The sequence below is a fragment of the Polistes fuscatus genome, unplaced genomic scaffold, assembly GCF_010416935.1.
Source record: "Polistes fuscatus isolate 324 unplaced genomic scaffold, CU_Pfus_HIC Scaffold6, whole genome shotgun sequence".
NCBI lineage: Eukaryota > Metazoa > Arthropoda > Insecta > Hymenoptera > Vespidae > Polistes > Polistes fuscatus.
Genome location: NW_025113140.1, coordinates 4,380,987 through 4,503,932, shown reverse-complemented (window position 1 = coordinate 4,503,932; position 122,946 = coordinate 4,380,987). Strand labels below are relative to the sequence as shown.

General features: G+C 30.4%; 10 protein-coding genes, 1 long non-coding RNA gene and 4 other non-coding genes across 16 annotated transcripts; 5 read left to right on the top strand and 10 right to left on the bottom strand.

The window, feature by feature from the left end:
- Window positions 1–6,015: 6,015 nt before the first annotated feature.
- LOC122523247 (fidgetin-like) lies at window positions 6,016–8,205 on the bottom strand. The gene is made up of 2 exons (XM_043644906.1): window positions 8,194–8,205; window positions 6,016–7,683 (listed from the first exon to the last, which is right to left on the bottom strand). The coding sequence occupies exons 1-2, from the start codon at window positions 8,203–8,205 to the stop codon at window positions 6,016–6,018; spliced, it is 1,680 nt and encodes a 559-aa protein (XP_043500841.1).
- A 4,030-nt stretch (window positions 8,206–12,235) lies between these two features.
- Window positions 12,236–13,974, bottom strand: LOC122523245 (sericin 1-like). Its single transcript, XM_043644904.1, has 3 exons — window positions 13,963–13,974; window positions 12,496–13,768; window positions 12,236–12,429 (listed from the first exon to the last, which is right to left on the bottom strand). The coding sequence occupies exons 1-3, from the start codon at window positions 13,972–13,974 to the stop codon at window positions 12,236–12,238; spliced, it is 1,479 nt and encodes a 492-aa protein (XP_043500839.1).
- A 4,926-nt stretch (window positions 13,975–18,900) lies between these two features.
- Window positions 18,901–22,561, bottom strand: LOC122523244 (serine/threonine-protein kinase pakG-like). Its single transcript, XM_043644903.1, has 2 exons — window positions 22,532–22,561; window positions 18,901–20,938 (listed from the first exon to the last, which is right to left on the bottom strand). Exons 1-2 carry the CDS (start codon window positions 22,559–22,561, stop codon window positions 19,046–19,048), a joined length of 1,923 nt encoding a protein of 640 aa, XP_043500838.1. The 3' UTR covers window positions 18,901–19,045.
- Window positions 22,562–23,110: 549 nt separating this feature from the next.
- On the bottom strand, window positions 23,111–24,394 carry LOC122523348. Its single transcript, XM_043645027.1, has 2 exons — window positions 24,296–24,394; window positions 23,111–23,763 (listed from the first exon to the last, which is right to left on the bottom strand). Exons 1-2 carry the CDS (start codon window positions 24,308–24,310, stop codon window positions 23,350–23,352), a joined length of 429 nt encoding a protein of 142 aa, XP_043500962.1. The 5' UTR covers window positions 24,311–24,394; the 3' UTR covers window positions 23,111–23,349.
- Window positions 24,395–25,980: 1,586 nt separating this feature from the next.
- Window positions 25,981–26,975, bottom strand: LOC122523351. The gene is made up of 2 exons (XR_006305278.1): window positions 26,705–26,975; window positions 25,981–26,194 (listed from the first exon to the last, which is right to left on the bottom strand). It is a non-coding gene; the product is annotated as an uncharacterized LOC122523351 (long non-coding RNA).
- A 132-nt stretch (window positions 26,976–27,107) lies between these two features.
- On the bottom strand, window positions 27,108–27,190 carry LOC122523713. Its single transcript, XR_006305362.1, has one exon. It is a non-coding gene; the product is annotated as a small nucleolar RNA snR60/Z15/Z230/Z193/J17 (small nucleolar RNA).
- A 165-nt stretch (window positions 27,191–27,355) lies between these two features.
- On the bottom strand, window positions 27,356–27,438 carry LOC122523715. Its single transcript, XR_006305364.1, has one exon. It is a non-coding gene; the product is annotated as a small nucleolar RNA snR60/Z15/Z230/Z193/J17 (small nucleolar RNA).
- A 165-nt stretch (window positions 27,439–27,603) lies between these two features.
- On the bottom strand, window positions 27,604–27,686 carry LOC122523714. Its single transcript, XR_006305363.1, has one exon. It is a non-coding gene; the product is annotated as a small nucleolar RNA snR60/Z15/Z230/Z193/J17 (small nucleolar RNA).
- Window positions 27,687–27,835: 149 nt separating this feature from the next.
- Window positions 27,836–29,400, bottom strand: LOC122523346 (tRNA N(3)-methylcytidine methyltransferase METTL6). The gene is made up of 5 exons (XM_043645025.1): window positions 28,836–29,400; window positions 28,596–28,741; window positions 28,382–28,525; window positions 28,129–28,302; window positions 27,836–27,936 (listed from the first exon to the last, which is right to left on the bottom strand). Exons 1-4 carry the CDS (start codon window positions 29,211–29,213, stop codon window positions 28,146–28,148), a joined length of 825 nt encoding a protein of 274 aa, XP_043500960.1. The 5' UTR covers window positions 29,214–29,400; the 3' UTR covers window positions 27,836–27,936; window positions 28,129–28,145.
- LOC122523716 lies at window positions 28,004–28,079 on the bottom strand. Its single transcript, XR_006305365.1, has one exon. It is a non-coding gene; the product is annotated as a small nucleolar RNA snR60/Z15/Z230/Z193/J17 (small nucleolar RNA).
- Window positions 29,401–31,351: 1,951 nt separating the features above from the next.
- On the top strand, window positions 31,352–45,458 carry LOC122523345 (D-beta-hydroxybutyrate dehydrogenase, mitochondrial). 2 transcript variants are annotated; one of them, XM_043645024.1, is made up of 6 exons: window positions 31,352–31,758; window positions 40,402–40,616; window positions 42,821–43,049; window positions 44,143–44,295; window positions 44,643–44,850; window positions 45,258–45,458. In XM_043645024.1, exons 2-6 carry the CDS (start codon window positions 40,410–40,412, stop codon window positions 45,418–45,420), a joined length of 960 nt encoding a protein of 319 aa, XP_043500959.1. In that variant the 5' UTR covers window positions 31,352–31,758; window positions 40,402–40,409; the 3' UTR covers window positions 45,421–45,458. The 2 variants fall into 2 exon arrangements, with proteins under 2 accessions (XP_043500959.1, XP_043500958.1); XM_043645023.1 differs by having other exon boundaries at window positions 31,353–31,574.
- Window positions 45,459–48,013: 2,555 nt separating this feature from the next.
- On the top strand, window positions 48,014–50,992 carry LOC122523243 (adult-specific cuticular protein ACP-22-like). Its single transcript, XM_043644902.1, has 4 exons — window positions 48,014–48,034; window positions 50,370–50,433; window positions 50,497–50,718; window positions 50,801–50,992. Exons 1-4 carry the CDS (start codon window positions 48,014–48,016, stop codon window positions 50,947–50,949), a joined length of 456 nt encoding a protein of 151 aa, XP_043500837.1. The 3' UTR covers window positions 50,950–50,992.
- A 3,437-nt stretch (window positions 50,993–54,429) lies between these two features.
- On the top strand, window positions 54,430–55,499 carry LOC122523242 (cuticle protein 19-like). The gene is made up of 3 exons (XM_043644901.1): window positions 54,430–54,441; window positions 55,017–55,257; window positions 55,333–55,499. Exons 1-3 carry the CDS (start codon window positions 54,430–54,432, stop codon window positions 55,497–55,499), a joined length of 420 nt encoding a protein of 139 aa, XP_043500836.1.
- A 7,278-nt stretch (window positions 55,500–62,777) lies between these two features.
- LOC122523241 (cytochrome P450 4V2-like) lies at window positions 62,778–67,944 on the top strand. The gene is made up of 5 exons (XM_043644899.1): window positions 62,778–62,925; window positions 67,054–67,160; window positions 67,265–67,355; window positions 67,612–67,794; window positions 67,871–67,944. Exons 1-5 carry the CDS (start codon window positions 62,778–62,780, stop codon window positions 67,942–67,944), a joined length of 603 nt encoding a protein of 200 aa, XP_043500834.1.
- A 349-nt stretch (window positions 67,945–68,293) lies between these two features.
- Window positions 68,294–69,505, top strand: LOC122523240 (cytochrome P450 4C1-like). Its single transcript, XM_043644898.1, has 6 exons — window positions 68,294–68,339; window positions 68,447–68,553; window positions 68,633–68,701; window positions 68,805–68,979; window positions 69,078–69,254; window positions 69,342–69,505. The coding sequence occupies exons 1-6, from the start codon at window positions 68,294–68,296 to the stop codon at window positions 69,503–69,505; spliced, it is 738 nt and encodes a 245-aa protein (XP_043500833.1).
- The last annotated feature ends 53,441 nt before the right edge of the window (window positions 69,506–122,946 follow it).

Sequence of the window (122,946 nt, the reverse complement as noted above, 5' to 3'; positions counted from 1 at the left end):
TATAATTAATTTTTTACTTTAAAAAATAAAAAAAAAGTGATCAATACGTCACGTTTATTTTACATTAATTTTTATTAGATGACTATTATAAAAAACGAGATGAAAATAATTTCTTATCTTAAGATCGTTTCTAAGATCAAATAGTAATGTTTATATATATTAAAAACTCATTAAAATGAATTATTAATTAAAAAAAAAAATAGTTCTATACGCGGTCCCTTCTTAATTTGAATTAATTTTTAATAAAAGATGTTATGAAAAAATGTAAAATAACAATAAAAATAAAAAAATAATCTTATCGTTAAATTTGCTCTTAAAATAAGAGCATAATTTGTTAGCTAAATGGCTCACGATACACTTACTGGCATAAATTATTACCCAACAAGTTAAATGGTTGTTACTTATAAAAAGGGATCATAACTCTATCACTTAAAAATTATGACTTACCATGTTTAAACAGCTAGATAATATTCACACACAACACAAGGAACTTATAGCTGAACTATAAAACCAATGCCGACTTGCGTTCTCTTATATAGCTTTTATCCCTACCACTTAGTATCCAACGCGGACGAGTTACAATTCACCTTTTGAATTACATCCTATGTATGATAATCTTCGTTTGTCTTAGTTAGTCAATCCACATGCAAAAGTGTGCAAAATGCGAATCGAAGTAAAAGCAATGGATTCTCCTCGATCGAAGAAATAAATTATTTTGTACGTTTCCCATTCTTAACGTTGAATCGAAATAAAATGGAAGCAAACAAATGAAAGGTTGTCAGATTTTGTAAAAAGAAAAAAGAAATAAACGGGAACAAGAATGACACCGTGTTGTCATCCGATGATAAATTCGATCGGAAAGGAAAAGAAAGAATCTAAAAAGATACGAGTTAAAAAAAAAAGAACAAGAAAAAGAGAACAAATCGAAAGGAGATTAAAATTATACCTTTTCTTTTTTCTTCTTCTTTTTAATTTAGCCAATAAATTTCGCTTTCAATCTTCTCATGAATAAATTTAATATGGAACATAATAAAAATATATATATTATTTATTCTCAAGTTAATGTATATACATATATATAGTGATGAATATCAGGTTCGAATAAAATAACAGGATTAGTGAGACACATACGAAAAAGAAATAGAAAGGAGATTGAATAAGATCGTTTTCATAACGATACCCAACAACATCTCTCACTTTCGCGATCTTCTCTTCTCTGAATCTAATTTCGATAATTTAGCTTAGTAAAATCAGAGCATATAATAATAATAAAATACAATTATGTAAAGTTAGAACGAAAATTCGAGATTTTAGAATCATCTGTAATTATTCCGTGAGCACGGAAGAAGTACGGTCAAAACGATTACCAACACGCGATCGTTTTACAATCTTATGCCGATTTTATACGGTCGTATCTTATTCTTTTTTTTTTCTTCTTCTTCTTTTTAATTATATGGAACAGTGATCAATGAAACAAATCGATTTTAAACTAACGGTGCTATATTTTTTATTCTTTGACATAATCTTCGTTTAAATCGTACTTAAAATGTCTTTTACCGTATAAAACTATTCTAATTATTCCGCTAGAGCTATTCAATTCATTAACTTGGTAATTAAACGAGTACCGGTGTTTCCATACTTATAAGTATTATATATATTTGTACGTATTACTAAATTAAATATAATTTTGATTAGATTTATTTATGCTATTAATAAATTGGAATAAGAATGATAAAAAGAGGTTTTTGTTTTCTTAGTAATTTTATATTTTGTTTAAGATATATATAACTCTAAGATCGATTGTAATTTTATAACATGGAAGTATTCCATTATGTGTTTTGTCGAAAATTACTATTCCGATAATACAATTCCAAGTAATTTCGTGTCTTATTGAATGAAATAGACCGAACAAGTCGATATCTACTTTCTTTAAACAATAGTAATAGATATCTCATTGTTTTACGATATTATTAATACTTTTCTTATAATAAATGTGTATGCGTGATTGCTGTTAATTATTTAATCTTTCGAAAAAATAATATTTACTTCAATATAGTTTATTATCATAATTAAATTTTGTAGATTAAATTTTAAACAAATGTCAAATTTAATATTAAATCTTGTATTATATAACAAAAATTATTACTTCTTTTACAAGAAAAATTATTTACATAAATAAAATATATACTTATAACTTTTAAATATTAATAACAATTATCGGAATAAAAATTTGAAAGTAGCTTAATTTTAATTTATTTATAATACTTGATTGAATGTAAATGAAAAGATTAGTGTCTAATTAAAAGTAGATACCGTATTTGAAATGATATAATCAAAACGTTAGAAATAATACATATATACATTATCATCATCATAATAGTACTGGTATTAGGCAAATAATCGTTTAAACGTGATCGTGACATAGACAAATAATCAGTGCGGAACTGTTAACATTGACACGATTTGAAAGTTAAAGTCTGTCGAGTTTTAACTGAAATCTTTGAAGAAATGGAATAAAGAAAATGCTTGTCTTCTTGTGTCAGATAAAAAATCGATAGTTGTACTTCTATGGAGGTGCGAAATGAAAGGTAAAGGAAAGGTATGAAGGAAAGGAGGCCTCGTGATCGGAATACCACTCTCTATGGTGACGGTCAAAATGATTATTTTCGGACCTGCGTGAAGGAAATAAATCGATGAACCCCCTTCCCATAAAAGATTTAGGTTTTTTTTTCCTATTATTCTTTCTTTTTTTTTTTGTCTTTTTTATTTGTCAGGTAAGAAAAGCCTTGGGGCAAAGATATAGGGGAAATCAATAAATTCAAAACTGACCCTCCACTTTCTATCTCAGAATTATGGGTATATGTTAAAAATCTTCCATATGAATTGTAACGTTCCAAATTAGCATCGATTAATCACGGAAACTTTCTCAAATCTTTACCGTAACATACAAAATTGGAAGAACTTTAGAAACGATCGCGAACTTTTCACTCTTTTCCAGATTACTATTTTTTTTAAAGAATAATATAATTAAGAAAGGAACAAGAGAAAAGGGATACATAAAGGCCTGACACTTAATCGAACTATTTATATGATTTTTCAAACCATAAAAGAATCTAAACAATATTCCGATTTTTGCAAATGTTTTTTTGGATGTATGGAAGAATCTGATATTAGACAAAAAAATAATTTTTTAGAATCGTCGAAGCTCTTATTTAATTATTTTCATATTTTTTTATTTTATAGAACTGAAATAGATATAATATTCTGATTGTAGTTTGTACGAATATCCTGATAGTGCTTCCATGAATTTGATATTTCCGTAACTATCGAAGCTTTTATTGAACTACATTTATATATTTTTGTTTCAAAGAAATATAACCGTATATAACAATACTCTCTCTAAAAATTGATAAATTTGTATTAAGTATACAAATGTAAAATAGTAATAGTAGTGGTAATATGAAACCAAACAAAACACAAAGTTTTGAATCGTTCAGGAATCGATCGATCTGTCGATCCAAAAAAAAGAATTTAAATTTTACTACAAAGTTTTGAAAACTGTTGAATGAAATAAAAAAAAAAATCAACAGATAGCGATATTTATCGATTGTTCAAACGTTTCATAAAAATGAAAAGACAAATAAAAAGGTACAACATATTGTACGAAAGAAGCAAAAGTGAATAATAGTTAGCTAGTTGTGATTTACATATCCTGATACAGATCCTATATGGGATGTAATGGTAAAAGGTTCGTTAAACGATAACGAACTGAAGCATACTATTTCCTTGTGTTAAGAGTTCGTCGATGGTCCTTACGCATACAAAAGAAATTCACGGCTTGATACTTCGGAAGAAATTTTCACTTTCTCCGATTCGATCGTAACGAACGACCAACAGGATCGGTTGGATCTATTTAACGTCTTTTGATTGGCTCTGTTCGTGAATAGGGAGGAATAATAACTGAAAAAGAAGCTTTCGAGTTGGTTGCATACATACAGGGTGTACTAACTTTATTTTTTGTTTTTTTATATAACAATCATAAAATATTATATTAATATAATTACATGAAATAATACAGCAGGTAAAATTAGACTGAAAAAATATTCTATTCAAAATTATTCTTTTTAAAATGGAAAATAGTAAAATTATATTCGAGTATTGTTTTTTTTTCTTTTTTTTCTTAAATGTGAATTAAAACTAGATTTTTACTTGTTGAGATGTTCATAATTAAAACTAACTTTTATAGATAGAATTTTGTGAACAGGTGCTGATAAAACAGTTCAAATTTGTACAATACTTTTTTTCTGATTTTAATTGTTGGAATTTAATTAATCATTGTGGGTAAAAGTATGAACACCCTATATGTGGAGACGTTTACACGAGATCGAGATGAGGTTCAACATAGCAGTAGCCGAGAAAGTAAGAGGCTTGGTCCATCCAACTTTATTTAAAACCTACCAGTAGGTTAAACTCGCTCCACTTGAGAATGTGCAGAAAATAAAGGAAGAAGAAAAAAATATTCAACATAACGAAGGAAAGGCTGGCGTTCTCACTCACCTGCCTGCCATGATATATGTACAATGTAATATACATTCTAGATGATCTACACATTCTACCGGAACGGTTTACAACGGTCTCACTTCCACTTTCCATATTCTTCTGTTATACTAAGCCGCACCCATGCGAATTAACGATCAATTCCTATGATCCAGATCTCTTCCTTTCTTCTTCTTTCTACGTTACCATGACTACTCTCACTTATAGACATTGATTTATTATATTTTACATTTTCTTTATTTTTTATTAATATTAACAACATTTTTAGTCTTACCTTTGACCTTTTATAATACAATATAAATTTTATAGCAAGACGTTTTAAAGATATTAGAACGTATTCATATTTATTAGATCTTATATCTGTATGTCTTGTAAGTAATTTTTAATATTATTTCTTTTTTTTTTGGTAATTCAGTTATACTAAATACTGTAGTATAATAATATTGTGTTATAATATTTAAATCTCTTAAAATATAGCATTAAAAATTTGTATTCCAAAAACACTGCATTTTAGAACAAACAATTATTCTAACAAAAGCTTTTCAAATTGAGAGGCTAAATATTATTTATTAAAGTTAATCTTAAAAATAATTTTATTTAAAAATTTGTTACATATTCTGTATAAAAATTTAAGTACCCTTCATTTGAAAAATATTTTTATCCAAACTCAGACAAGTGATTTAATTACAATCCTTACCTACTTTTTTGTCGAGTAATCTGATTATTAAATTAAAAAGGAACGAAATAAAATGGTCATATAATGAATAAAAGAGAAACGAAACAAAAAGGAACAAAAGGAACGAAGGAAACAACGAGAATGGTAACAAATGATTTATTACTAATGACTATGAAATAAAAACAAAACTTATACATAAATCAACAAACATCGAAGGCACATAAATAGGAATAACAGTCGGTTATAGATCAACGTAAAACGCGAATCTGAAAATGCAGTCTCAAATAAGCCTCTACCGATATATAAAAATCGATATTTTTTAAAGACAATTTCATAAATCATTCATTTTTATCAATACAAACACAAATCTATGCGAATGACGAGCCTCGTTTCTTTTAATTAAACACAAAAAACTTATTTCTCTCAGAAAAACACTGTTGTCACGTTAATAAATCTCTACGACCAACAATAATAAGGGGAAAAAATCAATATAGTAAATGATTTATACCTAAACGTATGCGAATTGTGTGTTCATTCAATTAAATTATTAATTCTATTTGATAAATAATCGATAAAGAAAGTTATAATTACTTCTGGTTTTTTTCTAAAACAGTAAAATCCTTTTACATGAGATTTTTTTCTTTCGTATTAATATATCCAATGAAACAACAACGATTTTGTATCCTCAAACGATAATACATTGTTTTGTACTCGTTTTAACCAATTTCTAAAATAATATTCTTAAAACTTAGAAACTTAGATTGAAAAATAGAAAATAATGATTACCCTTTGTTACTTTTTTTCGCACCAAATTCACCATCAGTCGTGCCATCATCATCGTATTCTTGACTTCCTTGTTGATTTGTTGTTTGTTGAGGATGATAACTGGCATATTGATAGCTGTACGATTGTGGTGTTTGTACGGTAACATAATTTGGATTTCTATAAGAAGTTGCTGTTTGACCCTGATCATAATCTTGTTCCTGTTTTCCTTCGCTACTATCCAAAGTACTGTCATAATTATGATTGGCTATTTTATCTTCGTTCTCGTATCCATCGTAACTGGACGATTGTGTGGAGACTTGCGATTTAATGGATTTGTTAGGTGGAATATAACTTCCTTGAGATTGTTGTAAAGTCACTACGGTTACTGGTTTACGATGATACTGATCTTCAGAATATTTGACACTTCTTGTTAAAGGGTTTTGAAATACTGAACGAGGAAGAATTGATCCTGAATTAATGTTTCCAAGATTGTTAGAATTAATGGCATAACTTAAACCATTCTTAGCGATTGGATTGGACGCAGTAACAAACGTTTGTGTATTTCTGGTATCGTAATCACCCAAACCCCCATAAGAAACTTCGCTCGCTTTAACCAACAAATTTTGTTTTGTATCATAAGTGGGATATCGAATAACCTGCCTTGCTGCATTTTCAGCTAATAATTTAGCCAAGGTTTGTCTCATCAGTTGTTCCAATTGCTGAGTTTTAGCATAAGTTGCTGCAATAGAGTATTCAGTATCACTAGGTTGTGTGCCAAGTTTGATTATTTTGTACGCTCCAGATCCAGAATTTTGTTCTCGAGCGTCGTTGTTCGTTTGTTCCAATTGATTGTATGGACTGGTAGCCTTGTAACTACTGGATTGACTATCAAGATCTTTAGAATTGGTAGAAATATAATTTCCATTATCTACGTATTCGTTATCAGAAGAGTCCTGATTTTTATCCTCGTTTTTAGATTTAGATTTCTTATTCTTACTTGAATCCTTCTCATAGCTTTCCTTATTATCCGAACCAGAATCCTTAGAGTAATCAGGATATGGAAGTGGTGGTGGTGGTGGTGGGGGTGGATAAAGAGCTGGAGCATAATAAGAAGGATAATAATAAGGTTGCTGATAATAGTAACTTGAAACAGGTACGTATGGTGGTGCTTGGTAAGCTGATGGACCAGCAGTGTAAGGGTTAGAGGTATAAGAAGGTGGATAAGCAGTAGTGGAATAGGATGAGGGTGAATAAGCTGTTGATGGGATTGAAGAATGCGATGTAGAAGAAGCGTAGGGATTTGTATAAGTATTGTAAACGTTATAAGGTAATGTTGAATAGGAAGCAGTTGTTGTCTGTGGATTATTAGTATAATAAGGGGAATAAGCTGAGGAAGATGATGATGATGATGATGAGAATGTGGTTTTCGGATAAGGATCGTAATTTGGATAATAAGGATCTCTTTGATAATTACTACCGTAGTTTGGCGTATAAGAATCTCTAGCATCCACTTTCGGTGCATATAGTTCCGCACTCAATTGTGTTTCCGTTTCTTTGTCAACTCCCCTTTTCATTAATTTAGGATTGTAAGGGTATACTGGGAATATTGGTAAAAAGGGCTCGTTGTTTGGATCGTTGCTTTTTTGATGGCTCTGCCCAAATGCCAACGGGAATAACAGGAGTATCTGAGAACAAAAAGTAGCAATGGTTATTTAATAGATTTTTTGTTTTATTTTTTTCTTTTTTCCTATACTCTAATTAAACGCAAGAAACAAAATAAACTCGAAATTTTAACAAATTTGTTACGCAGTGCCTTAATTGGGCCAAGTTATGCAGAAATTGAATAATCCCTCGATGATCTCAAAATCGAATCAATTTGTTTAAAGATTTGATTTAAAAAAAAGAAAATAACACACAAAAATTCATAATATTTTATTTATTTTATTGAATAACGAGTGTTACAAATAATATCATTTAAATTTGCATGCCCAAAAAACGAAACCTATAACTTTATGTATGATCTTAATAACAATAATTTTATTCAGCAAAACTTGGGGCCCAATTCAAAACGAAAAAAAAAACACACGCGCAGATCGTATGAATATTACAAATTCGAATAAACAATTGGAAAAAAAAAGTTACGAACAAAATGTGACGAGGATTTTGTTTTTTACGAAAGACATAAAAATACCAACCAGTAATCCCATCATAGCAAAAGTGTGTAACAACGGTCAATATAAAACAATCGATAAAATAAACAAGGAACACCTCGATATAGAGTAAGATCTCTTCCATACGATCAAAGATCGTATAATGATCTTTTATTAACCAACCCTTATTTACCCACACCTTTCTATATTATAGGATTGAGATCAGCACCAGAGTTCGACGACTAATGACGGATCGATAGACATTGAATTTCTCCTTTATACCCGTACGCTTGAAAAATACCGAAAACTAGTTTAACTTTTCTCTGCTCTTATATGTGATACGTATTAAATTTATACACACACACATACTTAAAGAAACGCACACGCCCCATTCCAGGTAGGTAGAGTGAAAATATAAATCGAATACTTCTTGTCTCGATAAGCGTACCTCGGGTAAGAAGAAGAAAAGGAAGATGAAAAGAGAAGAAACAAATGGGTCCGCGGGAAGAGGGGGAGGGGTGAGAAGGGGAGAGTGGTAAGTCTGAGTTGCGTGGAAGTGGCGGGAGGGGGGATTGAGGTGAGGAGGAAAGGGGAAGAATCAAGCTCGAAGGAACTCGTCCTCGTGGCCAGGGGGGACAAATCGTTTGCGAGTCACGTGTGCTTGGTTTGTGCTCGTTGATCTGGCTCGGCAAATCGAGAGGAAACGTGACGGAAAGAAAGAAAGAAAGAAAGAAAGAAGTAAGTAAAGATAGAATGAGAGAAAGAGATGGAAAGAAAAGAAGAGTGTATCACGTGAAAGCTTTCTTTTACGGAAGACACGATTCTTCCTGAGAATCGCTCTCGTTTTAAAAAGAAAAAAAAGAAGAATGAAAAAAAACGTCTCATAATTACTATACCGATACGTAATGTTTGCGAAAGAATGGGATAGATTCTGAGAGAGGGTGAGAGAAGGAGAAGGAGAGAGAGAGAAGGACGGGATGGTAAGGGGAGAAGGGTTAAAAGGCTAGTTTATCGTAAAACACGCGAACGTTAAGTTAGTCAAAGACGAATGACCCCTCTGTTCCAACGGAAAAAAATAAAAGGGTTTGGTTAGAGGAGAAGGGGAGGGGGCAGGGGAAGGGTTTGAATTTGAGAAGAAGGAGAAAAAGAAGATAGTGATCGATCCTAAGAAGAATTGAAAAGAAATCGTGAATCGAGGAAGTGGAGATTGTCCTTCGAGAGTGGACTCTATCTTTCTTTTTTTCTTTCTTTCTTTCTCTCGAAGAAGAAACCTTTCCAGTTCCCTACTCACAAGATCGGCTTTCAAAGTGTCTCGGTCTGCTTTACTTTCACCTGCAAGTGCGTCTTTCTCTTTCTCTTGCTATTTTTCTCTTTTTCTTTTCTTCGTCTTTTTTTTCCTTTTTCTTTTTTTCTTTTTTTGTTTTTATGGCGAATCATTACCGGAAGCTACCGACCACACCTTCTCTCTTTAGAAAGAGAATTATAGAACCCGATCGATAGAGAATACGTATTTTTCTTCGCTGATTGATCCTTTCGAAAACACCCACACACACACTCCTAATTTGTTCTCTTCGTATAATCGTGATTAATTATTTTTAACTATAAACGTTTTTTTCGGTATAATTACTAAGTATACTTGTCAAGTATCTATTATTTTATATATATGATTTTAATGTTAATTTCTCGAACTGGACTTAAAGAAAAATAAAAGAACGGATTCATCATTCTTAGAATAATGGTGTCCGTTTGCTAGAAAGAAAGTTGCGGTCTGACTCATGTTAAAAAAAAAGTGTAGATCGAGGATCCTGTTGTCGATCACGCCTTAATCTAACGATCTATAGAAGTAAGAGGAAAATTTTCCCTCTTTTAAATGGTCAACGCTCGTGAGAGTGAACCGAGTACGAGTATGTGTGTCACTTCGGGTAATAAGTAAAATGTTTCTGTCTCTTACAATGTTGTTTTTATTTTATATACTTGCACTAAGAAATCAAGTTTTCTTTTTACGTCGCTAGAATATAATGCACATCTAACTATGGTGTAAAAGTAAAGCACAGTATACGTCTAATGGATGACCGATCACAACAGAAACACGACACTGATAGACTAAGGCTTCTTAAAAGCCTTAGGCTCTCGTCTACGTTTCGCTTGGTTTCTCTTTCTCTTTCCTGTCACAGTATATTTTACTTTAAACTCGTACGTGAGCATGTTTAAAAACTAGGTCAGGTGCATACGCAAAGAAGCGTATGTGACGCTTAAAAGTTCACATTTAATATAACCCAAGTGACAAAGTAATATTAAGCTTATTTTATTTTATTTTATGTCGTAGAAATTAAATGGCATTTCTGCGAAATCGAAATAATAACGATTCATGGAAATGGACATTAAGTGTATTGATTTAAAAATGTCTATAAACGTTGATCCTTCTTTTTCCTCTTTCTTTTTTTATTGGAAATTCTTGGAAATGAAAGAGAAGAAAATTGTATTCATTTCTAACTTTTATATCCTCGAGACTCACCTAGATAAAACATTACTAATTAACTCGAGAATCTTATATGTAAATATCTATGAAGATAAAGTGATATTATTTTAAACGCTTATTAATAAAGAGGGTTATAGTTATAGCAACATAAATTATCGAGAGAAAATACGAAAGGCATTGAAAATACAAAACAAAACGATAACTGATCGTTTAGAGAGCAACTTGGTCCACAATCTCATAGAAAATATAAAATATTTTATCTTTATATTTTTATAGAGCGATCATTCAAAAATAAAATTATTCATTGAAAAAAAAAAATAAATAATTTAGTACGAGAACGCCAGTCTCTATATAATCTCGTTCGATCATTTTCACCGAATGGCAAGAGACATGAATTTTTCATTTTCACCTCTCGCTTTCTGACAACTTAAATCTGACTTATCATCGGAGTTTATTTCCTTCTATCTACAAAGTCCCTAGGTTTCCTACCTTTTTCCTTTCCTTTTTTCCAGGGTCAAATCTCTTAGGGTAGTTGCCATAAATCAATAAGTAATTCGACTTAATACGAATTCGAAACCACCGTCTCTCTTAGGAAATTAAATTCTAGAAATTTGTCACAGCACAAATACAAATTTATTTATTTGTATTTGTTTATTTATTTGTTTATTCACTTTATTACTTTCCACCAGCAATAAAACCAACGCATTATTATTTTTCATTGTGATCTTACTTGACACGTTATCATTCAAATCATTGATATTTTAATTGCAGATTAGATTTATCGAACTTTCGATTTTACTATCGCTAGAGTCACGATAATCCCATCTCTCGGAATTAGGTGAACTTCTTTTTACTGATAGTATAATAACGATTATATCTAACTATCGGCTTTCCAAAATAAAATAAAGATTTAGAAAGGCCACTTTAAACACGGCCTTGAAGTAAAAGCGATCTCGTTTTCACGAGAAACGGATGACCTTTTTTTTTTCCTTTTCTTTTTTTCTTTTTTCGTTCTGACTCTCTCATTATTTTTATTATCATCATCCGAATATCTTGGCATCATTACACGTGTCGTTTAAAAAAAAAAAAATTAAAAATAATAAAAAACAAAAGTACACATTAACTTTCACGATGACAACAAACGAACAACCACTCTTTCGGTATTTTTTTTCTCAAGGAACTGCTTTTATTACGAAAAAAAAACGTATATGTGTATATAAAAAAGAACTATGCAACAAGGATCGTAAAGTCGACGTTGTACATATAAAATATGCGTTCGGGTGTCACATGAACGATATTATAAATAAAAATAAAAAGAGGACGGGTTTACATATTAAATAAACTATTAAGTAGATACAATTATTATAAATAAAGTAACAATTTAGTCGCAATCCTTGGGTCGTCCGTACGTATTAACATATTAAACGGTTGACCTGCATCAAAATTATTTTTTTGTGATCGAGATGTACGATTAAATTCGACTAACAGATCTCTGGCAAGATACAACAGTTAGGGGTCGAGTGAGATCTCTCGTTGGATCTAATTTAATTATGCTAAAAAATATGTATATATATATAGAGAGAGAGATAAGTTCTATGCTAGGATTGATTAATATTTTCCATTGGGACTCGAGTAAGAAATTGTATCATATTTTGAGCTACCAGAAGCTAATGCTTCGTACGCTTTAGAAGCAGGATAACTGATAAATCTCGGGTTCAAATGTGAATAGGATCCATGGGGTTCGGATGGGGGACCATAGGAATTAGAAGGATTTGGATAACTTGAGGCATAACCACCGGAAACTGCAGAATAACTGGAACTAGGACTGGAGTAACTGGAACTGGGACTCGAGTAACTGGAACTGGGACTCGAGTAACTGGAACTAGGACTCGAGTAACTGGAACTGGGGCTTGAATAACTGGAACTGGGGCTGGAGTAACCGGAACTAGGACTGGAGTAACTACTACTAGGGCTTGAATAACTGGAACTTGGACTGGAGTAACTAGAACTTCCACTGGAAGAATAGGAATTACCTTCGGAAGATACTGGAGAATAACCAGCACTGGAATATGACCCGGAATTAGAGGATCCTGATGCTGAATGAGATCCGGATGATGCTGGGAGAGAGTAAGAGGATCCATCAGAGGAACCGATGGATAAGCTTACGTGAGAGTTAGGTGCGCTGTATGAAGCGGATACAGGAGTTAAAGAGTAACCGGATAGGCCACCTGAATTGCTGGACAAACTGGAAAGACCATGAGATCCTGAACTTATTGGGAGATTATATCCAGAAGATCCACCATGGGAACCGGAAGATAGGCTGCTTAAAGAAAGTCCATGAGAGGATCCTGATGATAGTGGAAGCGTATAACCGGATGATGAACCTCCATGGGACGATCCTGAGGCTAGAACCAGTCCTCCGGATACTGAGTGAGATGAAGAACCTGCTGGAATGGTGTATCCGGAAGAACCACCGGATGATTGATAGGTTACGCTGGGTAGACCGTATGAAGAAGAGCCATGGGAAGATGACAATGATAAAGGCAGACTGGAAATACCGCTCGATCCACTTCCATAAGCTGACAGTCCTTGACCTCCTGACGTATAAATATGTTCAGAGTAAGTACTCGAAGCAGATCCATCACTAATCAAATTACTACCTCCATGAGTTCCAAACGTAACCGGACCGTTCTTTGATACAGGAGTGAAGAGTCCTTCACTGGAGCCTCCGTTTGATCCTAAACTGATGGTCGGTAAGGAATAGGAGTTGTGACTTGAAAGACCTTGAAGACTTCCACCATGACCCAGGCCAGAACCCAAAGACATTCCATATCCCAATGAAGATCCTAATCCAGAATTGGAATATCCTAAACCATGTCCACCGCCCAAACTCTGTAAACCTTGTAGACCCGAATGTCCAAGAGAAATAGATCCTGATGATCCACCTAGATTATATCCAGATCCAACTGTTGAATATACGGGTGAGGAATACGAATGACCCCCAGATGAATATCCCAAGGGATAGTCGCTTACTCCACGTTTACCCTTTAACGGTGTTCGGTGTGGTCTTTGAGGTTTCTCACCTCTTGTTTCTCTATTGGAGACATTTGCAAAGGCTACAGCAAATAGCCCCAAAAGTATCTGAACATATATAAAATATTATCATTAATAATGATTTAATATTATATTTAATATTCGATAGAGTAGAATGTTAATGTTTAATTAATATAAATGTTACGTTTTAAATATAATTTATTAATGTTAATTGTAAGCAAATTTTTCTTTACATTTTTCGACACTCGAACAATGAAAAAAATTATAAAATAGATACTTACGAAGGTACGCATGTCACTATTTAAGTTGATATTCTTGTAACTATTTCTCGTGATCAGCCGACTACCGAGTGGTTAAGTGAAATGTGCTTTCTGATGGCATACCAACCCAGTAGAGACCTTTTATATATGGATCCCCTCTCGTACGAGAGAAAGAAAGGTCTAGGTGAAGGTAAGTCTCTCCGTGCTGATTCTGAGGAGCAGGAGAATCGTCGTTTGTGATGCTTTCGATCTGTGTGTGTGTGTGTGTGTGCGTGTCTATGTTTGTGTGTGTGATAGTGTCCTAGCGAAAGAATAAACTCACTTATGTCGTGAAAAAAGAAAAAGAAAAAAATAAAGAGAGAAAAAAAAAGAAACAACTGGAGCTTACAATTCCTTCGTGCCAGGTAAAAGTCATTTTACTTAACTGATCCTTATCGGCGATTGTTTTATTTCGATCACAGGAAAAAGATTTCTAATCATCTTAAATGCGAATGGCCGTAGAAACAAGGAAAAGGTTGATCCTTCCTTGATCCCTTCGATGTCAGCCGGAAATTTCGTACTGTGACTTGCAAAAAAAAAAAAGGAAAAAATTACATTTCCTTATCCGTCTTTACAAATCCTCTAAACAAAAGACTAATTTAAATCGTTACAAAATAGTATTAACTTACGTAACGAAATTCGTTTTAGCATAGTCATTTAGATATTAGAAAGGATTATATATTTCAATTGGATATTGTTTTGTTTTTTTGAACTATTTTATCTTACGTCATACAAATTTTATGAAAAGAAAAAATATGATACTCTAAATGATTCCTTGTTAATTATGAAAGATTGTATTATGTACAAACGTGTAACGTTTCTTTACATGAGTTAAACGTTTGTAAATGCGGAAGGCTTCTTAAACGACGACGAGTTTACTTCGCTCGTCTTTCATGCACGTAATTACGTAGAACATTCAGAAGATTGATGGATCCCGATGACTTCCTTGAAGTGAATAAAATCACCATTTATGCGACCTACTTTATCTTACCTTATCAAATTTTCGAGAAAATTCTTAGAAAAATATAAGAATCGTTCGGAAAAGTTCGTGCTGATTTTTAAATATATATATTTAATTCATATTTTTATCAAATGAATACAATTTTTCTCGAATTCGGTAAAAGCTTTCGGAGTAACGCAATTGTAAATACTCAAAAAAGATTTTAACCAATTTTCTCTACGGGAAAAATATTTATCGACAGAAGCTTTCATGGCCACATATATATGGATTTATTTATTTATTAATCTATATTAAAAATATTTTTATTAATATTACTATGATAAAAAATATACTGATTTGTCATACAATTATTAATTTATTACTTCAAATATTTTAATAGTAAAATACAAAAGAGTTAGTTATACGGTCAAGAATAAAATTATTCTTACATTTTACAAATTAAAAGGGATTATTTATTTATATAATAGTTAATAAATATTTGTAATAAATCGATTGAATGAATAACGATAATGTGATTATTAAATAATATTAATTATATATTTCTTAATTTATTTCGAATTTATATATATATCGAACCAACTTGTATTCTACATTTATATATATAGAAAATCTATATATCAATAAAGTAACTTAATGAATCGGAAATTCTATCTTAGAGATTCGTCTTATTCGAGGAAACTGAATTTTCTCATAACGAGAACGTTGAACGGAATTGAAATAGAATCGTCGTATATTATTGCCTAGAAAGTGTAATTGAATGCAAATTCGTTCAAAGTAGGAATCGTTACGATCGCAACCAGCAGCTTTTATTTCCCTCCGTAAGTCATTACGCTCATTTCCGGCTATCCATAATAAAGTGAATCCTAAACTAAACTAAAAAAGGAAAGAAATAAAAGAAAGAATGAAAGAAAGAAGGGAATATAAAAGGATCATCATTCAAATTCAAATAGCATGAATCTTCGTTTCCCACGTTTAAATGATATCTTACGTTTATTCGATTAATCAACGTAAAGTCTGATAACAAAAACTAAACTAAACAAACAAACAAACGATGGACATTTACGGATGGAAAAATTTCAATTACACGTTTGAAGCTGATTAATGTGAACGCTATTAATAATCCTATACCATACGAAATATGCACGTGTTTTTCTTTTTCTTATTTTTTCTTTTTTAAAAAAAGAAAAAATATAAAAGAAACAAACTCATCTCCGGTTCGTAAAATTTACGATGTATTAGATCGTATTAAAGATATGGTAAAAGGATTCTCTTTTATGTTACTCGCATTCTTTGCTCTCTCGCTATCTTCTGAAAGTAGATTTCCTACTGTTGGAAAGTGAAATGTCTGGATAGCGAATAGAAAAACCTTCTGATACTTGCTGAACTTTTTACTTTCGATTAATACATACAATTGGAAGAATCAAAGGAAGAATAATAAGAAAAAGAAGAAGAAAACGATGATGGACGGGTTATTAGAATGAAAAATAAGTCGAAGAAAGGTGGAGATACATTCACACGAGATACAAGATAAACGATAATGATGTAGATAATAATCGATAATAATGGACACTTTAACTCTCTTTTGTATAATACTTCAAATAGATACTTTCATATTTTCATACTATTGAAAAACAAAAAAATTATAAAAGAATTAGAAAAAGATAAGAATGAAAATAATATTTAAAAGAAATTTATGAAGAAACAATCTCATCCTTCTTATTTCAGATTATTCACAAAAGATAGATAGATAATGAGGCAGATAATAATCAAAGAGAATTTATACCTAGGATCAATTCCTTATTCCCTTCTTCGTTTTCGCAATTCAAAGGAACATTTAAATTTATCTGAAAACAAATGACTCATTTCGTTTGACTTTCACCGAATGGATAAAGGAAGGATATCGTTTGTTCGTGTTGGATTTACAATCAAGCACCACTTTTACGATCTCCACGAATCTATCCGATCGATGACCGATTGATCGATCGATTCCGTGCTGTTCCGATTTCGATTATCGTAAAGATGAGAATAAGAAAGAAGTGAAATTGTAGTAGTTTGTAGGAGTTAGAAAATATAAGAAATCAGAGGTAGATTCTTAGGATAAGTTTTAAAAAGGGATAACGTAGATGGAAAACTTTGTATCGAACTGGTTTTCATTGAAACAGTAAAAGTACATGGACTGAGTAAAAAAGAAGAACCAGCCAGGGATTCGGGTCACAACGGAAAGTGAGTTTGAAGACGGGTTTTAACAATAAATGTTTAAATATGGTATGAACTCGACCTTTAACATCATTGCAACTTGACATCCAAAAAATTATGTTAACGGGTAATATCGTCGTATCATTTATCTAACGGTAGTTTACTCAAAATGCATTCATTTCATTCTTTTTTTTTTTATATTAGAAATTTTAAGATAACCTATATGAATGAAAAATTTATTCAAATTTATTGAGTTATAAAGAGTTGCAACTTTTTTTTTATATCTAAATAAATAATATTAGTATCTTCTATTAAAAAAACTCTTATATTTCTATTTCCAATAAAAATTTCGAAATTATTTATAGATCAATCCAATATTATAGTATATGATATGATATGATAATATGATTTTTATTCAGTGATACTTACTTAACATTTTGATATCATCAATTTTCCAAACTTTGAATTATTAATACGGAAAATATAAAACGCATTAAATTGTTACATATAATATATATATAGTAAATAATAAATAAAAGCTAAATAAAAACACGATAACTTTTTATTATCTTCATCAAACGAATGATTTGTGATGAAAAATCTTTTATGACATGCAGTGAAAGATTACGAAATCGATAATCAATTTGAGTAGTACACCTTTAAATACTATAATTCAATTATTATTATAGGAAACATATTACTTTTTTATATACAATACAATAACTGGAAGACAATATGTTAGACACGATGAATGAAGATTCTTTATTATTTATCTTCACATCAGATGAATGGATCGATCGTGAATCTTCTCTTACATGAAGTCACGTTGAAAGATTATGAAATCGATAAGCAATCTTGGATACACCTGCCACTACCGAATGGTTTATTATGTATGCTTAGGATAACTCAGCACTAATCCTTTCGCGCATTGACCGTGGATAGAATTATCGAACGACTTTCGAGGTCAGGATCGAGTGTCGAGTCAACGTCGATCGTGTTTTATTGTACGCCGATTATTGTATCGGTTAATGACGGATACGTCATGACTACGGTAAGAGAGAGTTTTCACTCTTTCGGATTGGTTCAACCGACCGGAAATGGTCGCACTACATTTTCTCGACTTACGACTTTCCATCATGCAAAGCTACGACTTAGATTTCTTTTAAATTCTTTTCGAATATTTTTTACCTACAAATTTCGTTCTAATGACTTTTTACTATTACAATTTTCAAACAATTTACTATTTACAATTTTCAAACAAGGATCAAGTCGCCTGAAAAGTTTCTACTGATTTATTGATGCGTGTATTAATAGAAATATCAGCATGAGTTTTATGGGTAACCTGATATTTCAGAATTGCGTCAAACTAGTTTTCTAACTTGATCATCGATAATAATTTTTCTAGGACTGTTATATAATAGATTTGGATAATATCTGATGGATGAGTATGATAATAGGAAAAAAAATAAAGAAATGTTTATTTGAAGAAATAAATAAAGAGTGATAGTATGTACATGGGCATCTAAAGTTAAGAAATATTCATGAGAGTTCATAAGGAGCACGAACGTCATTCGATAGTCCAAAGGAAAGTGTACCGTATATCGATACTTGAAACTGACTTCGATAACAGTGTCATCTAAGTAGCTCTCTTAGATGTTCTACTTAATAATTAGTTAATTACGTTTGTTAGATTAATATAACATTCCTTCAGATCATCTTGGGATTCGAATGTTATCTATTCGACTTTTATTTTTCTTCTTTTTCTTCTTCTTCGTCATTTTTGAGATGTGCTTTCAAAGTCTCCGTATTTCGAACTCTTAGAAACTTTCTTTCGTATTCGAGAGAGTGAAAAAGCCACGACTACGTGGGAGAACGAGTCCTGCTTCGTTCTAAAAGAACGGTATCACCTCATTTCCATAATTGTGCTGGTTTCGTTGATAGGTACGAGGGTGCATAACTCCATGGATAAGTTGGCAATGCTGGCTTTTGTAATTGATAAGCTAAATTCGAATAATAGTAGACCGGATAGACAGGTTTTATTGGTTTATAGATCAAAGGATTGATCAGAGGTGTTTGTAGGCCATAAGTTGGATGTTGACTCGGTGTCGAACTTACAGAGGGTTGAATGTTGGTCGGAGTTTCTGGAAGGACTGGTTGAATTGGTGTAGCGACAGGATGTAAAGGAGTAGTTGGATGTGCAGATTGAACGGGTGTTGATGTTACGACTCCAGGTTGATTAGCTGTCGGTGGTGTTTTTGGAGGTAGCTGGGGTGTCTGAGGTTGAATTCCTTTATGCCCTTGATCTGTCGGAATAGGTATTCCAAAGTGAGTTGATGATGATCCTGATGATTGTACTGAAGTCACTGTTCCTGGAGCATAAACTCCATAGCTAGGAACATTTGCTACGAAGGTTGGTACGAACCCGCCGTACAAAGGGAATCCCAGGGAAGGTACTACTGCAGTTCCTGGTTGACCCGGAACAGGAACGTTTACACCGATTTGCGTGGTACCGTCACCTTTGTTAGTTGGAACAGGACGTCCCGTCGAAGTTGTGGTTGTCGTTGTCGTGCTGGTGCTCGGTGATTGAGTCGTCGTTGTGGTGAAGCCATAGCCTAAGGGGAATTTGATTGGACCGGTCGTTGTACCTGACAGAAAAGGTAATTGATTGGAGACCACGTTTCCTCTACCAAGATTTATCGTATTTGAACTTATGCGTGGTTTACCTAACGGCGGAAATTCCGTGCCAATTGAACCCAAGAGATCCTGATTCTGAGGATAATTGCCTTGATTTTGCGCGTATCTACCTTCATTATTAGGAGATTGGACTTGGGATTGAGCCAATGCTTGTTGCAGCTGTGCAATCAATCTATCTTTTTCTAACGACTGTATTTGCTCAAGTGTCTCTTGAGAATTCAATGTTCCCGAGGCGTAAGAAGGTAATGGTCCTCGAAAGATTTGAGGATTTGGTGAGGTATTCTCGAATTGTTGAAATTGACCACTCGGATTCTGAATCTGATTATTATTTTGATCGATATAATCATTAATACTTGGTGCGAAGTCTTGACTTGTTGCTGGAGCACCGTATAATTGTTCTAAAGCTTGTGCGTTCTGTGTTAAAAATAAAGCAGCATCGGATATCTGACTTCCTTCTGATTGAGGAATATTTTGATTCTGAAAATTAGTATTTTGACCCTGCGACGTTGACAATGCTTGTTGAGGAGAAAAACTATCGGCTGGTGAATAAGCTGGTAATTTTTGATTTCTAGGTGGCAAATAATTAGCAGTGTTTGATCCAAATGGTTCATTGTTTTGACTGGCAATAGGACTTACTTCAGCAAAATCAAAATTTCTTACAGGACTTGGTATACCCTGGTCCCATAAACCACTACCATGATTCTGGAAATTATTGGATTGCTGATTATTCGGATAACGATTTAGGGAAGATTGGCCATGATGTTGAAATTTATCTCGATTTTGTTGAACATTTGGTCTACTTAATCCTAAATTCTGTTGACTAGGTGGACCATATTTGTTAAATGGTCTAGTTATTTGACTTGGAATCCTCGTAACAATTCTTCCTCGATACCCCGATTGACCGGATTGTAATCTGGGTCTCGTATTGGGTCTATTATACGAATATCCTGAATTCCTTTTTATTTGAACGTCTGATTTCTTTGAATCGCTATCAGCTTCTGCTTCACTCAATTCTACAACCTCCAATTTCGTGATATCAGAACTACTTTTCTCTGCATCTTTGGCATATACCAGTGATAATAATCCAATTATGAGAATCCATGTTATCTAAAAAATATTATAATAAATAATTAAGTATATATATATAAATAAAATTGTATTTAAACAATTAGAGATACACATATTCATTTATAAATGTGTATATGTATTTATAAATAAATTAGAATAGCATTAAGTTAAATGTCACTTATCTAATTCCTAACAATACACAGAATTAATACTAAAAGCTGAGACGATCTTATAATACACTTTAGCACAGTACTTGCAAGTCAATGAAGTTTACGGAAATAACCTCACCAAAGAGAATCGCATTTTCCACAATAGCATATAATCCTTCCTAACACTCGACACACTGCACTATGCAATTTCACCTGACTCTTCCCGAAGGTCAAAGAAACGTACTTATCGGCTTATCGGCATTTAATCGGTAGACCGTTGTCGGGAATTTAATTCTTATGAGGATGAACAGACTCGCACCGACTAAAACCACAGCCATACCTGCACATGTATAAATACAGTCGGGTCGCGACCATTCACGAATTACAATAGACTTTCTTACTGGCTTTCATCGATCGAAACTTAAGCAATACTGTTACAAATTCTTGATGTTACACATATCGATGTGGAATAAATCTAATTGTCAAATTTTTCCTTTTTATTCTCTAACGAATAATAAACACAAACACAAAAACGCGCATTAATCACTAATTTATATGTAATATAAATATTATAATAAATAATAATTATTGTATATAATAAATAAATATTATTATATAGTAAATACACTAAATTTAATAACAATTTGATGAATATATGAAATAACAAATGAATGAACAAATTTATTCGTTTAGATGTTCATTAATCTTCACATTAAGTAGATGTTCCTGAATAAATGGCCTTCAACCGAGAAGAAATTTATAAGACGTAAGAAATGAATAACTTCCCTCTCAACTTCCGACAAAAACTTGAATACATTCCGCGATAATGTGGCGCGAATTTGAACAGTTTCGTCTGATTCTCATCACGCGCAACTTTTCAGTATCCCAGTGAAAGTACTATCAAGTCTTCAGTCTTGAAGAATACGGAATAAGTTCTCATTCGTAGGGATTTATTCTTATTGTGTAACATAAGATTACGTGTGAATCGGACCGAAGAAGAATATCATTTTTTACAAATAGTCTCTACGAAAGTTTTTTTTCAAATTCTATTCTAAATTCTCCAAAGATATATTTACAAATCAAAATTGAATGTGAATAAATAATAATATTTATTATAAAATATTTATTTTATAGTTTTAATAATATTAATTACGAATATTCATTGGCCAATATTTTTTCAAAACATTTCCACCAAAAGAAAAAGAGAAAATATATTTATTTATAATAAACAACAAATTCGAATTAAATCAAATATTATAAACATACAATATATACACATAAAATACGATAGCATAAATTATAATAAAAAAAATAATTAGGACACATCGCTAAGCACGCTCGAAACTTTCACCCTCTTTCTCTAAAAACGAGAACACGGCCTATTTCTTATTATAACACTTTAAGGTATTATCGTTAGAACAAAAGCTTCATGTTATATCATCATCTTAAGACAAGATCTCATCGATGATATTATTGATCATACCAATGCGATTAAGAATAATGTTTGTCTCATGATGTCAGAGAGTTTCCGCTTGTATTATACATCGTGATTTGAGTTCATTATGTTTCTCTCGTGTTCAAAATAATACCGCAGATACATGCATGATGAATTCTATCATACACGTATCACAAATACACACGCATCCATGAAAAACCGAGCTATGAATATTATAAATTATTAATTTATGATGTATTCATGCGATAAGCACGCGATTTTCTGTTAAAATCTCGCAGATTAATATAATTTAACAATGTGAATTGATTTTCACCGATTTTCATTTGTTTCGAGTGTATTTATTTTTGTGAAACATATTTACAAGATTCATGCTCCTCTAAAAGAGGCTCGCTTTTCTTAAATAAAATCTAAAAAAATAAATTTCAATAAAAAATCTTAACGATTCGATATAAATTACAATAACTACGCTGTTTTTTTGTAAAACAAACGATTTTTACTGTAAAAGTAAAAGATCAAAATAAACAATTATAGTAGAGAGAATTTATTGCAATTTTTCAACGATTTCATTTGTCAAACGACAGAGAAAAAGGTAATTGATAATATAAATTCGATATAACCGCTTGTATTTAATGATCAAATTAAACTACATACATTGTCAATTAACTTACTTAATCCTCAATTAAATAAAAAGTAAATCTTCATTCGCTACATTAAGGGAATCTAATGAAGAATAAGAAGAACAATATACACTTTTTATAATATGCCAGGTCGTGTTAGCCCGAAATTGGTTTCTTTCACGTGATTATTATGAACACAATATTCGTATGTTCATATTAGAGATTAATTTAAAAGTAGTAGGGGCTGTTGTAGATGTAGGGGTAAGTACGATAAGGGGAAGCTACATAAGGGGAAGCTACATAAGAAGAAGCTACATAAGGGGAAGCTACATAAGGGGAAGCTACGTAAGGGTAGACATAACTTCGGGCATAAGTATAGGGTGAGGAAGCGGTGTAGGCAACTGGTCCTACAGTGCGGAATACAGCAGTTCTCTTGTTTCGTTCAGCCAATTCTGTACGTTTTTCCTTAGCTTCAGAAGCAGCAATTGTTCCCTCAATATCTCCATTAGGCGATCTTTTTTCTAGTATAACTGATTGTATGTTTTTTTCCGCATTTTCAGGTGACAGTTCGTTTTTCTCTTCTGAATGTAAAACTTGCGCGTGCGTTGAAGCAACAGCAAGCATAGCCAAAAGAACGACAGTCTAAAATAGAAATATGTACAAAAGTTAGGGGATATTTTTATTTGGTAAATTAACGGTAAAGATAGTTTATTGGAGATGAATAAATTTTAAAATATTATTAATATACAAAAGTATTATATCTGACAAAAAAAGTCTGACATTTGAAAAAGATACAAGTATTTATATAAGGTTTTTAATTAGATTCTGTTCGATTTTTAAATAGCAATATAATATATTATAACTTTTATTTGATTGTTAGATATCTTCAAAAAGAAGGGATCAACCAAAAGGATAATAAACAATGTATAAAAATAATATTTTTATATCCAATTAGTAATTCCGTATCTTCATTACTACTGCAAGCTTTTTTCAATTTTAATAAAACAACAAAATTTCTAAAATACTTCGAATTCTAAAAATGTATCCAATTGACAAAACTAATATTGAATAAGTTAATTATTAAAATTTAAATTCAAATTAAAATTAAAAATATATAAGATAAGTTTAATTATATGTTAGTTTGATAATTGTGTTGATGTATTGTAATACTTACAGCAAAGTACTTCATGATGTCTGCTTAGAGGATTTGGGAGTCTGCTGCTCTGGTGAACTAGGACCGAATGATGCTCTTTCATTTTAGTGGATGGCTTTATATACTCACGATCAGATCATCCTATCGACGTCATCCGCAGATTGATCAATGCATGAGAACGCACGAATCGTTCGTGATGTGAAATGTGTGCGTGCCTTAGCTTTAACGTTAACGTATCTTAGCTTAGGTATAAAATGATAAGGTAAGGTGTCTTTGTCAAGACAGGGTTGTTACTTGTTGTGGTGTTCTATTGTTTAATCGTTCATCTATGGACTAGCAATACGTTTGTGTATACATTAGCTTAGCTTCTTCTTCTTCTTCTTCTTCTTCATTCCAAGGAAGGTATCATGGTGTTCTACCGACGATTCCATAATAGTCCCATGTACGAAGACATACCTACGTTACAAGATACACTGTTCAAAGGAAAGACCTTGGCGATCGTCCAAATACAGAGGAAAGTGTTTTACAATAGCCACGTAATGCCGATCGTACGCACAAGGATTTTATCGTAACGAGTTCCATGAACTCTACTTACTATAAACATATAATTTATACGATTATAATACATTCAACAATTTCGAAAAATATCCATTATTTTATTTAGGGTTGCTTCAACTGACTGTATTTATATAAATGTTAAATATATTTTTTGAATCATTATTCGAACACTAATTGCACATAAGGTTTGATTTTTTTGCTAAAGGTGAAATGTCCAATTCCAAAAACTTTTTCTTTTATTACAATGCAAAGTTTTGCACAACAATAATAACTTATTGTTATATAGACAAATTTTCGAACTAACTTAAAAGGTTTTAACATACTTTCTATATATGACTCTTTGAATTGTGTATAATATTTTTAAACTCTTCAGACATACATTTATAAATAAACTGGTTCGATTAGTTTCCGAAATAGAGAGAATCATTGAATTAAATCAATTTTAATTTAAAACTAGAGGAAAATTTTATAAGGTCATCAAAAATTTACACATACATACATAGATTTATTTAAATTTACTAAATTTATATATATATAATCTAAAACGATTTGAAAGATCTAAAACGATCAAAAAGATCTAAAGCGATCAATTATTTTTTTCTTCTGCTATACAAATGAGAGAATATTCTTAAGATTTAATAATAATTTTTGTGAAGAAAATAATATTTATTCCAGCTTGATAATGCCAAGGATACTGGACCCATTTAGATAAAATATTCGAACGAAAATAAAACTATATGAATAAATTAGTTTTAAATATTATTTTATTCTTCTTTCTGTCATTATTGATCGTAAGAATCCTACATTTTTTTTTTCTATTAAAAATAAAATAGTTTGAAATAAATTTAATTTTTATTCTCTATTTCGGAGGCAGATTAGTAAGATAGTATAAAGTCATTTATATTAATTTAGCACAAAAAAATCTATTAACAAAATTGATATCGAAATTTCAAAAGGTTGGAGAACATTCTTCTCTCGTTCGCACGTAGTCATTAAAAAAGAGCAAAAAGTAGAAAAAAAAGTAGAAAATATTCCAGAAATAGTTATGAATACAATTTGTAACTTTTGATGCATATTATATTAAATAAAATAAAATAAGGTTTACGTATACAAATGGGTAATAAAAAAATTTAAAACTTCTTTTTCTATACATTTTTTACAAAACATCTTTATTTTTTTTTATCTTAAACAAAATTGATGCATTTTAATCGTCTTAAATACATCAGTTGCATATATATATAAGATAAAAATCTTCAATTTATAACATTTAACATGTAGATAAATTAAACAATATTCCACCAAAAGTGTAAGTCTTTTAAATAAAATAGTTCCATTCTTTGATGTGAAATGTTTATGGTAAACCTGAAAAGTACAAATATTTATTGATAATTTCTTAGATCCTAGGTTGAAGGGTAATAATTTTATTTTATACAGTATTCAGTTAGAGCTAATAATATAGTCTTCATAGATTTATACGAGTATACTTATTTATCATCATATAATTATTTATTTAATAATCGTTTAGGTCCCAGGGTTAATTGGAAATACTAAAACAATGCAATAGAACATTTAATGCCGAAAAAAACAAAGCAATGTAATACCACTCGTATTTTGTTATTTTAATAAAAAAAAATCTGTTACAAGTTTATATATATACAAAAAAAATGCAATTTTTTTATTTTTTTATAATACAACTGAAGCGAATCAGAAAAGTGAAAAAAGTGCAAACTTTAGATGAATATATCGATAGACCGTTAATTGTTCACACCATTCGTATATTTTAATACCAAATCTGAGGAATACTAATATATTGTGTTACTTGGGACTGAAACGATTAAGATAATAAAAATAATAGTCTGTAAAAAAACTTACATAAATTTCTTTTTTATTACCATGCGGAATGCTGAGAAAAAAAATAAGATCAGATACTATTCCACCTGTAATAAATAAATTTGGTATAAGGGTAATTATTATGAATGTTCGTAGATATTTTATTTTATTATGTCAAACTATATTTTCAGCGGTAGTGACGAATAAATGCATATCATTAATTATTCAAATTAAAAATCCTCATCATAAAATAGAGTTTAAAAACATGAATAAAACATTTCGTATAAATCAAAATTTTTTAGAAAAAAACTACTTACACAGGTAGTAAAATATTTTTTTGAAAATACATGAAATTTTAATTTTGTTATTGTTGAGAGACCTGTAACAAAATTTTACAATTAAATGTCTTTTGTGATAAGAAACTTTTTTATTTATTTCTAAATAAAAATAATTTCAGATAGGAGCGAAAAACAAAAATTTTGGTCTTCAATTAAAATCAGTTGAACTATGAGATCATCATAAACATAATAAACAATATAAATGCTATTTTATATACTAAAAAGAAAAAGTACTTACAAATAATATTTAAGCCTTTCACTAGAGCAATCTGTTTCACCATAGTGACCTATAATAAAATTTTTATGATTAAACATTTTTTTCTAGTAAACAATATTTTATTCGATTTAAACATAAAAATAACTTCAGATAGGAGCGAAAAACAAAAATTTTGGTCTTCAATTAAAATCAGTTGAACTATGAGATCATCATAAACATAATAAACAATACAAATGTTATTTTATATACTAAAAAGAAAAAGTACTTACAAATAATATTTAAGCCTTTCACTAGAGCAATCTGTTTCATCATAGTGACCTATAATAAAATTTTTATGATTAAACATTTTTTTCTAGTAAACAATATTTTATTCGATTTAAACATAAAAATAACTTCAGATAGGAGCGAAAAACAAAAATTTTGGTCTTCAGTTAGAATCAGTTGAACTATGAGATCATCATAAACATAATAAACAATACAAATGCTATTTTATATATTAAAAGGAAAAAGTACTCACAAAAAATATTTAACCCATTTACTAGAGCAATCCGTTTCACCAGAGTGCTAGGAACACGAAGTGAGTCCCTGATATAAAAATTTATGCAACATGCCATATATATATATATATATATATATATATATATCCAGTGTTCATAATAAAAGGATTAAAGTAAATTGTCGATAAAGCCAGAATTGTTCAACATGATCATTAATAGATTCTGTAACAAAATATTTCATATTAATACATTGCTCTAATAACACAGTTTCTTTAAATAAAATAAATTAATTATAAATCAGATAGGGGCGAAAGATAAAATCTTCATTAGTTTCAGTTGAACTATGTGATCATCATTAAGAGAATGTAACATTTTCTAAATAAAACATTTACTACTAAAATCATCGTACAGTACCTTCAAGTCTAAGCCATTTAAACTTTCTTCAATTTTGCTTGTACAAAAATTCTTGGTACATCAATATTATCTTTAATATTTACAGTACGTCTTTGAATGTATTCACATGTTGAAATTTGAAAACCAGCAGATTGAAAGAGCTCGGTCACTTCATCGATAGAAAAATAATAGGATCTGTAACCAAATAAAATTGTAAACTGAATTATTGAGTGTATATTGTTTAAAATAATTTAATTTTATAAAACTAGTTTACCTAGTTCCATCTTGACGCATATAAAAATTGTCAGCAATTTTATGCCCAGGTTTGAACCGCAGTTGTGCCATATCATATAAACCATAATCTCTAAAAAGTAAAACTCCACCGATCTCAAGTACATTATAAATATTCTGTGCAACCCTATAGAAGATAAAAACAATGTTAAGAAAAAATATTCAACAATATAAAACCTGAATATAAGGAAGCTTACATTTTAAACTTTTGTGGATGTACAGCAGAGAGTACAAAAATCAATGTAGCTGCATTAACTAAACAATCAACTTCAGCAAAACAATTATCTGTTGTAATATCTGTTTGAAATACTTTAATTTTTTCAAAATCATACAACACGTGATTCTGTGAAATGAAAAAGAACAGAAAAAATCTCATGAAAATTGTAGCTAATTAAAATAACACAATTTAAAGAAATTTAATAATTAAAAAATTTTACCTTTGTTAGTTCAACAGCTTTTGAAGATAAATCACATGCGAATATTTTTCTAAATTTCAGTCCATCTTCTAATAAAGGATAAATCAAATTACCGACCCCACAACCTATCTCGAAAAGGACATTTTTATTCGCATCCGAACCCAAGCCCAATAATTCGTCGAATTCTCGTGTCGTCCAATGACGATCTTTGAAAAATTTCGTGTTATTTCTTTTGTAAAATAGATCCCAATGTTTTTTAGCATTTTTTTCTAATTGATTAGCACGAAACTCGGAAACTAATCGTGAATTTTGTGCTTTTATTCGTTCGATTTCTTCTTTGGTGAGACGCTTAGCCACGTGGCCTAATAAAATTTCCGATTCAGATTGTAATTCAGTCATTTTCACTAAATTTATCGAACCGATGATGAAATTTATAAAGCAACGAAGAAATAAGATATATTTCTTTCAATTGTTAATTGAATTTTTGTCATAACGGTAAAAATATTATTGATATTGATTCAAGAATATAAATAGAAATAAATATAGCTCTTCTCACCTTGATGCCCGGAAAGGAAATGAACGAGCTCGTTGATGCTGCTATACTTCCTATGGTGGCGTTAGTGCCGAAAAGCGACGATGCTGCCACTAGTTCCATAAATTCAAAGCGCGCGAATATTCAAATGCTCTTTTACGTATTTATGTTTTTGATAAAATAAATCGCTAAAAATTTATATAATTAATATTGTTCAAACAATTTTATAATAAAAAAAAATTTGTCTAATCTTTTAGTTAATATATTAATTTCAATTATCAGGTTTAACAATTAATTCGGTCACTTGATATTAAATTTATTGCATCATAACCGTCACCTTTTTTTTTAGAAATTCGGTAGTTGCTTGAAAAATGAATTAAAGTCATCGAAAATAATGAAAAATATTTCGAAGAATAACACACGTACAATTACTTTATAAATAAATACTAAATTTGTCAAAAACGCATCGAATAAATAAGATTTATTAAAAAGAAAAGTGGAATTTTTGTAATTATAAAAACTACAGAATATTGTTAAGGGTTGCTATTTGAAAAATCTAATTGAGGATTTTTTTGAAGAATGTTTTTAACTAACGCGTAGTTTACTTTTACAGACTTATAGGGAACATATAGGTAAGGTGGTTACACTCGTTAGTATGAATTCCGCGAGTGAACTTATTCGACGCTTTAATATGCAGCTCCCGCACGAATCAAATATTTTCTTTCTGTATATAGTAGTACTCACAATGACACAGTATTGAAAGGGGTTAGTCGTGATTAAAATTTTATAGTCAAGTTTGTTACCGAGATTACATATATACACCACGATACATATATATATATAAAGTTCTACAATATAAAAGAATAGACACATACAGAATTGGGTCAGATGTATTGTAAAATAAATATGCAAATATATTTCAAAGTATTTCTTTTATAAGACTAGCGAAATATTTTATTATATTAATCTGACGTAATCTGTCTACAAGTTGGATACTTCAAACATCTGTCGTATGAATAAATATATTTGCGAACTTTAGATTTTCTGAAATTTCAACTAGTACGGAAATTTAGTTGGCTGTCAGATTAAAACTCATGAAGAATCAGTTAAAATGGTTTGCACTAGTCATTTCCGCTTCTACCTCCGTTCAAGCACAGGATAGTCTCTAACTACTGTGACAAGGTCAAAAAAAAAAGAAATAATAAATTGCAAAGGCGAGTTAGTAGGTCATTGAAAACTACGATTAGTTACGTTGAATTCTTGATGATTAGCCAAGAGAATCGATTAATTGAACTAAATAAAAAATAAGAATATTAAATTTCATAAGACCTAATCATTAATATTTAAAGTGATTTACAAGTGCGTTCAGTATTCCTAAGAAAATCCCACACGTACTTCTGCATAAACTATTGTCAAAAGATGAAGCACCGATCTATTAAATAAATTATTTCATTATTCGTTGAGGGAATAAAGAAGATTACTATAATATTTTCATAAAAGATCACGTAATAATCTTCAAATAGAGAAAAAAAAGAAAAAGTTAAAATCTCCAGCTCCTACGAGGAATTAAAAGCTTAACTAAAGAAATAAGCTTCAAGTTTTTCATTAGCTTAACGAACATACTATTCTATTAAAAAATGTATTCACCACCACCAATCGTCAAAAGTATAAAAAGAAAGAATCACAAAATTTGTAAGCTTAGTAAAATACCAAGGAAAAAGAAAAAAAAGACAGTAGAATGTAAATATCATTCAAATTAAACGCAACGTTGTAATTTTTTTTTTTCTATACTTGACTCATCAGAAAAAAAAATTGCTAACAGAGCGGAAAGATTAACAACTGGTTTTAAAGAAATCTAATCGAACGCATATAATGGAAATCAAATAGAAAAAGAGAGAAGGGGGAGAGGGGGAGGGCCGGTACTGTGGAAAGAAGGGTGGGTGGGGGTTTTTAAATAAGAGAGGGAAAGAAAGAAAGGAAGAATCTTTGTTGAAAGTTGCTAAAGAGAAACGAGAGAAGCAATCTGGGCGTAGTCAAGCCACGTGACTAGTGGAGGCTCGAGTGGCAGCGAGTGCGAAGATGCCGCGGAATGTTTTCCCCGGGCCGGGTTAGCTCGGCTCGACTCGAGGCAAACACGCAAACCTCCAAGAGGTCTGTCTACTCCGTTCGCGCCGTTCCTCCTCGTGGTCATTCCAATCGGGAATTCTCTAAAGCCGGTTGTGCAGCAGGTAAACGCGCGCACGCGGCCCGCTGCGGCTCGCCGCTCACATTGTAACTCATAACTATTCGTTTAAAATAACTGCGTTTCTTCTCGCCTCACATATTTTTAACATCATCTTCTTATATTCCATCGTCTTCTTCTTTTATTTATTTTATATTATTTGGTCTTCGATCAGCCACGTCCACGCACAGGTGAGTCAGATATTGTTGATTTTGTCTTTTATTCGGTATAAATGTTTTATTTATAAATATACGAAGAAACTTGTATTCGTATGATTATTTCTGGTATGAGTCAAGTTTTTGGGTTATGCGGCGTACTTGTCATGTAAGGTAATAGAGTGGAATACCGTAATAGGTATGAGATCATTTTGTCTATTTGAAATGTAGAGGTTTTGTTCGATAATATGACAAAATTCGTGTTCATATGATCTCGTTCTTGGTAAGAATCGAGTGTATGCGTTATGCGGTATATTTGTGGTGTAACGTATAGTAAGTGGAACGCATAATCGTCTCGTTAGATTAGGTTGCGTTATTAATTATGTATGTGGGTACTCTTTAAGCGCAATGGAATTTTCACGTGTGACTTTATCTCAACTCGATTTGTTCAAGTATTTAATATGTTTTTCTTTATACTATCCTTTTTTTATATCTTCTTTTCAATTGTTTATTATTACGAGAATATAATTATTTCGTAAGAAAATACAGGAATTCGTTGGACTGTTATTCGCGGAAATATGCGTTTATCACGTAGTGAGGATCGTATCGTGAAAGAATCGTAAACTGGAACCGAAAGTACAAAGCTTGTTCGTCGCGTGTAACGATGCCTGACGCTTTACGGTGATAACGCGACGTAGATGCATACAATTGATTTACGACGCGTTTAAAACAATACACACAAATTCAAAAAGATTAACTTTCTTGGATCACCATAAACGAATACTGATTAATGGTTTTTTAACGAATACAAAAATAAGCGACAAAGCTCTGATGATTCACCAAATGTTGTAAATTATTGCTTAATAATTAGAGCAGAAATTAATCTAAAGAAAAAAAAAGTAAATTCATTTGCTCAGTTATACTTTCAATAAATCCAAGATGCGTTCCTTGGTGATTCAATGAATGTTTTCAATTAATGTTTGTTAATTAGAGCACGAGTTATTTTAAGATAAACATCATCTACCCTGCAATAACTTTAATGACCAAAAATGTGTCAGTATAGAAAATTTGGATCTCATAAATTCTGACGTTTGAAGGGACAAATAATTGTAGAAGAAAAATAGGAAAGTTTCTAGGTTCGTGGGCACTTTCACTTAAATTCCACTGTTTCTTAGAAAATAAAATTACTAGTTGTTCAAAGAGAAAGAGAGAGGGAGAGAGAAAGAGAAAGACAGAAAATAATCGATTTCTTAATCGATCTGTAAAATTTTCGCGAGAATGTATTCGTATTTTGTCGCACACTTGGTCGCGTTTTGCCAATAGAAATAATCGAAGGTTTTCAAGTGGAAATGAGAGAAGTTCTCTTGGCAAGAAATCGAAACAAAGGAATCGTTCATGTAAATGAACGCCACTCGGCATATCGAACTATGAACTCACGCGTTCTCCAAATTTTCCTGCCATTTCGGTTGCGAATAAAACAGGAACGATTCTAGTCCGTTCATTTGAACGATTTTTAAATACCTACGACTAGTCATGCAAAAGTTTTCTTCCCATTCATCCAACTCCTCTATTTTTTCCTTTTATTTTTTCATGCTTCCAAGAATAATAAAAGAAAAAATATTTTTGTTAAATCGTTCGTTTCGTTTCGTCCATGAAATTTGACAATGAAAAATAAAAATTTACTCGAATTATTTCTAAATTTTGTAAACAATTAACCAGTGAACCAATATTGTCACCACCTCGAATTTTTAACTGATAATTGTGACTCGGCAAAAGATAAATTAGTTGCCGGTTAAACGTGATTGCATAATTTCGATAAAATCAAGTTCCCAACGTAACGGACCACTTTTACCGTCCTGACATTTCTCGTTCTATCTGCCTTGATTTTTATATCATTTTCTTTTTTGTTCTTTTCTTTTCTTTTCTATTTTTTTTAACTCATTTATCTTTACTACTTCTCTACGATCAGAGTCGTTTTCGATCAGGATTGGAACTTTCTTCGCTATGCCGAGGGATTTCAAATGATAAAGATCGCGTCTCGATGAGCAAGTAGGTCGAACGCCTGCCTCCTACGAACGATTTTCAAGTTGAAAGAATTTTTTCACATCTTTGAGAAGCAACCTTCTTCAGATAAGTGTAGATTATATTTTAAGAGATCTAGTAACACGCGTGAGAAGATACACGAAAGTGACAAGTGTTTACGTATTAAGGTATACAAATATTCATTCGGTTATGTCTTTACTGCAATGCACGCGGCGTTTAATGTAAATTAAGTAAAAAAAAAAGAAAAGAAAAGAAAAAAAAAACAGATAAGTATAACTGTTTAAAGTCTTGTGAAAGCTACCTCGTGGGTCTCGTTTTCGAATGACCAAACCATAATGCAAATAATCTTGCCGACATACCTCGATTGAACACTGTTTACCTTTTACACACGCGGTCACTCGCGGTCAAAAACAGCCAACGGTACCGTAACGTTCACAGCAGAACGCAGCGACTTTTATACATTCCTGCCGATGATTCTTAACTATGACGTCGTGTTGTTTGTACTTCTGTAGTTTTATCTTCGGTACGGTCGTTAAGGAAAAAATGTGTTCTAGGAAAACGATGCTTTTTTTCGAAGGTATCGTAGTTACGTCATGCTTTAAACCATAATATTTTAAAACAATATTTTGTTTTTTATATACAAATTAAATGATATAATAATAATATAATAACAATGTATTTTATTATTTATTATAATTTTTAATTCTTTTATCTTATTTTTTGTCGCTTATCCTTTCTTTTTGTTAAATAAAATGTATTAATTTGTAATTTTTATATTTTTTGGAAGATAAAATTGTATACTTTATCACGTTAACAAAAAAATCCCATTTTAATATTTATCTTAGAATTTATTAAACAAATTCTATTTATTCTGATAATAAAAATTTTTCCCGACGTTAAAAATCCATGTAATTTAATTATTTTTACTATCATTCCAAAATAATTAGCAATTAAATATATTTGGAAAACACAGATATATCTGGATATATGTGTTTTACAATCGAATTGAAAACCATACTTCTATTATCCTACATTGATTCTTTATAAAAGTAAAACAAACGTCATCTCCAATTTCCACATATATTTTTCTTAACCAGTCTGTATGTACGTGTGTGCGCGCATGTGTGTGGTTAAGGTAAGGGAAAAAAGATAAAGGATTAATCTTATCACCAAATGGAAGTACAGTAAGTTTAGAAAAGTTCAGAGTAATTAGTCAGATACCATCTACGAGACTTTGAAATTAGAAAGGCTAGTTTTTACGATAACTTGCCAAAAAGAAACGCGTGGTTGATCAACGTAACTCTTGTTTTAAAAACTACCTCCTATCCCATTTCCGTGTGCATTTATTTTATCAAGGAATTGAAAAAGAAGTCCGTTAATTTAATGCCGGAATACGTTAGACCAGACCGAGGTAATTCAGCGTAATGTAATTTAAATGCTTACATTTGCTCGTTTTCTTCCTCAACCATGGTTTTCTTGCACGCTCAATATTTGCGACTGTAATGCTCTTTAATAACATTTGCTCTCTGCTTCGTAAGCGTCTATTCGACGAATGATAAAATATACGTGTATTTTGTGAAAGGAACGCTCGTCCACTTGTGCTTAGAATATTTTCTAAATATTCTACAATTTTTACGTAGTTCACATCTGCATCCACCTCCTCCTCCTTCTCGCTGTACTTTTTCATATATCAAATTTTCTGGATGCGTCTAACGAGAGATAGTAATCCGAAATAAAACATTTCTAAATCTCGTAGAGAAATGCTTTGCATTAAAATGATCGTGGTTGTTTGTAATTTAAAGTACGATACGTTATGCTAAACTAATAATAATTCTTATTATTTTATTTTAATTATGATAGGAATCAAATGAATTTGTTTTGTGTTTTTTTTTTGATTGTGGAGACATAGACATACGGCAGAATTTTTATTTATTTTTGTTAACGTTGGAATTATATATTTTATCTTATAGCAATTAGGATTATATTCGTTTCGTAATAATTTTATATTAAATAAACGTTACAAAGTTTTTTACGACATTCAAGAAGTAAATGAATTTGATGTAAATGATGTTGAGAGAGAGAAAGAAAGAGAAAATGCGCCTTTTCGTTTTGAAGTATTCATGCTGCTACAGAAATTATGATTAAAATGCATTCAAATTTGAACAAATGCGAATGGAAATTTTAAAATAAACGTTGTAATAAATTCAGATAATTTTACGGTTAAAGAAAGAAAGAGAGGTTCATTAAAATATAAAAAAAAGATTTAAATGTTTTCCTTAGTTTTCTATAATTTTAAAATAAGGCGCAATACAAATGAGCTTTATTTTCTTAATAACTTAAATGGTGTAAGGTCTATAAATGAGCAGTTGTTAAAATAGCAAATTTCTTAATGAAATTTTTAATTAACTTAACAAACTTAAATAAATTGAATGTTAGAAACATTAAGAAAATTTATATGGGATATTTTGTAAGTATTTATGCTTTTAATTCTTTTCAAATTTTAATAAAAAAGCAAATATTATTTCAGAATTAATAATAATAATTAATTTTAAATAATCTTAAGATTTATAGAAAAGTATAAAATCTAATAACAAAAGAAGTTTCCTAAATTTGTTAATTTAACTAATTATAAAAGAAATCTAAATTTTAACAAATTATTTAACAATACTTATTCTCATTTTTAAATTGAAAACATTGTTTAAAGTTCAATGAACGAACGAGTAGCATAAATTTTCTAATACACAATAATTCATATACTGCGCAAGTTCTACTTAACGTAGAAATTATATTAAACGAGTAACAGTTAAATTATCCTTTCGAACTAACCGAAGAAATCCGTTTAACTATAAACGAACATTTGTCTAAGTAAGGTCGTCAATGTGCAATCCTTTGAACGAATCGAAACGCCCACTAAAACTCACTACTGTAATATACCTATACCTTTCGAAATTGGCACGGGTGAATAAACTTTAGCGATTCCGTATGCATGGAGACTGGAAGTACACTTCGTTGAATAGGAAAGGAAGCCACTTCGTCACACGCCTACAACACGCATAATGTCGTTCGATGATCGATACTATAGCAGTATAATACTTACTCATCTATAGTCATACAGATTATCAAGGATTAATAGAGAGATGACATAAATTCTAGTTCAGCTAATCATTTATTCTTATCTATCGTTTGCCTTGAAACGTTATTTATATTTTTATAATTCTTATTTATTAGAATTTCATGTTTTTTTTTTATTTCAACATTTTCTAAACTTATAAATAATTGAGTTTTGAACAAATCTTAAAATACGGATAATACGATTATAATTACGTGTCTAAATTAATTATTATTATACTATTGTTAGAATTTCAGTAATATGAAAGTTAAGTGGACTTAACTTTTTGGTAGATTTAATAATTACGACATATTATTAATTACTTAAATTACGTAATCTAACCAAACCTACTCGGAACTTGATTATAAAATCATGATTTTAATGATAAGAATAGAATAATTATTACGTTTGAAATCTACCCTAATATTCTGGAGTTTAAATATAATATAAAAAATAGTACAAAAATTAATTTAATATTTCAATAAATGTCTTAAATTATTTTATATAAAATAGAATAGAACTTTTCATTAATTATGCGAATGAGTTCTTGTAACATTTGTTATAGGAAATAAAATGAACAAAACTTTTCCTCGATTACGTAATTTGAAATGATTGATAAAAACGAAGTGAAATTATTGATGGGTGCCGTCAAATGAAAGAGAAGATCGGAATGAAGAAAGTATAAGGATTAAATAAAAAAAAAAAAAGGAATATATCGATTCGAGTCAGATATCGTATTGGTTTCTTTTCGGATGCAACAACATTCCAGAGAAAGTTAGCCGTGGCCGTCGAAGCGAGTAGTCGTGTGCGTCCGACTCCTCATGCACAGGTTTGATGGCAGGTGCACACAAGGGCGGTTTCGTTTGTACTCGAATACCGCGACGATATCTCGTTTACAGGTGTGTCCGGTGAAACGTATTAATACTGGTAACGCGTTATTCGTGTCGGCTTTCCTACTGCAAAAAGACCATTTGTAACGTGTTCTATTACCAAACCTATGACATTTCGATATCTCTAATTTCATTCCGTTAATATTATCTAAATTTATTTATTTATTATCTATTGCAATAATTTATTAAAAAGTTATCAATATTACAAGTTTTATTTATTTATTATATATTATTATATCTACAAAATGTTATTTTTAGAAGATTAGTTTTGTCAAAATTGATCATAATTTTGATTCAATGATATACGAAAGCTGTTATATATTTATATATCATCAATTCATTTCATCGATATATTTTGGACAATTTATTTATTGTATATCATTTATTAAACCTTATATCGCGTAATTATTCTTGTTATCAAAAAATTTGTTCTGTTCATCTTACTTGAAAAATAATGTTGTAAAAAGTTGATTAAAGAATTTAATTTAATATTAAATGGAAGTATTGTTTAATTTTAATTTTTTTTTTTATGACAGATGTTTCCTCGTCAATTTTTTTATTTAATAGAAAAGAGAATTTTACTGAACTGACTCGTAAGACTTTTACTTTCACAACGGATACTTACCGGACTCGTTCCCGTTGTCATTTATGGATCGTCGATCATTTTCGAGACTTTCGATCTATCGGTTACAATTTCTCATCGATATTAATAACTAGAATATCAAGGGGGATATATACTTGGATAATAACCTATTAAATTTCTCACTGTCAATTAACATCGTCTGCTATTATCAGACTGTTACCTCGACACGTTATTAATCATTGATCTTGAAAGAAGAGACATCATTGATGATATTATAGTTACACCGAGTATAATTATCGTCGACATTTAATCGATATTGTATTGGATATTCAAAAAAGAAAAAAAAAATAAACAAGAAAATTTCTTTTTATGTAAAAATAAAACTTTCTCTTGTACGACTAATAATAGACAAAATTAATATATTTTTTCAAATGAATTAATACTTAAGAATAAATATAATGAAAAAATGAAAACGGAAAGTTTTCTTGGCAATATAAAAAAAAAAATAACTCCAAGAAAAGAATATATTTCTGTTTTGAAGGATAATCAAGATAAAATAGATGTTTATATTATGAAAGTAATAAATATAATTATAAAGTAAAGCGTAGATATTTATCTTGATGGTTGATTGTAATGAAAAACTATCAAGTAAAACAGAGAAGAAAAAGTAATCTTTTAAATTGGAACGAGCAAATGCTTTCGAAGACACGAAAGAAAATTGTTTCTCGCTTTTCCACATCGGTATCCCTCGTGATCGATGTACCGGAAACCGAAGATATTTCGCAAATTCGATAATCTCGAAGCACGTCAACGCCCGATGCATTCGGTACGTTTCGCTGGGCAAAACGATTCACGATGTTATCGCGTACAAGAGAAAGCACAAGAGTGTTTATAGAAAATCAGCCGATTCTATCCGATTTTCTATTTTCTTATTTATCGTTTATTTTCTATTTTTGAAGATCAATAGAAGAATGCATGGAAATAAAATTATCGATCATAAGAAATAAATTACACGTGGATGATTATTTGAAAGTAAATAACACAAAATCGAATATATTACAATGAATAAAATGATCTATCATCACTCGTCGAGGTTTTAACTTATTCTATTTTTCTTTCTCTCTCTTTTACTTTTCTTCAGGAATCAAAATTCCATTGCCGAATTTGAAGGGATAGGAAAGAAAAACGAAGACCTTTTTCTACCCTTACCTAGAATGTCCTTGGGGGCTAATCAATTCAGCACATTAATGCTAACACGATCCGAAAATTTATGAAATCGTTTGACCGTCGTGATTTTAATTCGTATTTTTACTGGTAACAATCCTTTCTATCTTTCCTTTTTCTTGATTTTATTTTTCTTTGACTATTTTTCAAATGCGTATCTATCATCCTTTTTCGATGATAATATATGTAGAAAAAGGGTACAAATCCTATGAACGAGGGAAGATCGGCTTGAACGTAGTGACGATCGGTTGAGTCTCGTTATGCTCAGAAAGATACGATTTTAGAAAGGACGGTTTACTCTCCCGTTCACTTTTCACACGAGAAAACGAATTCCTAGTCGCATTTCTCGAGGCGTCTCGCATCGTTGAAGCGCAAGAGGCACACCAGCCTGGAAATTCGAGGATCAACTTTATCGAAAAACTCGGCTCGATTTCTTTAAACGATTCATTTTGTTAGATTATTCTCTATGTATGACAATGATGGATAAATTGTGGTTCCTGAGATATTTGCGGATATCAAAAATTGTGCGATTCTTTAAACAAAATTAGATTCATTTGTCAGTCATTTTTATATTTCAACATTTTTTATATTTTTTAATAATTTTTAATAATTTTTTTAAATATACGCGTGTGCGTGCATGTGTGTGTGTGTGTGTGTGTGTGTGTGTGTGTGTGTGTGTTTTAGAGAATATCGTAGTAATAATTTATTATTTGTTTAACATAAATAATATTTGCAGGAATTAATTTTATACGAGCAAAATAAAATAAAAATAAAATATTACAAAGATTTGTTTTTTTTTCATTTAAAATTATTTTCCTTTTTTTTTTCAGATTGAAAAATGGACGTAGAGACGGGTGCTATTTTAGCCCTACAGATTTTAGCCCTGTGCTCGATAGCTGCCGCCCTACTCGCATATTTGATGCGACAATCGCGAAATGCTACAGACGAATACGAGTTGCGAAACAAATGTCACGTACTCGTAACCAACTGTGATACGTGCGTGGGTCTACAGATTGCCCTTGCACTCTCTGAAGCTGGTTACAAGGTAATAATACTCTTCTATTATGTTCTCTTACGTTTTACGTAAATCATACGAACTTTAAACGAAGATCGTGATATCCGCGTATTGTCTGAAATTTTTTTACTTATTTATATTTTTTTTCTAAAAAAAATAACTTTTTCCCTTAAATCGTCAACTAACTTTTCGAACACACGATGCACAATATCAATAATCATGTATCTCGTAAAAGAGTTTATACCAATTAATAAATAAATATTTTCAAGTATTTTATCCATCAATATTTTTCATTGAAAATGTTTTTTAAATTCTGATTAAACATCGGATCGGTGCTTTTTCCTTTTTCATTTAATTATGCGAATACGTCAGACAAAAGAATTTCTCTACTAAAATCTTTTGGTTTCGATATATTATAAATATTATTAAATAGAAGAAATATTGAATAATGAAATTGATAAGAAACATCTACTTTACTACTCGTTACATAATTTCAATCTGTTAGCACACGAGATAATTATAGGTATTACGCATCAGATGGAATATATTGAATAATTAGAGAATCGTGTTGGATAATTGAACTCGAAGTGAGTTGATCGAAGTCGAACGAGTCTGAATAAGAGAGAACCGTGTATGAGTAACGTGAGTTTCCAAGTAAAATACATGCAAAATAGCCTAACTTTAGCTATCAGTTAGAATCTGCGTGGCAAATGTGTATATATAGATATGTATTATAACTTCTAACGAATGTACATGTAATTTTATCGATTATGTTTGACTTATTTTTCTGCGCGCATCATTTCTTGTATGAAAATATTTTTTTTTTTATAAACAGAATAAAAAGTGAAGGATGTAATAATAATATTGGTTAGAAGTCCGAAAATAAATGTCATTCAATTTGTTAATGTCGAAATTTGTATCTCACAATAATTAAGTATAATCCTTAGGAAGAAATCATTAGATGTTAATTAAAATTAAATTAAGTATCCCTAATCTCGTGTAATCCAATGTATCTTCTCGTTATCTTTGTAACCGTAAATATTTCAACTCTCTTTACCCTATCTTCAACTTAATTAATTTCAGTATATTACGAAAAGCTAACTAATGATAGCGATTTATTTTTATCTTCCCCTCCTTTTTTTTTACGAATGTAAATTAATTTTATTTTCTATTTATTACAAATACACTATCGGCTGAAAGTTTTGAGTCATTTAATGGATTTCGTAAAAATTAAACATCTTATTAAACTTTGGAAATGATTTGTCGTTATTACAGTAAATGTTAAAAAGTTAAATTATGTTTTAAAAAATTTGACCATTTTCTTGAGTCCAATAATACTTTTGTAGATTTCATACATCCAGTTTAGAGTAATATTTGGAATAAACTTTTTTACTAGGATATCTTTGGGAACATCTATATGAAGCATAAAAAAATATTAAACTAGAAACATCCGAAGAACTAGGTACGAGTTTGTGTTTAAAAATTTTGGATGTTGAATTTTAGTCATACGTCAAGTTGTTATCAAAAATAAAAACAGATTTGTTACATAAAAGTAAAGTTTGAAGAACATACTTATTGCTTGTTAAATAAAATTTAACTAAATGGAAAAAAGAAACAAAATATTATAGTCTTTCTGGATAATACTTTGATTACTTAAAAGAAATTCATTTATTCTCATAAATATCTTGTTTCTTTGAATATACATAGTAATACCAAACTTTTAGCTTTTAGTGTATATAAATACATAACCACTCTGTTTCAATTCAATAAAATACTTCGTAGATCTTCAAATCACCATATTGAATTTGATTTACGATTACCAGAGAGTCTACGAATTCCTTGTAATATATCTCAACGATTAAGGAGGATAAATTCAAGGTGAGAAAGCACGAATGTACGATTCCAAGCATAATTAACGCTTGCCTTCTACGTTCCAAAGTTACAAGTAATTGTCCTCGAGCTTTGGGTGAGAACGTTAGAATTTAGACCTTTCGAACTAGTACGAACTTAGTCCGAATTTTGGGGCGTTGGGCGAAGTTTAAAGAGATGAGAAATAAGAAAGTTCGTCATTCAAGTACTTTTATGAAAGCTTTTACCCCCACCCCTCTTCCCTCCACTCCGTTCTTTTCTAATAGTTTACTAATGTTCAAGAATGATCGATAATTCGTATTTCAATTTGATCGATTAAAGAGAAGAGATTTAATGAAATAAGTTTTTTTTTCTGAAAATTACAGGTATTTGCTGGTCTACCAAATCCATCGGAAAATTCACCATCGATGAAAATTTTAAAAGCCGTTGAACAGGAACGAGAAAAAGAAATGGACAACGGTGACTCGAATCACGATAAGGTTCAAGTTCGTGTTAGAGGACAAATTGTGCCATTGGAGTTGGATCCAACTAGGGAAGATAGTCTACGTGCTTCTTTGGATGCAGTTAGAGCTAAACTTCCAGCTGGGGAAGATGGTGAGCATTTTCTCTGATTTATTGTTTTCTGTAGGTATATAGAGTATACCAAACGAAACCAAAAATGTATTCACAGATCAAGCAAAGACAAATATTTGTATAAATATTTTCTTATTTAATTAATTTATTTATTTATTTAATAAATAACATCATTAAGTAATAATATAATTAAGATAATAATAATAATAATAATAATGTATTTAAATATTTATTGTATTAAAATATTTACTAAGTTGACAAGTGAGGTGAATACATTTTTTTTACAATTTTTCTTCATTATTTCATGAATTTTTACATTTTTTCTTCGTATATAAATTATTTCTTAATTTTATAGATAAATACAATTAAAATATATAAAATCGTCTTCTTTTTAAAAATAATTCATAGTATTCCCTATATGGTTTATTGAATTGAATTAAAAAAAAAAAGGAAAAACTACGCGGTGAGTGAGATGAATCGTCTGAAATATTGATAACGATGTTTAATTAAGATGATATTTATAATGAAGCAGGAGTAAAAATGGACGCGCAACGTATGTAATCATTCCTATCTAGGTCAATGAAAGAATACACGCTTATTTTTTAATTCGTCATTCATTCATAAAGGAACATTTTCATTACGAAACGTTTGATCTACTTAATTATGAGACTATTCGTAAAAAAAACACAAGTTCTCCTATCAATCTTGATTCGGTGCTTAGGATAAGAGTACCTCATTAGTCGAACGAACGAACGAACGAACGACCTGAACTTCGAGGTAGAAATAATAAAAAAAAAAAAAAAACACAAGAAAAAGAAAAAGGAAAAGAAACCTAGTAACTAACGAAGTCAAGACTCACATCTGTCGACTGGAATATCCGAGCGTTATTTCGAAGGGGAAAAAAGTAAGAGAGAAAGAAAGAGAGAGAAAGAGAGAGAAGAAAAAAAAAAGAAAAAGTAAACAGGATTCGCTTGCAAAAAGAAAAGAAAAGAAAAGAAAAGAAGCATTTAAATAAAAGAAAAAAAAAGAAAAAACTTTTTTCTCCATCAGAACAGTTAGGAAAGAAGGATGAAGTTAGAAGTTTATTAATGCTTTAAATCTTTCTATGATCCAGGTCTGTGGGCAGTGATACACACCGGTGGCTTGGCGTTACCGGGTTCTATAGAAAAGCAAACCAGTTCAGCGTGGGAATCGATGCTGCGACACAATCTGGTCGCACCCCTTAGAACGGCAAGGGTGTTTATCCCTCTTCTGCGCGTTAAAAGAGGTTATTACAGTTTACCCTACTTACCCGACATCAGACTTTTTAATTTCAGGTCACTCGTCTGTAAGAATTTTGTTTATTCTCTTTTTTTTTCTTTTTTTTTTTTTGCGCTAACAACATTTCCAATTTCTTGTTTCTTTATTTTTTTTTATTTTTATAAATCCTTTATTCTTTCTCGTTTGCTTCATATTATTATTGCATTACTATTTACGAATACAATTCGTTTATTCGTTATTACTATTTTTTTTATTGTATCGTTTGAAAGGAAGATAAATTTATTCGCTTATGCATAAATATAGGTTATTCTTTATGCTAGACGTATTAACATAATGAATATTTACTCGCACAAGGTCGTATCGTTCTCTTGGGTGACTCCGAGACAAGTTATGCTAGCAAAGCCGGAACAGGCCTTGTGGCATTCACTGCTTCACGTAAAGCCGTGGAAGGGGCTGCTGCCGCATTAAAGAGCGAATTACATTCTTCGGGTGTTGACGTCGTTCTTCTCAAACCACCACCCATCAATCCCCTCGTCCTTTATGCATCTCCTCTTCTTAAGACGTAAATATCTTTTGTACTGTATTCTATCGAGTGAATTAATAGTTTCTCTCTACCGAATATCAGAATTAATAATAACAAGTCAAATTATTTTGTAGTTTATCGACAATTTGTATAAAATTAAAAGTTAATACCATTGTTAATATTTTTTAATTTAAATTTCGTATAAAAAGTTTATCGACAGATTTGATTTTTTCTTTTCTTATTTTGGCTTATGTTTTTGCAAAATATTATTATTTGTTAATATATCGTTTAACTTGTGATTAATAAAGTTTAATGTGATACGCATGAAAAATGAAACAAGTTTGTAGTAAATGCAGTTTTGATAATCATTTTTCTCTTTGAGAAATTGTATTCTATATTACATCGTATTAATTAAATAAATTATTTTATTGTTTTTTTTCTTACAGACTCGACGTTGAATCAGGTGTTACGTCTTCCGAGGGAACGTGGGTCGCACCTTTATCGAATTACTCGGTTCAAAACTCTCTAATTCCTGCATTAACAACACCCTGTCCATTAAGTTCTTACGATATGAGTTTGAAAACCAATTTGTTCTGGCGACAAAAATGATAATATATAAAAAGAATAAGTGTATTTTTAGTATATAAGGTATTTTCTATTTCTTTCTCAAAAGAAAGAGAAATAATAGACGCTGTAAATTTGTAGTATTAATAATAATCTGTACAGTTTTGTAAACAATTTAAAATAAAAATATCTAGAATTTAAAACTTTTGCTTCATTATTATTTTCTACATTTTTTTTAAACATTTTTATTTAACAAAATATTTATATTAAAATATTTCTTATATAATATGAATAATAGACGTTGTTAATTTGTATTATTAATAATGATCTCTACAGTTTTGCAAACAAAATTCTTATTATTTTTATATAATAAAATAATAATAATAAAAGATTATGTCAATTACTTTTTTCTTCCACAAAAAAGTTATTAGACATCGACAATTATTAGATAATGCATTTGTATACTTTTGTTAACAATTTGGAATAAAAATTCGTAGCATTTACAAAGTTTTTGATCTTCACCCTATATCTATTGTAAATTAATTTCCATTATTTTTATATAATAATAACTTAATAATAAATTTTCTTCCATTTCTTTCCGATAACAAAAAGTAATAATCATTTTCTAAATTTAAATTACTATTATTATTATTGTTACTGCATTAAATTATATTATAGCATTGTATAAAAAAGAAATAAAAAATAAAAATAAAAGCTTTTAGCATATAGAAAGTTATTATCTTTCTCTTTTTCCCATTTTTATCATACTTTTTACAAGTTCGTAACTCTCCCGTCACGTTCCTACAATATTTTTTTTTACTATTCATCACGCAAACGTTACAACGTGGTGAAATTTGCACGACAGACACGCGTTCGTAATATTTAAAACCAACAGACGACAGAGTTTGTTGTTTCACCTATTTCTTTGTTTATTTTATTTGTCCACTTATCAAACCCCAATTGACCAATATCGTAATTATTAGTCGATCGTGAAATGAGTAAGTTTTTTACTTTTTTCTTTTTATAATCATCGATAATAATATTTAAAATGTAGGTTACACTTGACAAATAATACTAAGGAAGTAAATAAAAAAAAAGTTCATTAAAACTTTCTCTGTCGTTGAAATAAGAAAATATAGATTAAAATCGGACGTTGTATGCAACACAACGATTATGTCACTTTAACGAACCAAGAACGACAAGAACGCTCATAATGCGACTCGTAACGTGAGAACGTCGACTTTTGTTAGTTTGTTAGTCTCTGGTAACAATTATAAAAAGACTACAACGAAAATGCATATCATCTTTTCCTTTCGTTAAATATAGTTTCCCCTTTTTTTTTGTTATTATGAAATTAAATATTTTAATATATTTAATATTAAAATTATCTAATAATCATATTGATTGAATAAATATTTTTATCTGATCAGTGATCTGGTGTGAAAGGGGTGGGAAGGGGATAAAATAAAAATAATTTAAATGCTATCAGTAACGAAAGCAAATCCTGACGTTATTTGTGACCAATTCGAATTTTCGCATCGTTAATATTATGATTAACATTTATCATCGAATTTTCTCTTATACATTTCGATATACATAATAGGAAATAGTCCCCTCTAGATATGAATAATTTTACCAATCAGGGACACATGCATTCAAATCGTACAGGCAGCTATACATATAATCAGTTAGCTAAACTATAATACATATACATCGGATTTTAGGATTGATTTTTTACTTTATCTTATCGACACAATTAAATTATATATTTTTAACATTCTGACTTCTCTAAATTTTTTAAACACAAAATATTAGAAAACAAAAAGATTAACGTAAAATCGGTATTCTATTATTTGTTAATAAAATAATTTCCAAAATGTATACAAATTTTGAAGTACCCGTGTTCCTCAATTTTAAATTATCGATCTACGATAAAAAATATTCCACAATAAATCTTTTGATTATAAAAAAGGTAAAAGAATGTCTGACGTCACCCTGATGCAAGGATGCTTTATAAATTAGAATTAAAAAGAAAATTAGTAAAAAAATAAAAAGAAAAAAAATATTTTCTTTGACAAACAAAAGAAAGGAAAATAAAATATTATTACAAACATGAAAAATCGAATTAGTATCAGGTTTCTATAACACTATGATTTATGTTAATGCAAAAATTTGTGGTTTTTCGTATTCCATAATATTTTTCTTACGAGATCAACGTATCGGTTCGATTCGCTGATTAAAATCGACGTAATAAACTTACCAGTAGTAGTCTCTTCTATTTAAGTATTCTATCGAGCGTATCAAATAAAAATTAAAAAGAAAAAAAAAGAAAAAGTAAATAAAAAAAGTTTAAAATTCTCTTTATAAAGAAGTCGCCACGCGCTACCAGCTTGTGTCTGGTGATGACGAAAATTTAGATCGTAACGGTGCTTTTAGTGGAATTAGTATCATTCGATTGACTAGTACGAAACCAGGCCCGCCTCTTCTTACTTGTGTGCACCACCGAAACCGATCGCTAGGTATAACAAACGAATTAGATGGTTTATAGTTGAAACCGTCAGTTCGAGTTGCTATAAAACGAACACGCTACTCGACCTGTGGAAACAGTTTATCGTTGATTTTCGTTAGGGGAGGTACTATGGACTTTGGTGAACTAAAGGTACGTTAAATCGGAACCTTTCATCATTTTACTAAATTAGAAAAGATAAAATTAGAAAATTATTTCTTTATTCTTATATTAGATTAATTCACAAATAAATATATTCTTGATACTTTTTTTATTTATTTTAAACATCCAAAGATTTGTTAAAACATTTCTTTATACATCTTGTTAAGTTCATTCATTATTGTAAAATGGATACAATTGGAAATAAGTAATCTTATTTATAGATTCGATAATTTTAAAAATATTACATCACAAACTATGATTCCATATTGAATTTTAATTATTTTAATTAAACAAAGAAAAAAAAGAAAAAGGAAACACTTACAACTGATAAATAAAATCTTCCAATATCTCGAAACAAGAATAATTGAATCGAACGCATTGATTTTAATTCAAGACTACGTAAAAATCATAAGAATACAAAACGAAAGTTCTTTAAATAAATTCTCTTGTATCTACTCTCTCTCTTTCTCTCTCTCTCTCTCTTCCTCGAATAACCACACGAATTCGAATTAATATTCTACAAGCGGTCGTGGAAAGAACAAAGAGTTTGTAGAATAGGAGAAGAATCCTAAAAGAGGGTTAGAATTTCCTATTCTAGAACGTAGAAGAAGAAGAAAAAGAAGAAGAGGAGGAAGAAGAAAATTGGTTAGATGAGGTCGGGTTTAATGTCACGAACCTCGATCTCGATTTGGAGTTTCTTCTGATCGATGAAAAGAACGTTGGTTCGCAGTGTCCTTCTTACAATTTCCTTCCTATTTCGTTCATTCGTTTCACGAATTTTTCTATCTTCGTTTTCCCGAGTAGACTCTTCTTCTTCCTTCTTCTTCTCTTTATTCTCTTTTACTGATTTTCTTTCTTTTTTCCCCCGACTTGCCCCCTCCCCTACCCACTCCCCTTTTCCACTATTCCATAGAGAACAGGAATCGCTAACACCAACGGTGAACAAAGTATTACGCAGAGTCGTGACCGTAAAGTACGAGCACAGCGTGTTTCAGAGGTCTTTATGTGCTCGGTAAAAGCGTCTCCGCAACTTCGTTCCGCGGTGGTCGCGTATTCGTGCGAAAGAATAATGGCGACTACGACGATGACGACGACAACGACGACGACGACGACGACGACGACGACGACGACGACGACGACATCGTCGGTGCCGCCGTCGCCAGATCCTTTGTAATTTTCTATTACATATTACCACGCTGCTACTACTGCTGCTGCTGCTGCTGCTTTTACTGTTGCAAGATTTGCCTGATGAATATTAATTCCATTCTGGTGTAATTTTCTTACACTGGTTGATCTTTACGCTATTACTATGAATTTATTTTTTATATTATTTTCTTCTTTTTTTCCTTTGGTTATATTTAGACAACCAACGTTCGTAACTTTATTATCAACTTCGAGTATCCTACTTTTTGTTTGTTCTTTTCTTCTTCTTCTTCTTTACTGTTAACAATGTTAACAATATGTTTTTTCTTTTTTTTTTAGGACTTTATTATTACATGTAATATTAATTGTGTAATCAGGGTGTATGTTATTGACAGATCATACTAATTTTCGAAACAAAATTATATATGAATATTAATGAATATTAATTCCATTCTGTAATGTAATTTTCTTACACTGGTTGATCTTTACGCTATTACTATGAATTTATTTTTTATATTATTTTCTTCTTTTTTTCCTTTGGTTATATTTAGATAACCAACGTTCGTAACTTTATTATTATCAACTTCGAGTATCCTACTTTTTGTTTGTTCTTTTCTTCTTCTTCTTCTTCTTTACTGTTAACACTATTTTTTTTCTTTTTTTTTAGGACTTTATTATTACATGTAATATTAATTTTGTAATCAGGGTGTATGTTATTGACAGATCATACTAATTTTCGAAACAAAATTCTATATGAATATTAATGAATATTAATTTCATTCTTTGGTGTAATTTTATTACACTGCTGTGTTGACCTATTATTTTATATTTATTTTTTATAATTTTCTTCTTCTTTTGGTAATATTTACCAACTAATGTTTTCAACGTTACCATAGAATTCGATTATCCTACTTTTTTTTTCTTCTTCTTCTTTACTGTTAACATTATATTTTTTTTTAGGACTTAATTATTACGTGTAATATTAATTGTGTAATTTGGGTGTATATTATTGACAGATCATAACTAACTTTTGAAACAAATTTCTACGATTATAAATTTTTCGATTTCAGGGATCTGACTTGTACAACATTTCATTTTTTAGTCGTTATTTTTTCATTCAAGGTATCCCTACTTCTAATTATTACTATTATTCTTATTTTATATTTTTTTTTATTTTTTTCAGATGTCGATACTATGCCTGGTCTTTTTATTCGCAGTAGTCACGGCTACTCCAAAAGTTCATGAAGGTATAATACATTCATTAAATTTTTAATAGAAAGTCTTCCATTTTTAAATATAATTTTTAATAGATGATGGAGGTAAAGAAGCAGATCATGGTGATTCCCATGGACATGCCCATTCCTATCATCACTTTTCCGGACCAGTAGTAGGTCATCACGAAGAAATAACATGGAAAGACAAACATGGTGACCATTACCATGATTATCGTGCTCATCCTAAATACAAATTCTCTTACGGAGTTGTAGATCATCATACAAAGGATCATCACGATCAAAGTGAGCATCGAGACGGTACGTGCAATTAAATTCAATCGTGTCGTAATACATTTTTTTTGTCATTTTATTAATATAAAAATATGGTTTTTAATAAAAGGAAAAAAAGTTGAAGGAGAGTACCAGCTTCATGAACCAGGTGGTAACGTAAGGGTTGTCAAATATCATTCCGATCCACATGGTGGATTTTTTGCTGAAGTTCATAATATTGGTGGAAACGATCATTCTGGTGGACACAAGCATGGATAATGTTAAAAATCATTTTAACCATCAATTGTTTTCATGTATATTAAATATTTCAATAAATTGTCTTCTTTGATTTTAAATGTTTATTTTAAAGTTAACCCCAGTTTTAAGAAGATCTGTTATTTTTGCAAAAAAATAAAGCTAAAAATCAGAATATTGAAATTTAATATCAAGAAAAGTACTGATTACTGTTAAAATGCTAAATTTTGATTACAGTAAAATCAAATAAAATACGTGTATCAGTAAAGGAGTATTAAATAGAACATAAACCTTGTAGGTGTACTTAAACTTTTAACCGTTAGAGTATGTTTGCTATTATAGAGTAAAAATGATCCCTCTATCTAAACCTTCTTTCAAAATTTCAAGATTTCTTTGTACGATTTATCTCCCTCGTAGACGAATCCTAAGATCATTCGTCTTTCCTTTTTCGGTAAGAATCGTCACGATCTGTTGGCTACTCACGTTGCATCCAAGAACGGTGTGCACGGAATACTAGACTGAATTCCAATGAAGTAAGAGTTCTCGTCTTTTCGTGAGCCGATATTTTGCTGACAAAATGGGATAAATTGTCCGATTGTCTCATGCCACCACTGTCATAGAACGAGGAAAGATGGTTCAGCCGATCACCTTTTCTACAATTTCTTAAAAAATCCTTTTTAGTCGACTAAGGTAGAATCTTGTCACGTTCATTACTTATCTAAAAACGACAAATCCTTTCTACTGAAACTATTGCAACGATGACAAAATCTAACCCCACAACAAAAAATCTCACCTAACGTGCAATCTCGTCTTTCATGGATCATTGATCTGATGTTAAAACGATCTTTCGATAAACAATAACAACAACAAAATTAACTTAACAGTAATTCGTCAGAAACTTCCTAACTAAAATTCCCTCCTCGAATAAACTTAAAACAGTCATTAATAAAACTGTAACTTATGTATCATCGAACCAGGACTCTACACAAACTTCCGATTTTACGGTCAAGACTATTTTTTTCTAATAAAATTAGATAAAAATAGTTACAAAGAACAAAAATAGGTACTCTTAACCTTTTTCCTTTGCAAAATTAATCCTACGTTTAACAAGACAAAAATCGAATTAAATCTCTCTCTTTCTTTCTCTTTATTCTAGGATAATCCGGGAAAAAGAAAAAAGAAAAGAACAAAATTAGTGTCAACCGGTCATGTGACGGATCTCGGAAATAGAAAACTATAGAGGCAAAATAGAAAATCCTATAACTCGGATCACTGAAGATCAAAAATTGAAAAGTTCTATTTTTGAAAATAAAATAAAATAAAGAATAAAGGGCAAAAATAGTAGATGGTAACCCATCGTACGTCGATGATACGAGAATCACTACGTGCCACGGCGTTCGTAACATTTTTCACGCATCGCCGAGCATGATCAAATTGTCTCTGCTCGAGAAACTTGCACGTCTTCTTTCCTACTCTCCTCTAACAATTTCTAGAATTTTTTTAGCTAATCGTTTTTTTCCTTTTTCTTTTTTAACAAAAAAGAATTCTCATCTGAGATCAGTCAACCTTAGTATCTATCGATTTCGATGATTCTACGAATGGAAGTTGAGTTAGGTAACATCCACTCACGTTCCGATAATCGATAACGTAACAAGCAAAACAAACACATGAATAAAAATAAAACGATATGAATATATTTCTAGAATTAGTTATTCCAGAGAAAATTTGAAAAATTTCATTTTCAATCAACGTAATCTTTCGAATTTATCAAAGTCTATGATGATTCTTATAGTTCTTCTATCTGCATTAGAAATTAGTTTAAAGTAATGATATACTAAACTTTGCTCTCGATAAAATGTACTTAACGAAAGTGCACTTAAGAAATCAGAAAATTTACCCTTTTTCCTATTACTTATCTCTTTTTCGCGAAAAATTGTTTTTAAAGCTATTAAACGTGTTTATCCAAAATTACTAATCGTATAATACATGATTGAATTAAAACTTCTGTATTAATGCAAAAGTTAAATAATTTTTGTTTTATTTTGGTAAAAATATTTCAAAATTCGATGAATATTATCAGAGAGAGAGAGAGAGAGAGAGAGAGAGAGAGAGTTATATCACAGATTTTAAAGAAATCTAGGGGAAAAGTACGAGAAAAAAAGCTATCTTCCTAAACCAAATATTATACCTGAAGTTTCTTTATTCTTTTAAAAGATTTGCTTGTATAATATTTCAATGTGTGAGAAGAAGAAAGTTCATTTGAAGGGGTAAACTTTAACGATTGAAATCAATTATAGGTGAGATTGATCCGACTTGCATCGATTAAGTGGTTACACTTAAACCAAACTTTCTTCGAGTGCTTTACTTTACTTGCATGCATATAATCTTCAGTCGATCTTAATAGAAGTTAGAAACCGTTGCATTATTAAAATGGAATATTCTCGTGGTATAGGCGATCTTCAACGAACTAATCAAATGAGTATGACGCGAGGGAAGGGTATGACTATTAATAAAATAAAAGTTTTACTTTGAGAAGTAGAGTTAGACACTGTTGATATTGCTACTCCTGCTGCTGCTGCTGTCGTTAAATATTCGATGAAAATGATTAAAAATGTAGGAAGGTACACCATAGAGTAAGGGTTCTCAACAAAAATGTTGTTCTTTCTCTTGAAGAAAATTTCAGAATCTTAAAAGGAAGATAGAAAATGTTATTGAAATTTTCAATGTTTAAATACCAATTATTTTGATTGAAATTTTTTTAGTAAGAATAATGACAATTATGAGATTGAAAGATGTAATAAAAAATCTTGAAAATTACTGTTTTAATACATCTTAATTCATTTTTTCTTGAATATTAACGAAGACGATACATATTATATATTTTCATGTAAATTCATTTGTTTAAATTTCCTACACAGATATTGCAATTTAATTATTTTGTTTTTCCCTTTCTTTTTATCATTCTTTAGAGGATTACTAAATTTGTACATAACTTTACCCTATTTGATCATTATCCTTCTATCTAAAGTTTCATTATATAGTTCAATATTTACGTTAGTTTTTATTCGGAGTCTGACAAAAGAACAAGAAGTTTACGGTTAGTGTGTATAAGTGTGAGAGAGAAAAAGAGAGTGTGAGTGAATGAGTAAAAGAAAGAATCGATCGAAAGGCACAAATTGAAATTCCATTTGGCCCGGTCATATGCGCAAAGTTGATTACGTTCGTCCATCGATGGAATGCGACAGTTTATGCATAGGAAAGTTGACTGGACAACGATTTCGTTTTTTTTCCTTTCTCTCTTTTCTTTTCTTTCCTTTAATCTCATTTCAATGTTCCCCTCATAACTGGAATAATCATTATTGTGTATAAATCGTCCTACCAATAGTTAAATAACGACGTAATGACGAAATTCTTTGATGACAGGACACGGTATATAAACTCACTGCATTATCGAAGAACGTGTCACTCAACGCTTAAGAATCCTACTAAACATCAATAATCAACATGGCTTTCAAGGTTCGTACTAAAATCATATTAATTATTTTGTTTTATTTAATTATTCATTATAACCGAGTTCATTTGTCACTTAAGTTACACATCAAAATTTAAACTGTAATCCAAAGTTTAGAAATCCCCCTTCAAAGTTAAGATAAATTTTATTATTTTATATTACAATTTTTTATGTTAGAATTATTATTGGGATAAGAGAAGAATTGTAAATGAAATAAAAAATAATCATAATAAATAATATCACTCTTTTCAAATCTATATTTTACATTCTCAGTTCCTAACCTGGTCTAAGATATTTAATGATTTTACTTATAATTTCGTTTAAGTGTACTTTTACAAATTCTTCACGAAAAGTAAGTGTTATTGTAATCAATTTATTTTTTAATTATACGTGACATACGTTGATTTCGTTCTTACAATTTTTCATTTACTATTATTTCTGAGAAAATGGAACACTAAAATTCTTTTTATGATGAATGAATTTTTCAAACAAACAATAATCGTAATAAAAAAAAAATACTTTAATAATAGTAACTTTACTAAATTATTGATTTCTTCATAAATAACCTAACAATCTTTCTTCACAGTTCGTCATAGTTCTTAGCATGCTTGTTTGTATTGGGATCAGTGAAGCTTTTCCTGGACACGCACATAGTTTCGCACATTTTTATGGACCCGTAGAAGGACCAGGTCACGAAGTTACTTACCATGGGAAACACGGTCATCATATCGATTATGTTGCTCATCCTAAATACGAATTTTCTTATGGCGTCGAAGATCATCATACTGGAGACTATCATGGACAGAAGGAACACAGAGATGGTAATCATTTTTATGCAACAATTATTTTCTATTCGTTCAATGAAATATTATATTAAAAATGTACTAATTTAACAGGAAAGAATGTAGCTGGAGAATACACGATCAAAGAACCAGGTGGTAACACAAGAATAGTCAAATATCATTCCGATCCGCACGGAGGATTTTTCGCTCACGTTCACAACACTGGTGGAAATAATCACGAAGGTGGAACTTATGGTGGTCATGGTCACGGTCATTATTAGAAAACAAAAAAAAAAAATAAATCAAAATCAATGAATCTATCCAAACGAATGGAAATCCACAAAACGAAATGATTTAACGTTACTCGACAAACTTTTATTATGTTTATCTTTTATTCTTGTTATTACTGTTAAATATATTATAAACAAAAATATAATATACATGTGTTAATGTTCAATTAAAACAAAATCTTTTTTAATGACAATTTTACCGGCAGTAACAAATCATATTATAAGAATCCAAAAAAATTCGTTTTCATTCTTTTATTTTATTTCAATTAGAAAATCGTATCCGTGATTTCAGAAATGGTCGAGGTCCCGCCATGAATCTAGAAAAATATTTTACCTGTAACGATCTCAATATCAACGTAGCAAAGGCATCGAACGGAAAAATATAGCAACAGGGGTATTTCTATCGATCACACGCGTACACTTCGGACAGCCCGATGCGTCGTTTCAATAAATTTCTCAGACTTTATCGCAGTTGGATGAAAAAGGGGCGGTTATTCTACAAATTTCGCTATAAACATTCTTTCTCTATCTTGTTTTACAAATTCCTATATACGGTTAGAATAAAAAATATTAATACACGGTATTGATTCTTCAATAAAGTGTACGAAACAAGAGGAAAAAAAAAAAGAAAGAATAAAAATTCAATTACTATCATAGATTAGGTTCGATTGAAGGCATATAAATAAGCTCAAACGTGATAAAACAAATTTGGTGACCAAAAACTTGCGTATGCTTTGGTAAACTTAATCAAAAGAATCAAAGAAAGGAAGAGAAGAAGAGTAGAAGGAGAAGAAGGAAGCTTGGGGGAATGGGGGAAGAAGGAAAGCGGGGTTGAAAAAGGAGGTGCATATTGTAAGTCTGTTCGGATGTATTAGGTCACGTATTCGGGTCAGAGCAATCTCCTATCTTCCGTATGAGGACAGTAGAAATTGAATTTCTCTCGTGGATGCGGGACATCGGGCCGAAGTGAAACCTTTCGTTATAGGATTAACGAACACTGCTGATGGATCTCGAAATATCTACTATAACTATACTATTCACGCAATGTTCTGGTAAAAGCAACCATTTTCACAATTTTAGTTAACAAATTATCAAAGAAATTTCGTACAATTTTGTTTTATTTTTTCATTTTAAATTCAATCCATTTATGGTAAGATAAGTTACAATGAATATAATATTTGAATTAGTTGATTGAAGTTTTTAACGTATAAGATTTGTAATGGTTTTAACAATATGAATTTACTGACGCGACGTATAAATTAATTCGTACACCGAATAGATTAAATATTTAAATGTGTGTTTAAAAAAAGTCACTGAATCAATTTCTGCGAAGAGATTTAAAATGTAAACAAAATTTACTTAAAAGATAATTTATTTATGTCGAAAGAAATACTTATTCCGAATATTTTGTTAAATAATCGTAAATTTCGTTTGTTTATTCTTATTTGTAAATATTCCATTTCTATTTTTATTTTTCATTTTGATCGTTTCCATCAACATTTCAAATAAAATTCTTATACGGTAAGACATCAGTAACCGTGACACGATAATAGTCTTAACGGTGAGGATGACGGTGCAATAATAGCGGATAAAAGAGAGTATTGGTAATAAAAATGTCAGTGAAGTATAAAAGGTAACCGTAACAATTCATCCCTTATCCATCGAGAAAGAACCTTGGAAAAAGAATTTCTTTTTGTTTTTTGTTCAGAAAAAAAAAGAGTCATCGAAGAGAACTTTGCCTGGTTAGTATCCTTTCTACTTGCTTCTTTTTTTTTTTTAAACGATTAGTTAGATTCCAAAGAATACAACACATGATGTTGATTCGAGATTAAAAGAAAACACTTTTAAGATATTGTATAGGATAACTAAGCAGAAACTAATCAAGGAAAATGCTTTGTTCGGTATTGGATGTTATAAAGCCGATCCCTTTCCAAGTAGCTTTGATAAACGTGCCCGAAAGATCTCCAGGGTTAACTAGACGATATATATTGCTTTCCTTTTAAGATAAATATTTATCTGCAATAATGTAGGACTTCTTTTCTAACTCATTTCGTTTCAACATGTAACGATATCATCAAAACATTGAACTCAATTAAAAACTTTTATCAAAATGTTTCATTAACAATAAAACAATCGCAATATTATCATTTAATATTAACAGTATAAAATTTTCTTAACAAATATCGTTTCAAACGTATCTATTTTTTAAATCATTAAAAACAAGCTTTGAAGTAAATAATAAAAATTCAAATTCTTTTTAAAAATATTCTATCTCCGATATTTGCTTTTGTCGATAAAATAAAGTATAAATACCTTTTATGTTAGCCTTTTTATCGTATAAAAAGGATATAAAAACGAATTTTTCATTGTAACGTTTTCATATCGTGTACCATTGTATTTAAATATTTTGTATCAATTTTATATCCCTTCGTGCCGCGCTGTATAAATTCTCGTCGAATTTACGTTACGTCGATTTATCTTATCATTTACAGATCAAACTTTCGCACGATGGAATCTGAAAATTTATACCTGTAATATGCGCGCGTGATATTCTATGTAAATATATATTTTCAACAATTTTATACAAATCATTTTATCAATTATTTTTTCTCACAATTTCAAAACAAAAATTGACCACTTCACATTACGAAACAAATACTTTATTCGATTTAAATTACAATTCTAAACGCGTATGAGCAAAATCTCAAGTTTTTTTTTCCCATTTATTTATCATATTAACAAATAATTGTACGTTATATTTATTATAATAAGTCAATAATTTGATTTTATAGCATTGATGACGGCTCCTATAATAATACAATTTTTAGTAAAACTTATTCGTAGTTTTTTCCAGACATTGTTTCATCCTTCATAATGATCGATCATACATTTAACAGCTCTTGACGATTACATTAGTTTGAAGTATCTAATAAAGTCTCTATTTATCTGTCGGCTGAACTATCCATCTATCTATCTCTTTCTAACACAAATAAACCAAACTGGTACATTCATTCACACGTATTCACGTAGAACGAAGAGAAGAGTTTCGCAACCTTTTAGCAGCCCTTCCAGTTCATCCCCCAACTCATACTCTCCTCCTCTTATTCTTCCCCACTCACAATCTCTTATCCCTTCTTCTATTCCCTCCACTTTGGCGTCTGAAGAAGAAGAGAGTGATAAATGAAAGCATCTACACCGTCCCGGTGTAGAAAAACAGAGGATTCCGAAATTGCTCCTCTTTTATAGGAGTCCAAGAGAAACGGGAAGTAAAGTAGGAGAAGGAAAGAAATAAAGAAAGAAAGAGAAAAAAAAAGAATGAAAGAAAGAAGGAGACAGATAGACGGGAGTAATTTTATCGGCGCGTCCGTTTATTTCGGTCATTGTTGAAACTTCCTCTTTATTTCCTTTCGTCCTCACACTAACTTCCGGCTAATACTATAGCATATATATGTATATGTGTTATATATGTGGTATATATATATTTATATATTATATATTATATATTACATTGTATATATATATTCTATGTATGTGTGTGTACGCGTGTGTGTTAGTAAACCTTCTCGTCTTGTCCATCAATCGATCTTGCACGCGATATCCTAACAACCATTACTTCGGTACTAACAGCTTGAAAGGGATGAAATAGCCACCAATCGATCCTTTCCCGTAGCAATTTGTAGTTTAAATCGACGTTTAAGGATAAATATTGTTGTGGACTTATTACACGCGTGTATATTTAGTCTAATGGTTTAATATTGTTCCGATAGAAAACGTTGGTGAAATTAGAAAATCAATTGAATAATCTGATAAAGATGTAACAATTTTGTTATTTACTCTAAACTAATTGAGAATTACAATGAACCTCAACTCGACTTTAACATTTACGAAATTTGATATAAAGTGAATGATCAGATTAAATAATTGAAAGAAATTTTTACCAATAGGACAAAATATTTCCAATAAAGAAGTTAACCGTTATCAGACGACGAGATTAAATAAAAGTATTGATGAGTGTTGATTAAAAAACAAAATAATACCTAGATCTCAATTGCTTACCTCTAATTTGTTGAACAACTATATCTCGGCTTCGATGATAAAAAGAAATCATTTGTTGTGGAAGAAAGAAAGAAAGAAGATAAACAAGCCAAATAAAGCATTAAAAAAAAAAGAAAAAAAATCAAAAAACTCGACTTAAAGACTTTTAAATTCTTCAGAATTGCTTTATACAGTCTTATTTAATTCAACGTTCCATTTCGCTTTACTCCGTCCGATGGATGAAAAGTTGACGGACTGTCCCCCTCGGGATAATTAAAGTCCAGAGCATTCGAATGCAGTGAAGGGGTGGGAAAAAGGGGTATTAATGGAATTTATAATGGTCTTTTTGTCGAGGCATTCCAAACTTGCGGACCACTCTTCGCCTCTCTATCTCCTTCTTTCTCTCTCTCTTTCTCTTCTGCTTTCTAACACATACATAGATACACACACACACACACACACACACACACACTCTCTCTCTCTCTCTCTCTCTTTCTCTTTCATTCTCTTACTTACTTTCTCTTTTTTTATTTTACACACTCTCTCTGGTTGTCACACACAACACACACACAGACATACAATTCTTTTTCTTTCTTTGTCTTCACTCTTTCTTTCTTACTTATTATCTTTTTTGCTCTTTCTTTTTCTATTTTACACATTTTTTCTCTCTTTCTCTCTCTCTCTCTCTCTCACTTTTTCTTTTTCTCTTTTTAACTTTCTCTTAGTCTGGCTGAGTTTAGTACGGTTCTCTTTCTCTTTGATTCTCTCATTCGTCCAGTGAACATCTTCAGACGAGGATATCCGTAGTGATTTGAAATGCGATGGCGGTGCTCCTTTGCAGTTCCGTGCCCGACAGAGCGAAATAATGGACTATCGGGCGAGCTAACACGGAACTTATATTCTCGGAATTTGTTAGGAACGTCTAAATGTACGTATAAAGGTGTGATAAATAAACTCTCTACGTTTTCATTTTAGTTACTCTTATACGAAAATCTATTTCTCCTCTCTCCTCTCTCTCTCTCTCTATATATATATATATATATTTAATTTACAATAAATTAATAATAAACGTATAAGAATAATAAACCGTTCTTTGGCTTTCAACTGTAACTTGACACTTGTTATCTTTAGAAAAAAAGAAATGCATTAATTGATTAACCGATGCAATAATAATAATTGATAAAAGATAATAATATAATATAATAACTGATATTATATATCTTCCGTCAGAGTTTAATAGAATTAGGTTAATGAATAAGAGATTCATGATTTCCGTCCGATTGGAGTTCCAGAACGCGCTATTTTACGTCCACTGTGTGAGATCCTCTAATAAAAGAGAACCTTGGCTCTTGGAGTCGATCGTTATCCCAGCCGGAAACTTTACAACGAACTAGTTTGAAACTTTTAGCCGGTCGGACTGCATTCTGAGAAAACAAAGTGTATCCATGGATCGAAGAAAATCGTTACCTCACCCGAAACCCGTTTCACCGTGAAGCTCTTACAAAAAGAAGAAGAATAAGACGAAGAAGAAGAAGAAGAAGGAAAAAAAGGGAGAGAAAGAGGGAGAGAGAGAGAGAGAGAGGAAAGAAGGTAGCAACTTTTGCCTGCGTAAACGTATTTGTAAAAGCCAAGGAAGAGTACTTTACGATGTATCTTCAAAACTTTCTCGATCATCGGATTAAATAACTTTACGAAATTTCAACTTGTATGAAATAAGATCACACGTTTTTAACGTATTCTGCGTAAGGAACAACAGGATCCCATTTAACATTAAAGAAACTTTAATATAAGTTTGGATACATCATTTTTTTGACCTAAATATTAAACATTATTACTAAAAAATTATAATATATATAAACTATAGCTTAAAAATAACAATTAAAATTATAATTTTCCAGACTTTTAAAAAGTTTAAATGTAACTTTGACGATAAATAAAAGCGCATTATTGTTATAAGAAAGAAAATATATTTATATCTGATAATAATTATTAAACTAAACATTGTGAAAATATTAATATGTTTTTATACGATTCATTTTATGATATAACGAATTTTTAATATAAGACAAATCGTTAAATTTGTTTGTTTTTTCAATTTTTTAATTATCCTAATTACCAACACAATTCTATTATATTATCAATTATATATAATAATATTGAAGAAACTCAATTGCAAACTTATATGACGTTGCATAATTATCAATGTCTTCTAAATTAAGCTCTCTCACATACACTCATACGTATAAGCACACAAATATTTACTTCTTAATATTTCAATTTCGTACTTGTAAATGTACTCAAATTCCGATGATGATTACAAAGACAACAATTTTTTATTTCATCATAACGATGCCTAAAATCTTGTCTTCTTTATTTTTTTTATATCCATCATTTTTTTTTTTTTTATAAATCATTCTAATAAAAAGATACAAAAAAATATAGTAAATAAATTTAACGAAAAAGTTACGCCTATTCGATGTTAGAAATGAGAGACGACAATAGGAAACTACGATCTGGCGCTGACAAATTTGTTTTCGTGCTTGCGATAAAGGAACTTTGCCGTTCCCTCTTAAAGAAAGTAGCTCACAGTCCGTTTATCTCACGACAAAGGATCATTTCTGCCTGTTTCTTCTACTTTGTGTCTATGGTTTCATGATATAGCGCGGGACACAGAAAAATAGACAGAGAAAAATCGTCGATCTTATTTTCAAAAATACGTAAATCGTGAATGGTAAAATTTAGAAACCTCGAAAACATAACAAGTATATTTTATGCACCCATGCTCATATATTCAAGTTCATGATAAATATACTTTTCACTGTATATATGAGTCATTCAGAAGTAAATGCAGCTAAATACAGAAAACAAAATAAACTGTGTGCGTAAATTTTTAAGATGAGACAAGCAACGGGAGAAAAGAATGAGATGCAAATGAAAAACACATTAGAAGGAAATAGATCACGAGTCTATTTAAAATTAAAGACAATTTTTATTCATTAAAGGTAAAAAATAATTTGTATTACTTTTTAGAGAAGCGAAACTTCTGCTGGTACACTGACATTTTTATTTTTAATGCTGGACTCGTTTCCGGACATTCAAGTACGTACAGATAACAATTAAACATTACCTTATTTGTCATTATCGTTTAAAAATCAAATGTAAGTATGTACAAAACTTGTATTCTGTATTCGGCTTTTATGGTTGCATATACAAGCATACGAAGAGTTATACAGTATGTACGGCTCTAACAATTTAAAAGATATTCCTATTACATTGGAAGATATAAAAAAAATGAAGTATTTGGAAAGATTAATCAAGGAAACTTTACGTCTTTTCCCTGATGCTCAATTTATTGGACGAACACTATGTAGCGATACTAAAGGTATTCTTACACATAATAAAATATTTTTTCTATATTATTTCTTCGATTGACATTATTTTCCTATGTAAGAATAATATGTATTTATTGATATTATCAAGTGAACGTGAATCTTGTAATAACGAAAAAATTGCTCTGTATTTTTTTCAATATTTACTCTTCATCGAAAAGAAAAATATTGGATAGAGCCTTTAAGATTTAATCCTAATAGATTTCTGTCTAAAATGATATAAAATGGGCAACGAAGAAATAACCATCCTATGCTATGCTGATGACGCTGTATTAGTGGCCGAAAATGAGGATGATCTACAACGTCTACTACACCGATTTAACTGCATAGCCAAATCATTCAATATGAAAATATCGGCCCAGAAAACCAAATGCATGACAACATCAAAGACACCGTTAAGGTGCAAACTGGAAATTGAAGGGAAGGTTATTCAGCAGGAAATGAGATTTAAGTACCTAGGAATAGAAATCTCAGTGTATGGTGATGTTGAAGCAGAGGTAAGAGAACAGACAATGAAGGCATCCAGAATAGCGGGTTGTTTGAATGACACAATATGGCGAAATAAAAACATGGACATAGAGACCAAAGCAAGAATCTACAAGGCAATGGTAAGACCTATTATGTCACATACCGCAGAAACTCGACCAGACACGGCGAAAACGAAACAGTTACTAGAGACAACCGAAATGAGAGTTCTTCGCAGAATAGCTGGAAAAACACTACTGGATCGAGAGAGAAGTGAAGATATAAGAAGGACATGCAAAGTGGAAAACATTAACGAATGGATACTAAAAAGAAAAAAAGAATGGAACGAACATATCAACAGAATGGACAACGGAAGAATTGTCAGAATTGCACGGGATAAGTCACCGGTTGGCCGCAGAAGCACGGGGCGCCCATGAAAACGATGGTGCGACAATTTAACAGTGCAATAGGCAGAAAAACATCGTTACGAAACAGGCAATTTGCCTAAACCAAAGAATGAAGAAGAAGAAGAAGAAGAAGATTTCTGTCTGGAAATTACAACACCAAAATGTTTTTTACCATTCAGTTCTGGGAAAAGAAGCTGCATAGATAATAGCATATTTTTATTCATTCTTGAAATAATGTTCTAATCAGTTGCTCAGCTAAGTACATTTTTATTGAATATCGCTTTTTCAGGACAAAAATTTGCTATACGAATAGACGACGCAGTATCAATTGAAAATGTTACCCTAAAACTAAGCATAACTTTGCTACCAGCGTAACTTATTTTTTTGAGATTGAATAAGCGATAATGTTTATACTATTTGTCGATATTATGTTCCTAATAAAGTAATTGTAATAATTAAGTGTTTAAACAAAAAAATAAATTTTAAAAACTATACGCTTTGTATTTGCCAAAATTTCTCCAACATGGAGTCCTCCATCGATTAGGTTTAGTTAATTGTGAGGAAGGTGAAAAGGTTAATTAAAATAAATAAAAAAAACGTGGTTGAGCCAATAGAAAGTGCAATCCTTTATTAGCTCGTCAGGGAAAAGCCTTGCGGCATAGAATCTCTGGTTGATATTAGTCTACACATTAATGGCGGTCAACCAGGGATAACGCACGTGGTTAACCTCCCGGTCAATCCGGATGGATAATCCGGTTGAAATAAGAAATAAGGTCTCTTACCGTTAATTACCGCCTCTGCGATTCGTTAGTTACCACCTCTGTGGTTCGTCACCGTGTTAATTACCGCCTCTGCGATATCTCCTTAAGTATGAAGTAGGCGTCTAGTGGAAGAATGAACCGAGTGTTTTCGGTAATGGGCCCAGCAGGACGCACGCACTCGAGATCCGAGTGGTGGGGGTGTGAACGCTGGCGCCTAGTAATTCCCTATCGGACTACGGCGCGCATTATGAATACGAATTCATAGTCTACGATCGATTCCGATCGTACATCTTTATTGGCTCATCAGGGAAAAGCCTTGCGTCATCAAAACCCTGATTGATGATTCGAATATAAAGTAATGGCGTCTAACAGAAGGTTAGACACGTGGTTCATCTCTCGCTCGCTTCAATTGTACAAAATACTATAGGTTCTCTCACCTATTGTGTAGTGTAAGAAATACTTACACTTCTTACTTCATTTCGTCGGTTTATCGCTTTCGCGATGACACATGAGGAATACTTATACTTCGTATAAGTACTGACGTATAAGGAATACTTATACTTCGCTTGTTTCGCCTCTCGCTCGTATCGCTTTCTGTATGGGTTCTTTGCTGGTTGTCTAAGATGTGTAGTCGCAGGCATCTAGTGAAAGAATAAAACGAGCGGCTTTGCTAATGGATCCAACAGGGCATGTTTAACAACGGTTTGCAGAGTGGAGAGGCGCGAACAACAACGTTTCGTTAATCTCTAACAAACTAGAGATATAAGATATTATCACTTCGATATTCTCTGAATAATTAAGGCGCGCATTTTGAATATACGCCAAAATCTACGATCTTTACGAATCGTACAACGTTTTCCATACTAACTCTTTGCAGTTATACCAATAAGGCTACTCGCAGTAGTCCGATTGGAAGGCTAGCAAGACTATATTCAAGTATTCCGGGTGAAATGCAAATAAAATCTTTTTTTAGCAAATAAGACAAATTACGATTAAAACCAAATTTTAGTAGATCAGATAAAAAGGGCCAACAAAACGATGATACAAGTAATATAGCAATTTCTCAATTTTCTCTCGACTTTTTCCAAAGAATGTTAACGTGACGTTACGTGCCCGCCTGGGCTAATAAACTCAAAAAGCGTTGATAAGATAAACTGTGTGTGCGAATTTTTATAATAAGACAAGCGATGGAAGTAAATTTACGAACGAAGTAAATTTAGATACGTGAGAATTACTCAATACGGAGTATCATAACAAAAAACCCGGAAAAGATATTAATAAAAACTAAGAAACAAAAAGATATCGAGATAAAAAATTTTATTTTGCAACACGTCTTATATAAGAACGAACTCGTAAGGTATTTTAATTAGCATTTTTTAGAAGGTAATCTTAAATTCCCCTTCGGAAAAGTTGCGTCATGGTTATGTCCAAGGAGGTGGAATTCATATATAAAGAGAATATTTGTTAACTGTAAGTCAATTGGAGTTTGAATTTGATAAAAGGCAAAAGGAGCCTTTGTAAATTTAGTAAAGTCAGTTACAGGAAGAAGAGATCATTAATCAAAAATCACAACGGTCACACTTAAGTAAGTCTTTGCTTCTCCATATCAGCCTATCCTAAAACGACTTAGTATACTTCTTCAGAGTTGTAGTGAGCTCTCTATTTGGTAGAAGCCGCGTTACGTAACGATTAAAATCTATGAGTATTGTCAATTTACGAAAAAAACTAAAAAGAATTTCGTCATTTCAATCTGACCATTAATCGATATACTTTATGCTACTTCGTCTAATGTATCTCATCCATCTATAATAATAATTATTTATTAGCATAATACGAAGTCAAACAGAGGAAATGAAAAAAAAAACACGATTTCTTTAAGGAAAAACTATGTTTATAACATCGATTTTCTTCCTCTAATCTTAAAAATTATGTGAATGATACATTGTGAATATGCAAACTAGTATTAATATGCACGAAATAAATGAATTGATAAAATACAGCTTTTTGTATAATATTATTTCATTCTTTCGAATGGAAGGTATTCTTTAAACCTGTACAAAATGCAATTTTGGTCTGTCTGTAATAAACTTACCGTTTATTTGTTTTTTTCAGTTTTTGCTGAGACGCGAAAAATAAAAGATCTCTCTTCAGAGTGTTAACTTTCCCATATTTATAAACTGAGTCAACCGGAGCCAGTATTTTTAAACAAATTTAACTACTTCTATTATTTCTAGTTGATTTATTTCAACATGGAGTACATCACTACTTTTCTTGCTTCAACAGCAATAATAATTATATTATTGTACGTAATTGAATATTTAAAAAATAAAATTCGTGAATATAATTTGGTAAAAAAATGTTCGGGACCTAAAGCATATCCCTTGATCGGAAACCTACATATGTTTCTTGGTGAAACAAAAGGTATACTTTTATTTAATATTTATAATATCTACATTTAAGCAATCGATATTGAATTAATTTGTTATAGATATAACTAAGAGAATAATACAATCATCTACAAACTACTCTTCACCGTGGCTAGTGTGGGTAGGTCCAAAATTAATCGTAATCTTGGAAGATCCTGAAAATATTGACGTAAGATTTATCAAATATACTGCACTTATTCAGAAACGAATTCTCCGAATTAAATTTTTTTTTATTTTGGGTTTTTTTATTTAAATTTTTGGTTTCCTTTTCAGATTATATCAAAAAGTTCTATCGGTTATGAGAAAAGTTCTCTATATGAAACTATAAAATTAAGTATAGGTAATGGATTATTTACTGCACCAGGTAAACTATACGTTCACATTCTTTCTTCTTAATTAATGAAAAAAAAATTATGCATACCCTATTGTAATACAGTATTTTTTAAGTATGTCTTCTAGAGGATTGCTAGTAAAAATAGTTTTCTTTTTTTATGATTGCATAACATCTACACACCCTCACATGTATATATGAGGATCTCTCTTTTCCTATTTTTTAATTAATAAATATATAATAAAGACACTATAAATATTTAAATTAAGACATATTCTTTTATTTAAAGCAACAATGTGGGAAATTCATCGAAGAATCTTAAATCCAGTATTCAAAGAACGAATGCTTCCGACTTATGTGGACACAATAGTAAAAAATTCAAACAGACTAATTAATAATTTAGAAACTACTGACGGAAAAAACATTGATTTCTTGCATTATGTTCATTTATGTACATTAGACGTAGTATATGGTGAGATTTGGAAATTTTAAAAAATATGTATAGACACATTAAAATTTTCTAAAAATTGTTTTTTTTGTACTGACAGATAGCCTATTGGAAAGTGATTTAAATTTGCAAAGCAATCTGGATTGCAAACTTGATGAATATATGTCAGAGTAATAATCAGAAGAATATTTTTAAATTTTTAATGTAATCTAATATTATTGCATATTTGTCTTCTTATTGTGAATTTTATTTTTATTTAGAGCGATGGACATATCTATAGCAAGAATAATGAAATTCTGGTTACATCCAAATATTATATTTAACAATTCATCTATGGGGAAACGGCTACAAGAAATTCTTCCCCCCTTAAATAAAATAACAGATGAGGTAAAAATACCAAGAAACAATTTTTGTTTTAAATTGTCTAATATCAAAAAAATATATTAGTTTGAAATAAAATAATAATTTATTTATGTATATAACATTTATATTCGTTAAGATTATAAGGAAAAAGAAGGAGTCAATGAATGGAGATAACTTTACCCGGGAAGGAAAAGATCCACATGCAAGTAAGAATAATCGTTTTAAAAAATATTCTAATAGTAATGAATTTATGGATAAATACCTTTTATAATAGCAATAAATAATACATATTATTATTCTCCTCTAAATAAAGGAAAAGATACTAGTCCATTTTTAGATGCAATATTTAAATCCTTTTACGAGACTGGAGAATATTCGGAGGCAGATATTCATGATGAAATAAATACATTGGTTTTTACAGTAAGATGAATTTATTTAAGATTATTTAAAATTTTTTTTCATTCGGTAAAAGTAAAAAACAATTTGTATTGATTTTTAGGGAAGTGATACTACCGCTACTACAGTGACATTTTTATTTTTAATGTTGGCCACGTTTCCGGACATTCAAGTAAGCACAGATAACACTTAAGCATTATTAGTTATTATCTTTTGAAAATAAATTATATTTTAATACCAAACTTGTATCATGTATTCAGCTTTTTCGATTCTAGAATCAAGTATACGAAGAGTTATACGATATGTACGGCTCTAGTGATCCAAAGGATGTTCCAATAACATGGGAAGATATCAAAAATATGAAGTATTTGGAAAGAGTAATCAAGGAGACATTACGTATTTTCCCTTCTGGTCCACTTTTTGGGCGAAAACTATATCGCGATACAAAAGGTATTTTTACATATAATAAAATATTTTTTGTTTATTTTTTTTTCCATTGACGTTACTATTATATGTAGTAATATTATGTATTTATTTATTTTATTAAGTGAACGACAATGTGATAATACCAAAAAATTGTCAGGTAATTTTTAATATATTTTCACTTCACCGGAATGATCAATATTGGAAAGAACCCTTAAGATTTAACCCGGATCGGTTCTTGCCAGGAAACTACAACACTAAATGTTTTCTCCCGTTCAGCTTTGGGAAAAGAGGATGCATAGGTAAAAGCACAGGTTTATTCATTCTGGAAATAATATTCTAATCAGTTACTCAGCTAAATACATTTTTATTGAATATCGCTTTTTCAGGACAAAAATTCGCAATGACCGAAATTAAGGTAATTGCTGCTAATGTATTGAGAAAATTTACTGTTCGAACAGACGATGCAATATCAATTGAAAATATTAACCTAAAATTCAGCATAGTTTTACAACCAGCGAAAACTATTTTTTTGAGATTTAACAAGCGATAATGTTTATACTATTTGTCGATACTATGTTCCTAATAAAGTAATTGTAATAATTAATTGTGCAAACAAAAAATAAATTTTAAAAACTATACGCTTCCAGTTTTTAATTATGATATTGGTATTTGTATTCTTAACTATAAAAGATACAATATTATTGTTGGTAGAATATAAGACTGGAAGCAATTTGATATTAATGTCGTGAGTTCGGTTAATTCGACGCATGAATGAGTGAGATAGGAAAGGATAGATAAATCAATCAACACAATTTTACGCGGTATGAAACGCTTGCCTCGGCATAAAAACTCTCACGAAGTTGAGAGAAAAGCCGGGGCAAGCGGTAACTTTATTTAAACAAATGATACAGTAAGTAGTACCCTGTGGAAAAGTTACATAAAGCACGTATGCACCTATTTCGTCGCAAAGTACCCCCTCCTTTCTTCTTATACTAGAGAGCTCTCTTACCTTTGTCTCCGCTACAACTACGCAAAATATCACCGCCTACTTAGACGCGTTATCGGTTCTTCAATGCGTGTTATTCTCGCTGCCAGCAACCTCAACTTGGGTGTAGCCTGTACCGCTGCAACTCTACTCGGTCTACTCATTAGTAGACCGGCAAGCACTGTAAAGAGAAACCGCTAATCGCGGTAAAAAGAATGGTTGTGTCCTTGCACAACCAATTCAAACTTAGTAAAAAGCGCGGTTGTGTCCTTGCACAACCCCTTCGAACTTAGTAAAGAGCGCGGTTGTGTCCTTGCACAACCCCTTCGAACTTAATAAAGAGCGCGGTTGTGTCATTGCACAACCCCTTCGAACTTAATAAAGAGCGCGGTTGTGTCATTGCGCAACCCCATCAAAGTTAGTAAAGAGCGCGGTTGTGTCCATGCACAACCCCATCAAAGTTAGTAAAGAGCGCGGTTGTGTCCATGCACAACCCCATCAAAGTTAGTAAAGAGCGCGGTTGTGTCCATGCACAACCCCATCAAACTTACACGTCGGTAGCTCGGAAGCACACTACAAAGAACAACACAGCTCTCACTTAAAAAGGCCAATATGGCGTCACTTTCCTTTTTCAGAAACGAACACTTTCTCTCGCTATCCAGATCTGATCTGCCGCGTGCGCTCTCGGGACCAAGGCTCCACGCACGCATCTCCCCTCTAACATACCTCAAAACGCACTCACATGTACTTGGCACTCTAAGGCGGTCCTACATGTATCTCTAATGCCCCCTCGCGCCCTCATAACTCAACTAAGGCAGTCGTGACCGATCCTATTTAGGGTGTAATTCTAACCAACTTAATATCTCAACGCCGTCGCTATCTAACCTATTCGGCGCGCAATACAATTCGGTCAAATGCCGTAATTTCACCGAACAATTATCATTTAAAAGAAAAATAAACACATTAGAAAAAATTATATATTTAAACAGAACAACTGGAGTGAAACTTATGTTATTTTTATTTTATTGTTTCTTGACAGAATACATTGTATCTAATCTTCTCCAGTAAACACACACGCATGTACGCGGTGCAATTTTAATACTCAACTAATATTGTTTCTATTTTACCTGTTGCTAAAAAAATACTAACGATCTAAATAACTACGCAGTACACGGACTACACAGAATCACTTTCCAAACGAACACGAAGATAAATGTGTTTATAAGTTCAAACACGAAATTTTTAATAGAATAAAAATGAAACACTAGAGTGTAGACACCGACCGAGGAGAAGTAAGAGGTATGAGTTAATAAAATATTAAATGATTAAGATACCGTTCTTTTGATTATTGCAACATTTTCTTGTCTTTTCCTTCGCAATTCTCATTCTTCTCTCTTCTGATGAAACGTATTTAGACGTGTTCACGTTTTACGTATGTGTATAGGTATAAGAAAATTTATTGAAAATTACTTTTTTTCTGTACTGACAGAGAGTCTGTTGGAAAATGACTTTGATTTGAAGAGCAATTCAGGTTGTGAACATATATGTCAATGTCATGTAATAATCAGAAGAATATTTTTATATTTATAATATAATGAAATGTTATTCTATATTTGTCTTCTTATTTTGAATTTTATTTTTATTCAGAGTGTTGGATATAACTATGACAAGAATCTTGAAATTTTTGTTACGTCCTTATATTATATTTAACAATTCACTTATTGGAAAATGGCAACTGGAACATTTTTCACTCTTTGATAAAATAACGTACGAGGTATAAATAAAAAGATTATTTTAATAAACTGAATAAAACCAAATAAATTTTAAATACTATTACTCTTTTTCTATTATCATAAGTACTATTTCGCCATGTATAGGAAAACGGCGGAAGCAAAGTTGTACACCTAATATATATATGATAACCAAAATAAAAATTTATATTTTATTGATTGCCATCTTTGTTTTTCCTTTTCTCTCCGAGAAGTCATATGAATTTTTGTCAAATAAAATTGCCATTTCTTTTCCATTTACTGGTCTCTGGTATCGAAGCAATATTATTGCGATATCGACGACTCTTTAAATTCGAAATAAAAACGCAGCCTGATCAAATAGCATCGAGTCATCCTATATATCATACGTGTGTATAGGCAAAAAAAGGGAGAAAGAGAGAGAGAGAGAGAGAGAGAGAGAGAGAGTGATAGAGAGAGAGAGGGACAGAGAAAAAGAGAGTATTGTCGATATTCTCTCGAGTGCGAGTTAATAAAGTTCGCGCGTTATTCGCGTATTGACGGCCCCGACCATTTTCATTTGGCCATGATTTTCAACGTTTGTAGTATATATACGTCCATCCGCTAGCCAGCACTACGGATCACGTGCCATTAGCTTTTATCTTGCTTGTAACGAACGGTACTTCGAATTGCCACCAGATATGTATGGCTTTCGATTCTGCACGAGAAAATGAAAAAAGAAAAAATAACCCCCTCCCCCTCCACCTCCCCCAGAAAAAAAGAAAAAGCTGAAAAAATAAAAAACCTTGTACAAGTTCCCATTCCAAATTAGGGTCTCTTTCAAATTCAAAGCGCAAACCATTGAATACGGTTTAACGAAACCTTATGAACAGACCCTGGATCGTTCTCGGAGCGATCTACATATGCATTAATTAGACAATTTGACCGATATTTGTTTTCTTCTATTATTCGGATAAAAATACTAACAATTGTTATTATTACTCGAATCGCAATATTCTATATTTTTGATTGTGAATAAATTTTGCAGGATATATCTTTTGTAGAAATATTTAAATATTTTTAGTTTCCTTTCGTTTTCGGTTGTAAAATATTTTCGATCGAAATAAAAGATACAATTAATAATCAACTACACTAAACATTAATTAAAAAAAAAAAAAGGAAAAGAAAAAGCAAAACAAAACGTCATTTGTTTCTTGGCAAATTTTGAAGAAAGTCAAATAATTCGTTTTAATTTATTGGGTAAGGTGGTAGATTTCGATCGGGCGTCACGTTACCTTCGGCATGATTAACGTGCTGAAAAGGGGTGCTGCTTTTTTGCTATAACGTCGAAACCCGAATGAACGAATAGGATGCACCGGCATCGACGGTACCCTTTTTTCTCTTCTTCTTTCAATCTTCTCTACTCTCTTTTCTACTCTTTCATTTTCTCTACTTTTTTTTTCTATTTGCTTTCTCTTTCTCTTCCTCTTTCTCATTCTTCTTCTCCTCATCCTACTCCTCTATCTCTCTCTCTTTTTAACGCGTGGCCTAGTTACCAGTGCAGAAGGAAGGAGCCAAGGGGAAAAGCGAAAAGTGAATACCAGGGAAATGTGATTCGGTCGAAGCCCAAGCGTTGTGGCTGCTGCAAGGTTTGCATTACCATTTTGGCTGCTAGCCAAGCCTGGCCACCGAACTCCACGGATATCCGATAGGAGATAAGGCCTTCACCTCTTTTCCCCGTTACTCCCCTCATCACCATTCCGTCTTATACTCGTGCTTGGATTCAGGCTGCGCACCCGTTGGATAAACACTCCCGCGAGAGACTAGACTCTCTATAAACCCCTTTCTCTCTCTCTCTCTCTCTCTCTCTCTTACTCAACAACTCCCACTCTTATTCCTATTCTCACTCACTCTTCCCTCTCTCTCTCTCTCTCTCTTTCTCCCCCTACTATCTCTTTGCCACGCGCCCTGGGATTTCCGCAGATTTACAGGCCGAAATTTCCTTATCGTGATCGCGCCACTATATGTAGCTATGTTTCAAACGCCTGGATTTAAGAACTTTCGAGGAAGATACTTATTAATCTTCTACTTTCCGACGTCATTCCAGTCGAGAGAACAATTTTACATAATTTTCGGATCTTCCTGTTTTCTTTTTTTCCTTTCTTCCCGTTTTTCAATGTTTTTTTCGCTTTTTGCTTTTCTTTCCAGCTCCCTAACCACCACCTTCCCCCTCCTTCATCCTCCACCGCCCTATAATTTTCCTTCTTACAATTAATAATGCTGAATTCTTTACTTTGCTTTTACTTTTCTTCTCGTTTTTGTCTTTTTTATTTTTGTTGTCACGAAGATTGATTGGTAATGATACTATATAAATATTTATGGGAGAAAAGTGATCTCATCACCGCCTATGACAGTTTTTAATACGGCAACGTGTTCTTCTCTTCGAAGTTTTTCCTATTTTCCTATTCTTTTTTTTTTTACAATAAACAATGCTGAATTTTCTTTTACTTTTATGATCGATCGGTAATGATAGAGTATTAATATTTGTGGGAAGTCAAAAACACTTCCTAAAAGATTTTTGATACGTTAACGATTCTCTCATTAAAAAATTGTCGGGTTAGAAATTTTGCAAAGCTTCCTTCCGTACAAATGTCAATTCCTTTTTTTCGTATCATCGTACGTAATTTTAGTTTACAAAACAATTTCTGACACTATTTTTTTCAATGTTGTTTCCTTTCAGTTACCGATATTCATTATTAATTTTGATATGTTTATTTTCAAGGCTAATCTAACAAAATGTATCCACATTTTCATATGGTCGCTGAATAAGTTCGTACCTACTTTTAAAGTATTATTCAAACACAATACTTTTAATCATTTACAAAACAAAACAAAAATATATCTATCAAATAAATAACTTATTAAACGTCCAATTACTTCTTATAATATCAATTAGAAAACGAACACTTCGTAATTAAACGATCTAATAATTTTTATTAACTTTTCTTAGCAACTTAATAATAAATTAATACAGATATTCTTAAGGAACAATTTGGATTGAATACGATGACATTTGGATTTAAACGTCAGTACCATAGAAATGTCAAGATAAAAAATGTTCAACGTTATCGTTGAAAGCGGCCATGTTAGGCTCGCTAAAAGACGCAATTCTTCATTTATCACTTGTCGTCTTGCACCCTACGTCCCTTCCCCTACCCGTTTGATTTCAATTTTTTCTCTCTCTCTCTCTTTCTCTCTCTTATACATTCTCTCTTACATATCATACACACACACCTACCCTTCGCACATACTTTTACGTAGGCGTCACGCGTCAAGTTTTTCCAAGCAGCAGGTCATAATCTTCGTATCCTTCCGTTCCATCTCAGACTGTGACTAACGACATGCAAGAAAAGGACGTTCGGATGAAACTTTGAGAAGCAACCCGCCGAACGTTCCAATTTTATCGACGCCTCTCCCTTCTTATCTTCCTGAAATATTTATTATACCGACGCGAGACTTCGGGTCTATCGCGAAAAAATTAAAATAGAATTTTATATTTATCCGGTATGAATCTTTTATTCCAATATTAATACAGGGTCATAAAGGTTATTTTTACTCTTATTTATATTTTATTCATAATTTTAAATTCGATTTTCTCAAAGAAACGTTGAGAAACTTTTATTTCTTTTTTGTTTTCTGTTTTTTTTTGTCTCGTTTTTATTTTAACATATTAAGTCCGAATTATTATTATCCTTTAATTAAAGATTTATATTGAATATCGTTGTCATCAGTCAATCAGTCGTGTCTGACCTCGTTGTTATACTTTTACATGGAAAATATTAAAGTTCTGTATTGTATTTAATTTTTGGACAGATATTAATAATTTCATAATTCCAATTATGATGATAAATATGTAGCCAAGGAATTATATTGATTTATTAACTTTTTATTTTTTTTAATTTTTTCTAAGCTTATAAATTTTATATATAAACATTTATTATTTATATTTAACATCGCAACAAGACAAACAAAAAATAATACGAAAGAAGATTTAATCGAATGTATTCGTAAAGTGCACTGACATTTTGAAAACAAATTTTGCTTATTCTATTCGAATCGTATTATAGAAAATAAGAAAGAACGAGGATACGTGCTTTGCATTGTCTTTCGGAAAGTAGGTAAATCTCTTCGAGTACAATTATATTAACCCGTGCTTCACATTTGATTTTAAAACCTTCCTTGAATAGAAAGACCAAACGTGCTACGAAAGTAGTTACTTCGCGTATTTTTCATTTGCCTGAAAGCATTTTCGTGTATCTCTGTCGCATCTTCCTCCTAATGCTACTTCTATCGAAATAAATTAATTCTTATTACATTTTTATTTTTTCTTAAAACAGAACAACTACTACGCAATATTCAACTATAATACAAACTTTTTACGAACAATATTCTAAAAACAATAATAATCATTTATTATTATTTTCCTCAAAGCAATCGTTCGATATAAAATTTTCACAAAATTTTAGTCAATAATTCAAAAGTTCAAGGCTTATAACATAGAATTCTAAAATTAAAATAACGATTTAGTTATACCATTAATCATTAAAATCTTAAACAAATAGTTTTAAATGTTTATAATTTAAATTATAAAATGTAAATATATGTATAAACATAGGGGGTCTTGAATTTTATAATTTATATATAATATATTAATAAAAATTAGAGAAAAACACACGGAATATAGAATTTCTATTTAATTAGAAAAACATTTAATTCTTTGATTAATGTTGATTAATTCAAGAGTATCACCAAAAATAGGATTCCCACAAGTAAGAAAACAAACAAGGAGAGTAACCTGAGGAAATGAGAGGAATAGTATAATTTGTGGTTAGAGTCCGCAGTCTACGGATACTCTATGTGAGTTTCTCACTAAAGTTAGAAGTTTGGAAATTTACCAAAGGATAAGTGGTGATAGTGAGTGGGAACACGTTAACAGTTAGGATGGTCTTTTTGAGATAGATAGATAAATAGATAGATGGATAGAAAGAGAGAGAGAGAGAAAGAGAAAACAACTCATCTTTTAAATCTTTCATTTAGAATTCGAACGAAGCTTTAAAAACATTTCTCAACATGTCAAAAAATACTAAAGCACATACGTTCTCTCAACTTTACACTTTTATTTACGTGACTAAAATTCCATTAAAGCTCGAAATCAAATTATAAATAACATAACGTATAAATCCTAAATTCGATAAATAAAAATAAAAAATAAATAAAAGTTATTAAAAATAAGAATTCTATTCGGAAAAAATGATTAAATGAACGAATATATTTATAGAAAATTTGAGCATAGAACTAAATCATCAATGGTAAACAATGAAATATACAAATTCGAATGTAGTGAAGTAACATAAGTGAAATGTAAAAAAACGATAGAGGAAAGTTAGGGAATGAAATACTTAGAAAATGTGAAGAACCAAGGAGCTCTGGGATGAAATTGATCCGATTTAGAGTTCGGATGAAAAAAGGAAGATCGTAAGAGAGAAAAACCTAAGAAGTGTAAAGAGAAAGAGTGGAAAGAAGGAAATAAGAGAAGTAAAGAAAACGGAAGAACTGAAATTGCTTCTAACGAGTTGTTGTGCGAAAGACGATCATGGTTTAAAAAGTAATTTTCTCGTCAACCCTTTTCCTTCGTTTTTTCTCTCTCTCTTTCTTTTTTTTCTTTTCTTTTCTTTTCTTTTTATTTTTCTTTTCTTTCCTTACATTTTCTTATTCAGCATCGTTTCTTCCGATCTTTGCGAGAATTCAGGTTTACAATTACAACGATTAATTAACGATATTGCAAAAATGAAAGAGAATGAAGCAAAAAGGAATAAAATAGGTGGAAAGGAAAGAGAAAGGGGTGATTTAGATGGTGTTACGGTGAGATAGGTGGTGGTGGATCGATTGTAATAACTCGGCAGATCGATACTCGACTGTAGGATGATGAAGATGGAAACAAAGAAAATTGAGGATATGAATTATTCATAGATTTACCATTGCGAAAGCTAATTCGTATCCGTTTGCTGACTGACGATTTCTCCTCCTCGTAAAATTCTTCTACGTTAACTCTGTTTCTCGAGATTCTAAAGAATTATCTTGAAAATAATAGTCTTTTGTTTTACGATGATAAAACCCGAAGTATGATTTTTATTCTTTTCGCGATAAGATTCTTTTTTTTTTTTTCAACGCACAAATTAAATATCCATAATATCGAGAAAAAGTTTTTTCGTGTTTTTTCTTTCTTTTAATTTAATAATTTTAATTCTTATACAATACGAATCTTTATTTCAACAGTACCAAGAAAATGTATCGATTCTTTAATAGGGTTTAATTTGTGTTCAAATTTTCCTATGGAACTAATTTTAGATCTTTTTTTTTTTAAACGATTTTATAGAAACTAGGAAGGATTTGTGGATTGCTTCGCGATAAAATCGTATTTCTAGATCGATTAAAAGCATGTGTTACGAACTATAATACGATGATAATTCGTCAAATTAAAATGTATGTAAACGCACATATACGTACACATACCAGCACATACACAAACTCGAAACTATCACTTGGTCTCTTCCCTTAGCGATACTCGATTCTAGTTTACCGAGACAAACCACTTCATCGTATCGATCGTAACACACACACACACATACACACACGGTGTGTCGTTTCCATTACTCTAATCTTCCATTCAATTACCACTCGATAATAGCAGAGTGTTATCGGACTTACCCCCTTCCTGCATTTCTCTGGACACTACGTGTTCACTACGTGTTTCGACAGAATACCCAAATCGTGTTCAATACATAAAATGATACGAATTAATATCACCTAACTTCGAGATCTCAAACATTTCAAAATCTAGTTCAGAAAAATTTGAATGAAAAAAATTTTTTCTTTTTTTTTTTCTATTCATTTCTTTCAGCTTTTTAATTTTATCTTAACGTCAGATCGTCTGTCTTTCATTTCCCATTGGTAATTGAAAAAAAAGTGTCCTGCAAAACTCGAATAATATACTTTGATATTTTTTTTTTATTTTTCTTTTTTTTACAAATTCTCGTATCACACTTATGAACAAATAAATTTAGACGAAATAAGCAGATATTATTACATATTTCTTTTTCACTAACAGCAGAAACAAAATTTCATTAACAATTTTCGAGATATATCCGGAAAAATTGTTGACAGTTTGAAAAAAACAAAAGAAAACGAGTTGCAAACGTATGTGAATTATTTTCATTTCAAGATACTTTAAACGAAATCATGCGAATCAAATGGCACTTTTCTATCGAACCGAAGAAACAAATTTAATCTTTCGATAAAATATTTTATATTCTTATCAAAGAAATATTATTTAAATCGAAACATTGAAGTGAAAAAAGATATTTCAAATAAACAAAAAATCTTTGATAATTTAAGTAAAAATGTTTTTATCATAAAATCATAAATAACATAAATGTTTCGATGAAAATCTTCTACTCTTGTAGATAAAATTAAACTCGTCTTTGCTCGAACTAATGAATCTCAAGATCGATGTTTAAAAAGTCTCAAGTCAGATCCAAGAAATAAGTAATAAAGAAAAATCTAACATAAGAATATATACTTTACTATAAAAGAGAAAATGTTATTTCCTTTTCAAAGAAATACGATTCTGCTTCCTCCTAATTGCTTGGAAAAATCGGAAAGTTTTATTTAAAGAATGTTTAATATCTTTTCCTTTCTTTTCCTATGGTTTAACCACTACTTACTCTCTTTCTCTTTCACGAAAAACTTCGAACAGATTTGCAACGTTGAATCAGCCCAGCTGGTGCACTCGTTTGGATAGAAAGATTATTCCACCGAGAGAAACAAATGTTATTTCATTAAAGGACAATTTATCGTTCTCTAAAGTAAAGGTAAAAGTTCGTGAAGTTGAAAAGGTAAGATTTTCAGGAATATCCATTACCTTTTACGTGATCCATCGATCCTTGGATATCATTCTTTTGTTATTTTTACTCTTATAATCTAAAAAAATTCTTGAAAAAAAAAAACTATAAGAACGATGAAAGAAATAAAAAGAATTTCTTTATAAAACGAACATATAGGGAATAAAGTAATAATAAAACTATAAGACCTGGCGAGTTAGGTTTTATCTATATAAAAAGTCTTGAGAAAAGTCTCCAACTCTTTTTAAAGTTCAAGAAAAGTAACGGATTCTGGCCTGAGAGCTTCCAAAGTCATACTTCAGTACTACTTGCTGCCATATATCGAGACTTTGAGAACCTGTGAATTCTCGGCCTCGACTCTCCTATTCCTACCGAAATACTTCCAACACTCTCTCACATATACGTGCTAAAAGCTTCGGTACTCCTTCCAAACTCGACCTCCTGAAAAATCGTTCTTCGAATTTTCGATTCTATCGGTTGGATTCTGGACTTCGAATGACCCCTCTTATTGTCGTCGTTAACGTATTTCTTTTTAACTTTTCATCATTATATCAAATCACAAATACTATTCCACATAATAACAAATTATGATCTTTTAATGTAACCCTTGCTAAGAATTCCTCTTTCTATTTTTTTTTTTTAACATTAAATTTTTACCGTAAAAATATACGAAAAGAAGAAATATATTATATTAATAATAATAAATCATATAAAAAGTTGAAACAAAATAAGAGTAGAAATATTCTATGGAAAATTTGATTATAAAAGTAATTATTTAATTGGTAATTTGATCATATGCTTGATATTAAAAATGTTATTATATAAAATCATATAAATCGTACAATTTACTAATGTAATAAGTATGTAATGGGATAAATCAAAGGATCGAATACTCATAAGAGAAGTTGATTGAGTCGTATTAGGATCGGTAAAGCTTAGACTGTTCCAGAAATGAAGGTAGACATTTTGGGTTGCTATAAATCATACAGCCGATTACCCACGGAGAATCCACTTTCATAAGGCTTTCCTGGTTAAACCACCGTACGAGCTTTCGGTCTTGTTTTCGACAGCAGCCAGTTATCCTTGGCTTTTACAAATTTCCGTTGGTGCACCTAACATGTTTGAGGGATACAGAGCACCATGCATATGAATTATTCGAGCGCGTATAATCGAACAAATTTTAATATGATTTTTTCACATTATTACATCCCTTTTTAACATTTAAAAAATAAATCGCAAGAAAAAATAAACAAAACGATTAGACAAATAATAGTATAAGAATATATATAAAACATATTTAAATAATACAAGTAAAGCAGATTTTGTTCCATTGACGTACCTCTTACACGTTTAAGATATTAGGCGCCATTGTACGAAAATAATTCAAACATTTATTTACAAAAATGATCAAAAGATTTTTTCGATTATTACCCCATAAAAATAAAAATTAGCAAAAAAAATAATAATATAACAATATTAATAAACATTTCAGTTTTGTTAAATGTTATAAGTGTACCCAAAAAAGAATGAAAATAAAAAATATACAATAATAAAATGATTTGAAATAATTGAAACAAAGTGAACTGTTTTGTTTTCATTTAACGCCCGAAACGTAGTGTATTTTTTAGACTTCCCAAAACCGATTTATTTTCGATCGAGTAAAGCACGTATTGAGTTTATCGTAGAACATGGAACGTATCGATTTCACTCAGTTTGTTTTCGCACGTAAAACTTTTCTTCGTTTTCTTCTCCCGCAGCAGACACAATTGTTTCAGATTAGATTAAACAATAAAACTAATTTCAAAGTAACTGTAAGAGTAATAGAAAAAGAGGAAATAAATGAAATAAATGAAATAAATGAAATAAAGTAAATGAATGATAGAAAATTAATTTTTAAGTTTAGAAATAGATTTGCCATAAATCGGCAAGTTTTCGTGCTTAACGTTTGTTCACGTTGGTAAACTCGTTCATTTCTAAACCCCCGCTGGCCGGTTTCTATTCTCTGATTTATACCCGAAGAAATAAATTTATTTCCGCGTAGTATTTTCTTGAAACGAGCGTTCCTCCTTTTACGCTTGATTCCACATATCCTACTCCTACCAACACCAACACAACCATCACCGCTCCCACTACCACTACCACAATTCCCATCCCCATTCTGTAACATAGAAAGAATAAAATCTTGGAATCAATCACGCGAGCTACCAGTTTTGGCAACCAGTCAAATTTACTCAATCATTTATCCATTTATCTTATATATATAAATATATGTTTCCTACAATCCTTTATAAAATTAAAATAATATTAGATAAAGAAAATTTTCAGAAATTCTCTTACTAAAATGATCTGAAATCATTTTAATAAATAAAAACCGAAAGATGAAAATTACAATATAATATAATACATTACAATAAAATATAACAAACTCGTCTGTTTGAAAAGTAATGCAAACGAATATTCTCATTGGTAGTATCAAAAAATTAAAAGGTTTCTGTTCGTGAGAACATAATAGATTAGGTTTAATTAAAAAAAGAAAAAGAATAAGATAAGATTAGATAAGATAAGATAAGATAAGATAAAAGGGATGAAAATTTGTGAGGTTTAAGGTAAAGAAGATTCTGTGCTTTACTAAAAGGACAGATAATGGGGGTCTGGTATTTCTCAACCATTTCTATATATCCACGTACACCTACTCAAAATAATATCACGGTAGGATAGAGCCTCATCAATCACGCGTTCTAATGAAAAGCCTGCTGTTAAGCCATGCGTTAGTGCGCGCGCGTGCGCACGCATGCACAAACACGACCGAAAACTAGAGCGCATTTGCTATACTCGTACACTAGCTAATATATATATATGTACATTCGCGTGAATATATGTATGTGTGTGTTTGTGTAGAGTATAGGTGTCGGTTCGGTTGAATGTATCAAGGGAAGAGGGACTAAACCGTGCAACAGTAACAACAACTGAAATAGACGATGTTGGCAGCTTGCTATAACGGATCTAGCTAGGTTCGATCTATCGATCATCCTTCCATCTCTTGTTATCTTACATAGTACAGAGTCAAAGAGCTTAATAACCTACTACAGATTCTATGATTTCTATGTCATTACTATCAGGCGAATTTACGCTGACATTTCATACTAGTAGAAGGTTCGTTCGTCGTTAAATAGATACGATTATATACACGCTAATTTACTAGACAGTTACAACGACATATCGTTTTCCAAGCATTTAAGTGATTACTAGAAGGCAAATGATACCAACACAAGTAGGTTATCTACTTTCTGACTAATGTATCTTTACCTACCTGAAGATAATTGTTACCTTTTTTCATTCTTTTTATATTTTCGTCCAAGATATTTAAGAAAATCTTTTTCCACGTTTAAACAATACCTCAAGAAATTACACTTTATTAAACAATAGATTTAATCCTTTTGTGTTCATGAAATTCATTTCAACAACATGCTCAGAAAATTTCCTCCGGTTATTATTTTCATTTATCGTAAGTAGTTACCACAAATCGTACCATAGCTTCTATTGAAAACAGAGGGAAAACTTGAGTGAAGATATTCAGTCTATTGTATTCTACATTTCTCATTCTATTTAAGAAATATTATCATTGTATCGTTGTATTATTATTATTATTATTATTTTTATTATTATTTTTATTATTATTAATATTATAGTAATATAATAAATGAGTTGAAAGGATTGCATTTAATTAGATTTTCTGCATTATTTGTTACAGTTGAATGAAGAAAAACGAGAAACGTACGAAATTTCAACAACAATTTTTTATTCCACGAGCATAAAATTAGTTTTTTTTTTTCATGCAACAACAAACGATTCAACATTTATGAACAAAGTCAGTTTTAATTAGATTTACATTTTATTTTCTCCTTGTTGAAAAATTGTCGTAGAAAGGAGCGTACAGTGTTCATTACAGTTAGAAGTACACACCCACACGCACATACACACACAGATATACGTAACATGTACACGCATATACACTTTTATATTTGTTTTTAAAATAGTTACATTTTAATAAAATGAGAAAGAAATTTAAAAAACTTAAGGGAATCGTTCTTCCTCATTTTGAAGTCTCTAAAGTAAAAAGGATACGGTTTATTATATTTATTAAAAATATTATCGTAGTATGAAATGATGAAGTATAAAAAATGATAATAATACTAACGTTTTTTTGTCGAAAAAAAAATACATACTTCAGGTAGTTAAGGTTAATAATTAATTGACTTTTCCTATCTATCTTTTCGTTTTTATTTTTGATTACGTATATAAAAAAACATGTTCGAATTATTTAAAATTAATTTTAAAGGGTAACGAGGGCAAAAAAAGAACAAAATATGATAGAAAAAAAAATAAAACGCAAGAGAGCAAGTTCTCGCAAAGGGAACCATCATTTTCCTATGGTTTTAATACTAATTGCCAAGCCGAATTTATACATGGTGGCTCATTATTTTATTACTCGTTAAAAATTATTGTTACGTTTCTCTTGGAACAGTTTTATTTAAAAAATTAGAAAATAAATAAAAAAAAAAAAAAAAAAAAAGAAGAAGCATTGAAACCAGAAGGGGATGGATGGAGGTTGAAGAGGGGAGAGTTTAAACTTTTATCAGAAATCGAAGGTACTTAGTTAGATCGGTGAGATATTGGCAGATTAAATCGAATAAACGAAAGATAAAAAGAAATAAAAGTGGAAGAACAAAAGAACCGGGAAAAAGAGAGAGAGAGGGAGAGAGAAAGAAAGAAATGAAAGAGGAAGTTTTGCAGGTGATGATATCGAACGAAAGAACGAGTTACGTACCGTGTTCCGGAAAAAATCCGGACTTTTTCTGTTCGAGTTCCAATTTGATCTGTTAATAAAAAAAAAAGGAAAAAGAGGGGTAGGGGTGGGGTAATTAAAAGTTTAACGATTTCATTGCTTTCAACCCACGTTCGTTGTTGGACTACACCTCATTTCTTCTTTTCTTTTATTTTTGATTTTCTTAATTCTTCTTTAAATTCATTATACATCAATTACCTTTTATCTATTGCAATTGATCTGATTCACATCTTTGGACTTTTTTGATCTTTGATAACGTCCACTGTAGAAGATTTTTTCTTTTTAATGAAATTTCATATACGGAAAAATGTTTTTTTGAAGTTATACTTCTTTTGGCGCGTTGGGGAAAATGTAATGGGGAGTGATTTTGTTCCGAGCGTCTGGAAAAACGACACCATGAAGTTTGTCGGTATTTACGACGCGCGGCAAAGCGATTTCAAGTATACGGCATGAAGTTGTCTTTTCTTCTTCCCTTTTTTTTCTCAAGCGGGTCACCCATCCAAATACTAATCGTACTCAGCGCCGCTTTACTTAAATGATCGAAGCGAGAACTAATGCTGTAACCGCGCCATGGCTGTTGACGCGTGAAGTAATTCGATATATATCTCTTATATTTAATGTGGACTGATATCTATATTTTGATATTTTCTTTTTCTTTTTTTTATTCTTTCTTATATATATATATATATAATAATAATAATAATAATTTTTTTTAAGTTACTTTTTTTCTTTGAAGTTTTTTTTGAAGTTATTTTTGAGGTTATTGAGGTTATATTCGTTTTGGTACGGCAAAGAAGTATAACTTCTTACGTGCGTACATAAGTACACACACCAGTTTTTTATATATATATATTTTTCTTTATTCGATTTTGGAATTGTTCTCATTCGTGTACCAATAGTGCATTTTTTAGAATTTGTTTTTATTAAATAAATTTGAAAAAATGTGTTATAGTCATCTTTAATTAAAAAATATTTTACTTTGCCCGAACTTTTGTCGTTGACAAGATTTCTGTTTGTTTTTTTTATTCTTTGTTGTTTATATATTTGCAATATAACGAAATTTATTAGAAAGAAAATATATTATGTAATTTTTATGAAAGTATATATCTAGATGATGGGTTTCTTCGATTCTTCCACATCTTATCTTCTTCAGAAATACATAGATTTTATATTACCCAGGTACTTATATATCCACATATCTTCCTTCGAAATTCATACGGCGATTTTCGATAACTATGAATTTCCGATTCAATCGGAGATCGATTTTTCACTCGGCGATATTAGAAAGATATCATCTATCAATGCTTTTGCTGATTTCGTAGAAAATTATTTAGTCGAATTGAAATATCCCAACATTAATATCCACAAAAATCATTTCAAATAAAACCATTAACAAAGAAAAAAAAAGAAAAAATAAAAACCAAACTTAAATTTATTATTGCCTTGACCAATATAACTTGTATTAATAATAACGTAAAAAAAGAAGTAAAAAGAAAAAAATAGAAGAAAAAATTCGTTTTAAAGTACATTCAGATGGTTGAGAGAATAAATCTGCAGACGAGAAAAATAAAAAAAAATAAAAAAAAAAAAAAAATAAAAGAAAAGAGTAAACCATCAAGAAACGTAAAATAAAGTAAGATAATCCGAAGAAAGCATTCAACGCCGCCGCGCATTTCTCTTTTCCTTTTGGCAGAACGTACAAGTGGAAAGAATTCATTGGACGTTTCCGTATTCCATTTCCCTACAGCAGCGTGAGTTTCAACCGCGTAGAAACGTAAACGTCCGCGAGGAAATAGTGGTAACGCAAATGTATAGTAAAGTTCGCAAACTGCGCGCACGTGACTCGCACTCATGAGGGGGACAAGTGCATAAGTAAACTGCCACTGGGAAATCCGTTTTTATACTCGTTTCACGAATCCTAACATTTGAAAAACGTTCTAAAACTATTTTTTTTATTTTTTTTTTATTATTTTTTTTTCGTCTAACTTTTTTCTTACTATCTTTTAATCGTTATCAAACGCAAATTAAAAAATTTTTTAAAAATAATTAACGCGAAACTTATACGTATCGTTTAAACAGTAAAAATTGAATTATTAAAGACAAAACAAATGTATAGTACCTTACTTTTATACACGATGATCGGTAAAATTATTAAAGGTATTAAATTAAGTTGTTAACTATGTTAAGAGTTCATTTCTTTTGAAATATTCATTTTAAAGAGCAGAGAATATCTTAGAGTAAAAAAAGTAAACAAAAAAAAGAAAAAATAGGAATAACGAGAGTAAAGAATTCAGTATAATTTTCAGACTTTTCGAAGGTTCATCGCAGCAAAAGTTTTAAGACTATCCGGTATAGTAAGCTTTCTATAATGTACAATATTCTCTCTCTCTTGGTATTCAAACTTGCTTCCAGTCGAAAGAAACGAAAAGTTGAAAATTTTCTTCTTATTGGTTGAACGTTAAGTGAGAATTACATTATTTTAAATGGATTATTCGTACTTAATATGATAATTCATATTTCTCCTATTCTTATTAATATTACAAAATCTAATAAAGTTTCATGAATTTTGTTTCTCCTTATTAATATTCTTATTTTACTTTTTAACTACTTACGTATTCCTTGGTTAATAATTATTTTCTATTTAGATATAAAAGAAAATGTTCAACTTTCTAAACAATTTCTTCTTTCGCATATGATTTTCTCGAACTGAATTTAAGTTCAAAATTACCAAAATCAATCAACAATTTTTTTATTAGCACAAATATTATATGTTGGATATTTTTTACAAAATATTTTATTCATACAAAATTATACTGTATTATTTATGTATTCATTATTTTCTTTTTTAAAGGTTCCAGGAAACTTAACAACACCTTTCCACATCCCTTACACGTTTCCTTAGAATCAACAGCACAAAGTATTTTAAAGTTTCTTCCCATTCAAGTATTAAACAACGAGCATCCTTGTATAATCAAATTATTTAACTTCTAACTAAAATAATTATTATTAACTTTTCAATCATTAATGTATACTTTAAAAAGTATACATTACATTTATTTAACATTGATATCAAATCAATTTTACTTGCATGTAATTTAATATTTTATCAACAACCATAAGAATCAATAATTCAAACAACCTTAATAAATCGAATAAAATTATGTATACAACATTATCGTGAAACTAATTCTATCATCAACCCATATTAATAATATTTACAATTACGTAAATAAACTGTCGAGAAAACGTAAAGTACTTGATTTTTTATTTTTTTTGTCTCTTATCTAAAAATATTCTTTATCTTTCTATTCTTTTTTTGGATAATTATCTATACTACACCGTGCTTAGTTTAATGACTCACTAGGTATATACAGATATACATGTATATCAAGATAAACGAAGTTTTTCCTTCTTCCCTTTCGTGTTTACGTTATTATTATACCTTTGCCACAAACATAATTCTTTTCCAACTCGGTCGAAGTACTTCAGTCACGCGTACGATGTTCATACCACTAAGGAGACCTCTCTCTCTCTCTCTCTTTCTCTCTCTCTTTTCTTTTTCTTTTCTTTTATTTTTTCCTTTTTTCGGTGTGATGTCATATGCATTTTGTACTTCTGGTAAAATGATCTCAAACGTTTCCCCGTTCGTTGCAACTTGCAAGAATCCTCTGGGAATATCCAATACGCGTACAGTATAGCAAAAGAAAACGTTTCCCTATTTTCTTTTTGTTACTTTTTTTTTTCTTTCTTTCTTCCTTTCTTTCATCCACCGGAAAAGAAAGAAAAAAAAAAGAAAAATACCTTCCCTTTCCGCGTACTCATGTTTTTTTATCCATGCATGTAGTAACATACATATGTATGTATGGATTTTCTACATAGGTATCGTTAGAAGAAATATCAAAGGATACTATGACCGAATTCTGAGAGAATCTTTTACGTAGTTGTGTTTATTATTTATTCTTCTTATTTTTTGTTTTTATTGCTTTATTAAATCATATCAAAGTTTTAAATGTTGAAAAGACTCCTTTTTCTCTCTCTCTTTCTCTTTCTATTTCTCTTTCTCTTTGTAGATTTTAATGAAAATCAAAGAAAAATATGTAAAGACCAGTCTCTCTCTCTCTCTCTCTCTCTCTCTCTCTCTCTCTCTCTCCATTTTATATTCTTTTGCAGATGTTCTCGAGTAGAAAATGAAAAAAAAATAAAAGAAGAAGAAAAAAAAATAAAAGAGAAATAAAAATATTAAGTTACAAGGTAAAATCAATTTTTCGAATAATTTCTGATACGAATAAATCGACTTTTAACGTCATTGAAATAGAATAGTAAAATCATAGTGAAGTTATTATATCTTGCGTTTGGATTTCAATTAGATTGAAAATTGTTATAAAGTTATTATAAATGAAGATATGAAACCTTGATAAAGTTATCGATGCAATTAACGAATATAAACGATAAACACATTTGATTTATCTAGCAAAGGAAGTTACTAGGAGGAGTAAATGTAAGGAGGTGATGGTTGATGAGTGCGGCTAGTAGAAGGATTATAATGCGGTTTGTTATTTCAATCGTGATTGAATTTTGTTCGATCAAAAAGATTAGAGATTCCGAGAAAATAAAACTTTTCTATATGTGTATGTATGTATGTGTGTGTGTATACGTGTGTGAGAAGAGAGAAAAAGAAAAAGAGAACGAAAAAAAGCAATTTCCAATTGGACTACTTCCCATTGGATTTATCATCATTCTATTTTCTCCTTATCCACAATACTTTTCTTTTTTTTTTGGTCTATATTGACCAACATTTTTCATAACAAAAATTCGATCGGTTATTATTATTATTTCGGTCATTATTCCATACACAATTTTCTCTAATTTATTATGACGTGCATGAAGCGTGTAAAATATTAGTAGGAAAAGTTCGAAGATTAAATTTGGTACTAGTACACGCGAGTCTTGAGTAACGTATGAGTAAACTAACCTTCTAGGAAAATATGTATAATACGTAATGAGAAACGTTGCTAACGTTAATGATAATGTAATGCAAAAGCTTCGGAAGGTTTGAAAGAAAAATAATCAACGATATTTACGTGCCGAAGTTGCGAGTGCTTTTCAAGTAAGTTTCAATTTAACCCATTAGCTCAAACTTGTTGTAATACTCCGTATGTTTGCACCTTATTTTATCTTAAAGCTTTCCTTTCCTCTTCTTCTTCTTCTTTAAAACAGAGAGAGATAAAATGTCAAGCTGATATAATGGGTTACCTCTAAAACTGTTCGGTATCTGAGCATAAAAACGTCGAAAATAACGTTAACGACGAATACGGTCATAATTTTTACCTAATTTTACTCAACAAAATCTCATTATATAGAAAAAGGTTTGTGCGAGGAGACCTGTGTTTGAATTTTTTTTTTGAAAAGCTTAATTTTTTTTTTAAGAAAATTATTTCAAACATAGTGCTTTTATAAGCTTAAATGAAGCTTTGTTTAAAAAGGAAGCTTTCTTTATACATTGAAAACGAAATGAAAGTATAATTATTATGTAAATTAATTGACATATATCTATTAATAAGAAATCTAAATATAATTTTGAATAAAAATATTCTAAAAATAAAGAAAAAGGATTTTGTCGTTAGAAATGATTGAAAGTTTGAAAATTTTCATTGCGTTTTCCTAAGAATTTTGTTAAAATATAATTTTATCTATTATATTTTGGTTACATCTGCTAACGTATCATAAAGCAATAAATAATATAAATAGTCTGCATAATATTTAGATACAATTAGGTAATAGATATTATCCTAGGATTAATAATTTAATTCAAAACTAGTACGATCTTATATATAGACAAGTATTTCAAGTATACGTTCAAAATGCACAATCGTAATTTGAACAAAATAAAATATTGAAAATAAGGTCTTCTTTGTAAGATTGACAGTCTTCTCGAGTCATACATCGAGTCAACAATAGAACAATTCCGTTTTAATCGGATTTAATTCACCGTTTGATGAGAACTCGTTCAGCAGCTTTCCGTTTTCCAAACGTTTAGTCAAAGCCTATTTAACGAGCTGAAACGTCAATGTTGCTACAACCTTACCATTACATAGATAATACGTTCGTTTTGTCTACTATGGGGAATTGTTTTAGTCAAGACGTATGTATATGTTTTCTTTGTGTAGATATATGTATGTGTATTTGTGAGAAAGAGAAAGAGAGAATTGAGGGGAGAAAATACAATATGTGTGTGTGTGTGTGTGTATGAAAGTCTGTATCCCAGATTTCCATACACCCCACAAGTGTTACTATGCTTATTTGCTATAAGTAATAACCAACCTTTCGTCTTGTCTTGAGATCAAATAAAACTTGATACAATTTAGCTATATATATATATCTATGTAAAGTTTCAAACAAAAGTGTCCGAAAGGATTAAATATTTTTTATATTATATTATTTGCAATCATAAAAATTAGTGTCCTTCGTTTAATTTTCATTTTGATTAAAACTAAATGTCACGAATTTGGAAGTTGAAATTCATTTAAAATGGATATTTAAAAAAGAAAACACCTAAGGTCCTATGAGATTACACAGAAAAAGAAAAAAAAATTATAGAATAAAATCTTAAATAATAATTGGCATAATTGTGATCGAAAAAGAAGATCGCATAGAAGTTGTTGAATTTAATTTTTCTCAAACATATTTAAAATTAAGATTAAAACATTTATATACTACATTTTTATTTGTTATTGCTGCTTGTTGTAAAAAAGAAACAAAAATTCAAACGAAAGGGTTGCAAACCTCAGTATTTTCGCTCTTTCATTTATTTTCTTTTTTTTCTTCTTTCTTTCTGTCTTATTCTTTATTTCTTGTTTATTCGTTCTTATTCGATTTCGCGATTTCGTATTTCAATTTCCTTTATGCAGTGGTGGTACCACTACCACCACCACCACCACCACCATTCGATTTAATAGAAATATATCGAACTAAGAACATGCTCGCAAATGGACGATCTATTCTTAAACGTAGCTAGGAGTATTCAAGCCATCCGCACATCCTTCCTGTATTGATAGAAACGTCAAGCCAACCGATAGGAAAGTAGGGACGAACGTTACGTGAAATAGAGGAATTAATGAACAAGTTCTACGTTTCCGTCCTTTTAATACGACTGTATAATTTACGAGCTCGTGAATCCAATGAGACAGAGAGAGAAAAAGAGAAGGAGGCGGGCAATAGCGGGGATCTTGCAATATTACATATGTAGATAAATTACTTTAACGAATAAAAACAATGACAGAGAAACACATCTTCAATCTGTAAATAAATTCTACAATTTCTGGAATATTATTAAATAAATAAATAATAAATTACTATATTCGTATCATATAAAATAGAAATTGATTCGAAATTTATTGCATCGTTCGAAAATTAATTTTATTATTTAACAGGTGTGATTTAATCGATTGATTTTATTGATACTTAAATCTTATTCAAAACCACAAAATCATATTGTGATTTATCAACAAACGTTTCAGACGTTATTTAAAAACCTTCTTTTTTATTTCTCATATTAACTTAAGGGTAATAATACAATGCAAGGGAGAACAAAATTATTTGTAAAAAAGTTATTTTTAGGAGTTTAGGCCAGTTCGAATAAGTTTTGCGAAATTTCGATTAGGATCGATTATTTCGTTTGGGTCGTCCAGTTGTAGAAAATTAGGGTAAAATGATAACACCGATCGATGCCTAATTGTCGTATAATAATGCGAAATATATCCAACAAATTGAATTTATTAAATTCGACGATACACCCATCAGCGGTTTCAAATTTTAAATACGAAAAAAAAAGAAAAAAGAAATTTGCCTTTTATTTACTATTAATAAAACGAAATTACTTATCGGACAACATAATATATCATTTAATACTACTTCGCATCCATTATACGCTACCTATCTATGACATATCAGCCATTATCTGTTATCGGAATGCGGAAACGATTTAACCCCATGTACGTTGCATCTGTCGCAAGATAATCTTCGATTTAAGCCATACATAAGTCCAATCGGCAACTATACATATTAAAGAGAATATATCTACCACTACCATTACTGCTACTATTAACCACTTGACATACAAATAAAATGTGCGTTGACGCGTCCGTAGGATACCATTTAATTTGGCTCAATTGGGAACACTCATGTACAAGCTCAGAAACAGGGCGTTTTATTTTGAAATTTACATTGCTTTATAACATTCAATAAGGTTGATAATTAATTAAGTAATACCATAAAATAATAATTTAATAGTTTTGTAACGTGTGTGATACTTCTAAAAGCATTAAGGAATATGTAGGGAAACGAGGCATGTTTTACACTGCCAAGTCGTTTCACTTCTTATATTGTGTTTCGTACACACATGGCATCTTTTTGTAGGATGTTGCTTTTTATTTCAAGTGGTTAATTCTATTCAGTTTATTCATTTGATTTGATAGTTGAATGTGTATGAAAAAAAAAATTTTTAGTTCTACCATATTATTTGTTTCTTTAACCACCTTTCCCACTCCCTTACAAAATATAGATTTTTTTAAGCGTATTTCGTGAAAAAGAAGAAGCAAAAAACAACATTACTCGCGTATATTTGTCTACACGTATACGTCAAATCAAATAATCGAAGGTTGTTATATTTATTTTGGAAGAAAAAAAATACCTGCGTAACTATTAGATAGGAATCAATAAAACTGTGTATGAAAATTAAATACAAATATTATAGGTGGATTGGAAACATCCAACGGTATCGTATTACATCTATCGATTATATATTTCTAATTAATATTATTATTATTAGTTTATTTGTTATTTTGCTATTGATTTCGAGCATCGAGTAAACGAGGTGATGAAAAATATTACCATACATTGGTAAGAGAAAAAAGAAATAATATAATATACCGTTTGTTTTTTTTCACGTGAAATGAAAAAGAAACGAAGGAAATAATAAAAAAAAAAAAAAGAAAAAGAAAGAAAACAAAAAAACAATGAAAGTTATTCTTCTAATCAGATTACGAATGGAAGTAAAACGTAACGAATACTTTTTCGTTGGAATAGCATCGATACTACCCCCACCCTTCCCATCTATCATGAAAAACGATCGATTTGATAACCATTGACCAAAATACAGGCAAACGAAAATAATTCCCATACAATTTTCGCGTAAATTTCAGTTTTGTTCTCTGACAGGGGGGTAAAGCACCGGCCGTTACCATTGCTCGTTGCTGGAATATTTCCGATATTGTCCGATTTTCGGCTCAGAAAATTCTCACCGAACGATAAAATATTTCTCTTTTCGACTAACGCTTTTCTCTTTCTACATGCACAACAGTTTTACACAATCGAGCGTTGAAATCCGAGTAGTAGCAAAAAAACGGACCTACCAAAATGATTATAAAAATATATTGAAAAGCTCGTCAGAGAGAATATCAACTAAACCGATTTATCCAAAAATCTATAATATAAACCTTAAAAATGATTGTAAAAGAAAGAAAAAAAAAAAAGAAAAAAAAAATTTCATTTAAATTGAACAATGGAACTTTTATTTGATTCGAATATTCAGCAAAGGTAAGAATAAATAACTCGGCAATATTTTTCAATTTAAAAACGAAAAAAAAAACAATTTTCAATAGTTTTCATCATTACAAAAAAAAGGAAATGAATAAAATACAATCAAATGTGTTAAATAAACGTTAAGCTTAATTTTTTACTTTTTTCGTATCATCTAATCTTTTAGATTAAAATTATTTCATTTGGGATTATTTGAGGATAGGCAAAGTTCTATTATCATAATTTAATTAAAATTATAATAAAATATTGAGAATGAAAATGAAGTAAATTCTTTTGTAAAAATTATAATCCTTAAGATTACAAATTAAAGGATAATTATGAGGATTGCTAAATTCATGCAATAATTTGCTTCGAAATTATTCAAATATGATTAAATTACTCGTATAATATCGATCATTATTCCTATTTAAAAATAACCAAAAATGATTTGACACCATCGGAACTCGGTTTAAGATAAAATATCCAGCTTGAAATCCGTTATCAGCAGCATAGTCCAGAATCGATTTTATCTAGACTCGCTTACGAACGATCTCGATAGCATTAAAGTCAAATCTAAAGAATAATGTTCGGCAGAGAAATTTTAATGGAAATCGGTCTTTCGAATTACGACGAACATAAAAAAAAATGTAAAAAAAGGAATATACATATACACGTAAATAATAAAAGAACAGAATCTTCAATAAGAATTTGATACAACGTTGCATGCGTGGGCTGAGTGGGTAGGTGTAGTCATGGAAACGAGATTGTATCCATTACAAAGAAAAAAAAAGAAGGAAAAGGGAAGCAAAAACAAATTCGATGCATACTTGTTCGAATATAGAACGAAAGAAACTTTTCCTAGTCCAATCACATAACATTCACATAATCTTCTATCCTTTTCTCGATATTCCTTGACTGTTTCTATCTTTCTCTCTCTCTCTCTCTCTCTCTTGTGCATGCAATTGTGTGTATGTAAATTGTTAGAAAAAGTTTTTTTCAAAGTCGACTTTATCGATAGATATAACGAATTCCCCTCCCCCTACCCCGCCCACGCCCCTTTTCGTCGATGGTGGATGATGTTAGATTTAACGGAACTCAAGTTCTTCGTTCACTGAAATTCATGGAATTAATTTGACGGAATTACTTGAACTTTTCCCAACACCGATATATTGCTTAACTAAACTCGTGGCGACGAAAACCCCCCATGAACGTTTAAATCTTCCAGAAGCTATACCTTTAAACTTCAACGACACTTTGCGAAGGAGCTTTGAGAAGAAAAGTCAACTACGTACTATACTGAAAGTACTACTCACGTCGTTGATAAAGTTAATAGATTTGATGAATAAATTCAATATTTATCAATCCTAGTTTTATGCTTTCGATAAACCTTATGAATAGTTTCATAGTTGTTTTAGATTAAAGATAAGTTAAATTTCTTCTAAGAGTTTTATATTTCAATCAAAGTTTGTTCTTCAAAAACAATGTCTACCGTTCTTTAATATTTTAATATAAAACGTACTAGAAGAATGTTGCCATACTTATCCGCGTATGATGAAAAAGAAAAAGAAGAAGGAAAATAAAAAAGAAGGAGAGGAAGAAGAAGAAGAAGAAAATGTAGAGAAAAAATTCAACAAACTGGTAAATGTGGATGTGGAAAAAAGTATTCCATCAAGTTGACAGCTTTTGGACATTATACAAAGAGCTTTATATTTCTATGCTGGAATCGGAGCGTAGAAGAAAAAGTCAACCACACGAGACCATTGACGACACCTTTCATTTATGTCAACGAATGTTTTGCAAACATTCTCGAAGAAAAACTTGTGCAAGTAAACAGACATGAGCATATGCACTCGCGGTCCTCGATTTATGCGAATATATTTATAAAATCTGTCAAAAACGAGAAAAAAATGATGCTAAATAACCGATATTGATTTAAAAGATATTTACATTATATAATTCGTAAAAATAATAATTACAATTTTAATTATACAAAATGTATTCTATTCGACATTTTTTATATTTTTTCAACTCTTAACTTCAAAACGACATTTCAATATTTTCATCCTAATTGTTATTGCGTTATCTTTTTTGTACATACGATTATTCTGGTTGTCGAATGTTCGATAAAAAGCTTTATTTATAAAAGATAAATATTTTCTGACAATGGCGATTAAAGGTATCAGAACAACGCGAGCCCAATTAAAAATGAAAATAATTAGCGAGACACGACTAATGTTATTTTTAGACTGACGATAATGAATAATTATAATTAATGTCAATTTAATCGTAGAAAAGTTGAAGAAATCTAATATTACTGAGAATATTCCATTGTGATATCATGGATGAAAATTCATTCTTTTCTCGAATCAAGCAATTTAATTAAATCCGCTTAAATTAACTGACATCTCGTTGAACGCTATTCGCTACAATTCTTAGAATTAAATCGGCTCATGGTATTATTATTTAAATACCTGTTAAAAATACTATCAAGAAAAGAATTGAGAATGAAAGAAAGAGAGAGAGAAAGAAACGGAAAAAAAGAAATAAGAATAAAGAAAAACACATCGAAGTTAAATTGCAAAAGAGTCAAGTACCCCAAGCACACCCCAACCATTCCCCCTTCCCGCCCCTCTCCTCATTTCCCGGTTAAAAGAATCGAGCGATGAATTTCGGTTGAAAATTTCCAGCAATAAACTTTGATGTAGCAATCTAGAAATTCGTCGTCGAAGGATATTTATGCACGACTGCTTTCGCAGATTGACTCCAACTCCCCTAGAACTCCCCGTTATCATCCTCCCCTTAGCCTCCTCCTCCTCCTCCTCCTCCTCGGATCGACACAAAATTTTACGACTGAATTAAACGATTCGAAAGGTGCGATGCAACACTCTTTGCTGAGCTATCCGTTCTAAAAATCGATTTTACGAAAATGACTACATTAATTTCCTCTCCTCCCCCTCCCCCCCTTCCGGTAGCGAATGGTCGCGACGTAACCGTCAAGTTTAATGCCTTAAGTTGCCATTTCCAATTGAATTTCAAAAAGTTCGATATAGATTTTCATATCCTTTTACTGTATCTTTGGAAAGTTACTCGATACACGATGACGCGCTTATATTTTATTATTTAATACACTTCTTCGAGTTTATTTTTATGTTTTTTCTTTTTTTTTTCTTTTCTTTTTTTTTTTTAATTTTTATCTCATCATCCGTGTTATTTTATTGACGTGCTAAAAGAATATTCGTTCATTTCTAACTCGCGTTCGAAAAAAGGAAAATAAAATAAATTTATTCGGACGTTTTTAATTTCTTTTGAATACATCCACCGTTCAAAAAATTTCCAACTTTTTCTCCATTGTTTTCAATATTAAGAAGTAAATATTAAAAATACTTTTATAATCTTTACGGGAGAATGATTTAATATGATGCATAATAACGAGATTAAATGTTTCTCGAAAGTTTTTCAAAGCTAAAATATATTCCGATCGTTATGAAAATATTGTTCTGTATATAACGGGTAAGACATTTAAAACAGGCAACCTGAATGACTCGATTGCAATTAATGTTGGAAAACCATTTGTCAGATGAAACTTACTTGATTTCGAGGGTTACATAATTCCATTTAATTAATTGTTTAACAGGTGGACACGTGTGGAAAGAATGAAGGGTCAACTTCGTCATTTTATAATAAAACGAGTAGAATATATTATTGTTTAATATATATTAGGTGTAAAAATGAATTTGGTATTACGAATAAAATACTAAATTCGTTTTAAAATGGCATTAATTATACATATATATTTTTCGGGACACGTACAGCGAGCAACGTTAGAATTTCTATTAAAACCTATTATCTTTTTTATCCTTTTAAAAAATAAAAAATAAAACTGTAACGTATAACATGGGTACTTAAAAAGAGATAATGCTACTCTCGAAAATGAATAATTTTCCTTGACACATTTGTTTTTATCACCAAATAAGAATCGAGTTTACGGAGCCTGTTTTAAATACTTTACCCGGTATATAAACACATTCAACTAAATACATAAATGCTATTTTTCTTCCATACTTCTCTTTCGTTCTTATTCATACCATGAACGTTATATTACATTCTTTATTACAATCGTGTCAGTCTCACTGTTGGGAAATAAATTCATTGCATTACCGTTTTCTCAAATGTATATATATATATATATGTATGTAGTACGTATGTATGGATGTATTACGTTAGTTCAAACAAATGTACATAAATAGGCAAACGTAACATTTCATCGAATAAAATGCATCGTACACGTCAGATCACAACATTCTTATCCGTCAAGAGATAATGTATGTTATCTTTTTAAAGCAAATTCTAGGAGAAACGGGAGAAATAGAGAAATGCTTTTACAAAGAAGATCCGAGCACGTGTCTATACTTATGTTAGATAGAGAACCTCTATCACTGTCGAACACAACACAACACATACATATATATATATATATGTATATATAAAATTCGATATAGTGTTTGCATATACACGTATCAACGTTAAAATATTTAGATGTATACTCGGATACGTATAAATCTGTTATTCGGATCTTCTCTTGTACCTGTTGAATTTGAAATAACAATTCTCTTTTCTTTACAACATTCTAGTAAATGTATTAAGTATATATAAGAGTATAATATACTTATAACGTAACATACCAAATGTACATCTTATTAAATTAACTTTGTCGTGTACGTATGTATTGTTTATTGAATACAAATGACTCTATTGGTTTGTTTGGAATGTTATTTCATTTTTAATACAAAGATTTTATTAATCCCGTTAACCTAACTTTATTTCTGAACTTCGAAATTACTCGTCAATTCTAGCAATAGACGTCATTAGTATGATATTAAATGCACATCTTATTTAATTAATTCTTTGCTATTGACTTGTTCAGAAATTTATTTCATTTCTCTTTCGTTACAATAATTTCGTTAATCGTTTTTATTGATACCTGATCTCGAAATTATTTTATATTCCAGTAACAGACACTTCGTACGTGATTTAAAATCTTCTTGTGTTCAGATTTGACGAGTATAATTTATTTATTTTTGGCAAAGCATTAAAAATAGAATATAAATATCTTTTTCATATTTTGCCTTTTTATTACCGTAAAATGTAAACAATATAATGCAATGAAGAAAAAAATAATGCGTGTCGTTCGTTAAATGAAGATGCAGTATAAAACTTGATGAAAGAAATTTCGTCTAGGTAATATCGATTTGAAAGAAGCACCACATTTGAATCATTAAATTCAAGGAAATTAAATGTCACAAAAAATAATGACACTAGTTAATGAAAAATTGTATAAGTATAATAATGCAAGAAACGGTTAAAAATTTGAATTAGAAAAAAAAAACAAATCGATTATTCGCGATCATTTAAAACGCATTTTATATAAATTGGCACAAACTTTACGGGCATCGAAAAGCTTTAAATACTTTTTTTCCATTTAACAAAAATGTAATTGGTAAAAGAAATAAAAGTGTATTCGTTAACGCGAAAAAAAAACTGTTGACCTATTTTTATCACATCTATAAATTAACAAGTGCTTGGAAAAAAAAAAGAAAAGAGAGAGAGAGAAAATTTCTCGTTATTATTTTCAGTTGCTTAATTTAATTTTGGTAACAAAAAGCAGAAAGAAAGAAAGAAAGAAAGAAAGTAAGAAAGAAAGAAAGAAAAAAAATACAAAGCATACTTTCATAATTATTGCAGAAAAAATTACAATTCGTAATAATGATGTATGTCATCTCGAATTAGAATTACAATGAATTATCTTTATTAAAAACGTAATATTATTATGTATCGTCTAAAAGAAAAACGAATCTTGTATTGGCATAAAAAAAAAAAAATAATTAAGACACCGTACAGAGTCGTAATAAAAGGATCGTACAATCGAAAAATGTATACGAGTGAAACAAAAAGAAATATTTGTCATCGGAAATGCATCGGTATGTGCATGAAATCATTATCGCGTATCGTAAAATCGTTTACGTTAAGGAAAAGAGGTCGCACTGAAGAGAGAAGGTGTCTTAGCGTGATAGAAAACACGCATTAACGATTTACGCTTCCATGGATAATCCTAGTCACTAGTATCACGATCGTTATTTACGAAAGCCTTCCGGCTAAGCGTCGTCGATCGATTTCCGTTTCGTAGAAGCACAAAGCCGAGCTGCCAAACCGGAGGGCACACGCGAGAAGAGCTTTTCCCTTTGAACGAACATTTAGAGTCGAATAAAAATCGTGTATTTACGGATACGCAGTAGATAAAGATAAAGAGAATGAGAAAGAGAAAGAGATAGAGAAAGGAAAGGAAGAAAGGAGAGGAAAAAAAAGGGGAAAGAACATAACACATGAGATTGAAGAAACAAATCGTGGAAAACCAGGAACACCCCTTAGATGTTCCAATTCTAACCGTGAAATGTGGCAAACAATTGCGATCGTAATTAGAAACCAGCATTTCTACTTTTTTATCGCAAACAAACTGACGAAAACAAAGCATCGATTTTTTCTTTCTCTTTCTCTTTCTCTCTCTCTCTTTCTTTCTTTCTTATTTTCGTTTTTTATTTTGTTTTTCCTTTTCTTTTTTTCTTTTTACGATAATCACAACCAATGTACACGCGTTCGCACGTTAAATGGTTATTTCTATTCGTAATATTTATTATTTCTTTCCAATTGCGTTCTGTGTTGGATAATTAATTTTTTCTTCTTGTCTTTTTTTTATTGCTTTTTCTTTTTTACATATATATTTTTTTAGACGAATTTAAGAAACACTGACCGAACACAAACGAAGGAACGGGAAATTAGTTTTCGGATATTTTTCGTTTAAAAGTTGTTACCTCAGTTTGCAATAAAAATTTTTAATCAATCTTCATCCGTTCGTTTGGATAATAAAAACCAGTAAGATGTTCCAATTCTAACCCGTGAAATGGGGCAGCAAGCAATTGCTCTCGTAATTAAAAACCAACAGCATTTCTACTTTTTACTGTAAGCAAACCGAATAAAAAGTATCCATTTTTTTGTTGTTGTTGCTGCTGCAATAGTCACTGGAAATGTGGCTCAACGTTAATGACTAAACGCTATTTCAAATATTTCTACGGGATTCTTATTTATTTTAATTGCATTCTGTTTTATATTCGATTCCTCAAGAATGCAGTAATACCTATTTTTCTTTAAACCAAAAGTCTAATCAAGGGGAAAGTACTTTCCGATATTTTTTATTTCAACAATTTTAAATTTTGTTTCTTTTTTTCTCTTTCCATAGAATAAAATAAACGAATTTAAATATTGATACAAAGGAAACGGTATTACAATTTTTGTTCATATCGACTCTGCAAGAAATTTTCTATGGGCTACCTGAAAGAGAAAAAAAAAAGAACAACCTATAGACCGTGTAGACACACCATAGGGAACGATAAAATCGAAAGAAAATGTTTCCCCATCGGTTGCTTCTTTCTAGAAACACGCAAAGTCTTCGCTTATTATTATTTGTTCTCTTTTCGGCTACCGATTTTCTACACGTTCTGACAATATTTCATTGCGTTCAAACTGGATGCGTTCCATTAAAACATTTTCACGGTAAACTTCAAGCATGGTACGTGCTCGTTATCCATTAAAGTTAATGCTAACCTACACATAGCCCCTTCCAAGCGTGTATATATATATATATATATATATATATATATATATATATATTATGTATATATCTTTATAAGAACACTGGCGTGGAAGTAAAACGAAGTCGAGTCAATAATCCGGTTCAATTTGCAAAAGCTTTTTGTAACTGGATGAAAATAAAAATAAAAATAAAAATAAAAAGAAAAAAAAGGAGAAGAAAAAACGAAGAGGCAAGAAAAGGAAATAGAAATGCATAATAGGAGGGAAGGAAGGTGGGAAGGTGTGGAAAGAAAAAAAAGAAAAAGAAAAAGAAAATACGAACGAAAACTGTATAAAAAGTATCCTATCGTAGGAAAAAAAAAATTGATATACCTGGCCTGTGAAAATACTCTCCCATCGATATTCCTTTTATCATTTTTACCGTTCCTAATTTCCAGTCGATAAGACCAGTTATTCTTTTACTATACTTTACACATACCGGGTGAAGCGTTTCAAAAAAAAGCATACTTTAAATAACTCGATTGTCGGACAAAATTCAATTGGTTATTTATGGTTGTATAATTTTGTATCTTAAAAAAACATTTTATTTAGAAAGTTATTAGAAAAATTGTTTGTCATTGTATGTAAAAAGAACGGGCTTGATCTTCGTATATTATCATCTACGTATACATTTATGAAGAAAATATTGAAATTGTATTATACACGTTTTCAAAACCGAGTAAGCTTCTAGATGATTATTTTTCTATCACTAATAGCAATCGAATTGTCGTGATGATCTGTTTTAAATGATTCACCCGGTATATGAGAAAGAAATGTTTTCCTCTCTCTCTCTCTTTATTTCTCTTTCTCTTTCTCTTTCTCTTTCTCTTTCTCTTTTTGTTTCCATTGGGAATATATAATACGAATGGAAAAAAAAATAGAAGAATAGTATAAGAAAAATAATAGTGAAAACGATAGGAAACTGTGCGAAGGTGGTTTTCACCTATCATTCTTCTCCCTTCGAATGTTCTTTTTTTTTTTCTTTTGGTTTTTCTTTCTCTCTTTCTCGTGTAACATTTTTCTTCGTCTATTCGACGAAGATCTATATACCAATGTATATCATATATATACATATATACTTTCACACATACAAATACATTCATTGTAGTACGTTCGTACCTCAAACATCTATCTATCCATCTATTCCTCTTTCGGTGGTAGGAATGTCAAGCTAGTGTCCCTCGTGCAGAAAAATATTTCTTCTTATCGACAAATCGTGATAAGCAACGTTGGAAAATAGTTCCTATACTAAGATGGTTTATAGCTTTTCCTTATAATCAAATTTTACGAATGAAAGTTCGTTACACAAATAATCATAAAGATTGATAATTTGTAGAAAAAACCCGTACCGTTAAAAATAATTCGGATCGAATAAAAGATTTTGAAGAAAATTATAAATCATTAAAATAATGTGTAAATTCGAGCAAAACTAATAGAAAAATAAAAATATATATATTTATTTAACAAACAAATAATGTAATCGATATTATAGAAAATAATTTTAATTACGTATATAAGAGCATTGTTTTATTAATTAAATTAATTATAGTATAACCAAAATAAATGTAAGTTAAATTTAATATAATACGTATTATATTTTACTTACTTTATATCATTTCAAAAAAGAGGTGAATATAAATTTCTACATTAACATTGTCAAATTGTAATTAACTTGTCAATTGAATCATAATGCTTTTTGTATATATAACATTGAGAATGTATCATTATATCGAAGCTTTCTCGCGACATGAATTACAATACCAACCTGCATTTCGAAATATAGATATTTATATACATATACATACTCACTGTCTCGATTTATTTAACAAGGATAATCCATTCTGATAGTAGATTCACTCTTCCGGATAGAGGATGAATTAATTGTTCCGTAAAAGAGGAGATAATGCGATCGAATTTCTGTTACAAATGGGTAGGGTTGGTACATTCACTGGAATAATTCCCTTCACCTCTTTCCCCTTACTCATCCTTCCATTACTTCCTTCTTACTCCTTTTGTGTTCTGGTAAATCGGATCGCGAGCGAATGCTAACGAATGTTTCGATTCGACGGATATCCTGTTTTTGCGAATTTTCCGATCTATCCGATCGATAGTAATATTATTATCGATTGTATGTAGATAGATCAATAGAAAGTTAAGTTGTATTTTATCTATCGTCAAATAAACGAAGACTATTAACATTGTATACCTACTTTGTATTTTCAACGATCCTTATAAAGTTTCTTTTGCTCTTTAAAATACCTTTCCGAACGTTTTTACGTCAATGTGGGAATAAAAGCGATCCTATTAAAGAAAATTCTATGCATTCGTTAGATGGAATTTATAGAATTTTTGTTATAAAGAAAATATGAGGAAGAAACGGAAAAGGGAATGGAAATTCTTTCGCCTTTTGCAACTCAGTTTTATATTCAGTTACGAATGTATGAATGTATAAATGTTTCTCACAGAAGTTACTAGTTGTTGTTTCTATTTTTTTATTTTAAATATGTTATACAAAGTATAGAGTCCTATTAATATATTTATAGATTTTTGTTACAAAGAAAAAGAAAAATAAAAGATTAAGAAAGAAAGAGGGATGAAAATTCTTCTGCTAGGTAAACCTTTTGTTAACCTAGTTTCATTTGTCGATCTCTAAATGCAAATTTTTTTCCGAGTAAAGTTACTTTTATCGTATTTAATATGTTGTAATAAAACACGTAGGATATTTAAATGACTCTGAAATCCTTTACTAATTGTTAGTTAGTAATTATACGTGCTGTATAATATTTTTTTCCTTCTATTCAAATAATTCATGTCTGAATAATTACTCTCGAAAATATTATTTTTAGTTGAGATTAAATTAACAATTTTAATTTTGCGAATATACTCGAATAGATTCAAACTTATAATTTTAACACTTTTTTAAGTGACGTAACAAATATTTTAATATTATGGAAAAAATAAATAATGGTTTAGTTAAATATTAATTGTTTGATATCTTTGTCGTCGTCGGTTGTCTTTTCTTTTTAATCGTCTTTAAATTTTTTTTTTTTTATATATAAAAAGGATTTGATATACCTCTTATATACGCAACAACCATGTTTCTTTCCGTTCATCTATGTATAAGTAAAATACACAGATATTATAAGTAAGGCGGCAGTTTCGCTCCGCACTTTTGTTTGCGTTACTGCATTATTCATGAGTGTACTTATAAGCTACTATTGCATCTCGTTGCATCGCACGCCCAGCTTGCATCTCAAGCTAGGAAAAAGAAATAGGGTCTGAAGTAGGGCGTTGTCCGTACAACGAGTAAATGGAAAAATCGACTATTCTTATTCTTATTTTACCTTTTTTTTCCTTCAAAGATTATTAAATTAATAATAAATAAATTTGATTTAATAATAAAAAAAAATAATTGCTCTACGATTATCAGAAATAAATGAATAATAAATTAAATGTCAATTAAAATAGAAAATATTTCATTCGGTTTATCGACAAATTTTTTATTCTCTGTAAATTTAAAATAATTAAAAATTAATTAGTAAAATTAACTTGGAAAGGATATTTTTGACGACAATTTTCAAGAATTAAAACGTCAAAATTATTTCCAGTACTTTATATAAAAAAATGGGGAATATTATTATTTCAAGTGAATTCAGATAAATCCCAAAATGAAATGCTACTAAATCTAAAAAAAAAATCTAAAATAAAGCATCAAAATTCGTTGTACGTCGAACGAAGAAAATTTTTCGACGAACGAAACCATAAATTCTGTATAAACAAAAATAAACTCTACGATCCAAAAATCTTACTCTGCCTCGACGATGTTACAAAAGAAACAAAAAAATAAGTAAAATATAAAAAGTAACAAATAAAAATACAGTAACGTTCAACATTAAAACTTAAATATTATAGAATAAGCAAAAATAGAGAACAAGAAGCAATTAAGAAGATATCAGAGTCAATTTAACGATTTCTTTTTTGTTCCTATAGTTCGTTCATTATAGGAATACAAACTTTAGCACATAGTGGTAGTAGAGAAACGTTATGGTTAAGCTACAACGTCAGCTTTTACTTGGGTGTCGTAGTCGAGTGTGTCAGACTACTTTTGAAACCGCTAAAACCGCTCTACTCCGCCGTTTGCGTGTAACGAGGCTCGTTTGCGTTCCTCTTCGTAGTCCTCTTTCACCTTCTCCTCATCCTCTCGTTCCTGTTATCCTCATTAATTAACGTAGCACGACGCTGATTGATAACTAGCCAACGTGCTCTTCTTCTTCACCCCTTTCACGGATTTCTCATCTACACTAAAATTCTTTTATTTTTGCTTTTGTTTCCTTTCTTTCCTACTAACTTTTCCAATAATATTTTCGAAAAAATAAAATAAAATATAAATTTATACGTCCGTACATAATAAGGGTAGCCCTATTACAACACGGTTTTGTTCTAATACGATAAGAAAGTTGCGAAAACCTTTGTACAACACACTATACTTTTACAACACTAGATAATATGATTTTTGCTTAATATATTTAAATACTAAATTATTTTAAAATAATGACCGCTTAGGAATAATGAACTCTGGGTCTCATAAAACAGGGATAATATTCTGCTTGTTCGTATGTAATTCAATGTATAAATATATAAAATAAAATGCGATGCAAGATTATAGATTTAAAAAAAGAAACACCTGGAATATAAAAATGATAAAATATGAATTTGTATCGAATGAAAATCGATATTTTGTTCGATTTAAATTAAATACATATTTGTGCGATTATTTGAAACATACGTATAAACAATATTTTTTCGGTTGCCTTGATTAATCCTTAACTTCGGCAATACTGGTAAACTGTGAAATATAAAATTCATTTCGCAGAAAATAAAAATCTATATAGAAATATATAGCGAAACGTTATACACTTGCTTCTATTTTTACCGATGGATTAACGTAAAATCGATAAAAAAAAAAACTTTAGCACGTTCGTCTCGTGTCTGGTTGAAAATCCGGATGATAAAAATAAAATCTCAGATCAACGACCTTTATAGGTATAGAAAGTCGAATACAATGACTAGCAGTTTTAATTAAATATTTATGAGAATCGATATGTGACGTTTATGCGAATACATCGTTAATTTAATAATAATAATTATTATTATTATTTAATTGTAACTATTTAAAATAATGAAATATAAAACCAAACTTTACCTGTAACTAGATAATAATTCATTCATTAAATAACAATAAAATTTATTTCAGTGATAAGATAAACAATAAAATAGTTATAATTAATTGTAAAGACTCATAAAATAAAATAATAATCTATTCAATAAAAATGAATACAATTTTTATTAAACGTTAATATGTTTAAATATAATAAATGTTTTGAAATAAACGCGCATACAGCGAAAGTATTCGAACGGTAATGATGTAATTTAATATAATTAATAATAAATTTATAAAATAATATCATACAGAAATATTACTCACATTAATTTTTTAAAAGAAACTGCAGTAACGAAAACTCATATTGGCTGAGAACCTTTTATTCTTAATGACGCACACACATTTAAAATAATCACGTAATAATAATATAACATTAAACAATTAACATTAAATTTATAAAATAATATAATACAGAAATATTACTCGCATTATATGTGATAAGAACTAACAACTACGGTGACGCGTTTAAGACTGAGGACTTCCTAACCGTGAATGACCTATATGTTATGTTTTCAAAAATGAAAATTAAACAAAAAGAAACTCAAGTACATCTTATCTTATAATCAAAACATAGCATACCGAAGTTGACGATGAAAACATTGTTTTTCTCTCTACTAGTGGATATTATATTACCTATACATTATAATCCTAATATATAATAAATTCGCAACCCTATTCAAAAATATGTATTAACTTTTTTAACAATCTAACATTATAAAAATTCAAACTAAAAAAAAACTAGTCTTTCAAATAAATTATGTTTAAACTTATATGAGCAAACTCTCTATCACATTAATTTCACTTCGAATTTCATTATTTAAATCATTCAATAAAAATTTATGTATTCAACCCATTTACTCTTTCCCATTTTTTTTCGTACTTATGTGCGCATGCTGGTTCTTCTTTTTTTTTTTTTTAATTATAAATAAACGTACATTAGTTTTAGTACTTGTAGTGTTAATGTAGTAATTCTACCTGTTACAAAAAAAAAGTATATATTTTTTTTATAGTATTTAACAGTGTAAACTTATCGTTTAAGTTTATTCCTGGCGGTGCAATTATGTTAGCCTGCAACGAGTATAAGGCAATGTTTACGTCGTTCTACATCGGGTTACAGCTAGATAGTATATGTGAAAAGAGAATATGTACATACTCTAAGCTTTCTGTGCCTTAACTATAGCAATACATACATACATACATACATAAATGTGGTTTTACAAGTAACTTCTTTGTGTATGTATATTCATATATATTTTGTTAAAAACCCTTTTGACTGTTAATAATTAATCTTTCGCATCGTCTAAGCAACAATTCGGTTTTCTGAAATACATAATAATGAGATTAATGAACGATTAAAGGAAATATTTTAATAATCCTGATTGCTTTTGAGAATAATTTAAAAATATAATTAAAATTGTTCTAACATTCTGTGGAAACTGTAATACTTTTTTCTTTCATGTTTAAATAAGTACAAAATTAAGTAGACAATATTTTCATTATGTGTAATTTTTTGCAATAATTATAATTACGAGAACCCAATTATAACCTAATCATATTTATTTTAAATTTAAAAATATAATTCGGTGTTATATTTTTTAAAGAGAAACAAATTCAGTCATTGAATTAATTCATTTACACACGCACTTAAGATTTGAGTTTTAAAAGAAAAATAATGATATCAACAAGAGTTTTATTGATCTAAAAGGAAAAACCACATTTCAAAAATCTACTAAAATGTTCTATCAAAAATAATTTGTTCTTCCTCTCTAACGTTTTCATTTTCCTATAAATATCAAAACATTGGTATATACTAGGATGAATAAATAAAATAAAAATATAAAAGAGAATGAGAGAGAGAGTAAAACAGATGCAGGTTAAAACCAGAAACGGAAAAAGGGTCGTAATCCTCTTGTTAACCGATAAACATCGAGTTGAAGTGACAAGCTCTAATACACAGATACATACATATATAACATTTCAGATTGTACTGTAATACACTCTGTACAAGCTACAAGTTCAGAACGTTAGAGTTTGCCGTTGGCGTACAACAAAACGCATATTCGCCATTGGAACAAAATTTACAGGATGGCAGAGATTTGATCCAATTCTCGAATCTCTAGCATGGAAATACTACACTTCGAACGTGCACAACTCACTTCATCTTTTCCCTATCTATCTACCTCTCTCTTTCTCTAATATACACATACACATACACATATACATTTACAGTAACATTCTCTTATACTTTAACATCCAACCATGTTTGCAAAGATATTACTGTTCGTAAAGCACAACGTTCTAACTTTAGCTTATTGTCGAAGTTATCGTCTAAGAGAACACCGAGACTTGTTCTCTGTCTGATGAAGAAGACTGACTGACGATTCGTAGACTAAAAGGAACTTTAACTTAATTGAAACGAGAAGCTCCAACGGACATCCTGATAACCACGCTTATTGTTAGACATTCTCGTCCAACATTTTCTAAGAAACTATATTCTCTCATCCCTTTGAAAGTTTTTCCTGACCTCTTTTCTTTTCCCTTTTTGTTCTCCTTATTCGAGTTAATCTTTCATAAGTTTAATTAATCATTTACTCTTAATTAAGAAAATTGATTATCGCGAAAGGAACGTATTTTTTTGTTTTGTTTTTTGTTGGATACTTATTCAAAAACATTCATTCAATTTTATATAACACTTTTATCAGGAAAAATTTTCTTATTATATCGTATTCGAGAGATGATCGGATTATTTTTTTTATATTTTTACAAAAAGAAATAATAAATTGTTATTATAATATTAAAGGTAGGAATAAATACGGGGCCTTTTTAAAAAATAAATTTAATATTTATTTAAGACACATTGAAGAATTTTAATAGAAAATACTTTCAACGTTGATCGTTATATCGCACACACACACACACACACAAGATAATATATATATATATTTTTTAAAAGTATAATTATTCAATAATAAAATTTAATAATCTTGAAAGATTAGATTAGTATTTCAACTAAATTTCATTTAAATGTCGGCAAAAATAAATCTTTCGTTCGTATTTAAAATACGAGTACGTAAAGCGGCGTGCAATTTTTTAGTGTAAAAAAATTCTACCCCTCGTCGAGAAAAGAAAAAACAAGAAAAAGATAATTAGGGAGAGACGAAGTTATAAAGAGTTAAATTAAAATATAGAACGGGTCAAATTAACAAGACGAAGTAATACTATACGTAGTAGTAGTAGGTATTACGAAAATTTCGGTAGAAAGTTCATGGTAGTTTTCCGGTGGTGGTGTGACGGTGATGTATCAATCGTGAAAGTGCAACTAAGAGATTTCACATTGTATTCTACACGTACGTGGAAACTGTGTCTGAACAAGGCCACGAGCAAATGTCCGGAGCTTTCGTGAAATCGTAAGCCGAGTACGATACTGAGCTTGACGACAAGCTTGCTGACATAGAATTGATATTAGAATCGCAAACTCAGTTAGAGAAAGGACGGAAGAAAGGAAGGAAGGAAATAAGAGAATAGAGAAGAATGAAAAGGGAAGGGGGGAACTGGAATCTCCCAAAATTTCAGCTACGACTTTGCTTCATTCGTGACATGAATTTTTGCGCTAGAAAATTTATTCGGTTACTTTGAATAAATATTTAATTTTTTATAATTTTTTTTTAAAAAGACCAATTTATTTCTCATACCAATTTCATATTTTTACATACATCGACAAGCGTGTATGTGTGTGTGTGCGTGTGTGTGTGTTTTTATTTAATTACTTTAGGAACATCTTTTCATGCGTACTCTTAATTTTATACTATCAAAGAAGTCGCCATCTTTTTACTATCTCTATGAAGTCAAAAGCATAGGGGTTTTTCTTTTTATTATTTTTAAGTAAATTGTCAGCCATCTATTTGACTAATTCGTGCTCACGTTGCTCGACTTTAATGATCTGACGTGAGCTATGTGCTTTAAACGTAGCTAGGCCGTTGACCCACATTTTTACTTGAGAAATAAAATAAATATATAAATCAATGTTTATATAGACAATGCTAAGAATTTGCTCATTTCTTTTCTCTTTTCTTAAATAAAAATATGTTTTATGGTTTCGATATAATATTGAATACATGTGGATTAATAAAATGTATTCGATTAAAACCACTTTTCGAATAGAAGCTTTCGATAAAATTGATAAAAGATAAGATTCGAATCGAGAGTCTCTCTTATGAATCGTGAAGAAATTTTTCTGAAACGCATTGGAATTCTCGAGGATTCTATTAAAATACGAAAGGGGGTGGTCGAACGGTGAAATCGTAGATATAGAAAAGATTTGATGAAATTGCGTTTTCTTTATTTGAAGATTACAAAGAGAAAAAATTAAATTTCTCTTATATCCGTTCCTTTTAACTAATTTAAAAATCATTCGGAATAATAAAGAAATAATTCACGAAGTATTCAGGTATACAAATATTTTGGAGCTATACCAACTGGGCAAAAAAAGAAAAAAAAAAGAAGAAAAAATAAATAAAAATAGGAAAGAAGAATTTTAATAAATTTCTAAAAAACTGCATCTACACAAAATGCTAAAGTATACTTGTAATTTTTCATCTTGATTTAAGCTAAAAATGTGTTTCTTGTATTTGCCCTTTTTACGCACTGCTTTTTTTACTCGTTTATTGCGTATGTGTGTTTGTGTGTGTTTTTTTTAGTGTTTCTCGTTTCCTAGTAAAATTACGTTCCCAGGAAGGTTTCAAGTTTCGTAACCTGTAACATTTACTAGGGTATATGTAAACCGTGCTTCGTCGTTTTCGGTTGGTTTGTTTGTTCGAAAAAAATTAAAAAATACAAAACGAAGAAAAGGTTTCTTCTTCTAAAAGAAGAAACCAGAAGGAGAATAATCAACTATAGAATTTTATATAACCTACAACACAACAACCAAAGCATAAAATACAAGTAAGAGGTAGGATTCAAAGGATGGTATTTACTGCATTTACGCGGTTTAATAAAAAGATTTTGTTCATTTCGCGATAATGGTTAACTGTATCTTTCAAATAATTTTCTTTCTCTTTATTTTCTCTTTTATTTTATTATTTTTGTACTGTTTCTTTTTTAAACCAAGATACACCACACGTTTCTTACAAAATTCCTACATTTTCAAATATAAAAGACTAACTCGGTATACACTTTTATTTTACGTTTCCCACAGGGATCAGAAATTTTACTGAGGAAAAAAAAAAGAAAAAGGAGGAAAAGAGAAGAATTAAAGAAAAAAAACGGAAGAAAAAGATAAAAAAAGAGAAATCTGCAGGTTTGAAAGTAACTTTACGAGTGCGTGTTACCCCTCTCCCCTCTTCAAAAGAAATAGAATAAACAGCCATTAACTCCTGGCAAAAGTAGACATCGATTTCTAAGATGGCACTTCGATTTAAGCGACATGATTCGAGTGGTAGCTTTTATCTCTTCTTTTTCTTTCTTTTTTTCTTCGGTCTCTTCAGTTCGTTAAGTTGATGGAAGAGTTAAGTACGATATCGTAATAAGAACTTTTATAAGATCACGAATCTGTCTGTATCGTTAATAACTTTTCAAATCTTCGAAAATGCAATAATATCTACAATTACAATCGATTAATTTGAATTGAATCCAGGGGAATCATGAAGATTATCTTCAAAGATAGTAATCTATATTGAAATATACCGAGTGACTCGGTATATTATACGAGTGACTCGTTTTAACGTTACGTTTTTGGTTTTTTTTTTTTTAATTCTTAATAACAACGCCAATTTTACGTGGCCTAACGCTGATGGTGTATCAAACAGAAAACAAAATATTGATTATTTTCCGTTACATACTGTGTTGAAATATTATTTGGAACAGATAAGTTAAAGCGTGCGTGATCATATAAAACGCATTTATCTTATTAGGGAAGGTTAAAGTGCGGTCATCGGTGATATTTGCGATATATAATTGTATTTCTTTTCTTATTTCTATATTTGAAATATTATTTTGTTTTTAAACCTGTTATTAATGAGACACTCGGTATATTCGCTATGTATAGATAAATATAGAAAAGAATGTTCTTTTAATAAGAGGACACTTTAATGAAGGTACCTACGTTTCATTTTATTCGTAAATGCTTGAAACGTTTTGAGAAGTTGTTTCTATTAAATTTCACGATGTCCACTTCGGAAGATTCGAGACTCTTTCCTAAAAGCTTTTTCAATCTTAGCGAAGATGGTGAGAAGAAATGTAATTCCCTGTTATAATGACTTCTATCTTGAAATTTCAACATGGTTATCTCTATCTCTCTATCAGTGAGAATTGAAGAGCTCCCTTTTAAATTATGTCGAATACATTTGCTGATATTTTAACGAAATCAATGAATTAGAAAATCAAGGAAATAAAAAGTTTATTATAGAAATTAAATAATAATTTTCTTTTGCAGAAAAGAAAAAGAAAAAGAAGCCAACAAATAACATTTCAATCGAATGAAGATTAAAAACTAATTACAGTTATTTCTATAGGAAGAGTATATATTTTTTTAACGTTTAACATATAAGCAAAGTATTCAATAATAAAATTCAATTTCAAAGCAATCTCGAGTTTTACAGTTTTATTTTTATTTCGTTTTTTTTTTTTAAATTACTCGTTTATTTATTACACTTTTCCTGACATTCAATTATTATTCTTATTATTATTATCATTAGACTAAACTTTTTTTAAGGATTTAGGTAAAAAAAAAATGAATAAGGAAAAAAACAATAAAAAAAGAATTGAGAAATACTGGGATAAAATCTCAAAAGCCAGAGGATGGAAAGTATCCTTTCACTAGGATTACACGAACTAAGACCCACGTTTACTCGTGTTCGTTGCATCTAATCGTGGCTTGTTCTCGGATCAACGCTTACAAAGTAACGTGAGCGAACGTTATATAAACGATTCACAATGTGTTTCACGAATGACGAAATTATGAAGCAAAGGAAATATGAGAAAGTGATATAAATACGATCCACTGGAATAAAGTATGATACTATTATACTAACGCGTTACTAACGTAGTATTTCTTCCATATTTTTCTTTCGTACTAAAAATACCACAATCTGTCAAATGATTCGATTAAAATTCGATACTAAAATTCTACATTTTATAATTATGTTGCTTACATTGTTAAATAATTTTAAAGGGAAAAATAATATAATTTGATAATAATATTTTATCGTTATCTAACAATGATTTCTATGATTTTCATTTATTGTTTAAACAAATGAAAAAAAAAGAGAATTAAGGATTATATTAATTTATATATTATATAAAGAAAAAATAATTTTTATCGATGACGAGTCATTTGAACGATTGTTTATGTACAGATCTACACAAATTAAATAAAAAAAATTAGAAAAAGAGATAGAGAAAAAGAAAGAGAGAGAGAGAGAGAGAGTATTCCCATAAGAGAGACAATGCAAGGAGAAATCGATTTGGTTTTCCCAATGGGGAATTTTCTTTCCGAATTCAGAAGAACCACCTCGTGCATAAAGAATCGTCAGCACCCTTTTTTTTTTTTCATCTGCATCTTCTATCAAATTCGATCTTCCTCAAAAGGCTCCTTATTCTTCCTCAATTTAATCCTAAGAATTTTTTTTCTCACAGATAATCAATCAAAAATGTCAGACTTTGCTTTAAAAGAAGAACTTTGGATAATAATAATAAAAAAAAAAAACCAAGAGAAAAAATATTTGAACTCATCACGAATGAAACTTTATTGTAATATTAAAAAAAAGAAAAATCTCATTGCGACAGGAAAAGAATCAAATATTTCATGATCAAATTGAATTGTTCCTTGACAAAATAATGAGTAATAAAACTCATTTAAAAAAACGAAAAAAAAGAAGAGAAAAAAAAAACAATATAAAAAGTTAAGTCAAAAAGCTTTCTATGTTTTTTTATAAAAGAAGAAAAATAGAATTAGGATGTAAACGAAGAAACGAAATTGCGGAGAGTAAAGCGTTAATTGCTTTTTCTACCGAAGGCAAACGCGAGAAAGAAAGACGATAGAGGAGAGAAAAGTGGACGTTCGGAAACGGGTAGTAAGTGACCCTTCTCTTCGTTTGCATTTAAAAATTGTTCTCCAACTCGACACGGAAACGCGTTACCCTGGAATCGAATTAACATGCGAGAAATAGTAAACTGCATTGTTTTTGCAAACGTCTCGTTTACTCAGCGATGTATGCGAGAAACAAATTGGAAGAACGTTGTTGAAAGAATCGAAGCGCAAATTAACATTTGCCATTCTCCCCTCCCCCCACCCCACCCTTTCTCCCTTCTAACAAGATTTACCCCTCGTTTCGTTACTTTTTTTTCCTTCCCCCTCCAACCTATCCTTAATAGATTTGCTTCTTTTTTTCCCGGATCTATATTTTACATTCCAGCAGAAAGAAATATTCATATATTATTTGATCAATTAAATTTATTATTTTACATTCCAGGATTATTATAGATTTTATTTGATTAATATAATTTAATACTTCTACATTCTAGGATTAATATTAATTTTATTTGATTTAACTTAATTTCATTAGCAAAATATATGACGACCATTAAGCATGCATGTAAAATGAAATTGCAATTTGGAGCTGACTGAGTTGAAGTTGCTTGTCGAAGCTTTACAACTGGAATAAAACGGTTGCTGCTAGCTGAACGGAATAGTAGAAAGGTGAAACGAGCTTCGATACATATCTGTCCTTCGGTAGTTCATGAGATACTCGTGTATCTCCCGTCGTGATAATCGATTGCTCGTATATTCGTGCGAAAGTCCGAACGGAATACATCCCGCGGGCTTATTGTTGGAAGCCGTTCGAATTCGCTTGAATATTTCACTCCTCTTTTCTCCAATATCTAACTTTTTGTCGGGATACTACTATGTATTATGAAACGTGACTTCGTATATGTTTTAAATGTTTTCACCACAATCACATGGATTGAGAAAAGACAGAAAATACAAAACAACAGCAACAAAACGCACAAGCACTTTCGTAGTTACTTGAAAAAAAAAAAAAAAGACAAACAAATGTATATTTATCGAACGTACGCAAATGTTTGGAAATATTTTCTGTTATTGTAATTTTATATTTATGTATATGTATTTAAAAATTATTATTCAAATATATTTCTTTTCTACGCGATCATTTTAAGATGATTTCCATATAACACAAATTTTATTTCTAGTATTTTTAATGGTTACTTTAATGGTTATTACTTAAAACGCGGTTTTGATTTAAAAACTCAACGAATTATTCATATTAATTAGTATTAAAATAAATACTATATAAAATAAAACACAAGTAAATACACTAAAGTATTTATTCATGGACGCACCCATTCCTATTTAACGTTCTATTATTATAATGATCTCTGGTCAAGTATAAAATATATCTAATTATATCAAAACGAATTTACATTACCTTTTTTTACCACTACACAAATATTATTATGAGATCCATATATTTAATTTATCATTATTAAATCTAATATAGAAGATGATATTTAATTTTTTTTTCTCTCTACAAAAAATGTTAAAAAAAATGAAAAAAAGCAATATAGCATTCGATAAGGCGAATAACTATGGTCGATATTACTTCCTGTCTCAATTCCATCCACCGTTGGAATAAATAAGACAGAAGAATTCTAATATTCCATTGTGCTACGTACAACGTCAGCAGAAATTGGCGTGACGCAGCCTCCTATGCGAGGTAATCGATCGTTTCTCTGCGTTCATCGAAGATACCAGTGGCAATATATTGCTGGAGTTTATTGTCGAACCCATTCTCACGCGATTCGCATGAATATTTCATTGGTAATATTTAACGGAAGGGTGGAGTTATGCATACATAGATATATGATCATGGTCTTAATCGTTACCAAACATAATTAATGATTTCTATCATATACATTTTCAAATTCAACTTATATTATTAATGGAATTTTATTAAAAGATAATATGAAATATAATAATTCTTATTTAATTGATAATTTTAAACGAATTATATTCATTTTAAACGAATAACAGAAGAAGAAAAATTATATAAATTGTACGATACGCGTATTAATTTTTTTTTTTAATCTAATCAATAATTTATGGATCACCTTATAGAAAAATTACGCGGGTGCACACATATACGTAAGGTAAGAATAATTTTATATATTAAAATACAATGAGAGAGAGAGAAATACAAGTTGTTAACTGTTTTGTCGGGATGATAAAATATCAGATATAAAATGCAAGCTGTACAATTGTGTATAGGACGTTAATTAGTATAAGAAGCATAACGTATTACATTTCTTCACGTCATTGCATTATATAAGTCAGCAAGGGTGTATGTATTAGAAGGCGTTAAGAGGCACCTTTCAACGACATTCTCCAAGAGATCTTGTCTTTTAGTTTAAGGGTACTTACTACAGTTTCGTTATACTATATACGTAAATTATACGTACTCGCGAGAAGAGGCAGAACGTACTCAAGATTTTACGAGCTTAGCTTCTACGATTCGTTCTAGCACACGTCATATAAAGTCAAAGTATAATACATGTTTTACGAGCAACCCGATAAACATTACACATTTGCAAAATTGTTTCCCCAAAATTTTCTTTACAACTCGGTTAAAAAAATTTACAATCCTTTTAAAAATAAATATTATATATCTTCTTATTACAACGTTTCTCTATCAAAATAATATTAATTTGGTTTGATCGAAAAATTTCATCTATATTTTATACTTTAACGTTCATAATTGAGCTCGAACTTATCGCGAAATTGAATAATATTTATTAATTTTTTGATGCTTGCTCGAAGAGCTCCTTCTATCGATTTAAAAATCAAATTTGAAGACATCGTTTTTCTTTATTTTTGTATATATTATATAATTATAAATACATAATTATATGGAAAAATGATTAACTATCAACGAGTTCATCGTAGAAAAGCAATCTCATTCGGTTGGACTATTTTATTATACCAAGTTGAAAGAGGAAAACAGGATGGTAAATACTATGGACTCGGCTGAGAAGTCGTACAGAATTGTGTGCTAGATCAAACATACAACTTCACGTACTATCATAAAAGAGCGAACTAATTACACGACGAACAATTAAAAGTGAACAAAAACCTCGAGCACGTTTGCTCTTTCGTACTAACGTGAAAACGTATATAAAAATAAACACAAAATGAACGTTTAAATTTAAAAGTTAAAAGATATGATATTCGCTTTTCTCGCTTATATGGATGTGTGCGTGTTAAAAGAGAAAAAAGAAAAAAGAAAAAAAAAGAAAAAAGTTGAAAGAAAATCAGATTTTCCAGTTTTAATTTTGTATCAAGAGTTGTCGTAACTCGGTCCCGAGGTGTCTCGTTTTTTAAATGAAATTCAGTGGGGTTGTTAGTCTACTCGCTAAACTGCTTTCTATGTTTTTCCGCGAACTTTCTAGATCGTTTTCTGCGTAAAAGAAACGAAAGATGTGCGCGCACGATTGAAACGCAAACGAGCATCAGCTGTTACGAAAAAGAAATTTCGAAGAAGAAACAAGTAGTGTGTTTCACCGTATCGTTAAAAATAATGTTGATATTTTATTTTACTTCTTTATTCTTTTTCTATTTGATTCTACAAAGTACAATTTAATTCGACGATTAATATTATTATTTCTTTTTGTAAGAAAAAAAATTAGATGTAAAAAAAATATATACCTTTTTTTTTTTTATCATAATATCTCGTTTGATTCATTGTGACTTTTGGAGATAGTTCGACGACTACCTCTCCGAGATCGTAGAACGAATATTTTATGCAAAGTAGAAACAATCGATTTCAACGACGAATAGAAATAGAAAAAAAAAAATGCAAATAATTCGAATTTATAAAAAGCCTTCCCGCGTATATTTTTCAACGAATGACAAATATGAGCAACGGACAATTTCCACGACGAATTTCGATAAATTTATGAAATCATGATTTATGTTACATCATATTTATTAACGTACTAACTCAATATATATTTATTTATTTATGCATGTATATATATATATATGTGTGTGTGTATGTGTATGCGTGTAATGAAAATGTTCGAGCTTCATTTTTCAAGTTCACTTTATTTTTGTTCTATTTTTATTTTTTTTTCAAATCCATTTTCCAATCTCATCAATACATCGGTCATGTTTTCTAAAAAAGACGAGACTCGAATGTTGAAGATATATATCGGTAAGATCATCGATCGTAAAAGCTTAATAGCTCTCCGTAAGCGAATCGAAGCAACTACGAAGCAAAGTCGTAAAAGCAACACATCGTTTCACATACCGATCTCGTTCTACTCACGTATACACCTGTCTAGTATGGAAAAGGTAACTTCGAAGACTTATTCGATCAATGAACCTTACGAAATATAGTTCTCATATATATATAGAGAAAGAAAGAATGACATAACCATGATTTCAGATAACTCGATAAGTTTTTCCAACCATTCCTTGAACGATCGATAAAAAAAATCAATTTTTGGAATTAAATAAAAATTAATTTCGAAGTAACAAAATTGTTTATCAAATTTCTAAATAAATAACGTAGATTTGTGCGAACGAAATAAAATAATGGTTAACGTAATTCTGACAGAATCCAATGAATTTACAAAAATTCAATGATCACACTCCAATACAAAAATAGACAAATTTCTATTAAATGAATAACAACGAAATAATAAAATGTATCTCGTTTACTTATTCCGGATACAGATGTTATTCAAAAAAAAAAGGGGCTAAAGATAAATTCCTTGAACCTTCTTCGAACGATTGATAGAAAAACAAATTAGTTGGTGGTGTTATTAACGTGAAAGAAATTAGCTTTGAGGAAAGTAATTATTTCCTAGACTGAAAACATACAATGCTACATACTCGAGTTGAATGCAATTACGTCCAGTAACGAATGACCATAATAGCCCAATTGTGTCACATCCTCGAGGAATGTGTGCGGGGTTGCGTAGATTGCGCGGTAAGCCAAGAATTACTCGCACGTCGTTGTAATTCATGAGGCGCCGACTCTTAATTACGCCATCGCGATATGGCAACGTGACAAATTATCGATTAACGCGATACACGTAACGAGGGGAGGCTTTTGGGAAGAATGGGTGGTTGGATTGGGCGGAGATGGTAGAATACAAAGAGCAGGACGAGGAAGAAACAAGAGGAAGAGGAGAAATATTAAGAGGAGAAAGGGAAAATAGGAGAGAGTACTTTTGGGTGGATGGGTCTGGGGGGGGTAAGGGTGGGAGAAGGGCTGGTTACCCCATCCGTGCAAATTCTGTTTTATCGCGGCATCGAATTGTGAATATTTGTCATCAGCACGACGTGTACCGCCCGTAAATCGTCCCAGTTTTTTTACTCGTACCGTTTTCGTTAACCACCATGACGAATATGCAAATGACGAAAATAAAAAAATAAAACAACTACTGGAACAGACGCGCGCACGCGCGCACACACACATACATATTTATATATACAGAATCTTTCTCTCTTTTTTCCTCGAAAAAGAAGTTTACAATTTCATCCTATCATAATTTCCCAAAAGCTCGGAGCTTTTAAATGAAATCACTCGAACGTCTTTGTCCCAACCACTTTGCGAGAGCTTTTTACTCGATATTGAGAAATTTCATCATTCCACGAGCGTGACTATCGTTTGGTCTCTGGCTCCTTCTTGAGAAAATAATTAATTGGCCTGGTTCGATTTAATATCCGGTCGAACGAATCCTTCCATTACCTTCCTTCCAGAGTCTATCATTTTTCCTATTGATTTTTTTCATTGTCATCTTGAATGATGAAAGTTGAATCGTTCAATGAATTTTAATAAAAGAAACAAAAATAATAGAACTAAGGTGTAACAATTTGTTACAATTGACTCGGTAAATCTTTCGTACATGGACCGATAATATAAATTGATTTATCATTATATATAATCGATTTCACAATAAAAATGAAATATTAAAATAGAAAAAAATATATTCGATACTAAAAGTATCCAATAAAAAGCGAGCAGATGTTAATAACTTGCTTAGGTGTATATATTCATTCCATGTTTATTATATATGTAATACATATAATAGATATATATATATTTACGTATATATGTTATGAAATGAAATATTAAAATAAAAATATATTCAATACTAAAAGTATCCAATAAAGAGCGAGCAGATGTTAATAACTTGCTTAGGTGTATATATTTGTTCTATGTTTGTTGTATTTGTAATACATATGTATATATATCTACGTATATATGTATCTACCTTTCCCTTTTGCCGAGTTTGTCGAAGAAACGTCAACGAGCAGATATTCCCAGAAGATCAACGTCGAAGAGAAGCAAACCAATGGATGAATGGATAAAGAGAGGAGAGTAGATAGAAGAGAAGTCCTGTAGGACGTTTATTTCTACGAGAAGATAAACTCCAACGGCTATTGGTCCGTGGATCCTTTAAGATGTTAACTGTACGAGAGTTAATTTGGAATCAGTAAAGTGCTGTACTGAATGTCAACTAGCAGCTATCGCAAATTTCGTGACGTGTCAAGAAAATATAATATAAGAAAATACAATGAATACAAAGAAAAGGAATACATAAGCTATTTGGAAAATAGTGAAGAGAGTAAAAAGAGAAAGTAAGAAAGAAAATAGAAAAAGAAAAAGAAAGACAAAGATAGTGTTAAATAGAAAGAGAGAAAGAAACAAAAATAGAAAGAAAAGAATAAAGATAAAAATGATGAGAAATAGAGAGAGAGATAACAAAGCAAGAAAATAACGAGAAAGGGTGAACAAAAAATAAAAGAGCGAGAAAGGGAGAGAGATAGAAAAGAACAAAGAAAAGGGGAATGTGATAAGGAAAAAGAAAATGACAAGGGAAAGAGAGAGAACTATCCCAAATAGCTCTTTGACGTTGATTTTTAAAAGTTTTTAAGTCTCCTACTACTCTCATTCTTTTATCACACAAAGTATATCTTTCTCTGGAATTTTTCAAGGATCGATTAACGAACTTTAACGGGTCCTAACAGGCCATTATTGACGTCAAGACGTTGTCCTTTTTACTTTTCTATCTTAAAGAATGAAAAATCTCAGTCTCTCGCTATCTTACTAACACTTTTTCTTTCATCGAGAGTTTTCGTTCCGTTCTCATCGTCTTGAACAACTTATAAGAAACTCGATAGATGTCTAAGAAGGTTCATGAATCTGCAGCAGCATTAAGCTTCCGGGATATTTAAGTACCTTATCGAGAAGGAACTAGACTTGCTTTAACGACACCTTCAAAAGATTTCATTTCATTATCCATCGAAAAAGCTTTTTCACCCTTTCACTCTTCTCACGCAATTCACAATTCCATTATCATCATCATCATTATCATTTTCATCATTATCATCATCATCATCATCATACCTTTATATTCATCAACCCTCCCTCTCTTCTTTTTTCTTCTTCGACAAATTCTTCTATATCATCGGGCTTACATTTTTATATTATTTAAATATCGAACAAGGGAATATTAAGTTACATAATTGCGAGCTTTATTAACCATTTGAACCCGAAGCCTCTTTCGCTCGGGCTTATCAACAACTCGAGACGATTTTCCTGCATATTTCATGAATTACAACTATATTGAAATGATTTCACACACAATTTAACACGTTATATTATCTTTATATATCAAAGAAGGATATTTGTTAAATATTAAACTCTGTATTGCTTCTTTTGTTAGAAAGAAATAAGAAATTTTGTTCTTTTATAAAGAAATCTTCAAAATGCATCCTCGGCTTGTCAGAACAAGTATCAAAGTAATATATGAAAAGACACTAACATAAGTATTTAATCAGACTTTATTCCTTCAGAGTAAACCTGGAAATCCTTCTTAAACTCCTGTTAGCATAACATGTAGCTTTTCATTCAATCGTATTTCATCAAAACTGCAGTATCGAAGTAGAATGAAATATAATAGGTCAT

Bases quoted from the DNA above. Each gene is read 5' to 3' on its own strand.
- LOC122523245 (XM_043644904.1), bottom strand. The intron at 12,430-12,495 runs GTCCCAGTTCCA...GTTATTCTGCAG, and splicing joins TCCTAGTTCCAGTTACTCGA to TTTCCGGTGGTTATGCCTCA.
- LOC122523244 (XM_043644903.1), bottom strand. From the start codon at position 22,561: ATGAGACAAACATTATTCTTAATCGCATTG. The intron at 20,939-22,531 runs GTATGATCAATA...AATATTTTTTAG, and splicing joins CATTATTCTTAATCGCATTG to ATAACATGGATTCTCATAAT.
- LOC122523346 (XM_043645025.1), bottom strand. From the start codon at position 29,213: ATGACTGAATTACAATCTGAATCGGAAATTTTATTAGGCCACGTGGCT. The intron at 28,742-28,835 runs GTAAAATTTTTT...TTCATTTCACAG, and splicing joins AAGCTGTTGAACTAACAAAG to AATCACGTGTTGTATGATTT. The intron at 28,303-28,381 runs GTAAACTAGTTT...ATTTGGTTACAG, and splicing joins ATGCGTCAAGATGGAACTAG to ATCCTATTATTTTTCTATCG.
- LOC122523345 (XM_043645024.1), top strand. From the start codon at position 40,410: ATGGACGTAGAGACGGGTGCTATTTTAGCCCTACAGATTTTAGCCCTG. The intron at 43,050-44,142 runs GTGAGCATTTTC...TCTATGATCCAG, and splicing joins ACTTCCAGCTGGGGAAGATG to GTCTGTGGGCAGTGATACAC. The intron at 44,851-45,257 runs GTAAATATCTTT...TTTTTCTTACAG, and splicing joins GCATCTCCTCTTCTTAAGAC to ACTCGACGTTGAATCAGGTG.
- LOC122523243 (XM_043644902.1), top strand. From the start codon at position 48,014: ATGGACTTTGGTGAACTAAAG. The intron at 48,035-50,369 runs GTACGTTAAATC...TATTTTTTTCAG, and splicing joins TGGACTTTGGTGAACTAAAG to ATGTCGATACTATGCCTGGT. The intron at 50,719-50,800 runs GTACGTGCAATT...TTTTAATAAAAG, and splicing joins TCAAAGTGAGCATCGAGACG to GAAAAAAAGTTGAAGGAGAG.
- LOC122523242 (XM_043644901.1), top strand. The intron at 55,258-55,332 runs GTAATCATTTTT...CTAATTTAACAG, and splicing joins ACAGAAGGAACACAGAGATG to GAAAGAATGTAGCTGGAGAA.
- LOC122523241 (XM_043644899.1), top strand. From the start codon at position 62,778: ATGTACGGCTCTAACAATTTAAAAGATATTCCTATTACATTGGAAGAT. The intron at 67,161-67,264 runs GTAAGATTTATC...TTTCCTTTTCAG, and splicing joins AAGATCCTGAAAATATTGAC to ATTATATCAAAAAGTTCTAT. The intron at 67,795-67,870 runs GTGAGATTTGGA...TTGTACTGACAG, and splicing joins TACATTAGACGTAGTATATG to ATAGCCTATTGGAAAGTGAT.
- LOC122523240 (XM_043644898.1), top strand. From the start codon at position 68,294: ATGAATGGAGATAACTTTACCCGGGAAGGAAAAGATCCACATGCAA. The intron at 68,340-68,446 runs GTAAGAATAATC...CTCTAAATAAAG, and splicing joins AGGAAAAGATCCACATGCAA to GAAAAGATACTAGTCCATTT. The intron at 68,702-68,804 runs GTAAGCACAGAT...TTTCGATTCTAG, and splicing joins CCACGTTTCCGGACATTCAA to AATCAAGTATACGAAGAGTT.